A 144,179-nucleotide genomic window follows, 5' to 3' on the forward strand; every position below is an offset into this window, starting at 1 on the left:
GAAAATAGATACTTGCCTTTGCATTGATTAGTAAATATTAATGATCCAGCAAACTAAAGAATCTTTTACTTTTGACATAAATATTTCATTAAAGTAATGAGAACTTCTTTGAGGGTAAGAATAATGTATAAAAATTTCATTGCATCAAAGTAAAAAGCTTTAGTCACAGTAAAGGAAACTATCAGCACAACAAATAGTAGCCTACTGAGAGGAAGAAGATATTGATAAGTGATTTACCTAATAATTGGTTAACATGGGAACTATATAATAAACTCATACAACTCAATACAAAAACAATATTATTATAAAATAAGCAGAAGAGCTGACTATATAATTTTCCATAGAAGACATATAGAAAAAAGTCTAACAAGTACATAAAAAAATGCTCAACATCAGTAGTAATCAAAAAAATGCAAATCAAAATAAGATATCATTTTACATCTTTCAGAATGGCTGTTATCAAAAAGAAAATAAATAAGTATTGGCAAGAATATGGAAAGAAAGGTGTCCTTGTGCACTGTTGGTATAAATTTGTGCAGGCACTTTGAAAAACAGGATGGTTTCATTAAAACATTGAAAATAAAGGTAGAATTCAAAAATTCTACCTACTTCTGGATATATTTTTGAGAAAACAAAAACATGTATTTGAAAAAATATGTGCACTCTTATGTTTATTCCAATATTATTTACAATAGCTAAAATATGGAAGCAGCCAAAGTATTAATCAATATATAAATAGATAAATTATGACACATACATATATATATATATACACACACAAAAAAAAATAGAAAATTACTCAGCCATAAAAAAGAATAAAATTTTGCTACCTTCAACAACATGGATAAAACTAGAAGGTATTGTGAAGTGAAATAAATCAAACAGAGAATAACAAATACTGTATGATTTCACTTACATGTGGAATCTAAAAGGCAAAAGAAATGAACAAACAAGACAAAAACAGACACGCATATAGAGAACAAACTAACTATTGCCAGGGTAAAGGAGTACATGAAAATGAGCAAATAGATGAAGAGGATTAAAAGATACAAACTTTTTATTATGAAATAAAAATGAAATATGTCATGAAGATATAAAGTACAACATAAGGATCATAATTCGTAACATCATGTTAACTTTGTGTGGTGACAGATGGTACTAGACTTATTATAGTGATCATTCCATAAGGTATTTAAATGTTGAATCACTATGTTGCAGTCCTGAAACTAATATAACATTGTGTGTCAACTAAATAAAATAACTACTAACTTGTATTTATTCATTATCATTATAAAATGCATATATTATTTGCATTTTTTATATTTAATTTTTCACATATGTGTATAATTGTATATATAAAGTTATTTCTACTGTATATTGTATTTGAAGGTTAATTCTGTAGTATATCTTTAAAATGTTGAATTCCGAGCATATTCTCTGGAGTAGTTTATAGAAAGTTTTCTTATATTTAAACACCAAATTTCGTTGAATAAGAATGGAGAGAGTGGACAACTTTGTCTTTGTTCCTGATTTTAGGAAAAAAGTCCTCAGTTTTATACCATTTAATAGGATGTTAGCTGATGGTTTATCATAAATGACCTTTGTTATGGTGAGATATTTTCCTTCTATACCCATTTTGTTGAGTGTTTTAAACATAAAATGATGTATTTTATTGAATGCCTTTTCTGCATCTATTGATAAGATCATAATGGTTTTTGTTCTTTGTTTTGTTGATATGGTGTATTATGTTTAATCATTTTACATATGTTGAACCATCCTTGTGACTGTGGGATGAATCCCACTTGATCATGATAAATTATTTTTTTAATGTGTTGTATTCAATTTGCTAGTATTTTGTTTAGAATTTTAGCATCTATATTTGAGTTATTGGTCTGTAGTATTCTTTTTTTGTGTTGTCCTTGCCAGGTTTTGGTATGAGGGTTATGTTGGCCCCAAAAAATGTGCTTGGCAATCTTACTTCTGCCCTAGACTTTTATTTTTGGGGAGGTTTTTGATAATTGTTTCTATTTCCTCCCTACTTATGGATCTGTTTAGGCTTTCTGCTTCTCCATGACTCAGTCTAGGAAGATAGTATTGTTCTAGGAATTTATCCATTTCTTCTAGAATGTTAAATTTGATGGCATACAGTTTCTCATAGTATTCTACAATACTTCTTTGTATATCTATGCTATCTGTGGTGATTTCTCCTCTTTCAATTTGGATTTTGTTTACATGAGTCATTTGTCTGTTTTCCTTAGTGAGTCTTGCCAAGGGCTTGTCAATTTTGTTGATCTTTTTAAAGAACCAACTCCTTGTTTTATTAATTTTTTCTATAGTTTTTCTGTTTTCTATTTTATTTATTTCTGCTCTGATTTATATTATTTCCTTTATCCTGCTGGTTTTGGGTTGTCTTTGTTTTTCTTTCTCTAGTTTCTTAAGATGTGAAGTTAAGTGGTTTACTTGGGCTCTCTCTTGTTTGTTCATATAGGCCTGTAGTGATATGAACTTTCCTCTCATTACTGCTTTTGCTGCATCCCAGAGATTGTGATATGTTCTATTGTTATTTTCATTTGCCTGTATGTATCTTTTGATCTCTGTGTTTATTTCTTCTTTGACCCACTCATTATTTAGAAGTATGTTGTTTAGTTTCCACTTTTTTGTGGGTTTGCTTACTCTTTTTTGCAGTTGAATTCTAGTTTCAAGCCTTTATGGTCAGAAAATATGTTTGATATAATTTCATCTTTCTAAATTTTTTGATATTATTTTTATTGCCCAACATATGGTCGATTCTTGAGAATGTTTTATGTACACTAGAGAAAAATGTATACTCTGGCACTTTGGGATGAAATGTCCTGTAAATGTTTATCATGTCCAATTGTTCTAGTATTTCATTGAAGGCCAATATTTCTTTCCTAACTTTCTGTTTGGATGAATGATCTGAAGCCATCATCAGTGTGTTGAAGTCTCCAAGTATGGTAGTATTTTTGTCGGTTTTTGTTTTTAGATCAGTCAGTAGCTGTCTTATATATTTTGGTTCTCCTTCATTTCATGCATATATATTAAAAGTGTTATGTCTTCTTGAATCAGTTTCCCCTTTATCACTATAAAATGACCATTTTTGTCTTTGATTACCTTAGCCATCTTATAGTCAGCATTGTTAGATATGAGGGTTTTTTTTTGGGGGGGGTTTGTATTTTTCTGAAGCTGGAAACAGGGAGAGACAGTCAGACAGACTCCTGCATGCGCCTGACCGGGATCCACCCGGCACGCCCACCATGGGCAAGGCTCTGCCCACCAGGGGGCGATGCTCTGCCCCTCCGGGGCGTCACTCTGCCGTGACCAGAGCCACTCTAGCACCTGGGGCAGAGGCCAAGGAGCCATCCCCAGCGCCCGGGCCATCTTTGCTCCAATAGAGCCTTGGCTGCAGGAGGGGAAGAGAGAGACAGAGAGGAAGGGGAGGTGGAGAAGCAAATGGGCACTTCTCCTATGTGCCCTGGCCGGGAATCGAACCCGGGTCCCACGCACGCCAGGCCGACGCTCTACCGCTGAGCCAACTGGCCAGGGCTAGATATGAGTATTGTTACACTATCTTTTTTTTCGGATGCTATTTGCTTGGAGTATTGTTTCCAGCCTTTCACTTTGAATTTGTTTTTATTTTTCTAGCTTAGATGTGTTTCTTGTAGGCAACATACAGTTGGATTTTCTTCTTTAATCCATTCTGCTACTCTGTGTCTTTTTATTGGTGAGTTTAATCAATTTACATTTAGTGTAATTGTTGTCACTTGAGGGTTTCCTACTGCCATTTTATATATTGGTTTCTGATAGTTTTGTATCTTGTTTGGTTCTTCTCTTTATTTTTTCTATAATTTGTTTTTGTTTGGTTGTAATCCATGCTTCTTTTCTTGGTTACTTTTTTTCAAACCATGTGCTTCTGTGGTGGGTTTTTCAGGGTGATTACCATTAAATAATGGAAAGGATACATGTCATGTTTATTGTAGTACATTATCTCATGAGTGGTTTTGCACTCCATCCTCCTTTGCTACTGTTAATTTTTGTCCTCTCTCCTTTCTTGTTTTTGTTCACTCTTATTCAATGTAGTGCTGGAAGTTCTAGCCAGAGCAATTAGACAAGAGAAAGAAATAAAAGGCATTCATATTGGGAAAGAAGTAAAGGTTTAACTTTTTGCAGATGATATGATCCTATACATTGAAAACCCCAAAGACTCCACAAAAAGAGTACTAAAAACAATAAACCAATACAATAAGGTCACAGGATAGAAAATTAATATACAAAAATCCATTGCCCTCCTATATGTCAACAATGAAACATCAGAAAATGAGCTAAAGAATAATCCCCTTCATGGTTGCAACAACAAAAAAGACCTAGGAATAAATATAAAAAAGAATGTAAAGGACCTATATAATGAAAACTACAAAGAATTGTTAAGGGAAATCAAAAAAAGATATAATGAAATGGAAAAATATTCCTTGTTCTTGGATAGGAAAAATGACTATAGTCAAAATGACTATATTACCCAAAGCTATATACAAATGTAATGCAATTTCCATCAAAACTCCAATGTCATTTTTTTAAAATGAAACAAAAAATCACCAGGTTTACATGAAACTATAAAAAACCTCAAATCGCCAAAGCAATCCAAAGGAAAAAGAATGAAGCTGGGAACATTACAATACCTGACTTCAAATTATTTTATAGAGCCATGATAAATAAAAATAGCATGGTATTGGCAGAAACATAGACACTAAGACCAATGGAACAGAACATAAAGCCCATAAATAAAACCACATATATTTGGTCAAATAGTTTTTGATAAAGCGGCCAACAACACACAATGGAGAAAAGAAAAACTCTTCAACAAATGGTGCTGGGAAAACCAAAATACCACATGCAAAAGAATGAAACTTGACTACAGTTTGTTCCCTTGTACTAAATTTAATTCAAAATGGATCAAAGACCTAAATATAAGACCTGAAACAATAAATTACATAGAAGAAAACATAGGTACTAAACTCATGGATCTTGGCCATAAAGAACACTTTGTAAATTTGACTCCAATGGCAAAGGAAGTGAAGGCAAAGGTAAATAAATGGGACCGTATCAGATTTAGAAGTTTTTGCATAGCAAGAGAAACTGACAACAATATAAACAGACAATGAACTAAATGGGAGATGATATTTTCAAACAACAGCACAGATAAGGGCCTAATATCCAAAATATACAAAGAACTCATAAAACTCAATAACAAATAAGCAAACAATCCAATAAAAAATGGGAAGAGGACATGCACAGACACTTCTCCCAGGAAGAAATACAAATGGCCAACAAATATATGAAAAAATGCTTATCTTTATTAGTTATTAGAGAAATGCAAATCAAAACTATAATGAGATTCAACTTCACACCTGTTAGATTAGCTATTTTCAACAAGAGAGGTAATAAGTGTTGGAGAGGCTGTGGAGAAAAAGGAACTTTCATCCACTGTTGGTGGGAATGTAAAGTAGTACAACCATTATGGAAGAAAGTATAGTGGTACCTCAAAAAACTAAAAATAAAACCACCATATGACCCAGCAATCCATCTACTGGGTATATATCCCCAAAACTCAAACACACTGGTACATAAAGACACATGTAGCCCCCTGTTTATTGCAGCATTGTTCACAGTGGCCAAGATATGGAAACAACCAAAAAGCCCTTCAGTAGATGATTGGATAATGAAGAAGTGGTACATATATACTATGGAATACTACTCAGCCATATAAAATGATGACATTGGATCATTTACAAGAACATGGGTGTCTTTGATAACATTATACTGAGTGAAATAAGTAAATCAGAAAAAAACTAAGAACTATATCATTCTGTACATAGGTGGGACATAAAAATGAGACTCAGGGACATTGACAGGAGTGTGGTGGTTATAGGGGGGAAGAAAAAGAGAGGGGGTGGTAGGAGAAGAGGGGCACAAAGAAAATTAGATAGAAAGTGTCAGAAGATAATTTGATTTTGGGTGATGGGTATGCCTCATAATCAAATGTCAAAATAACCTGGAGATGTTTTTTTTTGAACCTGTGTAACCTGACTGATCAGTGTCACCCCATTAAAATTAATAAAATTTAATTAAAAAATTTTAAATGATAAAAAGAAAAACAAAAAATCCCCAAGAAATTTCTTTACAAGCCCATGTTTGACACAGAAAATTTGATATTTAATTTTTTCATTCAATATTCAAGAAGTGAAAGAATATTTTAAGATCTCATATATGTGATAAGGTACCAAAGAACTGTAAAACTTAGTATTGGCAATGCCATATTAAAGAGAAAAAGTCAGGCTTCTTGCCCCTTTCTTTCTTTAGAGAATGAAGGGAGAAGAATGTGAGAGCTTCCTGGCTTATAAGTACCAAGGACAACTGGGTCATTTAGTTGAACTATAGTTCTCTGAAAGATTAAAGGTTATCTGAAGCACTTTCTTTCCCTTTCAATAGGAGACAATATTTACATATCCTATACTCATTTTAACTCTTCCTCCCTTTCTGGAATCCTGAGTGTAACATATACCTTTAGACAAAAGAATGAGACGTAGACACTAAAAGATTTGTGAATGTCTTTGATATGTAAAACGACATCACTATTGTGTTGCCCTATAAGTTTTAATATGTAGGAATGTTTTTATAGATCCTATGTTGTAAACTTATTGTGTCATGCTCTCCTTCCTTTTCTCCCAACCTATATGTGATCAAGTCGATATAACTAACTTCAGGGCTATTTTGCACAGACACGTTTTGGGTTAGCTATACCCCGTGTAAGTCATATGCAGCCGGCTTTTTTTTTAAATTGATTTTAATTTATTGTGTTTACATAGATTCTACTGTTGCCCCGAATGCATCCCCTCTCTCGTATTCCCCTCAACAACTCTCTTGCTCCCCTCAACATAGTGTCCTCCCCCCTTCCCTTCAGCCTTATCCCATCCTATCATCCCCTTTCCCTCTGTTCTCTTTTCCTCTGGCCCCTTTGATCTCTCTTCTGTCTCAATTCTGTTCCTCAGTTCACATTGTTCATTGGATTCCTCAAATGATTAAGGTCATATGATATCTTCTTTTTCTGCCTGGCTTATTTCACTTAACATAATAGTTTCCATGTCCATCCATGTTGTCACAAAAGGTAAGATTTCCTTCTTTTTCATGACCCCATAGTATTCCATTGTGCATATATATATATATATATATATATATATATATATCACAGCTTTTTAATCGACTCATCCACTGATGGACACTTGGGCTGTTTCCAGATCTTCACTATTGTGAAAAATGCTGCCATAAACATGGGGGTGCATTTCTCCTTTTGAAACAGTGCTATGGTGTTCTTGGGGTATATTGCTAAAAGGGGAATAGCTGGGTCAAAAGGCAGTTTCACTTTTAATTTTTTGAGGAATCTCCATACTGTTTTCCACAGAGCATGCACCAGTCTGCATTCCCACTAGCAGTGCAGGAGGGTTCCCTTTTCTCCACATCCTCACCAGCACTTATTCTGTGTTGTTTTGTTGATGAGCGCTATTCTGACTGGTGTGAGGTGATATCTCATTGTGGTTTCAGTTTGCATTCCTCTAATGATTAGTGATATTGAACATTTTTTCATATGCCTATTGGCCATCTATATGTCCTCTTTGGAGAAGTGTCTATTCGTTTCTTTTGCCCATTTTTTGATTGGATTGTTTATCTTTCTGGTGTTGAGATTTACAAGTTCTTTATAAATTTTGGTTATTAACCCCTTCTCAGACATATTGTCAAATATGTTCTCCCATTTTGTAATTTTTTTTATTCTGTTCTTATTGTCTGTAGCTGTGCAAAAGCTTTTTAGTTTGATATAGTCCCATTTGTTTATCCTGTCTTTTATTTCACTTGCTCATGGAGATAAATCAACAAATATATTGCTGTGAGAGATATCAGAGAGCTTACTGCCTATGTTTTCTTCTATGCTTATGGTTTCACAGTTTACATTTAAGTCTTTTATCCATTTTGAGTTTATTTTTGTGAATGGTGTAAGTTGGTGGTCTAGTTTCATTTTCTTGCAGGTAGCTGTCCAATTTTCTCAACACAATTTGTTGAAGAGGCTGTCTTTACTCTGTTGCATGCTCTTACCTCATTTGTCAAATATCAGTTATCCGTAAAGGTGTGAATTTATTTCTGAGTTCTCTGTTCTGTTCCATTGATCTATATGCCTGTTCTTATGCCAGTGCCAGGCTGTTTTGAGTACAGTGGCCTTGTAGTACAATTTGATATCAGGAACTGTGATACCTCTCACTTTATTCTACCTTTTCAAGATTGCTGAGGCAATTTGTGGGTTTTTTTTTTTGTTTTTTTTTTTTTTGGTTCCATATAAATTTTTGGAATATGTGTTCTGTATCTTTGAAGTATGTCATTGGTATTTTAATTGGTATTGCATTGAATTTATAAATTTCTTTGGGTAATATAGACATTTTAATGATGTTTATTCTTTCTAACCATGAGCATGGTATATGCTTCCACTTGTTTGTATCTACTTTGAGTATATTTAACCAAGGAGATTAAAGACTTGTACTTGAAAAATTATAAAACATTGATATAAGAAATCAAGGCAGCCGGTTTATTAATAAATCTCCTCCTAAAAATTCTTCAGTATTTTGTCTTGGTGTCTCTATGTATACCTGCAGAATTAAGGTACAATACTTTACAACACATATTATTATGGATTTCAGAGAAAATGTTGGGTTTTTTTGTTTTTTGTTTTGTTTTGTATTGTTTTTGTATTTTTCTGAAGCTGGAAATGGGGAGGCAGTCAGATAGACTCCCACATGTGCCCCACCGGGATCCACCCGGCACACCCACCAGGGGGCGATGCTCTGCCCATCCGAGGCGTTTGCTCTGTTGTGACCAGAGCCACTCTAGTGCCTGGGGCAGAGGCCAAGGAGCCATCCCCAGTGCCCAGGCCATCTTTGCTCCAATGGAGCCTTGGCTGCGGGAGGGGAAGAGAGAGACAGAGAGGAAGGAGAGGGGGAGGGGTCGAGAAGCAGATGGGGCCTCTCCTGTGTGCTCTGACCGAGAATCGAACCCAGGACTTCCACACACCAGGCTGACACTCTACCACTGAGCCAACCAGCCAGGGCTGAAAATGTTGTTTTTTAGAAGAAAAAATAAAAGAGATAAATTCTTACTAGAGGACTCAACAGGGTATTTTATAAATTTGTATTTTGTATCCTTCTGTTTTCTTTTTAATCACAGGGTAGACCTATCCCTCATATAGATTTCTCTTACTTATAATATATATATAATTTAATATTAAGCCAAATTCGGAGTGACCCAAAACATGGAAGTCAGGAACAAGGTCCGTCATTTACACATCAAAGCTTTATTGTCTAGTTTGGCCAAGCGGCGGCAGCTCCGACAGAAATCTGAGGGAGAGCGTGCTGGCCCTTTGTTCTACTTAGTTTTTATAGTTTTGTAAGTGGGAAGTACAGAAGCAAAAATTGTAATTAGGTGCCCTTTACCACTATTGGTTATAGTCATATGTCCTTTAACATCATAGGACCATGTTCAATTTGGAGGCCATACATCATTTTGGAGAAAACAAAATTTACAAGCCAACACAATGGTAGAAAGATGTCTCTTTACATATTAAAGGCATTCCTATATTATCTAGTGTTCATCTGCTATCTCTCTGTCCAGAGTCACACGTGTTAACTACACGCATTTACATAGAAGAGGTAGTTTCGGTGGGGGCAAATGCCCACGAATAGCTCATTGCTATAAGAAAAGGTTTATTTTGGCTTTTCTCTTCCTGTACCTGGCTAGCCATTCACTCCTTTCCCCACAGGTGTGGTGGAATGTCTGGGAATCCATGTTTTTCTCCCCTTTGCATTTATAATACAATGCCAAGGGCCATCCTGGTTATGCCAATCACACAGTACAGAGACTATTCTCACAATTTCTCTGCACACTTTAACCCAAATTAATAAAATGTTCTCCAAGCCTCTTAAAATATTAATATTAATTCTGTAGTTTTTGGTACCTTACAACACCTGCGGATGAAGTGGCTCAGTGGTTCCTCATTTAAAACTCATTTTTTCTTAAAATAAAAATATAAAACTATTTATCAGATTATTTTACTTGTAAAAATATAGATTTTATATATTATTTGTAAGAAGAAATATTTACAAGAATATAGATACAGAACCCTTGGAAAATTATATAGCTCACTCCAAATAAAGTTGAATATATGCCAAAGGAAATCACAAATGTAGAGTATTGTTTGGCAAACCAATGTGTTTCATATATAACTGTTGATTTTGCTCTCTTGTATTTTGCCTAATTGTTGCATTGGCATGGGGCAATGCCATGTGTGTGTAGTGTGTGGAAGGTTGCAGGTGCTTGCCCTCAAGGCGGCAGATTGCAAATTGCAAATTGCCTGCCTCCATTGGGAGGGGCAATTGGTTGCTATTGTTTGCCAGAGACAGGGTATTTTCCACCCAGCCTGTTTTTCAGGGGAGTGCTGTTTTGCTTGGGAGGGGGGGCATAGGAGTGTGGGTGAATCTGGAGAGAAAGAGAGAAGTGATCTTTCTTGCCTGTTGGCTTATCTGCTATTACAAAACTAATAACACAGAATGGTCCACCATTTTCTGGTTCCACAGTTTCTTTTCCATCTGCCTGAATCCAATGAGAACCTACAAACCTACAATACCATCACTAATGTTTGAGTTTAACTTAGTTCAAGGAATTTTATTGTTTTATATCCTAATGGAAAATATCTTTCATCATGCATCTAGGTTACAATCATGAATGATAGAAAAAAAAAAGCAAGAATCATATTAGATCAGGCCAAAACAATATAATTGCTTAGACACCGTTTGGTTGCATTTGAATTTTGGACTACCTTGTTCAAGTTTCAATCTTAGTCAAAATAAGAACAACTCTGCACAATTGGTATCCCAGTGAAGCTTCTCTTAGGAAGAGATATTAAATAAAAATTTGTAGCAAGCTATAAAACTGAATATAAAATGGCATTTTATGTATATATGATAATTAAATCATAATAATATAATTTTACTAGTCACTGGGTGGTGTTAAACTAATAATTGATTATTAAAGCATCAAACACATGTATTTTATTTATAAAATATTAAAGGACATATTTAAAATCTGTGTTTAGCTCTTTTTCTATGTATATCAACTATAATTTTCTCTGTGATATAAGAATTCAGTGATCAAAAATATTAAAGATTTCCCTAGTCTTATGACATGAAAGTATTTTTTTTCTGTATTTTTCTGAAGCCGGAAACAGGGAGAGACAGTCAGATAGACTCCCACATGCGCCCAACTGGAATCTACCTGGCACGCCCACCAGGGGGCGATGCTCTGCCCACCAGGTGACGATGCGCTGCCCCTCCGGGGCGTTGCTCTGTTGCAACCAGAGCCACTCTAGCACCTGGGGCAGAGGCAGAGGAACCATCCCCAGTGCCCGGGCCATCTTTGCTCCAGTGGAGCCTCAGCTGCAGGAGGGGAAGAGAGAGACAGAGAGGAAGGAGAGGGGGAGGGGTGGAGAAGCAGATGGGCTCTTCTCCTGTGTGCCCTGGCCGGGAATCAAACCGGGGACTTCTGCACGCCAGGCTGACGCTCTACCACTGAGCCAACCGGCCAGGGCCATAAATGTATTTTTTTTTTTCATTTTAACTAAAATTTAACAGCACAAGCCTCATAAATTTTCTTCTTTAGGTAATTAGGAAATATACAAATAAATAACAAAAAATATATTGACTGTATTTTATTTTATTTTTATTTTGTACCTCTTTGAGGTTTTAAAACTAAAACCAGAGGGTTGTAAAATCAATAGATAACATGCAGCAGTATATTAATTTATCTAGCAAGATAACCTTTAAACTTCAGTTTACCCAAGTGGACATTATTACGTGACTTCTCTTTTGGCTAAACAAAAAATAAATTTAGTTGATAAATATTGCTATCATATCTCCTTGTAAGCATAATTTATGCTACTGAAGAAAAAAAGCAAACTAATTGTTTTTACCCTATAGCATAGTTTTATTACAGTCAGCATTTTTTAACTGTACTTCTTTTGTTAGCACCATAATGGTGCAGTTTCAGTTAATGGTCATTCTAAAGGATAATTTCTAGGGACATTACTGGAGACTTCCTTATTTTTAAAGAATTTACAATCTAAATTTAATAATACAGATAGCATTATCAGCCTTTCTGGCAAGTATTCTTATATCATTACTGAAGAATTTTAAAGAGGGTAAAGTTTTGTGTATTGTGAACATTTAAAATTATATATTCAGTGTGTCCGTAAAGTCATGGTGCACTTTTGACTGATCACAGGAAAGCAATAAAAGAAGATAGAAATGTGAAATCTACACCAAATAAAAGGAAAATCCTCCCAGTTTTTGTAGGATGATGTGGCAGCATGTGCGCATGCGCAGATGATGACTTAACACCATGTATACAGCGAAGCAGCCCACAGCCATGTCAGTCAAGATGTGGATGGTACAGAGGAAAGTTCAGTGTATTCTGTGGCTCGCTAAATTCGAATCCGTGACCAAAGTACAATGTGAATAGTGGTGCGTTTATAATGAAGTGCCACCCCATAGGAATAACATTTCTCAGTGGGATAAGCAGTTGAAGGAAACCGGCAGTTTGGTTGAGAAACCTCGTTCTGGTAGGCCATCAGTCAGTGACGAGTCTGTAGAGGCTATACGGGATAACTACCTAAGGAGCCCTAAAAAATCTGTGCATGAGCCCACTTCAAACTGCACTGCATAGCTATGAAACTGGGAGATTTTTCCTTTTATTTAGTGCAGATTTCACATTTCTATGTCTTTTGTTGCTTTCCTGTGACCGTTCAAAAGGGCACCATGATTTTACGGACACACTGTATATTTTTAAAGCATATATTTATTCACACAATAGTGAAACAAATATTGAAATTGATAATCTTATTTTATTAATTCTTAATATATAAATAAAATGATTATATATTATGGTATAATTTTAGTATATATTACTATATGATTATACTATATACTATAATAATATATACCATATTTATAATATAAATATCTTCAATTATAATAAATAATTTTATTAATATAACCACTATAAATGTAATAACATGTATTAACAAACAAATATATTTATATAAATAGGTACAATTATTATGTGCATGTATTTAAAATTTTCAATATCTATTTCTATATTGAGAGGCATTTAGGTTGTTTCTAAAATTTATGTTTAAAAACAATGCTGATACACTTGTATATTGTACTAAAAGTATAGAACCATGAATGAGAAAGTTACACACCAACTTCCAAAGACTCATCCCCTGTGAGGAAATGGAAAAGGAGAGAGGTCACAGTTTCCCCTATTTCAATCAGTATAATATATTCATTTTATAACCTATTACTAAATGTGTCAAAATTTCAACATTAACAATTCTCTGTGGCAGGTATATAGTACTCAAATTATTCTATCTTGTATTTTAAAATATATTTGAATTTAAAGAAAAAGTAAAAAAGATTATTGCACAAAATGAGTGTTTTAAATTTAGACTCCTTTAAAATTAATTTCTCCAATCATATTTATTTAAATACGTTTTAATTATACTTTTTAAAATTATATCTAAGTATCATATTATTAAAACTGCAACCAGAAATGGAAGAGAGCACATGACTGTCTTTAAATGGTGAGTTAGCTAAGTCCACATGTGATTAAAGTAATCACGAGGATTACTTTTATTTTTATTTTACTCAGGAATTTGGCAAATAATAAAATTGGCACTAATGAAGCATCTGGTGTAATTTTATGTTGGTTATCAGACCATTTGCTTCCTGAGATAAGACTTTAGAAAACTTGATTGAATGTTGCAGAATAATGGAGTGTGGTAGTTGCCACTGTAGTCATCATAAATAGCCTTCAATCTTATTCTACTTTAAAGCAGAGAAAGTAAATAAGAGAGCCTACTAATTACCAAAACATTATGCATGTATCTCTGTGTTATTACAAATTATCAAATGGATCAAAAAATAATTATGTTCTGTTTAGATGGCAAATGCAAATTATTTTTGTCCAGCTAAAGTTAGTGTTGGCAATGAGAGTGAGCCTGGCCAGAGTAGGTGGGAAGTGAGAAAAAAGCTCAGCCTTTTTGCTGTGCATTTGCTCCATATTCCACAAAGAAATAAATACCAGTAGTTTACAAACTGTCCTTTTAAGATCCATTCATAGAGAGGTAGCCCAGGAGCATGAGAAGATTATCTCAATCTCATTTGTCTTGACTGAATTTTATCATCTGAGGTTGTTACTGGCACCCTGGGTTCTTGTTATGACCGAAAATGGAAATCAAAAACAATCTGTAGAATGCTGTATAACCAAAGGAAGTTTGTTTAGCTTGTGTGCAAGGGAGCCAGTAATACAAAGGAAAAGAAAGAGGCTGCTCCCCAAACAAAGGCCAAGGAGGATTTCAGAGGCATAGGCTGGAAAAGTGACGTCTAAGTATGGAGAGGTAGGGGATTCTTGGTGTTCGCCATGGTTGACTACATATTTCTTCATGCATTGTATGTCTCAGTAGTATGCTACATCTTCACTCTGGAGTGTGCATTTTAGCATTTAAATAAGGAAAAGTCACAGAATGAAAGAGTCTTTCTTGCTAGCTTGCATGTGTAAGTGAAGGAAAGTCCCTATGCCCCCCTGAAGCAGAACCAGTGTTCAGCAGTGACCTTCAGTCTAGGTGCTATTCGAAGAAGCATTAGAGACAGTTAAGCAAGTCTTGGTTTCCTACTGCCTGGACTTAGGGAGTAGCCTGCTTATCTCAAGGTGTTCAATAAGAAATTGTAAATGTGGAGATTTGAGATAACAGAGCAGTTGGCCTAATGCTAAGAAATTACAATCACTAGACTGAGGTATAAATTCAAGAAATATATTCTGACAAGATGTCTATAAATTTGAAATATTTTAAACATATAAACTGTTGACTTTGAAAAAAAATTGTTTTGCCCCAAGCAGCCTGGCAAAGTAGCCCCTGTACTCACATTAATAAGGCCTTTTTAGGGTAGTGGTGAACTCCAGGATGAAATGAATTTTCAACTATTATCTTGTTCGGGTTCAAAGAACACAATGGGCAACATCCCACAGAAAAGAATTTAGATAACTAGTCAAGCATAAATGCCCATCCCATGCCAGGAAGACTTTATGATTCTTATAGTCATATGCTATTTTTTTTCTCCTTGACTTTACTAATGGAAAATTTTGTATTGATTTTCTAGTTATTTTACTGACTATTTCACAGCCTAAAGACTCTCCTCTTTTGTATATACTAAGCTTTTTAAGAAAAAAAACACATTCTGAGAAATGCCTTCTTGCCGGTTCAAAACCCTGGGCTTGCTGGGCCAAGGCATATATGGGAGTTGATGCTTCCTGCTCCTCCTCTCCTTCTCTATCTATCTCCCTCTGTCTCTCTTCTCTAAAATTAATAAATAATAATAAAAAAGAAATGCCTTCTTAGGAGATTTGGTCCTTGTGTGAACATCTTAGAGGATACTTACACAAACCTACTGTTTGTCTATCGTTATGTAATGGAGGAAAAATAATTTTTCCTTTAACATTTTTAGGTTCTTGGCTGAGTCATCATTGTTAAAGGAATTAACAACAACAAAAAAACACAATAGTTTAATGCATGTATACATCCTTTATATATGGGAGAACCAAGAAAACTGAGAAACTCACCACAATGCCTGAATCTACCCCCTTAAATACCATCTTCAGCTGAAGACAAAAAAAAAAAATGATGGTGAGTGTGGAGAGAGTAAATTATTGTTTACCAGGAAAAGTGCAGTACACATGGTGAGGTTGTTATTCCGATTTAAGTTATTGTCTTTTACATTGTTAAGAGTTTCCACAGATAAGGTAATCCCTTCTTTTTGGTACAGCTATGGAGACAGCCTTACAAAGAAAAATTTCCCACAAATTTAAACATCTTTTACAAAGAAAAACTTCTACTTTTATTTTTCTGATAGCAGAAGCCTCAAAAATAAAAATAAAAATTATAAGATTAGAGCTTGTCTTTATTGAAAATTTTGATATTTTATTCTCAATGCTTTTTCTGCAATAGTTTATTAATATTTTATTGATTATTGAGGTTACATTGGTGAATAAAATTATAGAGATTTCAAGTGCATAGTTCTATAATACATCATCTATATATTGTATTGTGTGTCCGCCACCCAGTATAGGCTCCTGCCATCATCATGTATCCTCCTTTTACCCTCTTCTACTTCCTCCAACTTCCTTTCCCTCTGTTAATTATCATCCCTTCACCTCTTTCACCCAGCCCCCTAACACCCTTCCCTCTGAGAGCTGTCAGTGTATTCTCTAGATATCTGTTTCTATTTTGTTTATTTGTTTATTTTGTTCATTAAATTCTACATATAAGTGTCATTCTCTGACACTTAGCATAATACCCTCTAGGTCTATCCATATTGTTGCAAAAGGTAAAAATTTCTTTTCTAACAGAATAGTATTTCATTGTGTAAATGTATCACACTTTTTTTTAAAGATTTTTATTAATTTATCCTTTAGGGAGTGAGGGAGAAGGAGGAAAGGAGTAGAAAGCATCAACTCCCATATGTGCCTTGACCAGGCAAGCCCAGGGTTGTGAACCAACAACCTCAGCATTCCAGTTTGAAGTTATATCTAATGTGCCACCACCACAGGTCAGGCAATGTATCACCATACTTTTTATCCACTCATTTATTAGTGGCTACTCAGGCTGCTTTCAAATCTTGACAACTATAAATAGTGCTGCAATAAACATAAGGGTACATATACTCTTGAAACAGTGTTTTGGGCTTCTTTAGATATATTCCCAGAAGTAAAAGCACTAAAACATAAGACATTATGTTTACTTTTATTTTTTTGTGAAACTTCATATTGTTTTCCATAGTGGATGCACCAATCTACATTCACACCAACAGTGCATGAAGTTTCCCGTTTCTCCACATCCTCACCAGCACTACTTGTTGTTTGATTTATTCATGAGAATTGCTCTGAGAGGTGTATGGTGACAGCTCATTGTGGTTTTAATTTATATTTCTTTGCTGATTGGTGACATTGAGTATCTTTTCATTTGTTTATTGACCATATGTATAACATCTTCGGAGACGTGTCTATTCAGATCCTTTGCCCATTGTTTATAGGATTTTATATTTTTTGTGTTGAGTTGTTTAAATTCTTTATACATTTTGTATATTAACCCTTTATCAGATGTATTATTGGCAAATACATTCTTCAGTTCAGTATATTCTCTTTTCATTTCATGATGGTTTACTCTGTTATGCAAAAAATTGTTAGTTTGATGTAGTCCTATTTGTTTCTTTGTATTTTGTTGTTGTTCTCTTTACCTGAGAGGATATATCAGAAAAAAATATTGCTATATAAAATCTCTGAGATTGTATTGACTGTGCTTTGTTCTAGGAATTTTATGGTATTGAGTCTAACATTGAAATTTTTAACCCAATTTGAGTTTATGCTTGTATATAATAGTGTAAGGCAGTGATCTAGTTTTATTTTTGCATGTAGAAATCTAATTTTTCTCACACTATTTCTTGAATAAACAGTTTTTACCCCATTGTTTTTATAGCTCTGCTGTGTCTGCATTTTTGAAAATTAACCAGCCTAAAATAATCTTTATGGCAAAAAGCCATATTTTGGGGAGACAAATTCTCTTTCACTACAACTCCTTGCTTATAAACCTGTACTGCATGTTACTGTTATAAATACTGGAGACAATTATACAATAATGATAAGTATTTGTGTAATGCACTGCAATAGAACAACAGCTACAATATCACTATGTTATAAGAATTTTTCAGCCCCATTATAATTATGCTTAACAGATCAGCATCATATATGTGATCTATCCTTGATCAAATGTTATTATTTGTCCCATGTCTATCTATATTACATATACAGTCATATAAGTCATATGTAAATATATATAGTCTGATATCCATAATCTCATATGGAAAAATCTCCAAAGTGAGGATTGCTATATGTCTTTAAAACAATGATTTGTAGCTTTTAAAAATGTGATCTTGAAGTTTGACACATGGCTTCAATCTTAGGGAAACCACTTGCCATTCTAGACTTTGGTCATAACATCTGCATAAAATCATATATCAGCATCCCCTTACCTGCAACTCCAAAACTTAAAGGTTCTGACAACTTTATTTTTTTTTACAAAAATACTTGGAGATAAAATTTATTCTGATATCCATAAGACACCTAAAATCAGACTTACTCTGCACATTTGAATATTTTACTGCTGATATTTTAGTATTTATTATTATATTTTATAAGACATGCTGCTATACACGCTCCTAGAGTTATCATGAAACATATACTAGATGAATCATGTCACCTCTCTGAAATATTATGGGTAGTAAAATATATTTGGTCCAGGACTTCTGTATAAGAGGTTGTAGACTTCTTATTTTAAATATAAAATTGAAGAAAAATAGTATTTATCACAGAATTTTATAACAATTAAAATAATGTAATCCTGGCTGGAAAGGTTGTTTGTTTAGAGCATTGCACTTGTATTCAGAGGTTGCAGGTTCTATTCCAGTTAAGGCACATAGATAGAACAGATTGATGTTTCTGTCTCTTTTTCTCCTTTTCTCTCTCTCTAAAATCAATAAATAAATTTTAAAATATTGCAGAATAGTTACTGAGATAAATATCTGCACCTCAATAATTACTTCCTGTTAGCTATTATTAATATACTTCCAATATAAAAGACAAAACTGACTTCTGAAAAAACTTATAAAATATCCTAAATTGAAATTTCTAACTGCCCCAGATTGCTGCTCTTACTTTTTAGCAAATAACTGCTTATGTCTACAGAAATAATTATCTACAATAGAAAAATTGGCCCTGGCCAGTTGACTTAGCAATATAGCATCGGCTTGGCATGTGGAAGTCCCAGGATCAATTCCTGGTCCAGGCACAAAGAAGAAGCAACCATTTGTTTCTTCACCCCTCCCCCTTTCCCTTCTCTCTCTCTCTCTTTCTCTTACCTTTCCAAAACAACAGCTCGGTTGGAGCAACTTGGCCCTGGGCACTGAAGATGGCTCCATAGCCTTGCCCTAAGTGCTAAAGTAGCTTGATTGCCAAGGAACAAAACATCAACCCCAGATAGGCACAACGTTGCCCAGTAGGGAGCTTGCTGAGTGAATTCTAGTTGAGGTGTACACAAGAGTCTATGTCCGCCTTCCAGCCTCTCACTTAGTTATAAAAAAAATTATGATGAGTTGGGATAGTATTTACCTCAGTATCTAGCTCCATAAAACAATGCCTCCCTCTCCTCCTTATCTCCTCTTCCCCTCATACAGTCAGTGTCTCAATTAGTTTGAACATTGCCCAGATGCTGAGGATAGCACCATTGGAGCACATCAGTCTAAGGTACTAAAAATAGCTTGGTACTTGAGCATCAACCCCAAATTGGGTCATTGGGTGTATCCTGGTTGGGGCACATGTGAAAATCTGCCTCACTATTTTCCCTCTTCTCACCTAAAAATAAATAAATAAATAAATAAATAAATAAATAAGAATAGAACTGCATTATGACTCAGCAATCCCTTTACTGAATATCTATCCCCAAAACTCAAAAACATTGGTAGTAAAGGACACATGCACTCCATGTTCAGACATATAGACCAATAAAACAGAATCAATAGCTTATAAATAAAATCACATATATATGGAAAAATAATCTTCAACAGAGGAGCAAAAAACACACAATGGAGAAAATAAAACCTCTTTAGTAAGTGGTGTTTGGAACATTGAAAACCCACATGTAAAAGAATGAAACTTGACTACAGTTTGTACCCCTGCACAAAAATTAATTTAAAATGGATTAAAGACCTAAATATAAGATCTAAAACAATAAACAACCTAGAAGAAAATATAGGTACTAAACTCATGGATTTGGTTGTAGAGAACAATCTATGAATTTGAACCCAAAGGCAAGGGAAGTAATGACAATAATGAATAAATGGAACTATATCAAACTAAAAAGTGACTGCTCAGCACAACAAACAAACAAAAAGAAACCCCCCCAAAACAACAACAAAACAAACAGTCAACCAAATGGGAATTGATATTCACAAACACCTTTGATAAGTGGTTAATAACCAAAATATATAAAGAACTCACAAATCTCAGCAACAAACAAGCAAAAATTCCAATTAAAAAATACAGAGAGGGTGACATCAGAGAAATGGCACCTTAAGGAGTGATAACAATAAATCTCCCCAAAAATTCAACAGGATCTTCAACCAGAGACAGAAAAATCTATCCTTGGAGCCTCCAGAGGTTCCACACTAAACGCGAAGGTATGATCGACTGAAAAATTGACTAAATATATAATCAACCCCAAAGGAAATGAAGAAGAATCACTCCGCCTTCCTCACTAACCTAAATAAGGGCTGCTTTCACTAGGAACTGAGAGTATAGGAACAAAGGCGGGCATAGGGTGTGAATAGAACCAGACTGTGGCACAAATGTCTGAACCAGGCTGTGGCACGGACAACCAAGCCGAAAAAAAACTGTGCTTGTGGCAACCCAGTCAACACATGCTAATGCTTGCGCCAAATCCAGACAAAGAAAGGCACTTGGGAAAGTCATCCGCCCCGATCTCCTCGTCGGTGCCAGCAGATAGTGGGTGAGAGATTCCTCTGAGAGCCCCGGGAGTGGGTGCATGTGTTCCCAGACAGAGAGGCAGAGTCAGAGGCCTTTCTGTGGGCCGAAACTGGAGTCTTGAGGTCGCTGCTGAGCCCCAAAAAGCAGCACATGGGGAGTGAGTGGGAGCAAATTTTCCTACACTCGAACTTTTCTGTGTTGGTGGGGAGCCTCACCAGGAGTGAGAGGCAGCTGGCCGGATATCCTGGTCGGCGAGCACAGATAGTGGGCAAGAGATTCCCCTGGGAGTGGGCACCCATGTTCCCGGACAGAGGGGCAGAGTCAGAGGTCATTGTGTGGGCCAAAGCCTTGCCTGATTATGCTAGTGGTTCTGACTGATTGAGCCTTACCCAGAACCCTGTGCTGAGTGGGAATAGAGTGGGGATTTGCCAGCTCTTTGAGCCTCTTACTCTCAGGGTAGAGGCAGCAGCAACCCCATAGCTGAATCATCAGGCTAATAATTCAGGAAGGAAAGACTAGGAGAGAGGCTCTGGGAACATGGACTCTCTCATTGGCAGAGCCTGCAAATGCTAATGAGTCTCGACTGCTAACAAGACTGAAGCCCAATATATGACATCACCATAGAAACTTATCAACTGCAAACCTCTACCTAAGCATGCCACAGGGGCAGAAGCTGGGGTACAGAGTCACCGACGAGGAAGATGGAGAGAAAAGAAAAAGCAAGAAGATAACCTCTCAAAATCAAGAAAAATCCACAGACTTTATAACCTATCCCATTTTATTATATTTGTTCATTTGTTTCTCTTCTTGTCTTGATTATCTTCTTCCTCTTCCAATTTGGTCATTTAATTCTCTGCTGGTCTTACTCTCTCCTCTCCTTGAACTACAGTACCCATAAGTGTTACATCTCCCATTATCTTTTCTTACTTGTTCCTTTCTCTCTATGAGGGTTGCACTCCAAAACCCTTAACTCTCTCTCTCTCTCCTTTTATTCCTTTTTCCTCTTTTTGTGTTTTCCTCTTTCTTTTTTTTCCTCCCTCTATATTAGTTTCTTTTTTTCTCTTTTACTTTTCCTCTCATTCAATCCTAAATCACAAACAAATTATTTTATCTGGGACTCAAATTTTTCTTTGTGGCGCTTTGGGGTTTTTTTACTTCACTTTTTTAACTCACTAGCAGTGCTCCCAACCTGGCTCTCCATTTTATTTAGTTCTTTCTCCACTAAATACAATAGTAATTTTTATTTTTTTTCCATTTTTCCTGTTTTCCTCTTATTCCTCTCATCATATCTCTTAGTCAACCATCACCTAAAAGCAAATTATTTTATTCTTGACCCAAATTTTTTTCCAATTTTGCATTTTGTGGGTCCATACCTCCTTTTTTTCCCCTTTATCACTTCTCCCCAACTCATGTCCTCCATTATAGGTAGTTTTTGTTCTATTTAGCACAATATAATTCATAGTTCACCACAAGATTTTCTCAAGGAGGGGAGAGGAGAGGAGAGGAAAAAAAAGGGGGGGCAATAATAATTTTTTATTCTTTTTTATTTTTATTTTTTTAACTTTTTATTCTTTATTAATTCTCATTAATACTATCAACAAAACCACCCTCAGATGCCATTAAGGAAAAGGAAATGGAATATTATGGATACAAAAGACTGAGAAGTAGCACAGATATAAGAGGAAAAATCTATGGAGAAAAAATTTAATATATTGGAAACCTTGGAGCTAAATGACAGAGAATTTAAAATATAAATCCTAAAAATACTCAGAGATATACAAGAAAACACAGAAAGGTAATTTAGGGAGCTCAGAAAACAACTCAATGAACACAAAGAATATATTACCAAGGAAATTGAAACTATAAAAACAAATCAAACAGAGATGAAAAACTCAATTCACAAGCTGAAAAACGAGGTAACAAGCTTAGCTAATAGAACAGGCCAAATAGAAGGTAGGATTAGTGAAATAGAAGACAAGGAACTTGAGGCACAATGGAGAGAAGAAGAAAAAGACTCAAAAAAAATGAGAAAGCCCTACAGGAATTGTCTGACTCCATCAAAAAGAATAACATAAGAATAATAGGTATATCAGAGGGAGAAGAGAGAGAAAATAGAATGGAGAAAATATTCAAACAAATAATAGATAAGAACTTCCCAATGCTGAGAAAAGAACTAAAGCCTCAAATTCAAGAAGCAAACAGAATTCTGAGTTTTCTTACCCCCAAGAAACCTACTCCAAGGCACATTATAATGAAATTGGCACAGACCAACAACAAAGAAAAAATTCTCAAGGCAGCCAGGGATAAGAAGAATAAAACATATAAAGGAAGACCCATTAGATTATCATCAGATTTCTCAACAGAAACTCTACAAGCTAGAAGAGAGTGGACCCCAATATTTAAAGTCCTGAAAGAGAGGAACTTTCAGCCACGAATACTATACCCATCAAAGCTATCCTTCAAATATAAAGAAGAAATATAAACATTCACAAATACATAAAAGATGAGGGAATTTATCATCAAAAAACCCCCACTCTAGGAATTACTAAAGGGGGTTTTCCAACCAGATAAAAAGAACAAAACAAAACAAAACCACAAGTAAAAGCTCCAAGAAGAACACAATAAAACCAAATTTAAACTGTGACAACAACAACAACAAAAAGGACGAGAGGACAGAGATTAACAGTAGCAAAGGACGATGGAGTGCAAAAGTACTCACAAGATAGTGCACTACAGTGAACAGGGTAGGAACCCTTTTCATTACTTAATGGTAACCACCATTGAAAAAACCACCACAGAAGCACATGGTTTAAAAAAGATAGCAACAGAGGAAAGATGTATGGAATACAACCAAACAAAAACAAAAGATAGAAAAACAAAAGAGAAGGATCAAACAAGACACAAAACTAACAGAAAGCAATGTATAAAATGGCAATAGGGAAGTCACAAGTGTCAATAATTACACTAAATGTAAATAAATTAAACTCACCAATAGAAAGGCACAGAGTAGCAGAATGGATTAAAAAAGAAAATCCAACTGGATGCTCCCTCAAGAAACTCATCTAAGCAACAAGGATAAAAACAAATTCAAAGTGAAAGGTTAGAAAACAATACTCCAAGCAAATAACATCCAAAAAAAAGCAGGTATAGCAATACTCATATCTGATAATGCTGACTACAAGACAGCAAAAAGTACTCCAAGACAAAAACGGTCATTTCATAATGATTAAGGGGATGCTGAAACAAGAAGACATAACAATTCTTAATATATATGCACCAAACCAAGGAGCACCAAAATATATAAGACAGCTACTTATTGACCTTAAAACAAAAAGTGACAAAAATACAATCATACTTGGAGACCTCAATACACTGCTGATGGCTCTAGATTGGTCATCCAAACAGAGAATCAATAAAGATATATTGGCCTTAAACAAAACATTATAATAGACATCTATAGGCCATTTTATCCCAAAGTGACAGAGTATATATTTCTCTCCAGTTTACATAGATCATTCTCAAGAATTGACCATATGTTGGGCCACAAAAAAAACATCAGCAAATTCAGAAAAATAGAATTTGTATCAAGCATATTATCTGATCATAAAGCCTTGAAACTAGAATTCAACTGCAAAAAAGAGGAAAAAAAAACCCACAAAAATGTGGAAACTAAACAATATACTTTTAAAAAATGAATGGGTCAAAGAAGAAATAAGCACAGAGATAAAAAAATATATACAGACAAATGAAAATGACAATACGACATATCATAATCTATGGGATGCAGCAAAAGCAGTGATAAGAGGGAAGTTCATATCACTTCAGGCCAAGAGAGAGCCAAAGTGAACCACTTAACTTCACACCTTAAGGAACTGGAAGAAGAAGAACAAAGGCAACCCAAAACCAGCCAAAGAAAGGAGATAATGAAAATCAGAGCAGAAATAAATAAAATAGAGAACAGAAAAACTATAGAAAAAATTAATAGAACAAGGAGCTGGTCCTTTGAAAAGATCAACAAAATTGACAAACCCTTGGGAAGACTTAACAAGGAAAAAAAAGAAATAACTCATATAAACAAATTCCAAAATGAAAGAGGAGAAATCACCATGGACATCATAGATATACAAAGAATTATTGTAGAATACTATGAAAAAGTTTATGCTACTAAATTCAACAACCGAGAAGAAATGGATAAATTCCTAGAACAATACAACCTTCATAGACTGAGTCAAGAAGAAGTAGAAAGCCTAAACAGACCTATTAGTAGAGAAGAAATAGAAAAAACCATTAAAAACCTCCCCAAAAATAAAAGTCCAGGCCCAGACGGTTATACTAGTGAATTCTATCAAACATTCAAAGAAGACTTGGTTCCTATTGTACTCTAAGTGGTTCAAAGATCTAAACATAAGACCTGAAACAATAAAGTACATAGAAGAAGACATAGGTTCTAAACTCATGGACCTTGGTTTTAAAGAGCATTTTGAATTTGACTCCAAAGGCAAGGGAAGTGAAGGCAAAAATAAATGAATGGGACTACATCAGACTAAGAAGTTTTTGCTCAGCAAGAGAAACTGACAACAAAATAAACAGATAGTCAACTAAATGGGAAACAATATTTTCAAACAAGAGCTCAGATAAGGCCTGATATTCAAAATATACAAAGAACTCATAAAACTCAATAACAAACAAACAATCAATAAAAAAATGGGAAGAGGACATGAACAGACACTTCTCCCAGGAAGAAATACAAATGGCCAACAGATATATGAAAAGATGCTCATCTTTTTTAGTTATTAGAGAAATGCAAATCAAAACTGCAATGAGATACCACCTCACACCTATTAGATTAGCTATTATTAACAAGACAGATAATAGCAAATGTTGGAGAGGCTGTGGAGAAAAAGGAACCCTCATTCACTGTTGGTGGGAATGTAACTCTTGTACAACCATTAGGGAAGAAAGTATGGTGGTTCCTCAAAAACTGAAAATAGAACTACCTTATGACCCAGCAATCCCTCTACTGGGTATATACCTCCAAAACTCAGAAACATTGATACATAAAGACACATGCAGCCGATGTTCATTGCAGCATTTTTCACAGTGGCCAAGACTGGAAACAACTAAAAAGCCCTTCAATAGAAGACTGGATATAGAAGATGTGGCACACATACACTATGGAATACTACTCAGCCATAAGAAATGATGACATCGGATCATTTACAACAAAATGATGGGATCTTGATAATATTATACAAAGTGAAATAAATAAATCAGAAAAAAACAAGAACTGCATTATTCCATACGTAGGTGGGACATAAAGACGAGACTAAGAGACATTGATAAGAATGTGGTGGTTATGGGAGGTGGGTGGGAGAGGAAAAGGGGGAGGGGGAAGGGCACAAAGAAAACTAGATAAAAGGTGACGGAGGACAATCTGACTTTGGGTGATGGGTATGCAACATAATTGATTGACAAGATAACCCGGACATGTTTTCTTTGAACATATGTACTCTGATTTATTGATGTCACCCTAGTAAAATTAATAAAAAAAAATAAGGAAAAAAATTAAGTCATCAGCAATAAAAAAAAAAAATGGGGAGAGGACGTGAACAGACACTTCTCCTTAGAGGACATACAAATGGCCAACAGACATATGGAAAGATGTTCATCTTCACTAGCTATTCAGGAAATGCAAATCAAAGGTACAGTGAAATACCACCTCACACCTGTTAGATTGGCTATTATCAGTAAGACAGGTAATAACAAGTTTTGGAGAAGTTGTGGAGTAAAAGGACCCTTCATTCTCTGCTGGTGGGAATATAATCTGATACAACTACTACGGAAGAAATTATGGTGGTTCCTACAAAAATTAAAAATAGAACTACCATATGATTCATCAATCTTGTTACCAAAAATCTCGAAAACATTGGTACATAAAGACACATGCACCACTGTCCTTTGTAGCATTATTCACAGTGGCTAAGACATGGAAACAACCAAAATATTTCTGGATACAGGATTGGATAAAGAAGATGTGGTACATATATACAATGGACTACTACTCAAACATAAGATATGATGACATTTTGCCACTTATGACAGCATGGATGGACCTTGAGAACATCATACTGAATGAAATAAGTATTCAGAAAACCTAAGAACTGTGTTATTTCACATATAGGTGGGATATAAAACTGAGTCTGATAGATATAGATAAAAGTGAAGTAGTTAACAGGAGGACATGGAAGAGATATGAGTGGGAAAGTAAAAAAAAGAGACAAACAATGGTGACGGAAAATGATTTGACTTTGGGTGTTGGGTACACAACACAATCAATGTTTCAAATGCTATAAAAATATTGACCTAAAACCTATGTATTCTTATTGATAAACATCACCCCTTTAAATTTAATTTTTTAAATTAAAGTTAAATAAATAAATACAAACATCTTTCTTCTTTGGTCCTCTCTACTTTATTCTCTCTGAAGTAAGCCTACAGTCATGATGTGAGCTGCTCTAAAGAAAACACCTACATGGCCAAGACTAAAGAGACGGTATATACAAAGGAGCTGAATTCATGAAAACCTAAGGGCCTCAGTCCAAACTCTTGTGAGGAACCACATCCTAATACAACCTCTTAGTCAAATTTTGAGATGAAACTGCACCCACCAATAGCTTCACTGCAACTCCATGAGAAATACTTCAGCTAAGAAACACTTAAAATTCAGGCTCACAGAAACTGATAACAAATGTTTGTTGATTTAACTCAATAAGTTTTGGAATAATATTTTTATAGAGCAATAAAAGTAATAAACCATAGAAACAATGCTAAATACATAGCTTCCATAACAAAGAGAATGTAATTTTTATAAATATATATAAAGTTAAAATGAAAAGTGTGACTGGAGGTATAAACAAGAAGTAGTATGGAATGACTGAAGTCCAGGTAGAAGGAAATATTTGTTCTAATATTTTTATAGATGTTATAGTGGAATAAAAGGCTACCTTCAGTTCAGAAATCATGAAATTCAAATAAAAAAATGTAATGTAAGCAAATAAGATACACTAAACAAAATTAAATAATGCAAAAATTATATAAATATATAGTAAAAATGGATTATTTAAAGAACAATAAAAAGAAAGTTAAGGAAAAATATATGTTGAATTCTTGTTGTATTTTTATTCTTCTTAGTCCTTTATTAACTTCTTTAATACTTAGAACAATTTTAGAAGAGGCATGTTCTTATCTCCATTTTATATATGAGAAAACAAGTAAAAGTTATGATATACCAAAAACTGTGTGACATGGTGTAGTCCGTGATCAGAAAAAAATTAATATTCTCAAAAATTTGTTATTAGGAAACATAGAATAAATTACTTCAGTTTTTAAATGATTGTCAAAAAGTAACAGAGATAAAAGCATAAAAAATGAATGAAGATAAAATGAATTATTCACTTCACCATGCTAAAAAAGAAAGTTAGTATCATGTTAAAGAATGGCTCCTAACTTAAGACCTTTGCACTTGCTGCTTTCTTGTCTGAAGTTATTTTCCCAGCAACTAATCTTCATGTATTCTGAGTCATATGCCGTCAATGTCCTTATACCTAAGTCAGTCCACATGTCACCTCCTCATAGAACCTTCTCTGAACATCTAAACAATAACACCTCTCATGAAGTCTCACTAAATTTTTGGTAACTCAGTTACATTTAATTAGGGTAATTTTGACTCTCATTTTTTGGTTATTATTCCTGATAAGTTGATGATTAGTTTCATATTTGTGGTTAATATATGCCACCAGTTAGTTATTTTAATTTTTATCACTTTATTATATTTCTTTTTCATGCTACCTTTAATCTCCATCTATTTCTCAAAAATCACCATATACAGTACTCTTAAAAATTTATGAATTTTTTAAACAGATAGGTTATAACCATAAGTAGAATAATAATTTTATTTTCAGAAATATAATTTATTACACTTTAAAAATTAATTCTATTCAAACACAAAATGAACACTAAATGTAAGACTCTGCATAAAAGTGTTATATTCATTTTGCCACCACAGATTATAGTAAGAATTGAATATGTGTGTTTAAAAACAGACACTTCACTAGTCAATTCCTTTATATATTATATATATATATATATATATATATATATATATATATTTTTTTTTTAGATTTTACTTATTCATTTTAGAGAGGGGAGCAAGAGAGAAAGAAAGAGAGAGGAGGAGGGAAGGAGAAGGAAGCATCAACTCCCATATGTGCCTTTACCAGGCAAGCCCAGGGTTTCAAACTGGCAACCTCAGTGTTTAAGGTCAATGTCTCATCTACTGTGCCACCACAAGTCAGGTTCACCAGTCATTTCCTTGTTGATGATAAAAATTCTGTTGGCATAAACTCTGAATCATAAATACATCAAGTTCAGTTCATAATTATTTTTTAAAAAATGTTTAGCGCAAAATTATTTTTGCAGCAGGAGAATCAGTATTCCAGAAATATAAACACATTTCAGACAAATATATTATAAGGTAAGACCATGTAGGTGTTTTTCTGTAAAAAATGTTGTTTGTTAAATGAAACTCTTCTGGATAAATATTTTTGCAATGGTAAGAGAATTATCCACATGGGAAACATTACTTCTGTTCAGATCATAAATAACAACATTCTGAGTAAAATTTAGAGAATAAGAAAAAAGATTTTTGTATTTTATATTTGAGTTTGTTTCTGTTTTTCCCCCCAATGCCTATAACCAGAGTTGATAAAATGGCAAAGCTCATTTTGATAACTTAAGAACTGCAAACAGGTAAGATCTATATGGGTATTAAAAAAGAAACTGGTCATAACAACACTTCTAGAAAATCTATAGTGTCCCTAGAGAAAAGTTGACACTGACACTAGAAAATAAACAGTATACACATTGAAGATACCAAATAAAAGGTACAAAATAATTCTGACAAAGAAATAAAATTTACACATTATTATTATGTTATTTCTTTTAATTCTTATTGATATAACTGAAACATCAAGGGCCTCAGAGCTATATAAAATACCTACCTGTTCATTATTCTATTTAATATTGTGATTAAAGAAAATAGTTTACAATTAAATTATTTTAACCCAAAACATTTTCTTAATAAACAAATAAAAACTTTAAAAAAAAGGCTTTATCATTCCCTAGACTTGCTATTAAAATGTGTTTACCACCTAAAACTTTTGAAACAATACAATTTTTCATTACTACCTACCATGTACACTGTTATTTTTAACTTATTTAGTATTTGTAGAGACAGCATAATTGTTCTGAATGAAACTGACCTTCCATCTCTTTATTCATTCTTTCTTTCATTTAGGCCAAGAATAAAATCATAAAAAAAAGATCTTTGTGAAAAATTCATCATGGAAGAGAAGTTTGTTGTACAATTTATTTGATAACAGAGAAAGAAAAAAAGAAGACTACATGTATGCTATCACCACCTAAGGTAATAGAGTGCCCATATTAGGTTGAAAACTTAGAACTACAAGACCACTTTGTAAAGTAATTGATTGTTTAATCACTATGCTCTACACCTGAAACTGATACAGAATAATATTGAATGTAGACTGTAATTGAAATACATATATGTTCATTGATAATTATCAAACATTAAAAACAAAATAACAGTTTGAATACAAATTAATAAAACGAAGAAACTAAATAAACACATATCTCCCTTTCTGATCTTGATAAATTTAGTGAAGGTGGATAAATGATGAAACTTATGAAAGAAAATTATTAATATGTTTCAGTATGAGGAACAGGTATTTAGTTTACAGGTTGACCAAGAAAAAAAGCTATCAACCACCCTGCAGGAAGCTTTTTTCACTTTATCCCATGGAAATCAACATTCCAGGTGCCAAAATATGAAATAAAGAATTTTGAATATCTATGCTTTACAGGAAAGTCTGTTTGGTAAAAAAGTAAAATAAAGTGAAAAAATGCAATTTTTACAAAAAGTAAAATCAGAATAAAGTCTAAAGTCTAAAACTTTAATTTTGTAGCTGATGAGATTTATAACTAGTGACACTAAGTGGCTTAGTAAAATCAGTGGGCAGCAAATGCAATAGAATTCAGTATGTCTTCCTATGATTTCCACTGTTTCAGACTGGCTTCTATTTTTCAGAGATAGATAAATTAGGTAGAGTCCTAAAGACTTTAAGAGAGACTAGCCATTAACATATATTGTAGTCTCTTAAACACAGTGATAAATATTTCTGAGTAAGTCATATATAAAAGAGAGTTCATAGGTAAAGAAGTAGAAATTAACCTTAAAATAAAAATAAATTTTACAAAAATTTAAGTAGTGTATATTTTCTTTATAAACAGTATTGCCAACAGTTAAGATAATTACCAAATAAAGTAATGTTTTGTTCTGATATAGAAAATGTTTGATATATTTCAAAATAAAAAAATGATAAGAAGCTATGATTATAATTTTAGTTAAAATTTTTTTGAAAAAAAACAAAGGAGAAGAATTTTACAAAATACTGGTCTCTTATAATAATAAGGAAAGATTTGAAAAGAGAATATAATTATAACAAAGGGCAACAGACATAAAAGTATTAAAAATATAAAGGTTTTCATGTGCTAGATTTAAGTGTTAGATTATGTACTAAACATAATTATGTTGAAATCAAACACTCTAAAATCTCAAGTAGAAAATATACATTTGAAATTCAGTCTGCATAATAAAATAATACAAAGTTAATATAATCCAAATATCAATACATTCAATTATTCTGTGAAATTAATATCTGAGATTTTAATTTTTATAAATTACATTTCTTATAGACCAATGTTTTTCAACTGTTTGCAGACAAGTCTACTAAAAATATTGTGCCAGACCATGAAAGAATTAACCATCCTGAAGTTGTATGAAGATTATAGACCCAATGATCTTAGTCAAATTCACTTATACTCAAGGTGATTTCTGCCTTAGCTGTCCCTGAAATAATTCTTCAAATTTTTACTGATCCTCAAGTTTAAAAAGGTTGAAAAACACTAATGTATACTATGAAGTATTTTTTTCCAATTTAAAAGAATCTCTTCAGTCATTTCACATCAATTTATTGATTGTCACAATCATTGTTGGATATCCTTGAACATCAGAAGTAAACCAAACAAGGAAAAACTGCAATTGTATAAAACAATTGTTTTCAAAGTTCTCATACTCAGGATATAATGTAGGAAGTAGAGAATTATCAATATAATTAAAATAGAAATACAGTATGGTAGTGCTGAATATTAAGGAGAAACTTCAACAGGACATAAGAATAGAGATTCTCACTGAGAGGATGAAATTTGACAAGGAGTGAAAAAGAATTCACTAAAAGAGTGACATTCCATTAATTAGGGGGTTATTGATGTACATGGATCACTAACAGATATTAGTCAAGGGAAGGAAAAAGTACAATGCAATGAGGTGTTAGAGAACCTGGTTTATTCAAACAGCCAGGAGGCTAGTCTGAAGAGGTTAACAGTGAGAAAAAAAAAGAAAATGAGATAATTTCCTTAGGTCTTTGACTATCTCAAAGACTTTTGCTTAATCCATTCCAAGGTTTTGTTTAAGTCTGCAACCTGACCCAAGAATTGTTGCTACACCAAAGACCACACTTTGAAAATTATTGATATGGAGAATTGATATAAAATGTTTTAATTCAATAAATCTTGTTTATTTTTGAAAATAGATGAAGTGGGCCAAGGGAAAAATCAGTAGCATTAGGCTATTTTCTTAGTATGCTGTGGTTGAATTCATTTTTAGTTTTACATGACATAGTTGGTTTTGTTTACTGTGTGTGTTGGTGTGTGTGTGTGGGGGTGTGTGTGTTAGAGGGCATTTCTGGAGGAAGGCCATCTACTGCAAGTGACAAGTGTGTTCTATTAATGTAGGACATGAGTGTGACCTGGCTCAGAGATTTCTAGTCTGAGCCACCTGCTCCAGGTGAGTAATTTGTCATTGGTAAGGTGGTATTTTTTAGATTTCTACGTTACAAATGAATGACTGTTTGTTTTCTTGGCTATGTGACTATTTTCTGGAAGGAGATAGTTATTAAACTTAACTTCAGATTGGGAATATCTGATAAACTTGCTAGCTGTGACTTCTTCTTGGCAGCTAGTTCTGATGCTAAGAGAAAGAGAGCTATACAAGAGTTCAGTGCCTTCTTTCAGTGTGCCAAGCTAGTGCAATTTAAGATAGTCTTTGAGGTCTGGGCGAATGTCCATTTTTTCACTGGGTCTTGAGAGGCAGGCTTGAGGAAAGGAGCTTACCTTATAATTACCTTTGTTCACAGTTCCGTGTTGTTTGTAAGAGTCCTGGCAGACCACCAAGAAAAATCTAGCTGATCCATCTATCTAGATTACTTTTGCCCAATAACTATTGGCAAGTACTTTTGCCCAATACTATTGCATCAGTATGTCCCAAAATGCTCTATATTTACAATCATTTTGCACTTGGGGACTGGTGACCTAGTCGGCTAAAAATAGACAGATGCAACAAATAAAATTTTATCTTACCATGCAGAGCAATGCAGCATGGTACAAGCTGGTGCTTGATTTCCAAACTGCACATGTACGATGCATTGAATACTCTGTTTGTCCAAATGTTTTTTGTCTATCGAGCATAAATTGTAAATGCTGTGCACAATGCAAAAGGTTATTCAAAGGAACCTACAAGTTCCAAAATGATCTAAGACAACCTCAATAGTATTTTTATTGATAATACAGGCTGATAAGTAAAAATTACCCTGAACCTAAGCAAATTTGACCAAGATCATTGCATCTAAAATTTTCATACAACATCAGGGTGGTTAACTCTTTCATGGACCAGCACTGGTCTGTGTACCGACAGTTGAAACATACTCATATAGATGATACTATTTCATGCCCTACCTGTCATTACACTGTCCAGAGAAGAACTTCAGGAGCAACCCCAGATCAGTAATTTCAGTGAAATCAGTGATTTACCTTTCAGATCAGAAAAAGAAAGAGAAAGGGAATGCTGTGTGGGAAGGACAATTAGCATTTTACTCTCTTCTGTGAGAAGAACCTGGAGGTTTTATGTACAAAGTGTTGGGGACTGAATAAATAAACGGTATTTTTGCAATATGGATAGAGGTGCTGAGCCCAAACCCCACCTCATTTGCCTAGTTAACAAAGAGCTACACCTGATTCTCATTTGTCTCACCTATGTTCTCCGGAGGAGGCTGGAAGCTAGTTTCTTATTAGTGTAAAGTAGATTTGGATGGTATGGTGGGGGTTGTCTTTGAGTTGCCTTGTAAACTTAATTGAATTACTGATGGACCACATTTTTTCGATGAATAAAAGTGGATGTGTTTCTGGGAGCAGGCACGTTACAGCTAAGGAACAATAGAGACTGTTTGCAGTGGTGTCCTCCTGAACCCATCTGTATATATGTATCTTTAAGTCCCTGTCTGTCATTTATTTCAATTCCATACCTTTTCCCATTCGAAGACCCCATAATAGACTCGACTCGTTGTGGCTGGACCGCAACAACAGAGTAATTTTTTTACTACCAGAGGCATTACACCATTAAGAAAACTGCTTCCATCATATGAAAATTCTAGAATATGTCATTGAGCCCCTGAATAACAAGGTAGAATGATATGGAAAAAAAAAAGATTAACTTTTTAAATCAGCAAGTCAGTGGAGCTGAAAAGAAAAAAAAAGTTAAATACAGGAGAGAATATATAAATTTACTAAATTTGAACAAGTTAGGCTGTCTACTGAATGAGCAAACTGTTATTGTTATTTATTGAATGCTTATCATGTGATTGACTAATGAGTTTTATGAAATGTTCACATATTCAATTATAATTTTATATTGAAAATTTCTATATAAGTATAAATCCTTACCACTGCTCTTGCTAAGTGAGAAAGGCTGATAATAGAAAGGTGAAGCATGTTCATGGCCTTGATCTTTCCACAAGAAGAAAAACATTGGGCTCAAACATGACACCTACTAGACTAAGGAAAAGGAGACTGACATTTTTACAAATATTATACAGCTGAGTAACTGTCCATGAAAAACCAAAAATACCTATTTTGTCAATTCTTTTCCATTTTTTGATATTAGAAAAATTAAACAAATATTTTTAATTCTTTCATCTTAAAGATTTTTAAAGTGAGTATATCCTATATCTTGTAATTTCCTGTCAACTCATAGGCTGTGATATGTGTTGAAACAAATTCTGGAATGGATTCAGTAGAGAAAAAAACAATGAGGCAGCTTTAGTGAATTTGGCACAGACTTGCCTTACTGTATGGTCTGTACAGATAATGTTTTCAATTCTCTTTCTCACCATTCTTTGTTTGGATAATGTTTTCAATTCTCTTTCTCACCATTCTTTGTTTGGATAATGTTTTCAATTCTCTTTCTCACCATTCTTTGTTTCCCCTAATGTTTATCTCCCAGCTGTCTCCTTGTCCATTCTGGAAAGCGATGGTAGAAAGAGAAATGGCACTGCAGAAAAATATTGATACATAAACCATGTTTTCTTGATTTATTAAATCTTCTTTAAGAACTGAGTGAAGAAAAATAATTTATTATTCTGAAAGGCAGCATTTAGATAATAAGAATTTATTTTACCACATGGTAATGATGTAGGAACACAGTGTTTATTTGATTGGGTAATACTTAGGTAGAAGAGATAAAAAGAATACTTAATGAAAAGTTGGTGTGTATGTGCCATAGATTTAAAAGATAATCTGATGTAAGAACAGATGAGCCATCCACTTAATTTAAATGTTTTCAAGGTTGAACACGAAAAAATAAGAGACATTGGAGAAAAGAAAGACAAGAAAGGGAGGGAAGTGAAGAAAATAGTACTGTAACTATTAATAATGTACTTAAATTGATTTTTGGATTATTTTATTGAATGAACATATGCCAAGGAATAAATATAAGAGATATTAATATGAGTATGCATTAGACTCAGTCTCGTATGTCTCTCATAGTGTGACATTCTCATGTTCCTGAGTGTGATTTCAGTATTCAAAGACATAGTTGAAAGTATTTTGTACATGCCCCCTAAACATAGCTACTTCATAGACGGTTTAGCCTAGAACCTGTTGCTAGCAGAAAAACTGGACTTCATGTACTTTATGGCTTATTTAAGGTAATGCCAATGGTTAACTTTGCTTTTTAATAATATAAAATAGTACACCTAATACTTATATAATTTTATTAATTAATTATACCCCAATAAATTTGATTAAAAAATATAAATATATATATCTACCATACTAGAAAACATTAAGACCTAAATACCATGTAGATAGCATTCAATCTACCATCTAGTAGCATACAGCTTCTGAAAAACTACGTGTTTATAAAGTTTAGCTTAAAGTTGCTTGTTAGTTTTAACGTGCACAACTGATACATTAAACTGTACAAACAGATCAAATCTTTTAAAGAACTAAAAAAAATACTGAGTGCAAGTAAACTCTATATGAACATATAAATATGCTTCTTAGAAAATTATCAGAGTTGTCACTAGCTATGCAAAAAGCCAGAATGTTTTACAAAATAATTTTTGACATTTTTAGTGAAAAATGCTTATAGTATATATTATATCAAAACCAATTTAAATTAAATTTTGACATGATACAAAATTCTTACTGTTTCTTCTAATTTTCAGTATAGAACATAATGCAAAAAATAATTTTTTATTCTGTCAGTGTCTTTTCCAGAAAGGTTTATAGCAGTTAATATTTATAATATTTGATATAGATATATATATTCATATCTCTATCTATCTGTATATGATATACAGTGATCCCTCATCTATTTTGGGGGTTAGGCTCCAGAACTCCCAAAATCGGCAAAAATCTGTGAAGTAGCAATCTTATACTTATTTTATTATATATATATATTTTAAGACTTTATAAACTCTCCCACACTCCTATAAATCTTTCCCACACTGTTATTAATGTTTTCCACACTTATTTTGCTGCAAAAATAATTAAAATAATAAATATATAAAATAAATAATAAATATATAAAAATACCCATATATCACAAAATCCCATGATATAGCAAAAAATTTACAATACAAAATTAGATATATACAATTTAAAAATCCACGATACAGTGAGACTGTAAAAAGTGAATCACAATATGGAGAGAGATGACTGCATAGCTATATAGTGAATATATCTCATATATATAGTGAATATCTACATTTGTATATGTCATCACATTTGTGGGCACATACACAGTGTAGTATAATTCTATTAACTTTAAAATTAAGCCAAACTAAGTTTTTCTTATTTGTGCTGATTATGTGTGTATGCATATGTAGAGAGCTATAGTTATAGCTACCTATATAACTATGGTTTGGGACAACTAATAAAAGCGGGGTCTCTGTGATTCAAGTGAATTTGGATTTCATTCTTTGCTCTACCACTAAATAAATAAAGATTTTTAGATTATACACACAGTATTTAGTGTGTTTGACAGTTTTAAGTATTAATAAGTGATAGCTATTATCACCATAATCATTAGAATTTTTGGTTTTTATTTTGTGCCATGATTAGAATTTTAGTATAAGAAAAATATATTTGATAGTTTTTATGACTAATTAACCAGATACTTTGATGTTTGTATATCATCACATCTTATGCTCACTCTTAATATCAAAAAAGTTTAAATTATTTTTCCAATTCACAAAGATAAGATGACAGCAGACTTTGGATAATTACTATGCCTTTTTATTGTTAATTCAGATTCATTTCACAACACAATTTTTCTTTCCAATTTGTCAGGTAAAAATAAATGGTTGAGAGAGACATGAAGAATGGGTTCCAGACCTGTTTATAAAATAGCTACTCTTTAAATTCTGATATTTTATGGAAAATGATTTCATTTTCATTATGGTTCAATTGGGATATATAATACTTTTCCTTAGAATATGTCCAGATTTCAAAATAATATGATAGTGGAAATTTAACTTCTAATAGCTTGTTATTGCTTAATTTGCAATTCGTATTTGTACATACTGTTTGAAAGTACACTACTCCAGTCATCATTATGCTTTGAAGAGGAGCTAAATGTTAAAAATATATCCATCATAGTTAGCTGAGGAGAAGAGAAATGAGTTGTAACTGGTAAGTCACATAAAGACAAGCTTCTGACCTAAGTAGTACACACATTGGTATCTATCTGCTTTATAATTATTGAATAAATTGGGGGGAGTTAAAGGAGGGAAAATAGTGAGGCAGACTTCCACATATGCTCTGACCAGGATTCATCTAGCAACCCCAACTGAGACCAATACTTCAGTACTAAGCTATTTTTAGCACCTGAGGCTGATGCACTCCAACACAGCTATCTTCAGATTCTGGGGCCAGTCTCAAACAAATCAAGCCACTGGCTTCAGGAGGTAAAGAAGGAGAGAAGGAGGAGGGAAAAAAGCAGATGGTCAATTCTCCTGTGTGCCCTTAACTGGAATGAAACCCCAAATGTCCATACACTTGCCTGAAGCTCTTATCCACTGAGCCACCAACCAGGGAAATTATTGGCTCAATTGTAGTGATATTTATGTACTTTTTCATATGTATTATTTTACAAGAAAACATTTAAAGTATTAAAATGAAAAACATACATTTAGTATAAGACTTTTAAATTAAAATCACATGGCAGAATATAATAACCAATAAGCCAATGTTTTAAATGCTAGTTACTGGATCAATCTGAGTGATTTATCAATTCAAATTTCTAAGATAAGCAATTATCCTCACAGGCAGAGTGATATGAAAGCTCCAATTATACGATTCCATGTGTTACTATATGTGGGGGTAGCTAGCTTCTCTTCAGCAAGGCAAATTTAAGATTGAAATTTTGCCCTGTATATGTCTGTATTATTAGAAAATAATGGCTTAGAAATAGGGCAAGCCAAAATAAACTTTGGATTCTGAGTAACTGGTATATATAATAATTAGGCTTCTTTAAGAATTTCTCTAACATGTGCGTGTGGTTAAATTTAAATTTAAAGTCTTCCAACCAGAAAACTCTTGGTACAGTAAGTTACCTCAGGTCCATCTGAAACAGTTTAGATTTTAAGGTAGTATCATTTTAACTTATAAACGTGAACTTTACAAAAGATACTGTTCTGTTTTATTTTTTAATTCCTCCTTTATCATATATTATCAAAGAAGTAGAATTTAATAACCAAATTAGCAATTGATTTTACGTGTACAGAACATATTTATGTGTCATAAATAGAAACAAAATACCTTTTTGTACTTCATACTATCTATTCAAAAGTTTGTAATAATTGCTCACTGCATGAAAAATTGCACACTGCAGTGTGCCTTTTGCACATTCAGAATAAGTTCATCTTATATTCTTTATTTCATGAACTATATTTAATTATAATGTATTTGAAAACTTTAAGTGGACACTAACTAGTTCCTGTCAAGTGTAATCTATCTTCCTCTACCTAAAATCAATTACCTAAAATTTCAACACAGTTTCTGTTGACTGCTCTCATCTTTTTATGTTAATTAATTTTAGAATTCACAGAAAAATTATAGTAATTAATTTACTTATTCTACCTTAAACTGCACACATATTCTTCAGAATCTTCTGTCTGTTTTGTTTTTTCAAGATTAGTTTTGTAGCAGGCCATCATGTTCAGAGTAAGAATAAGATCAATCTAGTCTCTGGTACATTATCCCAGCACTTAGTCTAATCCAGGGGTAGTCAGCCTTCTTATACCTACCACCCACTTTTGCATATCTGTTAGTAAAATTTTCTAACTGCCCACCGGTTCCACAGTAATGGTGATTTATAAAGTAGGGAAGTAACTTTACTTTATAAAATTTGTAAAACAGAGTTACAGCAAGTTAAAGCATATAATAATAATTACTTACCAAGTACTTTATGTTGGATTTTCGCTAAGTTTGGCAGAATAAATCTTTATAAAACAACTTACTACAGTTAAATATTTCTTTTTATTTATACTTTGGTTGCACTGCTACCGCCCACCATGAATATTGGAACGCCCACTAGTGGGCGGTAGGGACCAGGTTGACTACCACTGGAATCCATGGCACACAGGAATCCTACACACTAACTTTGAAACCTTCTACTTCCTAGAAAAACAGGAGACTAATGTTTTTCCAAAGGGACCACTTTTTTCCTCGGCATACTAATGTCCTGATATTTTTATTGCAATGGCAAGATTTATGTAACTAGAAAAACACCCAATTTAATAAAGAAAAAAAGTTCCTATAAAATATACCACTCAAAAAAATTAAGGGATATTTCATATTGAATATGAAGTGATAAAAATGAAGCATTTGATTTTTTTATTAAATAAGAACATCAGAAAAGCAAATGACAAGTCAAAGAAAGTGATTGATGCAAATGAGATGCAAAACCAACTTTTATTTTATTGGTGAAAATGCACTATACAAAGAGCTGAAAGTCCTGGAGTATCGGCACTTTCCCTGATCCCCTAATTTTTGTGAGCAGTGCAGATGTAAAGCACTAGAATTGGTTGAAGAAGCTGCTTGGAAAAAATGACCTGCTTTCTGACAATTCTTAAATGATAACCTTGTTGGATAAAGTAGTCTTGGCTATAGGTCTTTGATTTTCATGCCAATCCCCCTGACCTGAAATGCTTTTGTGCAGAAAAGAGATCGACAGTCTTATGGAAGTTCCTTTGTAGGTAACTAATTGTCTTTTTAAATTTTCTTTATCTTTTGAGACAGAGGAGAGAGAGAGAAGGGGGGGAGCACAATGCATCAATTCTTTTATGTGCCTTGGCCAGCAAGCATGGGGTTTCAAACCAGCAACTTCAGCATTCCCAGTCGACACTATATCCACTGTGCCACCACAGGTGAGGTGTCTTTCTACTGCTATTTTCAAGTTTCTCTATTTGACTTTATCTTTTACCATTTTATGTATGATGTGTCTTGGTGTAGACCTCTTTGGGTTCACCGTGTTTGAAGCTGTCTGCTCATTCTGTACCTGTCCTTTTCTTTTATTTGTTTATAAAAATTTTCAGTCATTATTTCTTCAAAGAGGTTGTCAATAACTTGCACTCTTTTTCTCCTCTAGTATCCTTATGATATGGGTGTTTCCATGTTGTTCCAAAGATCCCTTTTTTCAGGGGCTGGGAACCTATGGTTCGTGAGCCAGATGTGGCTCTTTTGATGGCTGCATCTGGCTTGCAGACAAATCTTTAATAAAAAAATAATAATGTTAAAAATATAAAACATTCTCATGTATTACAATCCATTCATTTCCTACCACTCATGTTTATGGTTGCGGGTGGCTGAAGCCAATCACAGCTGTCTTCTGGGACACCACCAAATTTTCATTGGATAATGCATAATGTACATGGGTCATCATATGGCTCTCATAGAATTACATTTTAAAATATGTGGCATTCATGGCTCTTTCAGCTAAAAAGGTTCCAGACCCCTGCCTTATATTATGCTCATTTTTAAAAAGCCTTTTTTTTTTTTTCCTGCTCTGATTGGGTATCTTCTGCTATCTTGTTTCCCAAATTGCTTATCTGATCCTCTTTTCCCAACTATTGTATTTTCCTGTCAGTATTGTCTTTGTTTCAAATATTGTAATCTTCCTTTTTTATTGGTTCTTTATTTGGGTTTATATGTTCTTTCTTATGTTTGCTATTCTTTTGTTCAAGTTCTCACAAAATTCTTTGAGCATTCTGATAACCTATTTTTTTAAAAAAGCTCTATATCTGGTAAATCATTTCATTCCATTTTATTTAGCTCTTTTTCTGAATATTTCTCCTTTTTTGTTCATTCAGGGCATGTATCTTTGTATCCCCATTTTTTCTACCACTTTGTGTTTGTGTCTATGCATTAGATATACCTGTTATGACTTCTAGTCTTGGTAGGTTGGTCTTATGTAGTAAGTGTCCTGTGGGACCCAATGGCACAGTCTCTTCATCACCTGAATCGAGTACTTCAGGAATGTGCTTTCTGTGATTTATGTGGGCCCTCTTGTTATAATTGAGTCTTGATTTATATTGCTGTAGTTTTGCCTGGGGTTTACTCTCAGGCTGATTGACTGTGAGTATTGACCTGTACCATAGTTTACAAACTGCTGTGTAGGTACGGACCACACAAAACAGAATTCACCTTAGCAGGGTCTGTTGCTTACAGAGATCTCCCTTTGGATATTCCACTGTGAATAAAGCTAATTAAATTCTGCTCTTATCTTTCTCAAGCCATCCACTGAATGTGTTGGTTCTGGGGTTTTTTGTAAGGAACTCTGGTCAGGTCAATGTCAGACACTATCTGTGACAGGCACTGTGTAATCTCTTTGGAGCTACAAAGCAATCCACAGTTTGTGACTGCTTCTGCTGGGTCTAGAAGTGCACAGGAAGACCAAGCTGCACACCAAGACTGCCTTCTACCAGCACCAGGCCCAGTGGCAGGTCAAGAAAAGTCCCAATGCACCCTGAGATCTAACTCATTCTACTTCCACTTGCTGGATGCCTGGTAGGTCCTGTTTCTGAAAGAGCCTCTGACAGTAAAATAGTTGCATGAAATTGGATCTCAGTGAGTCACCAAGTAGGGGTGAGTGATGTTCACCAGATTGACACAGGTTCAATTCAAATTCAGTGCCCTTGTTGGATCTGAGGCCACTCAACAAATGTGTAAAGTGTACCAAGTCTGATGGGTGCCTGCAAACCTTTGTGATTTGGCAGATAATCAGAGAGTTGCTAGGGTAAAGCCAGCAGTATTTATCAGGCTCTAATAGATCAAGATTTTTCCAAATGAAAGGAAAGCTCTGCACCAGTGGGTCATGTATGAAAAAAATGTCTCTTGTTCTAGAGCCACACAACTCAGTTTGTCCAAGAATCTGCTAGAGGCCAACCTCAGTGGGGTAGTGTTCACTGGAATAAGGATGACAAGGCAATTGTATCTCCCTTGAGGGGAAGGTGTTCATCAAAACATTTATTTATTTATTTATTTATTTATTTATTTATTTATTTATTTATTTTTATTATATTTTTTTTTACAGAGACAGAGAGTGAGTTAGAGAGAGGGATAGACAGGGACAGACAGACAGGAACAGAGAGAGATGAGAAGCATCAATCATTAGTTTTTCATTGCACGTTGCAACACCTTAGTTGTTTGTGTCATTGATTGCTTTCTCATATGTGCCCTGACTGTGGGCCTTCAGCAGACTGAGTAACCCCTTGCTGGAGCCAGCGACCTTGGGTTCAAGCTGGTGAGCTTTTCCTCAAACCACTGGTGACCTCGGAGTCTCAAACCCGGGTCCTCTGCATCCTAGTCCGATGCTCTGTCCACTGCGCCACCGCCTGGTCAGGCAAAAAACATTTATTTTTAATAAGCAGTGCTGTTTTACCATTTAAAAATGCTGTAATGTTTCACATATTTTGAAAAACTGTAATAAAATGTCTAAAAGTTTGTAGTTTTCACATATTTTCTAGCTTTGTCCAAATAGAAATATTACTTGTGAAACTCTGAGAAGATTAATTATGACTTTTTTCTTCATTAATATTTTTGAGATGATGCCTGTTGTATTCTATGATTACTTTTCTGGAATTTAGTATCTATGTGAATTGACGAAGCATCTACTTTAGTTTTTGTGTTGCCTTAAGGGTTTGATAGTTTATGATGTGGGTGCACTAGCACTCTAATAATAATGTAGTGAACTCTATTAAAATTTCCAAAGCTTAAGAATTATAAAAATGATTAAGAATGAGTCACTGTGGAAAACAGTATGTAGATTCCTCAAAAAATTGAAAATTGAACTGCCTTTTGACCCAGCCATCCCACTTTTAGGAATATATCCCAAGGACTGTTCCAGAGGAGAAATGCACCCCCATGTTTATGGCAGCATTATTCACAACAGTGAAGATCTGGAAACAGCCCAAGTGTCCATCAGAGGACGAGTGGATTAAAAAGCTTTGGTACATATATACTATGGAATACTACTCAGCCGTAAGAAATGATGACATCGGATCATTTACAATAACATGGGTGGACCTTGATAACATTATATGGCATAAAATAAGTAAATCAGAAAAAACTAAGAACTATATGAACCCATACATAGATGGAACATAAAAATGATACTCAGAGACATGGACAAGAATGTGATGGTAACAGGGGGTGGGATGAAGGGGTGGGGAGGTGGCGAGGAAGGAGAGGGAGGGGGGAGGGGAAGGGGAGGGGCACAAAGAAAACCAGATAGAAGGTGACAGAGGACAATTTGACTTTGGGTGAGGGGTATGCAGCATAATCAAATGTCAAAATAATCTGGAGATGTTTTCTCGGAACATATGTACCCTGATTTATCAATGTCACTGCATTAAAACTAATAAAAATAAGATTAAAAAAAGAGAGAGACAGAAAAAAAAATGAGTTCAAAATGTGTTCATATTATTTTTCTAATATTTCTTAAAATATTTGAAAAACTAATTTTCAAAATAAATCAATTGTAACAAATTTATATATATTTTTTTAATTTAGAGATCTGTAACTTTGTTTTTAACCAGGGAGATACCTAGTACTTCTATGCTATGAAAATATATTCTATTATTATATCTAAAAACAGTATGTTATCAATACATATAACTGTATTACATATCTACATAGTTATATAATGAAATCAGATAATTTTTAAAGAATAAAAGTAAAACAAAAATGTATAGAGTTTGGTTCTCAAAGCTGGTCTTTTTATATGTAATAAACAGTACTGTTCAAAGACACCAACTGGCTTATGCTTAAAAAAATCTCAAACCCAATGTCATATAAAAAAAAAAAAACAGAAGAAAATAAAACAGATGAGAAAACCTAATTACTGGGTCTAGAGAATAAAGAAAGAAATAGTTTTTATATTGGCTTGTATTTGGACCCAGGTTTAAATATTTTCAAGATCTAGATATTTTTATCAAAGCATGTAGCTAACAATGGATGTTAACACTGGTGACTTTTTTTTTTTAATCATGTTTGATTTTTTTGCAGGGTCCCGTATTTTCAGTGGTATAATCACATAAAAAATAAATTTTGTAGAACATCACTTGACTAGTTGTATATGTGAGTATGGGGTGTGGTTCAGCAGTTCAACAATACTCTAATGGAGAAACAATATTTCATAAACATTTTCCATTAGAGCAAAGCTTAAATTCTATAGAACTCTCTACCCAATGATGTTTACCTTTTCAGTAAGGTTCTTCCTCTACTCTTTTTTCACATATGAGGTCATTGTTTGTATTTTTTATTGACATATATACCTTATCTTATCTAGAATAACAAGTTTCTCTGATGTTAGGTATCAAATTATTTTCATGGACAAATCTTGTCCTGTGCAATTCTCATTTATTTTTTTGAAATAACTGCCTTTAAAATTAAAATTTAAAAATATAAAATTTGAAGTTTTTAATTTTGTATTTCAAAGATAAAATTTAATTAAGCAATATTTAATAGAAAATGCTCTGTTAAACTTGTTCACTATTGCTATTGCATTAAACTGTTATATTAAAAATTAATAAATGTAATATAATTATATTCATTTTCATATTATTTTAGAAATGGAACTAGGGATCAAATCCAGTGGTTTTTAAACTTCCTTTTTATACAAGTCACATTATTTTTATCAAATAAATTCACAAATTATAAAAATGTTTAAATATTTTTCACAATTTTTGGGGAGGTATAGAAAGAAGAGGCATGGAGAGAGAGACAGGAACATTGAGCTGCTACTGTGTGTGCTCTGACTGGGGAATTGAACTGGCAACCTTCATGCTCTGGTACAGAGCTCCAAACAACTAAGCTATCCGGCCAGGGTTTAATTTTTATTTTATTTTAATATGATTTATTTAGAAACAAAGAGAGAAAGAGAGAGAGAGAAGAAGGGAAAGGGAAACATTCATTTGTTGTTCCACTCAGTTGTACATTCATGGGTTACTTCTCATGTGTTCCCTGACCTGGGATTGAACCTGCATCTGGTCATTTCAGATGACTCTCTTAACAACTGAGTTAATCAGCTAGGGCCACAACTTCCAAAAAGTAAACAATAAACACACCTTTGAAAAAATTATATATAAACATTCTTTCTCTCTCTTCCTACACACACACACCACAACATATTTTTGTAATTGTGATTAACTACTTAAACTTAATCTACTCTCCCTTGCTATTAATTGTATATATTTAATTTATTCATATTTACTATTTGTTCTAAGTACTTAAGTTTTAACATAATTTATTACATATTTTATAATGTCTACTCTAAGTTAATGAATTATTTTTTTTAAATTTATTTATTTATTTTATTTATTCATTTTTAGAGAGGAAAGGGAGAGACAGAGAGAGAGAGGAGAGACAGAGAGAGAGAAGGGGGGAGGAGCTGGAAGCATCAACTCCCATATGTGCCTTGACCAGGCAAGCCCAGGGTTTCGAACTGGCGACCTCAGCATTTCCAGGTCGACGCTTTATCCACTGCGCCACCACAGGTCAGGCAAATTAATGAATTCTTTATTACCAACATGAACTAAAGTTGCTGTTAGTATTAATTTTATAATCCAGGCATATTTTAATAAAACCAAATAGTCTTTTTTCCTTCAGCAAATAAAACATAATCTTTTCCATAACAAATGTTTGTACCTAATGTGGGAGAAGAGGACTTTAATTTAATGACAAGTTTTATTCTTGACTGAGAGTTGTCTCATAACAACAGTAGACATGGCAAAGAAGAAACATATTCTTTGTATAATTGTAAAATTTTATTCTGAAAGCCCATGATTTAGAGACTAATATAGTATACTTTATTGTACAACTTGTGAAATTTCATGATTTATTATGCAGTTCTTTAGAGCTTTTTAAGTGTCCTTATTGTCATATGTTATGATTTATTGAGTAATACATAAGAGCTTATCACATAACTTGATAGTAAAATTCTGATTTACTATGAAATAGTTGTTCCAATCAGCTTACAATAGAAAGAGTGTATCTAATGTTTCCTAATTATAGCAAGCCTCATCAGACACTTCATTTTCAAAGCAAATAATATCTTCAAAAATGCTTTGAATATATATTTTGCAAGAGGAAATTTTTTTCACTCAAAATGATCATTTATTTTAATTTCTGAAAGTGTTCAAGTTGTAAATTGGTCCTAAAAAATGAAGGTTCGCTGCTACTTTATTTAATAATGTACCATGGTAACATATCAATTGATGATAGTTATTTTTCAAAAGACTAAAGCTCAAATTTTTTTAAGTGAAGTTATTATGAAAACATAAATTCTATTTATTTTTATAAGGCTTGACTTAACTCTCTTTTCTTTTTTCATTTATCAATAATCAAATATTAATTAATAATTCCATAGTAAGTTAGAATGGTAAATTTACTACTTGTTACTAAAAATATGATATGTTTTGGCAGTATGTGTGTTGGTGTGTAATTTTTTTTTGCCTCAAATATTCAATACATATAAAAATGAAATACCAGGAAATAATATTTTGATTTGTAATTGTTCTTTTGCTTTGGAGTAATTTTTATTATTCAACATTATATAAGCTTCCCAGTTATTAATTATCTTTAATAAGAAATGAATGATTAATCTTTGAAAAAATCTAAAATTTTAATATTTAATTTCATTTATCTAACAACTAATCCATGCAAATATGGTTTATTTAATTTAATCCATGCAAAAACATTGATATAAAAGTCATTAATTATAGATAGTATCAAGTTATGGAAATAAGTATGTGCTAAATATACTATGGAGGTCATTTATAGTTTGTGAAATGTTGCCGACATACAATACAAGGTACAGAGACAATTTTTTATATTAACATCTTTATTTTATGTGGCTTAAGTGTCTGTCGCCAATAGCTTATTGGTTGCTTGCGTAACTGTACTAGCCAATGGGGTGAAGTTGCCACGGCATTCAAATAGTCCCGCCTTCTGGCATGCCACCTCACAAATTGAGGTTAAAGATTGGAGCAATTATTATGCTGTTAAGAAATCTTAACACCAGAAGGGGTCTTTGCAATGGTACAAGACTAGAGGTTCTCCAATTGAAAAATAATGTCATAATAGCTAAGTCTTTGGTTCCTCTAAAGGTGAAATACATGTCATTCCAAGAATTGATTTGGCTCCATCTCAAACAGGGTTGCCGTTTCAATTGAGACGTAGACAATTTCCTATAAAACTTGCCTTTGCTATGACCATCAATGAGTCTCAGGGCCAAATGCTTAAGCGTGTTGGCATTTTTTTACCTGAGCTTGCATTTGGACACGGTCAACTTTATGTTGCCTGTTCAAGAGTTTGTGAAAGAACGGATGTAAAATTAAAAATAATTGATGGTCCTCTGCAAGGTGAGCTTAAAAATTATGGAAAGATCTACACAAGAAATGCTGTGTACAAAGAGATTTTTGACATGTGAATTAACATTTCATTATTTAAATCACCTTTATTTATTGAGCTAGTGGTGGCTCTTAAGAAATGTACCACTAGTGGTTTCCTTCATTGCACTCTACTTTAAGCAATTAAGCAAGTAGAAGGGGGAAACCCTGTGGGGCAGTAAGCAAAAGGGCATCCTCGCCGCCTGCCCTGGGTAATTCAGTTTGAATTAGCAGACACCTTTGCACAAATCATTTTAATTACAATTTATAATATCTAGAACAGCGGTCATTTCCTATGACCGCCGGGCTTTCTAGTATATATATATATATATATATATATATATATATTAGAAATATATATATATTTCTAGTATATATATATATAGTATATATATATAACTTCTTATATATATATAAAGAAGTTATTACACCTTTCAGCACTAGTGAATAAAGAGAAAGGATGAGATATTTTGGGGGACTTTGTATCTAGGAATAAAAGAAGTAAATGTAATAATCAATCAAAGCAGAAAAATAATAGTTATAGACCCAAAGGAAGAATCTAGATGGTAGAGTGACTTTTGTCATCTTAAGCCCAGGATAAATTGAGCTATTTCTGTTCCATTTGGCAAGCCTCTTCTTTTCCTGATAGTCAACAGGAAATTGTATGCAAAGCTCAAAATATTGTTAAATAACACAGCTAATATTTAAAAATATTAAAAAACAAACACAAAACAATCAAAGAATATATTATTAAGAGCTAATAAAATATCATCCTCCAAAACACAATTAGTCTAATTATATAAGACATAGATTTTATTAATTAATAATGACATACAAGCTAAAATCTCTAATATGTATAAGAATGAATTAGTATATAAAATTAAAATGGATATATTAAATGAAGATAGGGGAAATTTAGTTTGTTTTTTAAGTATTTGAGGACATGATTCTAGAACCCTAACCAGTAAAACTGAAAGTGGACTATACTAAAAAAAGAAGAAAAATGACTAAATTTCTTAAAATGTATGGTGGAATAGGACAACAGTCAAGAAACAAGATGTCAGGAACAGGGATGAACTATATTCACCAACAAAACATCTGTGACCTTTTATGAATCCCTGATAAGAATGTATTTGTGGTTATAACCCAATCATAGCCACATACAATATTTAAAAGTTATTTCTATTAGAATGATTATCAAATCCATATATATATATATATATATATATATATATATGATTTTATTATTTTGAAAGCTTTTTCTTTTTATCTCAATTAAGGAATATTTCACTCCACTATAAAAGATACAGACATGCTAATATGTGCTAACATATATTAGCACATACATTTACACACACATTTATATAGAGTGAACTCAAATAGAAACATTTAAAGTTTGGTGGTTAAAATTTACAACCTTAGTCAAGTGTTCAACAGGGTTGAATAGACGCTAATATATTCTATTTTATTTCTCTAAGGTACTTAGAGATGAAAGACTGAAAAAAGCTAATATAAAAAGTACTCTATATACTTCTTGCTGAGTTTCATTTCAGTCTCATTTCATTCTATCCCACTTATTATTATAATTACCTTAATTGTAGACTAATACAGAATCAAAGAAAATTTTTAGGATCACATTGAGAAAATTAGTATATATACTTCAAAGTCCACACATTTAATATATCCTAAAATATAATTATTTTAAAACCAGAGCCAGTCCAGTTCCAACTGAACGGCTCACTTTTATAGCATCACATCCAATATAGATTCTAAAAAAGAATAGATTAACTCAATCTCAACATACAATTCATATTTTGCAAACTCTCCTCTAATGATATCACTTATTCAGAACCAATTATAGAAAAATAGACTTCAATGCAGGCTAGCTTGTACTGTGTTTCTTTAAGAAAGCTTTCAGATATTGTTTGTTTTATAATTTCAAATTATTCTGAAAATAAAAGTAGGCTTAATAGTAGTCTATTTATAATGAAAATGATGGCCTCAAGGGGATCATATACTCAATAGCACTCAAATGGGTTATTGAAAAAAAATAATGCCATTATTGCAACAGCAAACAGTCAACTATACAAAATACCTTCTTAACTCATTTGAAATATGCATGTATTATTTTCTCTCACGACAGAGAAACCATGTAAAGAACTAAAACTTTAAATGCTTTGTTATGCTGCTATTGATAAATTATGCATTATTAGATGTGTATTAAAGAAGTATGTTTTGATGAAAAGAAATAAGTATTCTATTCAGACAAAGCGTTTATCTCCTTCTCAGTCTGTATATAAGATATTTGGCTTCTGTGGTAGGTTTTTTAGTGAATTTGTTGGAGTATTTCCAAGAACAGTCAAAATGAAATTGGAGATTGCAGTTTTTTAATATTTCTTTGAACCTAAGCATTGTTGCAGTACTCAGAGATCTGAAAATTCACAAGCTCTCTTGTGGGCCATTGTAGAGTGTTGGCATTTAATTAATTATTCCCTAGTAATCAATTTTGCAGTACAATGGCAACTGTTTATTTTAATAACTTTGCCAAATGTTGAATGAAATATTAACTTGCATTATGATTCAGGATTAATTTTTATCCAATTTTAGCAGAAATCTGAAGACACAAATCATTAAAAAGTCATCTAAGTATAGATATAAGAAAAAGGAAATTTAACCAATAGAATAACCACAAGTACAAATAAAACTTTTTTAAAAACAAATTTACTTAAAAACCAGTTATAGATTGCATAATTTAATTTCTTATTTTGTTGTTGAGGTACATGACTGAATGACATATAATAACATTTTTTAAAGAAAAAAATGTCTACAAGTGGTAAAAGTAATATATTTATTAATAAGACTATGTTTGCTCTTTGGATCATAAAATCTAACTCAATTGCAGAGATGTATGCTGTCACATTATTTCTTCAGATATAAGAGTAAAATATATATTGTTCATAATTAAATAGATAGATTAATGATAGGGCCTCTAACACAGAAACTTAGCCATGAGAAACAATTATATCCTCAAACATTTACCATGGGTCATGTTCTGACATAAACATTTTTGATGTGCATATCTTCCACTCCAGGAAAAGTGATAGCTGTTGATGAAATGGTTTTTCTCTGTATTGTTCATCACTCTAGCTTTATGATATAGATTATTTACTAGAGTTCATGAATAAGTAAATAAGGATATAGATGATAGGTAGGTAGATAGATGATAGATAGATAGATAGATAAACTAAATGTTTTGGTGAATGAATACTTTATATTATTTGGTCTTCACAACAGTCTCAAAGTCAAATATTACTATCTAAATATTACAAATAAATAAGTCAAAACTGAATGTTTTGCTCCAGGCTGGTCCTACAATAAATGTCAATCCATATTATAAATTATTAAACTCAAACCTAATAATATATGTTTTTTATTAAAACATAGGTTTTTATTATTTTTTACACAAGTAGTCCATGAATATATTTACTTGAATAATATATTGAGAGATACATCCTTTGTCATATTTATAAGCCATATAAAAACTACATAACTCTGTACTATTTTGACTATCACTTTACATGAGGGAGACAAAAAATATAAAATAGAGAAATTGAGCCATGAAAAAGAAAATGTTCTATAAAATTTTCAAGGTTACAAATATAAATCCTAAGTAGTGCACCTGGAATTTGAACTTATAAAATCTATTCCAGAATCTATTCTTTTAGTCACTATTATCATTATTAATGTTCTACTGACTCTTTGTGAAATAGAATTTCCAGTAGTTTTTGTAGCCAATAGTGCAATTTTTCCCTACCAATACATAAACCGAGACAGATGAATGATTTGTATCCACAAAACAAACAAACAAAAAAAGGATTTGGGATAAAAAACCTAAAAATTATTTGATTGTTTTGAAAAAAAATATCTAATAACAAATATATTAGTTTGCTTTATTTTTTCTCGCCATCAATTCACAGATAATATTTTACAACATATTTAGCAATGTTAAGAAAAAAACATAACTTGGTATTAAGAAATTTATTACCTTGGTTCTCCTTCCATTAAGAAGGTCAATATAGATTTTTTTTTTTTGTATTTTTCTGAAGCTAGAAACGAGGAGAGACAGTCAGACAGACTTCCGCATGCGCCCCACCAGGGGGCGACGCTCTGCCCACCAGGGGGTGATGCTCTGCCCCTCTGGGGCATCGCTCTGCCGCGACCAGAGCCACTCTAGCGCCTGGGGCAGAGGCCAAGAAGCCATCCCCAGTGCCTGGGCCATCTTTGCTCCAATGGAGCCTTGGCTGCGGGAGGGGAAGAGAGACAGAGAGGAAGGAGAGGGGGAGGGATGGAGAAGCAGATGGGCGCTTCTCCTGTGTGCCCTGGCCGGTAATCGAACCCGGGACTTCTGCACGCCAGGCCGACGCTCTACCACTGAGCAACTGGCCAGGGCCAATATTGATATTTTTATGAAAATAGATTCTAAAAATTCCTATCAAGGAAAAGTTGGGTTGGCCACAGAAATATTGGTCACAATTTCTCTTTCAATAAACAGAAAATTATGAATTCAAGTGAAAGAAAAATTTACTACAAATCACTTTTAATAATATGACATAGAGACATTTTGACTGACAAAAATGTACTTTCAAGTTATTATTTTGGTAAAATAAAAAAATACATAATTCAAAATAGTCAACAATTGTTAAATTTTGTTCTAAAAAATATAGCTAAGGCTAGAAAAAAAAAAAAAAAATAAAAACCAAACCACAAAAAGACAAGTAAATAAACTCTTTGAAAATAATATGGAAGAATTGTGGCATATAATTAACTTTTTTTTTTCCTTTGCATTTTACAATTGGCAAATTTTTTATGGATAATTTGATTTCTAGTATTTAGAATAGGGATTATGTACCTAAAATGCAAAGTGGTGAGTAAATAAATCCTTCCATGATATAATAAAATATTCCAGCTATATGCATTTATCTACCCTTCAGTTATTTATATTCTTAGCTTTCAAACATTTATCTTTTATTCTCTATAAATTTCTGGGTATTGAGTGGTCTTAATTTTCAAAATACCTTTCGTTTTTACCTACATTTCTTATTTTCTTTTGAGAGACAGCAATTTCCCTAAAGGAAACCTTCCCAAGTATCTTTTAATATTGATTTTATAAATTTCACAAAATATTTGTAAGGGTGTAGAAATAATTAAGGCTCTTCTTGTCTGTGTGTTTTTTGAAAGTTTTAGATTGTACTTGGAGGAACAATTAAAATATCTTTACTATAAATGAAAGCATGCAAGATAATTTACTTTAAAGTGAATACTTTTACAAATATTATTAGTCTTCTGTGTGTTGCAATAACCTTTTACATGAAACATTTTTATGTTTATGTATGGTATAATCTTTCTGAATAAAAAAATATGTAGGTAATATTATATAGGTAAGTTAAAGGATAAGTAAATGGCACAAGTCTTGGGACTTAAAGATAGAGATCTGCAAATGATGCCCAGCTTTATGACTTATGAGCACTTTAGAACAGTGGTCTCCAACCTTTTTTGGGCCACGGACCAGTTTAATGTCAGAAAATATTTTCACGGACCAGCCTTTAGGGTGGGATGGATAAATGTATCACGTGACCGAGACAAGCATCAAGAGTGAGTCTTAGATGGATGTAACAGGGGAATCTGGTCATTTTTAAAAAATAAAACATCATTCAGACTTAAATATAAATAAAACAGAAATAATGTAAGTTATTTATTCTTTCTCTGTGGACCAGTACCAAATGGCCCACAGACCGGTACCGGTCTGCAGCTCAGGGGTTGGGGACCACTGCTTTAGAACATTTAGAAGGTAATGACTTCATTTCTCAAAGAGGAAATTTCCACTATAAAGGTCAGGTCTCACCTTCTCTTTATCCATAAGAAAGAAACAGTTGTACAGCTTTTATATATTAGAGATAAAATGTTTTTCTACTTCATTGTGTCTTTTGCAATTTCTTTTAATAATGCTTTGTAGTTTTCAGTATATAGGTCCTTCACATCGCTTGCTAATTTTATTTCTAGGTATTTCATAGTTTTTGTTTCTGCTGCAATTGTAAAAAAAAAATGTTTTTCTGAGTTCATTTTCCAAACTTTCATCATTGGAATATAGGAAAACAACAGTTTTTTATATACTGATTTTGTGGCCTGCAGCTTTACTGTATTAGTTTATTGTTTTTAAAAGTTTTTGGGTGGAGTCTTTGGGGTTTTCTATATACAGAATCATGCCAGCTATAAAAATTGATACCTTTATTTTTTTTTCCAATATGGATGCCTGTTATTTCTTTATCTAGCCTGATTGCTCTCGCTAAAACTTCTAGAACTATGTGGAATAAGAGAGGGCAGCCATGTCTTGTTCCTAATTTTAGAGGAAAAGCCTAGGATTGGAAGAATCAGCATAGTTAAAATGGCCATGTTACCTAAAACAATATACAAGTTTAATGCAATCACTATCAAAATCCCCAGTGCCATTTTAAAAAATAGAACAACAAAAAAAATCACCAGCTTTCTATGGAACCATAAAAAAAAAAAAAAACGCAAATAGCCAAAGCAATCTGGAAGAAAGGGAAGAAAGCCAGCAATATCACAGTACCTGACTTCAAATTATACTATAGAGCTATGAAAATCAAAACAGCATGGTATTGGCAGAAAAACAGACATACAGACCAATGAAACAGAATCGAGAGGCCAAAATAAAACCACATATATATGGACAAATAATCTTTGATAAAAAAGACAAAAATACTCAATGGAAAAAAATAAAGCCTCTTCAATAAATGGTGCTGGGAAAGTGGAGAGTCACATGCAAAAGAATGAAACTTGACTACAGTTTGTTCCTCTACACAAAAATTGATTCATAATGGATCAAAGTCCTAAATATTAGTTCTGATACAATAAATTACATAGAAAATAAAAACATAGTTATTAAACTCATCGACCTTGGTCATAGAAAATAGTTTATGAATTTGACCCCAAAGGCAAGAAAAATATAGTTGTCCCTCATCATATTGTGGTTCACTTTTCACGGTCTCACTGTATTGCAGATTTTTAAATTGTATATATCTAATTTTATATCGCAGATATTTCTCTATATCGAGTAAGTTTGCAGTATATAAGTACTTTTATATATTTATTATGTTATTTATTTTTGTGGTAAAATAAGTATTTTCTAGCCTAAAACTGCTTGAGCTAGTTTGCCCTCTTGAAATTGTACATGGCACACTATTGGCTGATAGATATGAGGGGACCAATCAGAGCACTGTGCTTTGTATTCTGGGTTCTAATTGGCTCAGCGACCTTAGCATCAGTTGCTTCCCTCTCCAAGTATAGCATGCATTCAGCATCTTGCCTTATTTATGTCACATCGAGGTCTGATTGCTGCATGAAGTGTTGATCTGTGGTGTAGTGTTTTTGCAAAATTTCTATAAAAATTAAATTTATTTCAAGCCCTACTATGTCGCCCAAATATTATGCACCTTCTAAGGTTTCTGGCACTAAATCCAAATGCCAGAGAAAGATTCTTAGCATTACTGAAAATGTGGGACTTTTCGACATGTGAAAGGAAGGAGAAGTCACCTGACTGTAGGCCGCCATTATGGGATCAATGAATCTTTGGATTGGTACATAAATTAGAACAAAAAGAATATAAGAACAATGGCAGCAGTGTCTTTTAACAAGGCTATGAACAAAGTGATAACTTCCCTCAACAAGGCCATTGTGAGGATGGAGTCTGCATTGACCCTGTGGATCAGTGACTACAAGAAAGGAATATCTTGCTGGATACCAACACCGTCTGCATGAAGGTCAGGAAGCTTTACAAAACTTTTGCTAAAAGTGGTGACGTTTATGACAGTGGTGAGAAATGAGTGCGATGATTCGGAAGCAGTATCATCGAGAGCTACTCCCATGAGACTAACCCCATTCAATGCCAGAAAGACTGGTTTGACAAGTTTCAGAAATGCTTTGGAGTCAAAAGAGGTTCTCTGCATGGAGAAACTGCCTCTGTGGATAAAGCTGGAACTGAGGAGTATGTGAACAACACATTCAAAACCAGCTGGCCCTGGCTGGTTGACACAGCAGTAGAGCATTAGCCTCACATGTGGAAGTTCCGGGTTCGATTTCTGGTCAGGGCACACAGGAGAAGTGTCCATCTGCTTCTCCACCCTTCCCCATCTCTTTCCTATCTTTTTCTTCCTCTCCAATGGCCAAAGCTCCATTGAAGCAAAGTTGTCCCAGGCACTGAGGACCACTCCATGGCTTCTGCCTCAGGTACTAGGATGGCTCTGGCCGCCGTGGAGTGGTACCCCATATGAGCAGAGCACTCGCTGTTGAGCATTCTGGGTGGATCCCGGTTGAGCACATGTGGAAGTTTATCTGACTGCCTCTCTGCTTCTAACTTTGGAAAAATACAAAAACAAAACAAAAAAAACCCATCATCGAAGAAGGGGGCTATAAGCCAGAACAAGATTTTAATATGGATGAGATGGGCTTATTCTGGAAGTGAATGCTGTCTCACACTATTATTAAGGACAAAGCCAAAGCCACTGGTTTTAAGGTCCCAAAAGATCATGTAACTTTGACTATGTGTGGAAATGCTGTGGGTTTTATGATAAAGCCAGGGCTTATTTATAAGTAAAAAAAATCAAGGGTTCTAAAAAACAAAAATAAGAATGTATTGCCCATGTACTGAATATGCAACCATAAGGCCTGGATCATGAATCTCCCATTGAATTGGTTCCACCAATGCTTTATCGCAGAAGTCAAACTTTATCTGGCAAAGATAGACCTCAAATTCAAAATATTTCTGATCATGGACAATACTGGAAGTCATGCTGTTGATCTGTCTTATGATGGCATGCAGATAGAGTTCTTGCTGCCAAACACCACATTGCTGATTCAGCCCATGGATCAAGGTGCTATTCACACTTTTAAGGCTCTCTGTATATGAAATGACCTGCAAAACCTTGAAGCTATGGACTCGGATGAAGGCTTCTCGCTAAAGCCGTACTGGCATGACTATACCATTGCATCATGTCTCCTAAATATTCAGAAGGCCATAAAGAAGATGAAGAGTGAAACTTTAAATTTCAGCTGAAAAAATTTGGCCAGATGTGGTCCATGATTATAAAGGATTCTCTCCTGATGAAGTCCATTACTGTGCTGTAGATAAGGCCATGAAGCTGGCAAATCTACTGGGAAGAGATGGCTACAATGATATGACTCCTGAAGACATTAAGAACCTGACCAATGGCCACTCACAACTGTTGGTGGACAAAGACTTGACAGAGATGACAAAGTCAGCAAGTGAAGAAGAGGAAGAGGAACAAGATGAACTAGGTGTTGAAGAAGAAGAGGAGGTTGGCTTAACACTCAAACACCTCACAACCATGGTCAGAATGGCCAAAGATCTTCAGTGAGTGGCTCAAGAATGGGACCGCCAGATGCTTTGTTTCTTGCATATCAGTTTATACATGGGTGGCATGTCAGAGTTTATAAAAGCTTTCTCATCCAGAAGAAAAAGCAGCACCAGCAACTCCCCATAACTATGTTCCTCACTTGAAAGAAGACACCAGTTACGCTGATGCCTTTAGTGAAAACAGAAGTTACAGATGAAGACGAAAATATTGCCCCACCTGATGAAGTGCCTGATGAAGTGGTGCCTTCAGAAGAGCTGTAATGCTCTTCTTGGCTGTGCAGTACATTCAACTTATTGTCATCACCTTCATCGTCATCAGTACTGCACAGCTAATTTATCATCATCTTCATCATTCAAGTTGTAGTATATACTCTGGTGAGTACCCATACAGAATTTTATATATTGTTAAAACTACATAGGTCTAAGAGTGTAGAAAGTGTTTAACAGCATAGGAGGTGTTTATAAGAGTGTGGGAAGGGTTAATAACAGTGCAGAGAAGGTTGATAAGAGTGTGGGGGGGAGAGTTTTTAAAGCCTTAATATATATATAAATCATAAAATAAATATAAGATTGCTACTTTAAGGATATTTTACTATCACAGGGGCTTCTCGAACCTAACTCCTGTGATAGATGAGGGACCACTGTAAAGGCAAAAATAAATAAATAAAATTATTTTAAACTAAAAAGCTTCTGTACAGCAAAAGAAACTGACCACAAAACAAATAGAAAGTCAACTAAATGGGAGATGATTTTTACAAACAGTAGCTCTATCCAATAAGGGTTACTATCTGAAATATATAAAGAACTCATAAAGTTCAGCAACAAACAAGAAAATAATCCAATTTAAAAAAAGGCCCTGGACAGTTGGCTCAGTGGTAGAGCATTGGCTGGCATGTGGATGTCCCAGGTTGGATTCCTGGTCAGGGCACACAGAAGAAACAATCATCTTCGTCTGCCCCTTACTCCTTCTGCAACCATGGCTTGTATGGTTCAAGCAAAGTTGGCCTCAGGTGCTGATGATAGCTCCATGACCTCAACCTCAGATGCTAAAATAGCTTGGTTGCCAAGCAATGGGGTTACAGCTCACCAGGGCAGAGTATCCCCTGGTAGGGTCATGCAAGGTGGATCCCAGTCAGGGTACATGTGGGAGTCTTTCTCTGCCTTCCCACCTCTCATTTAATAATTTAAAAAATGTGGAGAAGAATTGAATAGACATTTCTCCCTACAGGAAATACAAGTGGCCAACAAATATATGAAAAGATGCTCATCTTCACAAGCTATTTGACGAATAAAAAATAAAAACTACAATGATATACCACTTCCCACCTGTTAGATTGGCTATTATCAATAAGACAGGTAACAACAAGTGTTGGAGAAGCTGTGGAGAGAAAGGAACCCTCTTTTACTGCTGGTGGAAAAATAAACCTGTACAACCATTATGGAAGAATGTATGTGGTTGCTCAAAAGATTAAGAGTAGAACTACTATATGACCCAGCATTCTCTCTACTGGTTATCCACAAAACTTGAAAACATTAGTATGTAAAGACATAGGCACCCCATGTTCTTTGTAGCATTATTCAGTTGCCAAGACATGAAAACAACCAAAGAGTCTTTTGATAGTGGATTTGGATAAAAAAAATATGTGGTTCATATATACAATGGAATACTATTCAGTGATAAGAAACGATGACATAGTGATAAATGATGACAACATGGATGGGCTACTCATGGATATAGATAAAATTAAAGTGGTTACCAGGGAGAGAGGAACTAAACAAAATAGAGAAAAGCAATCTGACAGAGTGCAAAACACTCGTTATAAAGATGTGCAATAAACTTAAGGAAAGAGTAGAGGAAGTTAGTGAATACTTCAACAAAGATATAGAAGCCATTAAAAAAAACAGAAATGAAGACTTCACTAAATAGAATAAAGAATACATTGAGGCCTTTGCCAGTTGGCTCAGTGGTAGAGCGTCGGCCTGGCGTGCGGAAGTCCCGGATTCGATTCCTGGCCAGGGCACACAGGAGAGACGCCCATCTGCTTCTCCACCCCTCCCCCTCTCCTTCCTCTCTGTCTCTCTCTTCTCCTCCCGCAGCCGAGGCTCCATTGGAGCAAAAGATGGCCCAGGCACTGGGGATGGCTCCTTGGCCTCTGCCCCAGGCGCTACAGTGGCTCTGGTCGCGACAGAGTGACGCCTCGGATGGGCAGAGCATCGCCCCCTGGTGGGCGCATGCGGGAGTCTGTCTGACTGCCTCCCCATTTCCAGCTTCAGAAAAATACAAAAAAAAAAAAAAAAAGAATACATTGAAGAGAATTAACAGTAGAGTAGATGAAGCAGTGAGTCAAGTCAGCAGTCAGCAATTTGGAAGATAAGGAAGTAGAAAGTACCCAATCAGATCATCAAAAAAAGAAGTTCTAGTGTAAGAAAACTCTGGGACAACGTCAAGCACACCAGCACTTGAACATGGGAGTTCCAGAAGGAGAAGCAAGAGAGCAAGAAATTAAAAGTATATCTTAAAGAAATGCAATGGCAGAAAACTTCCATAACCTGGAGGAAAAATAGACATACAAGTCTGGGAAACAAAGAAAGTCCTAAACATGATGAACCTGAAGAGGCTCATATCAAGATCTATCATAAATAAAATGCCAAAGTTGAAAGACAAAGAGTCTTACAAGCCATTGGGGCAAAGCAGTTGTTAACATGCAAGGAAGTGTCTGTAAGACTGTCAGATAATTTCTCAAGAAAAACTTACCAGGCATGGAGGGATGGGTACAAAATATTCAAAATGATAAAAAGCAAGGACCTACAATCAAGATTCTTGTACCAACAAAGCTATCATTTATAATTGAAACGCATATAAAAAGCTTTCCACATGAGAGAAGGCTAAAAGGGTTAATCACTACCAAATCACTATTATAAGAAATACTGTGTTAAGCTTCTTCTTCAAAAAGAAAAAAAAGATAAAAAATTAAAATGTATATATATATATATATATCAATTAACAATTACCTTAAGTGGAAGTGGATTAAAAGATCCAATCAAAAGACAAACTGAATGCATAACAACACAAGACCTTTACATATGCTGAGCAAAACTAAATCACTTCAGATCATAAATCACACATAGACTGAAAGTAAAAGGATAGAAAAGGTATTTCATAAATATGGAAACAAACAAAAAATTGGAGTACCAATACTTACAGCAGACACAATAGACTTTAAAACAAAGACTATAACAAGAGACAAAGAAAGACTCAGCAAGTCAATTTCTGGGTATTTATCCAAAGAAACCCAAAACACTAAATTGAAAAGACATATACAGCCATATGTTTATTTGTTTATTGCAACATTATTTACAAAGGCCAAGATATGGAAGCAATCTAGTTGTCTATCAATCAATAAATAGATTAAAAAAACATGATGCATATATTCAATGGAACATAAAAAAAGAACATTTTGTCACCTACAAAATGAATAAACCTAGAAACTATTGGGCTAAGTATAATAAGACAGAGAAAAACCAATGCCTGATAATTTCACTTATATGTGGAACAAAAAGAATCAAAATAAGTAAAGAAGCAAACCCAAAATAGACCCATAGATACAGAAAACATTTTGATTTTGTCACATTAAAAATAGTTTGGGAGGATGGGTGAAAAGGTGAAAAGTTTTAGAAATATAAATTGGTAGTTATGGAATTTTTATATATATGTACAGTACAACATAGGAAATACAGTCAGTAATATTATAACTATATATGATGTCAGATGGGTACTAGATTTATTGGGGCAACTACTTCATAGGTTATATAAATGTAAAGTCATGGCATTGTACTCCTGAAACTAATATAATATTGTACATCAACTGTAATTTAAAAAAAATTAAGTTTTTTTTTTACAATGTATTTGGATTAGCTCTTCTTAAAATAACTTTTAACATTTTTTTCTATCCCTTTTCAAAATATAGGTCTTTTTACCTGTTTACCTATTTACCTATATTTACAAATATCTGTCCCTTTTTAACAAATATCTACTCATAACATATTATCTAGAAAAGTTACTGAAACACTAATCAGTAAAGATTGGTAAAATTAATGAATAAATGCATACGATACAAAGTTATTTCCAAGAAAATAAGCATTTCAATTAGTAGCACGTAATTCCTCTTATCCAGTCACTTCAGCATTGCTTTTTTTTGTAGTTTATGGTATTTGATAATGCCTAAGTTTTTTAGTTTTAATAAATTGCTACCATCCTTAGTTCACACATAGATTTAAAAAAGAAAAAAAGAAAAAACAAGAGTGTTAAATTCAAGAGTTCAAACTCAGAGCTTACCTGTAAGTCCTCACATTTCTCTGGACTATTTTTCTTCAATATTACTTTTTCTCTTTTGTCAAAAATGAATACAAGATAGGTATGTAGCAACTCTGCAATGCTAAATCATGAGGCTTACAAACACACATTGGTCTCTCATGGCATTTGTATTCTATGAACATAGATAGAAAAATAAAAGAAGCACGTTTCTTTAGTGATTTCTGTAGACATTCATTCCAAAAATTATAATAGTATTTTAATTTCAAGTCTCTAGTTTTAATTTATATTACAATCATATTTGAAAATACATACATCTATATCATAATATACATAATAAATGGATGTTGAGAAAAAATAGTGTGTGTATAAAAGCACTCATTGTAAGAAAAGGTAACTTTTGTCATCTTAAGTTGTTCTAATAGTATATGTGTAACACATTTAATGATGTATAAATTGATAAGAGAATGAACAAAGGTTACTGCATTCTGAGAAGTTTCTCAAGTTTACTTATACTGAAGCAGAAAACCATAAGCACTCACTAATGAAGTTTTTTATAGTTCTAACTAGAAGATATCAATTTACATGTAAAATATCAGGTAATATAAGAATGTAATTAAACACAGCACTAGAGAAAAAAAATGAATAAAACTCCCAGTACATAAATGCAAAACATATTTAATTTTTGTAGAAAAATTTTGACTCTAACATTCTATAAATAGCAATGTGGAATATCTTTACTTTTATACATATTAGTTTTCAAATTTCACATTTTGTATGAAGTTATTATTTTTCTAATTTACAAGTGAAGAAATATGTTCAGAAGGCAAAAAAAAAATAATGTAAATCATTTGAACATGAACAATATAAAGCTAAAAATTAAGAAAACAAACCCAGGACCTTGAGCCTAATTTCATGTTGTGTTTCATTACAGTTGGTATAAATACACTCAAAAAACTTAACAGAATAATGATACTTTATTTTTTTAAATGTATTCCATCTAATTATGAGAAAATATACTGGTTACTTTTATTAGAGTTTTCTTAAATCTTGAATTTTAATCCCTCCGGTACTGAAACTTGGGTCTTCATCCAAGATGGACTTTCAGCTTTTGTTTATCCTACATTATTCATTTTAGTTCTGACAGCCTATAAACAGCTTTGCAGTTGAAGGGATTAGAAAGTTAGAATATTGTTTTGAAAGAAGTTATGGACTGTCTGCAGAGAGATTAACAATTTTAAACTCTTTCGAGTTTATTAATGTTAACTTCTATTTCCTGAGGTAATTCTGGTCCTATTATATAATTCCTGGACTCCTAAAATGAGCAACATCTTAGTTACTTTTGATGTTGGAAATAAAGTATTTCTTGCCTTCAGCAGTAATAAAATCTTTACAGAGAATGTTACATCCCACAGATTCAAAGTAGCATTACAAAATAGAATTCTTTTAACCATGATCTAGTGCCTGTAGCATTTCAACAGGCTTAGAACTGATATATAAATTGTGCTAAAGAAGAGACAAGAGACAGGAGAAACACAAAGAAAGGTTTGGGCTTTTATTTTAGGTTTTGGACAATACATTTCTACATTTAGAAAGACATGTGGTTCAACAATCAAGGCTTTCACAAAATTTGTTATTAAACTCTTTCATGCACCCAATACTGTACTAAAAATCAAGCAAAATTAGTAGCAATGGCAAAGTCTATGACTCCAAAAAATTACATTAAAACTAGATAATAGAATTCCATTAAGAAAAGAGATAAATTTTAGCCACACTGAACTACTTCTATTCGATAACACTTGAAATACTAGATAATAACAGTTTTTAAAAGCTGCCTAAATTAAGTAATGTATCATATAACATTTGTATCATGAAAAGGTTACAACTAAATAAAAATATTGATAATTTAGCTTTGGTATTGATTAAAATTTTGGGGCAACCAGGAATGCAAACCACTTGTATCTAGACTGTTCATTTCTCATAAGTACAATCTCATTTTTAACCTAATTATACTTTCCTAATTCTATTTGTCTCAATATGTACCACAAGAATCCATAGAACACCTAAATAAGAATAAACCAAGATACACCTGAAACAAATGAAAGAATATAAAGAAAGGTGAAACACTTTATGCCATGTCTTGTCTACCACAAAACAAAATTTATATGTATAGTTATTAAGACTGCATGGTTCTGTCACAGATATAGGCAAATAGGTCAATAGAACAAAATAAAAGTCTGGAAACTTATTCATAAATAGATGTAACCATTATATATATAATAATAATTCTGGCATTGCATATGAATGGGAAAAATACAGATTAAGAAAAAAATTATTCTACATAATTGATTAGTCAAAGAAACATGTTAGAAATTAGAAAAGTGTCTTACACTCTTATCAGAAATAAATTCTTGGTGGATTAAGTACTTAAATAAAAACACAAACAATAAAAAATAAAGAAAATAATATAAAAATTATATGTTGGAATAGCAAAAGATTTCTTGAAGAGAACACAAATGATAAAAGAAAACAATAGTAATTTTTATTAATTAAATTTAATAATATAATTTTATAAGTCACCATAAAGGAATGAAGGATAAACTGAAACCAGACAAAGAATATGTAATGTTTGATATATGATACATACTATAATACAAAAACACAATATATATTTATGCAAAAATGAGGAAATACAGTTAAATAGTTGAGCAGCCATTTTTTAAAAAAGGAAAAACCAATAACCATATAAACAGAATGTGATTATTAATTGCATATATTAATCAGATATCATTCAACCCCACAAATTGATGAAAATTATAATAATAAAAGTCAGAAAACATAAAGTGTTGAAAAGAATGTGGAACAAGATAAGCAACTCATCTATTGCTAATAAATGTATAAATAGGTACATGAACACATTAGGAAAACAGTTTAACATTCATATTAAAATTAAAGATATGCACATTCTATGACTCATTATTTCCACTTTTTTGCACTCCAGAAAAACACTTGCCAATGTACATAAAAATAGTTTTATGTAAACTTCCTTTGGAAGATAAAACAACTCAATGAACTACAAGATCACAATATCTAAATGTATTTACATATTTAGTTCAGTACATGCAGTGATTATGATTCCATTTCAAAAATAAGGCTGAGTTTAATGAAAAAAAGTATATATAGAGAGAAAGATAGATTGTTTCATTTATAGAATGTTTTAATAATATATATATGTACACATATATATTTTTATGATGTATAGATAAGTGGTAAAATTGTATAAAGGCAGAGAGATAATTTATACATAGTACAAGATATTCCTTTACTCTGGTTGGATTACTTATGATAGTAAAAGGTAGATATGATTGCAAGGGCAAAAAGCATTCTCAGGAGAGATGGATAATTATTATGGCCAGCAGTTTGCAGGAAAAACTAATTCTCTCATGAAGTATTAGTCATTAATCAACTTAATAAAGAGATTTTGAATTCTAATCTATTTGTTACCTGACTTAAAATATACAAATAAACACATTAATATTCCTATGTGAAGATTTTTTTTGTAAATTTACTAGAGTTTTCTATGTCATGTTTTCTTTGAAAACTGCTCTACCAGGACTATTTAAGTTGATATCTGTTTATAGAAACCAATCTATTTCCAAATGTGTCTGTTAACTTTAAAATTAAAAAAGAAAGCTTTTCTTTTTTTGAAATTTTTTTGTATTTTTCTGAAGTGAGAAACAGGGAGGCAGATGGTCCCACATGCGCCCGACCAGGATCCACTCAGCATGCCCACTAGGGGGCAATGCTCTGCCCATCTGGGTCATTGCTCCATTCCAACCGGAGCCACTCTAGTGCCTAAGGTGGAGACCATGGAACCATCCTCAGCGCCTGGGCCAACTTTGCTCCAATTAAGCCTTGGCTGCAGGACAGGAAAAGAGAGATAGAGAAAAAGGAGAGGGGTAAGGGTGGAGAAGCAGATGGGTGCTTCTCTTGTGTGCCCTGACTGGTAATCGAACTCCAGACTTCCACATGCTGGGCTGATGCTCTACTGCTGAGCCAACTGGCCAGGGCCTGGAAAAAGAAGCTTTGATGAAATAAGTACCTGTATTCTCTTAAGAAAGCACAATTAAAAATTTATGTGGACAATTTAAACTAATACTTCTCTTGGAATTATTTATCTTTCTAGATACAATACAAGAGGTGCACCTTCCTAAACAAACACAAGTATAATTCCCACTATCATATCAGGAATCTTAAAGATTGCTCTGTTGGGAAATGCTGAATTTTTAATTTAGCCAGGCATCTAAGTGGCAAATGAATGTCTGGCTCACCAAGTTATTAGTTGCACTATCCAAAGGGTCCCCAGGTTACAACAGTCTCAACATATGACATTTCAAGTACACAAGGCTCACTCTCATAAAACCTTACGAAAACTGAGACATGAGTGTTTCGGTTTATGCCTGTAGTGTCATACTTATGGACTATGTAGGCAAACTAGTTTGGTTTTGCACCGCAAAGGAATATGCAGTAACACAGTCTATGAGTGAGGGAGTTGGCTCACCCAGCATTCACTAGACAACTAACCAAATTCATAAGCTGTAAACTATTGAAGATATTTCATGAATCTAAGATGTTGCCATGAAACCTCTTTACAACAAGCATGTTGGTTAATTCAAGAGGTAGTGTGGATCTACATACCCAAGAAGAACAAATGATAAATATGTTAGACACAAGAAAGCAGTGAGCAATTTCAAAGCTAAGAGCAAGGACTTCCTCAGTAGCTACATGCTATTGGGTTTTGTTTTGGTATCTCTGTTTTTATTTTTGATATATTTGGATTCCCCTGTTTCTCTAATACTGATTAAATCTACTAAGAAGTCTTATCCTGATCTTTTTTAGAAACAGCAATCTAATTCTACTGACACTCAACAGTTCTGATCTATACCTTACACCACGACAGAAAATGTGATAAGAGGGAAATAATTAAGACATAAAAAGTGTGAAATTAACTGAGGTTGTCTGATTTAAATATAAATACAAGACTAGGAAAATATGTAATTCTATAATTTTGACTGTTTGATTCATTACAACTATTCAGCCATTAAACACAGTGGTTAAATTAAACAATTAATGTTATGAAAGTGCCTAAGGGGAAACTGTAAATGACAGATTTGCTAGGTTCTTTGTGAAATTCTGAGCTCCTATAAATAATTGCTTTTGAACAAAATTTCTGTACATAAATTCATGACGTTAAATTCCATATTTTGATGAAAAGTAGACTGACAAAGTGTACTTTGTAAATGTAACATTTTAATGTACATATGATGTATTATATGATATAATTATATACCTGAAACATCTAATTTTATTAACCAATGTCTCCCAATAAATCTATTTGAAAGAATAAAAATAAAGTAAAAGTAACATTTTCAATAGAAATTTTGCATAAATCTTTAACTTACACTAAAATTCTGGCAAAAGAGATTTAAAGTAGTAGAGAAGCTTAGAAGACATCATGTGCTTAATAACTGGTAATGACAATGTTCATACCAAGTTCATTTGACTACTAGTTTTATGCTATAACTACTAACTATTCTGCTTTGCTGCCACACAATTTATTGTGGAGAACTTTTTTTTTTCAGAGTTGAATCCAAATATGATACAGATTTTACTACATATTAAGCTATTAGGAAATATATAACAATATGTCTGAGATGCCTAGTAAGATGACTCTGTTTCCTACATAGTATGACCTACAGTGAGATAATGAGTAATTTTGATCACAACAGTAAGGTTAAAGTTTCATACTTTTCTTAAAATATGTGTAATTGAAGTTAATCTTTACTGAGTAGTATAATGCATCAGGTTAAGTCTCAATATAAGTTTAATATTTTACATACATTGGGATACACTATTCTAGAAATGTATATAGGTCTAAGAAAATGATTTTGAAAACATTATTCAGCCTAAAGTGAAGAGGAAAGTTTATAAATATAAATGATTTTGTGCCCACAGTTATATTTCTCTCATACAGATAGCCTGAGGTAAGTTCGAGATATCTGCTTTTTTAACAAAATGCCAGGTAATTTTAAATTAAATAGTGAGGGGGGAAAACTTTAACAAATGTTATTTTATGACAGAAAATAATGTCAGTACTTATATTCCATAAAATCTTAACAGTAACCTTTAAAAACAAAGAATAGTTTAAATTTTATTGTGTCATTTATATCTGTTATGGAAGTTGACATCTTTCCTTCTAGATCAGGATTTATTTTAAAGCTTTCAACACTTTCAAGTTCTACTCAAACTTTTGGCACTTAAAAATGTTAATAGTAAATATAAATAAAAATAGAAATTTAAGAACACATATTAATACCTTAAATCTTTAGTAACTAACATCTTTTAAAGAGAAGATTGAATTTTATAATTGTCACTTAGTGTTACTAAATCTGGCTTATACAATTTAGTATATGTCTTTTCTGGATACTCATATTAAAACTTATACTTTTTAATCCTTTAAATTTATGTTTAGGGAATATTATTAGCATAACTAATACATTAATCACCATTATAAGTAATAACCCAACTAGGTAAATCTGAGTCAAACTGCTAAATAACCAAAAATAAGAATATCTTAAAATCTTTCACCAGAAAATGAAAATATTACAATATATAAAGAAGAATTTAAAAAAAAAGAATGAAAAGTATGTTTTCAAAATAAAGATGAAATAACAGTACAAAAACAAAAACATGCTTTTGGCATGCTAAAAGAAAAAAAGTAACCAATCTTGAATTTTATATGCAGTGAAAATATTCTTCAAAAGTGAAAGCAAAATAAAAACTATACCAAATGGATGAAAATTGAGAGAAATCACTTTTAAGAGACTTGCACTACAAAAATGCAGAAAGAATAATTTCTAACTAAAAGGAGTAACAAGATGAAACTTTTATCTGTAACAGGGAAAAAGGAGCATCACAAAGGGTAACTACTTGGAAACATATAAGATACTGTGCACTTGACTATGCGTACCAACTCAAAATAACTGATATTTTAAAGCAAGAATTATAACATGCTACAAATTTTACAGTATAGTTATAAATAAAACGTATGACAGAATGAATGCAAAGAGTTTTGGGAAGGAATAATTATATGACTAAAAATATAAATATTTTTTATGAATTAGTATTCTTTAAGGATAAGCTGTGATAAATTAATAATATATATTTTAATATGTTCAACAACCACAAAAAATTGCAAAGATAGCTAAAAAAAATCAATAGAGAGCATAAAAAGGACTAATAAAGATATATAATTTACTGAAAAATAAGCCAGAATTAGGAACAAAGAAAAAAAAATGACAGTTTAAAGAAACAGAAAACAGCACTGGCTGATTGGCTCAGTGGAGAGGGTGTCGGTCTGGCATATGGATGTCCTAGGTTTGATTCCTCATCAGAGCACACAAGAGAAGGCAATCTGCTTCTCTCCCCCTCTCTATGCCGGTTATCTAACTTTTTCTCACTCACCAGTGGCTAGATTTGTTCGAGCATTGGCCCCTGGCACTGAGTATAGCTTGGTTGGTCAATGCGTCAGCTTCAGATGCTAAAAAATACTCGTTTAATTAGAGTATCAGGCCCAGACCTGGGTTACCAGGTGGATCCCAGTCAGGGTCTTTGTGGAAGTCTGTCTCACTATCTCCCCTTCTCCCATTTAAAAAGAAAGAAACAAAACAAAAGAAAACAAAACAAAATATTCAAAGGAATTGCAAATGTCAGTAATTACATAAAATGAAAACTTACTAAATACACTGATTAAAAAGGGAAGCTTCTTAGAATAAATATAAAGCAAATGCAGCCTGACCAGGTAGTGGCACAGTGGATACAGTGTCCAACTGGGACGTGGAGGACCCAGATTCAAAACCCCAAGGTCACCAGCTTGAGCATGGACTCATCTGGTTTGAGCAAGGCTCATTAGCTTGAGCCCAAGGTTGCTGGCTTGAGCAAGTGGTTACTTGATCTACTGTAGCCCTCCAGTCAAGGCACATATGAGAAAGCAATCAATGAACAACTAAGGTGTTGCAATAAAGAATTGATGCTTCTCATTTCTCTTCCTTCCTGTCTGTATTTCCTTATCTGTTTCTCTCTCTGTCTCTGTCTTGAAGCAAATATCAACAATAAGTTAGTTATAAGAAACATTTTAAATATTAAAAATATACAAGTTGAAAGTAAAGGGTAAAAACAAATATACAATGCAAACAGAAAAAATTCTTAGGGCGGTTTTATTTATATTAATAAAAATTTAGCCTGACCTGTAGTGGCGCAGTGGATAAAGCATCGACCTGGAAATGCTGAGGTCGCTGGTTCGAAACCCTGGGCTTGCCTGGTCAAGGCACATATGGGAGTTGATGCTTCCTGCTCCTCCCCCCCCCTTCTCTCTCTCCTCTCTGTCTCTCCCCCTCTCTCTCTCCTTTCTAAAATAAATAAATAAATTTAAAAAAATTTAATTATAAATATTAACAGAAATAAAAAATGAATATTTCATAAAGATAACAAGGAAACAATCATAAGAAAAACATAATACATTTGTATGTATTTCGTAAGATTTTAAAAATTTATAAAGCCTGACCTGTGGTGGCGCAGTGGATAAAGCGTTGACCTGGAAATGCTGAGGTCGCCGGTTCAAAATCCTGGGCTTGCCTGGTCAAGGCACATATGGGAGTTGATGCTTCCTGCTCCTCCCCCCCTTCTCTCTCTGTCTCTCTCCTCTCTCTGTCTCTCTCTCTCTCTCTCCTTTCTAAAATGAATAAATAAAAAAAAATTAAAAAAAAATTTATAAAACAAAAATAAAAAGAAGAATAAAGGGAGAAATACACAAGTGCACAAACTTAGGAATTTTAATATTGCTCTTTCTGTAATTTCAAAGTATTTATAAAGAAAAATCAGTAGACAAGTAGAAGTGATGTCTGACAGTGATTTCACCCAACTGATCATTTTAAAATATTTCATCTAGCAATAGCATTTAAAGGTTTTTACCCAAGCAAAATAAAATCTTGACTCTCCAGAAAATATTATGAAACAATAGCAATTTTTTCAAAGTAATAAAAACTGAGATAATGTCAAATATTCACCACAAACATTATAGTACCTTCATAAGATGCAATGCTAATAACTAATAAAATTAATGAAGTCTATATATACTTGCAATAAATTGCACAATTTTCTCTCTGTCCTTAGATAAATAGATACAGATAAATGATAGATGGATAGAAGATCGGCAGCTCAGCACTATTTTCTGCCTTCTGTGTTCTCTTGGGATTCATATTTCTCAGAATTTCTCAGTTTAACAAATTCTGAAAAACCTCAATTACCTCCATGTCTGATTGAAGTAATTAGAGTAGTTTTTAGTTTTTCTTTGTCCGGAGTTTTACAGATACAAATCTAAAATTAAAAATTGAGATCATTTTCATTGAGATACAATTTTCAAACAACAAAATTAAACTTTTAAATTAGATCAGTTTAGTCCATTGAAAACAAGGAGTAACTATAATGCAAATGAAAAGAAATAGTTTATTTTTCTTACCTGAGAAAGTTTCTTTATGTCTTTCTCTGGTCAATCCCACTGCCCATTTTGAATTATTATATTAAATGTAACTTCTCTTGATTTGGGGCTTCATATAAATAAAATCAGTAAATATATACTCAACAACCAATTGAAGAGAAAGTTTAAGTATTCTAGAAATATTTATACATCAAGATAATTAGCAGCTTCTGGAATGTTTAAAAATATAGGTACAGTTATTCATTATTCTGAATTAGTTAACATTGTCTAATGGTGTAAAAGTGTCTCATAAAATGAAGAGGTTTCAATGTATGGCCCATATTGTAGATTGTTTTTCTGTATATACAATGAGATTTTGCAGGTTTAAATATTGGATGATGAAGGCATTCACATTACAACCGGTATAAGATATAGATGTATGTACTAAGTTTCTCTTCACCTGTATCAGCTCTCTGAATTTCAAGAAACATTTTATAAAGACCAAATAGTCTTTATTTCCTTTCTTATGCAGAAGAAAATCAGCCCACAGTATGCTTCACTTTTGCCACAAAGCAGTTTATAGTTTCTGATTGTATATAGGAATGTACTACAAAAAGTAATATAATAGTTAAAAAACAGTGATACAAGCCTGACCTGTGGTGGCATAGCAAATACAGTGTCAACCTAGAACACTAAATTTGCCTGTTCAAAACTATGGGCTTGCCTGGTCCAGGCACATGTGGGAGTTGATGCTTCCTGCTCCTCCCTTATTCTCTCCTCTCTTCTCTCTAAAATGAATAAATAAAATTTAAATAATAATAATAATAATACAAGAATAAACTATGTGCTTCATGAATTTACAACTGTACACTTACTTTTGCCCTACCCTGTGTATTAAAATTAGTAATTTTGCCTTTCTTTTATTTACTATGTAAGATTTGTAATGAGTTGGTATTTAGAAATACTTTCAATTATAGATTTTTAATGAATCAATTCTGAAAGAAAATTTATTTTTATTTAAGACCTACCTAATGTATTCCAGGTACAGTAAGTTACCATATAATATGTGTTGGAGCACACCTACTCTGCAAGGAATGATTTAGGCAGTGAGATCCTCAAGGTGAAAAACATGCAAGGGGCAGGAGGCAAGTGGTGCAGGCTTCAATGCTTTTTCTATTTTATCTCGCATGAGTAGATATACGGCACAGAGACAACTGTGGCATGGTGCCACATTACATCAGCCATTGTCAGTGTAGTGATGTTGACTTGCTGAGCTAGCTAGTCCATACCTTATAAGGCCGTCTTCCCAGGGCTGACCTAGAAATGCCTGGGATCCATGACTGAGTCGGCTAGCACAAATATGTATGTGTGGGAGCTGGCACTAGGGCACTCAGCCTAGAAAGTCAGGGGAGCTGGTGCTGCTTGTAGTTTCCCATGTGCACCAGAACTCACATCCTGGCTTTTATTATGAGGGTCTTCACAATATGTCACATGTAATACTAAATATTTATATATATATTTTTTATTTTTATCAGAACTGTATTTGTGACTCTAATTTTATTTGCCAACTTCATTTAAAATACTTTGGGTCAGGTATTTCTTTTAATTCAATAGTGTAGTTATTCTAATGTTGTTAGTAGCATCTAATTTATAAATTATTTTATTAGAAGTCATTATTTCAAAGACATATTTTATTAAGAAGCACTCCTTTCATCTACAAGGTATGCAATGCATATATAATAATACCTTTATAATTTATATTTATTAAACTTTTATTTTTATTCAGTGGTCTCTGCTTTATTAAAAATAAAGTAAAAACATTGGTCTTTTCTTTAATGTCTCAGTGAAAAATTTGTTATAAATTTTACCATAACTGAGAAATAAAAGTTCTCAGAGAGGCACACAAAAAGATTCTGGTTTTTCTAAAAACCATTTCCAAGCATAAGCCTATAATAATATATATGGTATTCTACTTCTTCCTAAGAATGGCTTTATTTTTTCCCTATACATGAAATTATTATATTAAGAAATAAAATAAAAAGAAATATTAAAATTACCGAAGTTATCTTAATACTTATTTTTACATTCTCCTTTTCCCATTATTAACTAGAAAAGCTAATTCTTTTTTTTTCTTTTTTTTAATAATTTTATTTTTTTAATGGGGTGACATCATTAAATCAGGATACATATATTCAAAGATAACAACTCCAGGTTATCTTGTTGTTCAATTATGTTGCATACTCATCATCCAAAGTCAGATTGTCCTCTGTCACCTTCTATCTAGTTTTCTTTGTGCCCCTCCCCCTACCCCATTCCCTCTCCCTCTCCCCCCTCCTCCCGTAACCACCACACTCTTATCAATGTCTCTTAGTCTCACTTTTATGTCCCACCTCCATATGGAATAATGCAGTTCCTGGTTTTTTCTGATTTACTTATTTCACTCCGTATAATGTTATCAAGATCCCACCATTTTGCTGTAAATGTTCCGATGTCATCATTTCTTATGGCTGAGTAGTATTCCATAGTGTATATGTGCCACATCTTCTTTATTCAGTCATCTATTGACGGGCTTTTTGGTTGTTTCCATGTCCTGGCCACTGTGAACAATGCTGCAATGAACATGGAGCTGCATATGTCTTTACGTATCAATGTTTCTGAGTTTTTGGGGTATATACCCAATAGAGGGATTGCTGGGTCATAAAGTAGTTCTATTTTCAGTTTTTTGAGAACCACCATACTTTCTTCCATAATGGTTGTACTACTTTACATTCCCACCAACAGTGTATGAGGGTTCCTTTTTCTCCACAGCCTCTCCAACATTTGCTATTACCTGTCTTGTTAATAATAGCTAATCGAACAGGTGTGAGGTGGTATCTCATTGCAGTTTTGATTTGCATTTCTCTAATAACTAAAGAAGATGAGCATCTTTCCATATATTTGTTGGCCATTTGTATTTCTTCCTGGGAGAAGTGTCTGTTCATGTCCTCTTCCCATTTTTTTTATTGGATTGTTTGTTTGTTATTGAGTTTTATGAGTTCTTTGTATATTTTGGATATTAGGCCCTTATCTGAGCTGTTGTTTGAAAATATAATTTCCCATTTAGTTGGCTTTCTGTTTATTTTGTTATCAGTTTATCTTGCTGAGCAAAAACTTCTTAGTCTGATGTAGTCCCATTCATTAATTTTTGCCTTCACTTCTCTTGCCATTGGAGTCAAATTCATAAAATGCTCTTTAAAACCCAGGTCCATGAGTTGAGTACCTATGTCTTCTTCTATGTACTTTATTGTTTCAGGTCTTATGTTTAGATCTTTGATCCATTTTGAGTTAATTTTAGTACAGGGGGACAAATTGTAGTCCAGTTTCATTCTTTTGCATGTGGCTTTCCAGTTTTCCCAGCACCATTTATTGAAGAGGCTTTCTTTTCTCCATTGTGTGTTGTTGGCCCCTTTATCAAAAATTATTTGACTATATATATGTAGTTTTATTTCCGGACTTTCTATTCTGTTCCATTGATCTGAGTGTCTATTTTTCTGCCAATACCATGCTGTTTTGATTGTCGTGGCCCTATAATATAGTTTGAAGTCAGGTATTGTAATGCCCCCAGAGAAAAGCTAATTCTTAAGCAGATGTTACAGTTGTAAAAGCTTGAGAAATAAATGGAAAAAAGAAAGACCCAAGATTGGTGCAGTTATTAACAGAGCAACTAGAGGGAGATGGTCCTTTGTGATATTTTAATGCTCTTCTTTAGCTAGTTTAACACTGAGTGAGAGAATATAATCATAATCATGTCATATAATAGTATTGAAAAAAACACAAAATTCAAATAAATATCTTAAAATTTTAATTTAAAATTTCTATTCCTCTCTACAACTTCAAATTAGTGTAACGTAGAACTGAGGTGACAATTATTAGCAACTCTAAAACAATAACTCAATTAAAAAATATCAAAGCCTGGCTAGTTTGCTCAGTGGTAGAGCGTTGGTCTGGCTTATGGAAGTCCTGGGTTTGATTTCCAGCCAGGGTACACAGGAGAAGCGCCTTCTCCACCTTTTCCCCTACCCTTTCTCTCTATCTCTCTCTTCCACTCCCGCAGGCAGGAGAAGAGACTTTACCTCTGGGGAAAAGTTGGCCCCAGGCACTGAGGATGGCTCCATGACCTCTGCCTCAGGTGCCAAAATGGCTCCAGTTGCAATGGCGCAATGCCCTAAAGGGCAGAGAATCTTCCCTAGTGGGCTTGCCAGGTACATTCTCATTGGGCACATGCAGGAGAATATCTCTCTGCCTCACTACTTCTCACATCAGAAAAATACAAAAAAATAAATAAATATATTCTCTAAAATGATTTCTCAGTGATTTCTACATTTTTTCATAGTATAAAGTATTAAGGTATAGAGGTCTGTGATACTTGTAATGTAAAAACATCTTTGAAAAAAATGTGTCTCTGTATGTATGAGAGAGAAAGAAAACAATGGCTAAAACAAAAGGTAAAACTGAAACAATAAATATAGCTGTATAAATAATAGGTATTCTTTGTATTATTTTACATTTGCAACTGTTCTTTATATTTGAAATTATTTTCAAATAAAATTTTTTTAAAAAGTTGATAATCACAAGGTCTGAATGTAATGGTTATATGTAAATTGCTGATATTTAATTCTTAGACTTTTTTTGACCATTGACAGAAACTTCATGTCAATGAATAATCAAAATAAAATCCCAAGTTCAGAACTCTTACTAGAGGGAGCCTATACAAAGTGTCAACTAGAATCTCTTTTGAACATTCCTCCTTGAAGGCTAAACAGAAAAGATAAGAGGAAAGAAACTCATCAAGGGAGACAAATCATTATTTTGATATTTTTATGTTGCGCTAGGAATATTTTTTAAATATTCATTGAACAATATGACTACACATTAAATGAGACTAGATGAAAATAAGAAGAAAGATATTCAAACAAAAACAGTTAGAAATAAAGAAGTAAAATGTCATTACATAACCATCTGGATTTTAAAGCAATATTACTTTAAATTTCAGTTAGTTTGAGAGAAAATTTACCTAAATTTTCATTTCCTCTTCTATACTTTTAAAAAGTATAAAGTAATGAAATACAATAGGAGTAATAACAACTAAAAATAGAGAACATTGTCATATTTTGGGAAAACATTAGTAGAAGAATAGCATAGTTAGATCTTAACTTTATGTCAAGCCTCTGAAATATTAATATCAGTAATAATAACATAAAATTTTAAATTATTTAATGGAATAAATAATATTATTGCTCTCAAAATGTTCATTGAATGAAACCCATACATCGAAACCTTACTCAAAGGCTCAAGTGTTTGTCAAGACATGGTTTGTCGCCCTGGCCGGTTGGCTCAGCGGTAGAGCGTCGGCCTAGCGTGCGGAGGACCCGGGTTCGATTCCCAGCCAGGGCACACAGGAGAAGCACCCATTTGCTTCTCCACCCCTCCGCTGCGCTTTCCTCTCTGTCTCTCTCTTCCCCTCCCGCAGCCAAGGCTCCATTGGAGCAAAGATGGCCCGGGCGCTGGGGATGGCTCTGTGGCCTCTGCCTCAGGCGCTAGAGTGGCTCTGGTCGCAACATGGCGACGCCTAGGATGGGCAGAGCATCGCCCCCTGGTGGGCAGAGCGTCGCCCCATGGTGGGCGTGCCGGGTGGATCCCGGTCGGGCGCATGCGGGAGTCTGTCTGACTGTCTCTCCCTGTTTCCAGCTTCAGAAAAATGAAAAAAAAAACCAAAAAAACAAAAACAAAACAAAACAAAACAAAAAGACATGGTTTGTCTGCTTGTAGTTGCTGTGGAGTGGCAGAATTAAAGCTGTATCACCAAGAAGACTTGTAGATACTATTCTATGACTATATCTGTACATAAGAACATGATTTGAAAATGTGAATCATTATCCCTCTAATAATGTAGCTCCTCTTTCTACTTCTCTTCAAACTATTCATCTGCAATCTTAAATTAACTAATAAACAAAACAGAGAAAGACTTATAGAGATTAGGCTAGGAGTTGAGAGGTCACTATGAGGGGGATGTAGGTAATTGAGTAATAAAGGACAAAAAGAGAAAAGACTCATGGACACACAACAGTGTGGTGACTGCAGAGGAGAGGGTGAAGGAAGGTATAATGGGGACAAATGGTGATGGACAGAGACTTGACTTTGGGAGTAAATGCACAATAGGGTGTACAGATGTGTTGTAAAATTGTCCTCCAGAAACTTGGACAATATTGTTAACCCTGTCACACTAAAAAATTCAGTTAAAAATAATAATAAAGAAATAAAATAAAGCAAAATTAAAACAAAAATTTTCCAAAATGTGTCTTCATGTAATTTAGTGTTACTTCTTGCTGGGTCAGTCAGAGAGCACAGCCAATAGATGGGTAAATGATATTGGCTAGCTAACAATGCCTTCAGTACTTTGGAATTTTAGTGACTAAAAAAAAAAAAAAAAAAAAAAAAAGATGAGAGTCCAGGGAATTCCTTTCTTGTAGTGATAACTACAATGTGTGGACCAGTTTGTTTATTCATTTGACCTTTGTTGTAATTTCTGCTCCTTAATTCTCCAGAGTTCTATTATTTTAATATTTCTAGGTCACTCTAGTATTTTTACACTAATTTTCATTACTTAAAATTACATAGAGGCTTCTGGGGTTTTTTGCAGCCAATTGTTAAAGAGGTTTGACATGGAGGGCACTCATGACCTTGATTAAATTTAGCTTTAAATGTTAGCTCTAGAAATCATCTTTTTTCTCTCTACCTTTCTCTCTGTATAAATAAAAAAAAAATTTAAACATATCCCTTCAGAGACCTAATCTTTTTCTCGGATAATCAACAACCCCTCAAGGCAGCAGAAGACAGTAGCCTGGACCTGACTAACGATCACAAGGTTTGGACCTCTGCGAGGCTAAAGGTAATATCTTGATCCAAGTTATTTTTCTTTCATAGCCCTAAGGTAAAAAACCCCTCTGACTACTTTCTTAAAAAAACAGACAAGAACATCAGAACTGACCTGAGAACTGTCCTGAAGACCTGAAGAAATGATTTATTGCCTCTGACCGACCAATTAGCTTCTAAACTTTCTAACCAAAGGTGTCTTGTTATTTTCCCAATATAATCTGTACCCTACCTACCACTAGGAAGTTTGGCTATTGAACATTAGCTTCCTGCTCTCCTGGGTGGCACCATTCATAATAAAATAATCAATACTTCTCCATTACAATTCTCTCTGTGTTGAGTGTTTGGCTCTCTTTGTACATTATGGATGAACAGGTTCTTTTCTATAACTGGTTCTCTGTTATTTGTGTCTGGAAATATCACAAGTAGATCTGTTCCTAAAGTTCCAACAATGAAACACAAAATAGAAGATAACATATGTCATATTCCACTAATGATTTGCTGCAAGGTATTAATGATTCTCTATTTTATTCATCCTTTTTACTACCTGATGGACTTTATTATTTTACACTTTTAGCTGAGATTTTTCAAAGTAATTTTATTTAGCTTTAGCTATCAATTCTGAAAGAAGGTGAAGGGATTAGCTAAAAAACATATATACATAGCACAGAAACAAACAATACTGTGGAGATAACAAGCCAGGGGGAAAAGTGGATGGGGGCTGGGAGGGAGTGGAGATGAAAAGAGACTTTGCTTGGGGCAGAGGGAGCACAATGCAATTTATAGATATTGTTTCATCAAGTTGTCCAGTTGAAACCTGTATGGTTTTGTAAACCATGTCATCCAATAAATTAATTAATAAAAAAGGAATAAAATAAAAAACACTTTTGCTCACCAGTAAGATAAAAGATAAATAAATGTATGTTAATATATTTATGTATTTTATTCAGTATTTTAATCTATAATCTCAAATACTGAGTCACACAAAAAAACACATACAATGGACTATATACAATAATACTATAAACTTGAAATTCTTACATATTTAGCTTTGCAATTTTCTTTATACCATCCTAAATTAGATTTTTTATTAACTTATTAAGTAAACCTTGTTAAACAACATACATTAATGTATTATTATTATATAACTTACATATTAAACAATATATTATTGTAAATATATGTATTAATAGATGTATTATTTGTATATTAGTAAAACTTTCATATATTTATATATCACATAATTTATATTTTGTATATAACAGTAAAAAACATTGTTACTCTTGTGAAAGTAACACAAAAAAGAGAATTTAACAGATTTGTCCTGAATACACTTAGCTGATTGTAAATGTACACTTCAGTTATGTACTACTACTTATGTACTTACATTTTAGTTTTGCTTTGGGATATTATATCCTCATTTATTTTAAAATGGATTAATAGCCCTAAGATGATAGAGATACTTCTGTAGTAATACTACAGAATAACATTACACTGAAGATATTATGCAAAAGTTTTTGATTTATACAGTGACAAATCAGCAAATGTGACTCTTTCACACTAAGATCTGAAAAAAAATATTTGGTAGATTTTATTAGCTTAACTCTAATTTCCATTATGGTATTTGTTATTAAAATTTTCAAATTAGTATAATAAAGACATTAAAACTTTAATTTTCACTTTTATACAAACAGTGAGAAATTTTAAATTAATAATTTTTTTAATATTTCCCCTGAATGTATTAATATTTTTATTAAAAAGCATAATAAAGTCATAAAGTTAAATAAAACTGAAGAGACTATATTCACAGATGCTGTCTTTATACAGAAAAGATAAACATATATAATGTTATTGCTAAGATACTACTAATGTAAAACTGTGTGCTATGAGAGAAAGAACAATATATATTCACCAACAATTATTTCTCAAATAATATTAGACATTTTATAATATAAATGACACAGTATAAAGAGTAATTGCTGTCATTTGGTTATACTGGTAGGTATTTTACTTTAGAGTTTAATAAATCTGCTTATGTACAGAATATGAATCAACTTTTTGAATATGTATATCTTACATATAAAGGAAATTATGGAATTTTTATTTATCATTGAAACTCATCTTGGAAGAAGAAATTTTATTGTTAGTAATTGTTTTGAGCTGTGGGTCAGCTTGAGATAAATGTTTTAAGACAGCCACAGCTGTGTGTGAATTAAGGTGAGGAGGCATTCTTCACAAACAGAAGTTAGAAACAGAATGCTAGTTCACATGATTTTGATTATTTCAATGTAACAAAAATTGTGATCAACTGCATACCTCATTTGATTTTAGTGTGGAAGGCAACATATAACATTTCTGATATAAGTATATCATAGCCACAGATTATATACACAAAGAACACTGTTAAAAAAACAACAGCAACAAAATAAGACAAGTTTTCATATACAACTCATTATGTCACAAGAAATAGTGATCATATAGTTTTGACAAGAAAGATCATATATTATTTCTTAGGACCAGTTAATAAAATTTTTTTGAGGTCAAGTGGTTCTTCTAAAAGCTAATCTTACTGATCATTATCTTAGACATACAACACTAGGTAACAATTTTTTGTCATTTTCTGTTGCATGAAGTTTTAGAACTGTTTCTATATATTGCTGCATCGCTGATTCCAAATCTGAAATCCGTTTTTAGGTGCATGCTCCAGTTTTTATGCAATTTTCACTTATTTTTGTTACAGTTAATGGCATGCATTGGTTTTTAAATTGGAGTTCAAGGGCAATGACTCTTGGATTGAACATAATCATAAAGCAATTAATGTTTTACACACATCACTTTTACATAATTGTAGTTGTTCTTAAATGTAAAAAAAATATTATCTGATAAAAACACCCTCTTATTTTGTTTTAAAATTGAATCATGGCTTCTTCGAGTATGCTTAAATGTAAGAATAGTCCTGACACCTTCTGTTACATATGAGGCTGTACACACTTCAACGTCAAAGGTGCAATATTTCATCATTTGTGACACATGTATATATTGCCTATTTTCAAGTTCCCCTTGGCGATCAAGACAAGAATTGGGCTTCTTGTATTGTGTGTCATAATTGTGAGGAAATGCTTTGTGACTGGACAAGAGAAAAACGCAAAGGAATGCCTTTTGGTATTCCCATGGTTTGGCGTGAACCTAAGGACCACAGCAATGACTGTTATTTCTGTCTGGTCCATACAAAGGGCATCAGCAAGAAAAAACAGCCGATAATTGCATATCCTAATATTCCTTCAGCAATATGACCTATCCCACACTCTGAGACACTCCCAGTTCCAGTTTTCAGTGGTTTTATTTCTTCTAAGGACGAAGAAAGTGAACACAGTGATCAAGTGTATTTTAATAAGATGCATGAGGAAATGGTTGTAGAGTCTGAAGGGTCTTCTTCTGATGCCAAGCAGTCATTAACCCCTCAGCAGTTTAGCCAATCCAAATTGAATGACTTATAAGAATGACATAAAAATTGTCCTCGACTTTCTGAAATATGAGGAGTATTTGTGTGAATCTTAAAATGGTAAATTTCCGGCTAGGACAACAGAGAGGTTTCATGAAGTATCCTTGCTTTCTGTGTTCGTGGAACAGCCGAGCTTGGGAGAAACACTGGACACAGAAGGAGTAGCTTAATCGTGAATTTCTGGAAGTAGGGATGCAAAATATTGTGAATGAACCTGTAGTTAATCGATACAGGATCGTTTTTCCTGCACTTCACATCAAACTTGGCTTAATGAAGCAGTTTGTTCAGGCTTTGAATAGAGAAAGTGAATGCTTTCAACATATTATTTCTGGTTTTCCTGCCTTGTCTCTCGAGAAAATAAAAGCAGGTGTATTCAATGGACCTCAAATTTGAACCCTCACACGTGATGAAGAATTTTCCAGGAAGATGAATAAGGAGGAGAAAGCAGCATGGCAGCCTTTTGTGGCAGTTACAGGTTGTAAGGTACCAAAAAGCTAAAAATTGATACTGATTTTCTGGGAGGAAAGGTCAGGCTTTTCTATCGGGCTTTCCTATCCCGTCCTTTTTTTAGGGAGAGGAAAGAGAAGAATATAGAAGTCTGGCTTGCAAGAATAATAGGTCATTCAGTTTTAAATCTAAAATAAAGGTTAAGCTAGAAACTTCTTATCTTTCAATAGGAGGCAGAATTTACATACCACTATAGAACTACATTGATTGTAGTTCCTTCCCCTTCCTGGAATCTTGAGTGTAAAATACCTCTAGGCTAGTGAGGGAAGATGAACCCTGAAAGATTTGTAAACATCTTTGACTGTGTTACCTTAAAAGTCTTAATATTTCTGTGTACCCCTTAAACAAATGTTGCCAGCTTGGACTGTGATGTCATGCTCTCCCCCGCCCATGTGTGATCAAGGGGATATAAGCAGCCCCTGAACTATTTTTGGGATTGCACAATTTGGGCTTTCAGATATCCCTTGTCAGCCATATGTGGCTGCCATATTTAATAAATCTCTTCCTTTAATAAAACTCTTCAAAGTTTATCTGGACAATGTGTCTCTATGTGAACTCAATGAAATGAGGTATAGTGCCTTTCAGAATCTGGGGTACGGTACTTTATAACATACAAATAACTTCCTTGGCAACAAAATAAGCAGAAAACTATGAACTTCTAATTCAAAGGACACTGTTGGCTTTCCATAACATAGGATGTAACATGAGCATTAAGATTCACTTTCTGCCTGGCCAGGAAGTGGCGCAGTGGATAGAGCATCGAACTGGGATGTGGAGGACCCAGGTTCAAGACCCCAAGGTATCCAGCTTGAGCGCGGGCTCATCTTGCTTGAGCAAAAACCTCACTACCTTGGACCCAAGGTCGCTAGCTCGAGCAAGGGATCACTCAGTCAGCTGAAGGACCACAGTCAAGGCACATATAAGAAAGCAATCAGCCCTGGCTGGTTGGCTCAGTGGTAGAGCATCAGCCTGGCATGCAGAAGTCCCGGGTTTGATTCCCAGCCAGGGCACACAGGAGAAGCGCCCACCGGCTTCTCCACCCCTCCCTCTCTCCTTCCTCTCTGTCTCTCTCTTTCCCTCCCGCAGCGAGGCTCCATTGGAGCAAAGATGGCCCGGGCGCTGGGGATGGCTCTTTGGCCTCTGCCCCAGGCACTAGAGTGGCTCTGGTCGCAACAGAGCGATGCCCCGGAGGGGCAGAGCATCGCCCCCTGGAGGCCAGAGCGTCGCCCCCTGGTAGGCGTGCCAGGTGGATCCCAGTCAGGCGCATGCGGGAGTCTGTCTGACTGTCTCTCCCCACTTCCAGCTTCAGAAAAATACAAAAAAAAAAAAAAAAAAAAGAAAGCAATCAATGAGCAACTAAGGTGTTGCATCAAAAAACTGATGATTGATGCTTCTCATCGCTCTTCGTTTCTGTCTGTCTGTTCCTGTCTATCCCTCTCTCTGACTCTATCTTTGTCCCTGTAAAAGAAAAAAAAAGATTCACTTCCTAAATAGTCACCTTAATAAGTTTCCCAAAAATCTTGGAGCTGTTAGTGATGAGCAGACTACTGCTGGAGCATCAAACGAGATTGTCCTCAGCAAGTCCACAAATGCAAGTTATAAACGCAAATTTTTGCCTGAATAAAATTTAAATAAGTTTTGCACAAATTTTATGATTAAAATAAGTATCTTAATATGTTTTATTTTGAAATTGTAAACAAATTCTTATGCAATCATATCTTTTAGTGTATTAGTATATTTACTGCATTGTATAAATTATTATATGTTCATAAAGATGATGCCCAAGAAGACATTTTATTTCATTATTTTAAACTAAATGTTGAAAATTTTACAATAAGATAAAACATAAGATCTTGATTTGCAAAAAAACCACAAAAACTGTAGCTTACAGAGAAAAACTAATGTCAGATTTGAGATCAGCACATTTGAATTAGGTAAGAACAAGTGTTTTTGTGGATGCAACAAAAATTTTGTCCCCCAGTAAATAGATTTGTTCTATCCCTTTTGATTCCAACATGTCAGTGTTTGGATGCAAAGAAATATTGAAATTAGTTTCCTTAAGACTTTTTTTATACTCACTAGGTTCATTTCTTTTTTCAAAATATTTAAACTGTATTAGAAAAACTTGATCTCATACTTAAAAATACAAAAATATAAATTAAGTAAACCTCCTACAGTATTAATAAAGAGTGAGAAAGCTAACTTTCAGTGTATCATAAAACTCATATTTTAAAAATAATATTTAAATATTCAAATATTATCTGATAGAAAACAATAATCACGATAAAATTTAATAAACTATATTTTCTAATTTAAAAACTACTTAATGTATTTTTTCTAAAATACTTGATCCTACATATGATGAATGTTAAATATATGGTAAATTATGATTTTAGTAACAAAGTCATTAAGCTAACATAAATTATCTGGCCAATACTTTATGATATGCAAATATAGTCATTTATGAAATAGATAACCTGAAAATGAAATGACATTAATGAAGAACCTAAATATTATAGGAGATGGGTGTCAGTTCTGATTTGAGAAAGTGTGAGTAGCAAAGATGTTTATCTGCTCTAACCAATATAGTGATTTATATTCTGATTTACTTGAGTAAATTTTTTAACAGGCTTTTGTAATCTTTAGAAGTTTCACATTAAATATTCCAGATAACACAATGGTTTCTTACAATGACTATAATGGTGACAACTAGTCTAATAAGTTATTTTCCAAATGTAAACAAGCTGACAAGCTAACTTTTCTTATTAACTGGGCAAATTAAAATAATCTGGGCTTCATAAGGTAAAGTGTTTTTATGGTTTTAAAATACTTTTAATTTTCATCATATAAAATAAAGATTAATACAACCTAGAAGTCAAGGGCACCAATTATGGATAGAAAACATCTTAGTTCACATTCTGAATGCATTATTTATTAGCACTATACTTTATAAAAGTTGCTTAGCTAATCCATAACTTAATTACATTTTTTGTAAAATCAGAATCATAGCAACAGTGTGATTATACCAAGGAAGTTGAAAATTTTATGAAGATATGGTGTTGTAAACAGAACTTAATGGTCACTTAATTGAAATACATAAAATCATATTTGAATAAATACAAAGTTACTCTATGCTTTAAGATTTAATATTATCATGTTGTAAAGGCATTAGTTATTTTCAAATTAATCTTCAAATTAATATTCCAGTTGGATGATAACAGCCTCAACATTTTTCTTTCTGAAATAGATGGAAAAATAGTGATCCGAGATCAATTAACAGTAAGTATTATATAAAGACTGGCTTAGCAGAGATATTAGTGCACCTTAGAAAGTCATAATGTATAAGACAATCTTGTAAAGCAACAAGAAAAATAAGAGAAAGAAGTGGAAAATAGTATATAAATAAGCATATGAAAAGATGCTCAAGTTCACTTTTAGTTAGGAAAATACAAATTAAAACAATAATGGATACAATTAATCTTTGTTGTAATGGCAGAACATCTAAACTGGACAATGCTTCGTGGTGATGGAAATATAAATGTAAACACTTATGCATTAAGGATGGAATCACAGACTACTTCAGGTCAGGGCAATATATCTATTATCCCTATTTATATGGTCCTAGGAAATTATTCCTTAAAGACATATAAGAGGTTGCACATTACACTGTGAATTTGTTAGTGATTAGAGGCAATCTTGAATAAAGTACTATAAGTATATGCTATTATTACATACTCTTACAAATAAGGATACATTAAAAATTGAGTAAAAACCTAAAAGTCAGAGAGAAAACTATAATTTGACATTTTCATATAAGCAAGTATTCCTAAAATATTGAACATATATGATGATGTATATCTTATATATGGAGATATATAAGCTAAAAGTTTGTTGGAATTTCATACTCAAAAATGGAAAACTGATAATAAAAAAGTATATTATGATGTAAGATTATGATGGGAAATATTGACATGGAATAAGATGTAATATTATGATAAAAAATGTTAACAAGGAAGAAAAAATATTTTATAATAACTTGACAATTTTGCTAATAAACACTTTTAAACATATTATATTTATCTTGTGTTAACTTATTATACCAAAAACATTTAACATACTTCTTTTGACACTCATATTTTAATAGCAGGTCAAATTTAACACCAAAAAATACTAACACTTTCTAGTCAGATGTCTTAACTAATTTTATTTTATTTTTTTCTTATTTTATATTTAATTTATTGTGTCTACATAGATTCTAGTGTCACCCCGATTGCATCCTCCTCCCCCATATTTCCCTCAACATATATTTTTCCCCCTTCTAACAGCTCCCTCCCCCCTTCCCTTCAGGTTTAATTCTGTTCCTCCATTCACAGTGTGTTTTGGATTCCTCAAATGAGTGAGGTCATATGATATTTTTCTTTGTCTAGCTTATTTCACTTAACATAATAGTTTTCAGGTCCATCCATGTTGTTTCAAAAGCTAATATTTTCTTTTTTTTCATGGCCCCATAGTATTCTATTGTATATATGTACCACAATTTTTTAATCCACTTGTCCACTGACAGACACTTGGGCTGCTTCCAGATCTTCGCTATTGTGAACAATGCTGCCATAAACGTTTCTCTTCAGATTGCATAAGACTTTCACCTTTAAACTAATTTTAAAGCAGGGTTATATTGTGATATTTAAGCTCCTTAGCTTACTTTAGCTGCAAATAAATTTTTGAGTATTGGTTAATAAGTATATTTGTATTCTTACAACAAAAAAACGTTTGTGGGGTCTTTTTGGCATTTCATTAAATGAAAGATTTTACTGAAATTTTTGGAGTCAAAGCTTTATCAAAGTCTTTAATTTTAGGCATCATTTCTACCAAGATATTTATAATATATATTATTACCTTAATCTTAGTAAAACATACTGCTTTTTAAGGCCATCTTATTGGCTTTAATCTGTCCCTTGCTTTCAATTCTAAGTATGGTCATATCATAATTTCTTCCTTCTCAAGGTTTGCTCAGATTGGCTGTCATAACTGAGACTCTCTAGTTTACATAAATAGTTTTTTATTAATCCTGTGTTTTGCAGATTTATCTCCAAAAGACTGCGATATCTTTCTCCACTGTTTCCACTCTGCTACTGGGCTTTCCTGTAATATGCCTGTGTAAATCTTCCATAAGTACCGGATCTTTATTTGATTTTTTTTTCATTAGAATGTAACATAATTTGTCATTGAATGTATTTATTTATGTATTAATGTGTGTATGTACGTATTTATTTAAATTAGGAATAGTTCAGGTTATTTTTTCTCCTTTATGTTTCTTATTTAAAAATTGAATTTATTGGGGTGACACTGATTAAAACATTAAATAGGTTTCAGGTATAACAATCCAAAAATTATTAGGTAATTTAAATTATATTTTATATCTTTATATAGTACATATAAAATTTAGAAATATATACTAAATTACAAAAAAATGCATAAAATTTAAATACCTTTATGTAGTGAAACTGAGTAATATGACACAACAGTATTTTTTTTCTCTTTCTATACAACAGAAATAAAGCAAAATTTTATTATTCTGATAAATCTAAAGACTAAAAAAAATTAGGAAATGTGACAAGCAAACAAACCATCAAATAAACAACAACAGATGAGATGTGTAAATTATGTCTACCAGACTCTGGTATTATTTTGTCTTGACTAAGTTATTCACAGAGTAAATAAATCTGTACTCTAATAAATATGCACTTTAATGTTTGTATGTAGTGACTTTAACAAGGAAAAATAAAATAAAACCTAATTATAGTTTCAAGCTATTAACAAATTTTCCTTATTCTTTATTCAATTTCCTACTCTAATTTAGTTTTCCAAATGCAGAAATAATTCTAGATTCAAAAAGCTTTTATTTCAACTTTAAATACAAGAGAGATATTAATTATATTAGCAAACCAAAAGTAGTTTAACTTCTGCCATTCTTCAGGGTAAATTGGTAAGATAATGTGAAATGACAATTTTTATGAAGCAGGCCAGATAATGATATTGATTAAAAAAACCAGACCATTATCTAAGTCATAAAAGTAGATCACAGATAAAATAGTTTTATCCTTAGTACTCATATACTGTAGAGATATGCATTCATCTTACTAGTTTTATTGTAAGACAAAAACCAATAAAATGCGTTTTTTTCCTTATTATCCATGTACAGTTTTGCTCTTCAGACTCTCGTATTAAGGAAAAAAAGTAGTATAAAATAAACATGAGAAATAATTAAACACAATATATTTAGACACTGATACCTCCAGTGGCAAAAATATAAATAAGTACAATGAGCCTGACCAGAAGATGGGTATTGGATGGAGCATTGGCCTGGGATGGTAAGGACCCGGGCTCAAAACCCTGAGCTCACCAGCTTGAGCGCAAGCTCAACTGGCTTGAGCATGGGATTAAAGACATGACCCCATAATATCTGGCTTAAGCCCAATAGTCACAACATGAGCAAAGGATCTTTGGAACAGCTGGAGAGCCCCATCCCTGGTTCAAAGCACATATGAGAAAGCAATCAATCAACAACTAAGGTGCCACAACTATGAGTGGGTGCTTCTCATCTCTCTTCCATGTTGTTTGTCCTTGTCTGTCTCTCTCTCTCTCTCACTAAAAATAAATACATAAATAAATAAATAAATTAGTACAATGAAATAATTTGCAGCAGGATAATCAGTGAAGAATCTACTCGTGTAGCAATATTTGAAATTATACATAAATGGCAATATTAGAAGGAATTAAATATTATTTGAAAGGAAAAGTAACAGACATAGGTGAATAACTACTATATATACTTGATTATAGTGCCTAAAAAACCTTCGATACATTTGTGGATGAAGCACAAATAAAGTGAAGGATCGAGAATGATTCCTTGGCCCTGGCCAGTTGGCTCAGTGGTAGAGCGTCGGCCTGGCGTGCAGAAGTCCTGGGTTCGATTCTTGGCCAGGACACACAGGAGAAGCGCCCATCTGCTTCTCCACCCCTCCCCTTCTCCTTCCTCTCTGTCTCTCTCTTCCCCTCCTGCAGCCGAGGCTCCACTGGAGCAAAGATGGTCCGGGCGCTGGGGATGGCTCCTTGGACTCTGCTCCAGATGCTAGAGTGGCTCTGGTCTCGACAGAGCGACGCCCTGGAGGGGCAGAGCATCGCCCCCTGGTGGGCGTGCCAGGTGGATCCCGGTCGGGCACATGAGGGAGTCTGTCTGACTGTCTCTCCCCATTTCAGGCTTCAGAAAAATACAGAAAAAAAAAAAAGAATAATTCCTTATTTTTGGTTTGAGCAACTAGACTGGAGCTGTGGATATACAGAAAGTAAAAGAATGAATAATTTGGAGGGGCGGTGTTTTTTGCTGATTCAGTGGTTTTCGTTTGAATTTATTAAGTTTAAATGTCTTTGAAAATAAATATATTAAGTAGATAGTTGACTGAAGAGTGTAGGCACAAAAATATATTTTAAAGACAAAAGATGGATTAAGATCATTTAGAAAATTTAAAATTCAGAAAATATTACAGATTAAACTTGATCAGTCAACCACTTATTAGAGAAAGCTGAGAAGAAAAGACTAAAAAGGTTGTGGCTAGTAAGAGAAGAGGGAATGGCAAGATAATATTATGTTTTGGCAGAGAAAACACACCTCAGAAAAACAAATTTGTCAACCATGTCAAATTAAGGTAAAAGCCATGCAAGGTTGAAATATTAGTACTTAAACTGGAAATGTGAGGGATTTTGGTAACCTCCATAAACTTGCTAAAAGTACAATTATAGAATTATGGGAATGAGAAGGCCATCTGGAGACTAAAATACAAAAAAAATCTTGTTCTGAGTACTAAAAAAAATCTGATACCTTGCCTTCACTAGGTGGTAAAATAACTTTTTTAAATTAAAAAATGTGAGACTGTGATTTTAAACTGATTAAGTTGATTCAGAAAAGACAGGAAAAAAATGATGCAGAAGAAAGGATAAGTTGCTGAAGTGAAATAAAATGTATTGGCCCTGGCCAGTTGGCTCAGTGGTAGAGCATAGGCTGGTATGCGAATGTTTGGTTTGATTTACTGTCAGGGCATACAGGAGAAGCACCCATCTGCTTCTCCACCCCTCCCCTTCTCACTTCTCTCTCTATATATCTTTCCTCTCCTCCTCTCCTGCATTCAGGGCTTAATTGGAGCCAGGCCTTGGGCACTGAGGATGGCTCCACGGCCTCTGCCTCTGGCACTAAAATGACTCCATCTCTCTTGCAATGGAGCAATGCCCCAGATAGGAAGAGCATCACCCCCTAGTGGACTTGCTGGTGTATCCCAGTGGGGTGAATGTGGGAGTCTGTCTCTCTTAACCTCCTCTCACTAAAATGAAAAAAATAAAAAAAAATAAAAAATAAGTGCCTCAGTTAGAAGAAAAACAAGCTTATCCAAGAATATAGATATTGCATAGAATGTAAGGCTCTACAAGTCAAAAAATATTATTAAATATAGGTAGTAATGCATTAATAGTAAAGGGATATAAAAGATCCTGCATAATAGATGTTATAATTTAAATTTGTTCATTTATTTAGTACTTCAATAGATATATTTTGAATTAAGATATGGGGAGAAGTGAAAAAAGAAAACAGATTCATGTGATGTAGCCTACATTTTAATGGGAAAAGATACTCAATAATACTGTATAATCTTGTGATAAAAGTTGTAAAGGAAAATAAAGCACTGTTAAGAGGATAGTGATGGGAATGTTATTTAATATATAAAAGTTAAAGAAGGCTTCTCAGTGGAGATAGTATTAAAATACATTTGTCCTTTGCCATATTGTGCTTCACTTTTTGCCATCTCACTGTATCACAAATTTTTAAATTGTATATATCTAATTTTGTATCACAATTTTTTGCTATATCATGAGATTTTGCAATATATAGGTATTTTTATATATTTATTATTTAATTATTTCTGTGTTAAAATAATTTTAGCATAAAAATTAAAAACAAAATAAAAATATTAAAAATATTAATTAAAACATATTAGAATACATAACCCTCATACCCTATGTATCCTTATGTATCCTTTATGTTACATATCAAAACCTGGCAAGGACAACACAAAGAAAGAAAACTACAGACCAATATCACTAATGAATACAAATGCTAAAATACTAAACAAAATACTAGCAAATCAAATACAACAATACATTAAAAATAATTCATCAATATCAAGTGAGATTCATCCCAGAATCAAAAGGATAGTTCAACATACATAAAACAGTTAACATAATACACCCTATCAACAAAACAAAGAACAAAAACCATATGATCCTATCAATAGATGCAGAAAAGGCATATGATGAGATAAAACACTATTTTATGTTTAAATCACTCAGCAAAATAGGTATAGAAGAAAAATATCTCAATATAATAAAGGCTATTTATGATAAAACATCAACTAACATCATATTAAATGGCATAAAACTGAGGACTTTTTCCCTAAAATCAGGAACAAGACAAGGTTGTCCAGTCTCTCCACTCTTATTCAACATAGTGCTGGAAGTTCTAGCCAAAGAAATCAGACAAGAGAAAAAAATAAAAGGCATTCATATTAGGAAAGAAGAAGTAAAGGTTTTACTTTTTGCAGATGATATGATTCTATACATCAAAAACACCAAAGACTCCACAAAAGGACTATTTGAAACAATAAACCAATACATAAGGTCGCAGGATACAAAATTAATATACAGAAGTCTATTGCCTTCCTATATGCCAACAATGAAACATCAGAAAATAAACTCAAAAAAAAAATAATCCCATTTAAGGTTGCAACAACAACAAAAAATATATCTAGGACTAAACACAATAAAGAATGTAAAGGACCTATATAATGAAAACTACAAAGCATTGTTAAGGGAAATTGAAAAACATACAATGAAATGGAAACATATTCCTTGTTTTTGGATGGAAAGAATAAATAGTCAAAATGACCATATTAACTAAAGTGATATACAAATTTAATGCAATTTGCATCAAAATTCCAATGTCAGTTTTTAAAAATATAGAACAAAAAATCATCAGGTTTATATGGAAGTATAAAAAAACCCAAATAGCAAAATTAATCCTAAGAAAAAAGAGCAAAGCTGGGGAAATTATAATACCTGACTTCAACTTAAATTATACAGCCACAATAATCAAAACAACCTGGTATTGACCTAAAAATAGACACTCGGACCAAAAGAACAGAATAGAGAGCCCAGAAATAAAACCACATATATATGGTCAAATAATCTTTGACAAAGGAGCCAACAACACACAATGGAGAAAAGAAAACCTCTTCTATAAATGGTGTTGGGAAAACTAGTAAGCCACATGCAAAAGAATGAAACTCGACTGCAGTGTGTCCCCTTGTACAAAAATTAATTCAAAATGGATTGAAGACCTAAATATAAGACCTGAAACAATAAATTACATGGAAGAACATAGGTACTAAATTCATGGATTTTGGCCATGAAGAGCACTTTATAAATTTGACTCCAAAGCGAGGGAAGTGAAGGCAAAGGTAAATGAATAGGACCACATCAGACTAAGAAGCTTTTGCACAGCAAGAGAAACTGACAACAAAACTAACAGACAGTCAGCCCTGGCTGGTTTGCTCAGCGGTAGAGCGTCGGCCTAGCGTGCGGAGGACCCGGGTTCGATTCCCGGCCAGGGCACATAGGAGAAGCACCCATTTGCTTCTCCACCCCTCCGCCGCACCTTCCTCTCTGTTTCTCTCTTCCCCTCCCGCAGCCAAGGCTCCATTGGAGCAAAGATGGCCCGGGCGCTGGGGATGGCTCTGTGGCCTCTGCCCCAGGCGCTAGGGTGGCTCTGGTCGCAACATGGCGACGCCCAGGATGGGCAGAGCATCGCCCCCTGGTGGGCAGAGCGTCGCCCCATGGTGGGCGTGCCGGGTGGATCCCGGTCGGGCGCATGCGGGAGTCTGTCTGACTGTCTCTCCCTGTTTCCAGCTTCAGAAAAAAAAACAATGCAGAAAAAAAAACACAAAAAAAAAACCTAACAGACAGTCAACTAAATGGGAGATGATATTTTCAAACAACAGCACAGATAAGGGCCTAATATCCAAAATATATAAAGAACTGACAAAACTCAACAACAAACAAGCAAACAGTCCAATGAAACAATGGGAAGAGGACATGAATAAACACTTCTCCCAGGAAGAAATATAAATGACCAACAGATAATGAAAAGATGCTCATCTTCATTAGTTATTAGAGAAATGCAAATCAAAACTACAATGAGATACCACCTCACACCTGTTAGACTAGCTATTATCAACAAGACAGGTAATAACAAGTGTTGAAGAGGCTGTGGAGAAAAAGGAACCCTCATTCACTGTTGGTGGGAATGTAAAATAATACAACCATTATGGAAGAAAGTATGGTGGTTCCTCCAAAACTAAAAACAGAACTACCATATGACCCAGCAATTCTTCTACTGGGTATATATCCCCTAAACTCAAAAACATCAGTACCTAAAGACACATGCAGCCCATGTTCATTGCAGCATTGTTCACAGTGGCCAAGACATGGAAACAACCAAAAAACCCTTCAGTAGGTGATCGGATAAAGAAGAAGTGGTACATATATACCAGGGGTCCCCAAACATTTTACACAGAGGGCCAGTTTACTGTCCCTCAGAGTGTTGGAGGCTGGACTATAAAAAAAATTATAAACAAATCCCTATTCACACTGCACATATCTTATTTTAAAGTAAAAAACCAAACCGGGAACAAATGCAATATTTAAAATAAAGAACAAGTAAATTTAAATCAACAAACTGACCAGTATTTCAATGGGAACTATGGGCCTGCTTTTGGTTAATGCGATGGTCAATGTCTGGTTCCATATTTGTCACTGCTAGTCCTAACAAGTGATATGACGTGCTTCCGGAGCCCTGACGTTGCGTCCCACGTCACCAGAAGTAGTATTGTATGTGAGCGATGCTGTGCTTTGCAATACCACCACATACAGTACTCCTGTGCTCTTCTCACTGACCACCAATAAAAGAGGTGCTCCTTCCGGAAGTGTGGCAGGGGCCGGATAAATGGCCTCAGGGGGCAGCATGCAGCCCACAGGCTGTAGTTTGTGGACTTCTGATATATACAATGGAATACTACTCAGCCATAAGAAATGATGACATAGGATCATTTACAACAAAATGGATGGATCTTAATTAACATTATATTGAGTGAAATAAGTAAATCAGAAAAAACTAAGAACTATATGATTCTATACATAGGTGGGACACAAAATTGAGACTCATGTACATAAATAAGAGTGCAGTGGTTACCAGGGGGAGGGGAAGAGAGCAGAGGAAGAGGTTGGTGGTAGGGGAGGGCCACAAAGAAAACCAAATAAAAGGTGACAGAAGACAATTTTACTTTGGTGATGGGTATACAGCATAATCAAATGTCAAAATGACCTGGAACTGTTTTCTCTGAATCTATGTACCCTAACTAATCAATGTCAACTCATTAAAAATAATTGTCAAAATAAAAAAAAAAAGAAGTGGAGTCATTTCTGACTAACATAACAACAAAACTTTGGGAAGCTTTGAGAAGGAAAAGAATTAAGACAGCTCCAGATTTCTTAGCCTCAGGAGTTTACAGATATGGATATCAAATACAGTTATGGAAATGTCTCTCAGGGTCTAAGATTAATGAAGAAGGCATCTGAGAGACTTATTCAACTTCTTTAAAAATTAATTTTAATTTATTGTGTTTACATGGATTTAAGTTTCCCACTGAATATAACACCCTCACACCACACCCCCATGTGTCCCTATGTATAACCCTTTTACCCACCCGCCCCCATCTTCCTCCTTTCTTCCCTGTGGGATTTGCTGTTCTGTTATCTGTATCTCTGTGTTATGTATATATAGTCTCACCAAAAAAAAAACACACCCCAAAAACATATTAAAAGAATATCACTATATATTCACTGGTGAGTACCTATATAGAATTTTATATGTTAAATTTAGGTGGGTTTAAGAGTCTAGAAAGTGTTCAAGAGCATAGAAGTGCTTAGAAGACTGTGGGAAAGGTCTATAAGAGTGTGGGGAGAGTTTATAAAGCCTTAAAAATATATAAATAATAAAATAAATATGTCACTACTTCACAGATTTTTGCCTATTGCAGGGGAGTTCTAGAAGTTAACCCTCATGATAGATGAGGGACCACTTGTAGTAATTAATGAAATGAGAAAACATTTTCTATGGTTGTCTGGACGAGAGAATTTAAAGCAAAAAGTATAAAGACAATGAGGTGCCCTTACTGTGTTTCAAGAAGAGCAAAGAGGCTGTTGTGGCTACAGTAGAAGTAGAGAGAAAAAGATTGGTAAGAAATAAGATTTTTGTAAAATTGAAATGAGAAAATAAAGGATATTTTGAACAAAGTACAGAAATATTAGGATTTATATGACTCATGAATGAGAGTATTCTTTAAGAAGAAATACTCAATACCAGGTGAATTGTTAAAGAATCTCACACAAGTAATTAACCAGGGAAAATAGCTGTAAGTAGAAGAAGTTATGAAATCTAATGTCTGTATAAAACAATTTGTGCTTGAGAAGAGTGACTCATAATTCAGTCATCTAGAAATATAGGGAAGGAAGTGTGTATTCAGGCGTATATGTTTTTAGTATTTGAAGAGTGACTATATGTCCTAGTTTTCCTCTGTTTTTCTAATGTAATTTTTAATGCTGCTGCTTCTCACTTTCAAAAATTTTTAAATTGGAAAATTATATAGTAATCCAAAGTTAAGAATAGAAACAGAAGTCTAATAATATTTGAAAATGTTTTTTATGAAATAGAAGGCAAAAAAAATGTGTAGTAATGTGAATTGCTCTCTATGTTGTGTACTGAGTATGTTTTGAAAGAAATAATAGAGATCTATAGCACAATTTTGGAATAATTTAGGAGAAATGAAACAGAGATATATGTATTATATATATGTATTTGTACATATTTTTAAAATCTATTAACTCAGCATATAATCATAATGAAAATTAACTATATGTATATTTCTTACATTTTTGAGTTAACTTTATTAGTGAAATGTTAGTTTAAAATTATTACAGTAAGTTTCGTCCAAGGTGGATACTTTTGTTCAATTCTAATTCAGGATGAGGCAAAAGTAAGTTTACAGTTGTGAGTAAGCAAAACACACAGTTTAACCTTGTATTATTGTTTATTAATTATTATGTTATTTTTCTCACCAATACCTAGTAATCTACCTTTGCCCATATTATATATATGTATATATATATTTATATTTGTTTATAAATAAATTTAATGACTTTATATGTGAATGAGAACTTCAATATTATCATAGATATGTATATATAATATATAATATTTATATTTCTAAAATTGTGTTTGTATGTAATGATAATAATTAGAAAAAGTTATGGTTCTTCAATGGTAATTTAGAAAGCCTCTTGATAGCTTGATTTGTATCCTATAGGAATCACATATTATTAACTCTAAAATTAAAATCAATCAATAAGGAGATGAAATGTTTCCTATAATTTAAGCTAGTAAATTTACATATCAATAATGTGTGTATGAGATTACGCTTATAACTACTTTAGGGAGGAAGAGAAATATAATGTAATATTTAATAAAATTCTATTTGTTAGACAAGTTTAGATTTATTACTATATTCTTTAGTTGCATATTTTTGGCATCTGCTGGCACATACATAATTAATTTTGTAATAGCAGTGAAGTAGCTGGAGGGAAACAATCTGTAAGCTCAAGTAAGCAGTCAAGTATACCTTATAAATATCAAGGACAGAAGTTAAACTCAAGTGAAGAATAAAAAGCCTCTTCCATAATTTACTACACAATAAGTCAATATTTTGGAAGCAATATTTCCTAAAAATAGTTACATTTTGTATGTGTTTTCCTAAATCTACTGTATATCAAAATGCTCAGAATCATAAGAGAAATTCTTATTCAAATGGGGAAAGACAGTTGATGTAAAAAAGCAAAATATGTTCAGAAAATTATTTTTTGAAAAGTTAAATTTAGTATGAGAACAATAAAAAAGAGAGTAAGTTTGAGAATATATTAAAAACATTCATCATAATTACTGTGCAGGATTTGATATAAATGTACTTCTTAAAGTAATATTAAATTGAATAATGTGTTGTTTAAATATTAGGAAATAATTTTTAAAATAGATAAAACTTTAGTAGCATATTATTCTAAAATAGCTGTTTAAGAGATTTATGATTTATAAATAAGTTGCCAAATAAAAAAAATATTTTTATAAGATAAAAGTAAATGCTAGAATTTATAAAATTTTTTCTATAATGGAATGCACAAAAAAGGCTTTTTAAATTATAGGACACAGAAGGCTATCACTTGGCTCTGAGACATCTAATAACATTGATAATCAAATAAAAACATTTCATTTTTGTAATGACTACATTTAAATAAGGCAGAAACAATCTCTAGATCATTTAACCAAATTCATTTTTTGTCTCTGCAATTACTTTCCATGAGATAGAGCAGGCTTTCGAATAACATCATTTTATTCAAAATTGTTTCACTGTAACACTAATGAGATATAGTAAGAACATAACTCTTTTTTATACCAATAAGCCTATAGTAAAATTGGTTTTTTTATACATATATCATTTTACTTAAAGTAGCAGCATTTATCAACAATATTAAGGGAGAACTTACTGTATATGAGACTCTACTTAACTTCTGACCTAAATATTACAATGAAAGAATATCATCCACTTGAGAACATAAATCTGAGGATTTTTGTAGTTCAGTCTATTATTATAGGAGATATGTGGAACTTAGGCTCTTTTAACAGTAGGTGTCTATATCAAATTGAAATAGTTTATAAGTGATAAAATTCTTATGTAGGTAGAAAAACATTTCTGGAATGGTATAAAAACCTCCTAAAGTTTGCTCTTTTATACAAGTAATGAAAATCCAGACAAACTGTCTAAATCATTTTTTTATAACTCTGAAAATTAAGCAAAAGCTTGCAATAGTTTGAGGAGCATTTATGCAACAAAATACAACTGAGTTTTTTAAGGACAGTAACTATACTATTTTTTAACTTGTTTATTTCCACCCCCTCTTTCCAGCTGCCCAGTATCCTTGACCAACAACAGGACACTAGAAGCTGGGAAAGTAGCAGCTTTAGCTGTCACTAGAGGAAAGTGGTATACACATCAGGTCTGGAGTCCTCTCAAAATCCACCAAGGTAATGTCAATATTTAATTTATATGTTTGTTCTCTGAAAATGTCCTTTTTACAGTTTGTTATTTAAAACAGAGCTTCATAAGAAAAACCTAGCTTTCCTGTTGTTTGTCAAATAAATTGATAGCTACTGTTAAACATTACAGTTACCTACAGCTGTAATAAGCCACTGAAACAAAAAAAGGAAACAAAAACTTAAAGGAAAATCTGGGCAATGATACAACCACAAGAAGTGTTGAAAATCTCTGATGTATTTCTTGAAACCTGAAAATTCATGTGCTTGTACAAGAGTGTGTAAATTCCCAAGGAAGACATAAATTTCCTATAGATTTGGCTAATGTTTTGGTTATATATATGCAAGAAGTAAAGACAAAGACAAAGATATGAAGTATCAATACATTGAATGTATGTCCCAAGACACACAAAAAGCTGTTCAGCAAAGAGTGGGAGACTTAATAGTGTAAGACTTTGAGAGAAATCTTTGTCCAATAATTAGATGACCACTATTCTAACAGAGCAGAGACTAATGGCTTCCTGCAACAAACAATGCATAGTTTATTGATCTATACCAGGGAAGTCTCTGAGCAAACAGCTACAACAACTACAAATTTTAGTGTGATAAGGACATTTCCAGAGTTGTCATACTTTATAATCAAAAATGTCTAGCTTTTAACTAAAATTTATGAAACATGCAAAAATTTATGAACCATACACACAGGGAAAAAATAGTCACTAAAAGCTCTTTCCCTGAGGATGCTCAAAAGTTTGACTTATGAGATAAACCTTTAAATGTTACAAATATAATGCCTGACCAGGCGGTGGTGCAGTGGATAGAGCGTTGGACTGGGATGCAGAAGGACCCAGGTTCGAGACCCCGAGGTTACCAGCTTGAGCACGGGCTCATCTGGTTTGAGCAAAAGCTCACCAGCTTGGACCCAAGGTCACTGGCTCCAGCAAGAGGTTACTCGCTCTCCTGAAGGCCCACGGTCAAGGCACATATGAGAAAGCAATCAATGAACAACTAAGGTATCGTAACGCGCAACAAAAAACTGATGATTGATGTTTCTCATCTCTCTCCTTTCCTGTCTGTCCCTGTCTATCCCTCTCTCTGACTCTCTCTCTGTCTCTGTAAAAAAAAAAAATGTTACAAATATTTTCAAAGAACTAAAGGAAACTATATCTGAAAAAGTAAAAGAATGTATGAGAATAATATATCACTAAACAGAAAGTAACATTCAAGAGATAGAAAATGATAAAAAGAACTAGATAAAAAATTTGTAGTTTAAATATATAACAAGAATGAGAAAATTACTAAAAGGTGTAACAAAAATTTGAGTAAGCAGAAGAAAGAATCAACATACTTAAAGATAGATCTATGAATGTTAATCAATTTAAAAACTTAAAAAAGAAAAAATGTCAACATACTGATAGCACACAACAGATGCATATTGGAAACCCAGAAAGAAGAAAATGAGAAAGAGAAAGAACATTTGAAGTAATATTGGCCAAAATATTCCCAAAATTGATAATAAACATTTATTTACACATTTATGAGTCTCAATGAATTCCATTTACAATACACTTAAATAATCCATACCTAAGCCAGTTTAGTTTAAACTGTCACAAGCTTAAAATAGAAAGTCTTTAGAACAACGGTAACTGGGAAAAAAAGTGATGTATTATAATTATATAATTATGTTCAATAAGATAAACCAGTAACTTTTCATTCAGATAACTATGGAGGCCACATGGCAGTGTGATGTAATATTCACGACACTGAAAGAAATAAAAAAGAATATCAAACTAAAAATTGTGTATCTGGCAAAATAATTAATTAACAATGAGAGAGAAATGAAGACATTTCCAGATAAAAACTGAGAAAAGTGGCTCTTAACAGAATGGCATATCAGAAATAACTGTTAGGTTCTGAAGATATCTATTAAATCTAGTTGATCTAGTAAGTCCTTAATTCTGCTGTTTCTTTGTTAATTTTTTGTTTCTTGAAGTTCTATCCATTGATGTTAGTGAGGTATTGAAATCTCCTACTATTATAGTACTGCTGTTGATCTCTCCCTTTATGTCCATCAAAATCTGCTTTATATATTTAGGTGCTCCTATATTAGGTGCATAGATATTTATAATGGTTATCTCTTTCTGTTGGATTGCTCTCTTTATCATTATGTAGTGACCTTCTTTATCTCTTACTATAATCTTTGTTTTAAAGTCTTTTTTTGTCAGATATAAGTATTGCTACCCAGCTATTTTTTCATTTCCATTTGCATGAAATATTTTTTCCATCCTTTTACTTTCAGTCTACATGCATCTTCTGTTTTGAGGTGGGTCTCCTGTAGACAGCATATGTATGGGTCCTGTTTTCTTATCCATGCAGCTACCTTATGTCTTTTGACTGGATCATTTAATTCATTTACATTTAAGGTTATTATTGATATGTAGTTGTTTATTGTCGTTTTATTTTTAAAATCAACATTCTTTTGCTAGATATTATCCTCCTTTATACTGTTTACAACAGGCCCCTTAACATTTCTTGCACCATTGGTTTAGTTATAATGAATTCCTTGAGGGTTTTATTTTTTTGTCTGTCTGAGAAGTTTTTATTTCTCCTTCAATTTTAAACAATAGCCTTGCTGAATAAAGAATCTTGGTTGTAGGCTCTTGTTCTGCATTACTTTGAATATTTCTTGCCATTATCTTCTGGCCCCAAGTGTTTCTTCTGAAAAGTAGGAAGTCATCCTTATGGGGCTCCTTTGAAGGTGACTGACTACTTTTCTTTTGCAGTTTTTAGTATTCTTTCTTTATCTCTTAGCTTTGGTATTATGATTATAATGTGTCTTGGTGTAGGTCTCTTTGGGTTCCTTTTTAATGGAGTTCTCTGTGCTTTTTGAACTTATGTGACTATTTTCTGCATCAATTTAGGAAAATTTTTAGCTATGATTTCTTCAAACAGGTTCTCTATTTCTTGTTATTTCTCTTCTTCAGGAACCCCTATTATGTGGATGTAGTTTCTCTTCATGTTGTCACAGAACTCTCTCAGAGTTACCTCAGACTTTTCTTTTTGTTTGGTTTTTTGTTTGTTTTTACAGAGACAGAGAAAGAGTCAGAGAGAGGGATAGATAGGGACAGACAGACAGGAAAGGAGAGAAATGAGAAGTATCAATCATTAGTTTTTCATTGCGACACCTTAGTTGTTCATTGATTGCTTTCTCATATGTGCTTTGACTGTGGGGCTACAGCAGACCAAGTAACCCCTTACTCAAGCCAGTGACCTTGGATCCAAACTGGTGAACTTTGCTCAAACCAAATGAACTCGTGCTCAAGCTGGCAACCTCGGGGTCTCAAACCTGGGTCCTCCACATCTAGTCTGATGCTCTATCCACTGTGCCACTACCTGGTCAGGTTCCTCAGACTTTTTGATCCTGTTTTCTTTTTGCTGTACTGCTTCTGTGCTTTTGCTTATCTTGTTCTCTAAATCACAGATTCCATCCTGTGCTTCATCCAGCCTGCTTTTAATTCTTCTTGTGTAGTCTTCATTTCTGATATGTGTTTTCATTTCTATCTGGTTCTTTTTTATGATTTCAGTGTCCTTTTTTTGATGCTTGCAATTTCTTTATTTAGAGGCTCATTAAGTCCATCCCTTGTAACTTTGAGTTCCTTAAGCACTCTGACAATCATTATTTTAAACTCTGTATCCAGTAATTTGATTATTTCCATTTCTTTCAGTTCTTTTTCTGGAGATTTTTCTTATTGATTCATATAGTTTACATTCCTCTGTCCTGTTTCTGTGAGTGGTTTGCAGGCTTGTTAGAGTTGTGGATCTGAGTTTGGTTTATTTAATTCAGCTTCTCTTCAGGCCTTTATTTCTCTGCCTCTGCTGGTTGCTTGGATTTTAATTCTCCTTAACTAGTAGAGCCACTTTAAATTTGTTGATGATATGATAGTGTGCATAGAAAAACATAAAGTCTCAGTCAAAAAACTACTGGACCTGATAAATGAATTTAGCAAATTGACAGAATTTAAAATTAATATTCAGAAATCACAGGCATTTTTATAAACCAACATTACATTGTCTCAAAGAGAAATTAAGAAAACAATCCCCTTTACTCTTACAACAAAAAAATAAAGTAGCTAGGAGTAATTTAACCAAGGAGGTTAAAAGCTTGTACTCAGAAAATTATAAAACATTGATAAAAGAAATCAAGGAAGATACAAACAAGTGAAAGTATATACCGTGTTCATGGATAGGAAGAATAAAGATCATTAAAAAGTTTATATTACCCAAAGCAATTTATAAATTCAATGCAAATCCTATTAAAATACCAATGAACTACTTCAAGGATATAAAACAAATATTCCAAAATTTTGTATTGAACCAACAAAGAACACAAATAGCCTCAGCAATCTTGAAAAAGAAGAATAAAGTGGGTGGTATCACACTTTCTGATATCAAGTTATATTACAAGGCCATTCTACTCAAAACAGCTTGGTACTGGCATAAGAACAGGCATATACATCAATGGAGCAAAACAGAGACCCCAGAAATAAACCCAAAACTTTATGGACAATTTATATTTGACAAAAGAGGTAAAAACATACAATGGAGTAAAGACAGTCTCTTTACTCCATTGTTGGGAAAATAGAATAGCTTTCTGCAGAAAAGTAAAACTAGACCACCAACTTACACCATTTACTAAAATAAACTCAAAATCGATAAAAGACTTAAATGTAAGTCATGAAACCATAAGCATCTTAGAAGAAAACATAGGCAGTAAGCTCTCTGACATCTCTCACAGTAATATATTTGCTGATTTATCTTCATGAGCAAGTGAAATAAAGAACAGGATGAACAAATGGGACTATATCTAACTAAGAAGTTTTTGCACAGCTAAAGACAATATGAACAAAATAAAAAGATAAACCACACAATGGAAGAATATATTTGACAATATGTCTGATAAGGCATTAATTACCAAAATTTATAAAGAACTTATAAAACTCAACACCAGGAAGAGAAACAATCCAATCAAAAACTGTGCAAAAGAAATGAAAGGAAACTTCTCCAAAGAGACATACAGATGCCTAATAGGCAGAAAAAAAATGTTCAACATCACTATACATTAGAGAAATGCGAATTAAAATCACAATGAGATATCACTTCACACCAGTCAGAATGGTGCTCATTAACAAAACAACATATAATAAGTGCTGGCGCAGATGTGGAGAAAAGGGAACCCTCCTGCATTGCTTGTGGGAATGCAGACTGGTGCAGTCATTGCAGAAAACAGTATGGAGATTTCTCACAAAAATAAAATAGAACTGCATTTTGACCCAGCCATACCACTTTTAGGAATATATTCCAAGAACACCACATCACTGATTCAAAAGAAAAAATGCTCCCCCATCTTTATGACAGCATTGTTTACAATAGTCAAGATCTGGAAACAGCCTGACCAGGCGGTGGTGTAGTGGATACACTATGGGACTGGGATGCTGAGGACCCAGGTTTGAGACCCTGATGTCGCCAGCTTGAGCGTGGGTTCATCTGGTTTTAGCAAAGTCCACCAGCTAGAGCCCAAGATTGCTGGCTCAAGCAAAAGATCACTCTGTCTGCTGTAGTCCCCCGGTCAAGGCACATATGAAAAAACAATCAATGAACAACTAAGGTGCAGCAACAAAAAATTGATGCTTTTCATCTCTCTCCCTTCCTCTCTGTCTGTTCCTATCTGTCCCTTTCTCTGACTCTCTCTGTCTCTATCTCTGTCATAAATAAGTAAATAAATAAATAAATAAATAAATCTGGAAACAGCCCAAGTGTCCATCAGTGGACAGTGGATTAAAAAGCTGTGGTACGGCCCTGGCCGGTTGGCTCAGCGGTAGAGTGTCGGCCTGGCGTGCAGGGGACCCGAGTTCGATTCCCGGCCAGGGCACATAGGAAAAGTGCCCATTTGCTTCTCCACTCCCCCCCTTCTTCCTCTCTGTCTCTCTCTTCCCCTCTCACAGCCAAGGCTCCACTGGAGCAAAGATGACCCGGGCGCTGGGGATGGCTCCTTGGCCTCTGCCTCAGGCACTGGAGTGGCTCTGGTCGCTGCAGAGCAACACCCCGGAGGGGCAGAGCATCGCCCCCTGGTGGGCAGAGCATCGCCCCTGGTGGGTGTGCCGGGTGGATCCTGGTAGGGCGCATGCGGGAGTCTGTCTGATTGTCTCTCCTCGTTTCCAGCTTCAGAAAAATACAAAAAAAAAAAGCTGTGGTACATATACCCAATGGAATATTATAGGGCATGAAAAAGAAGGAAATCTCACCTTTTGATACAACATGGATGGACCTAGAAACTATTGTTAAGTGAAATAAGTCAGGCAGAGAAAAAAATATATCATATGATCTCACTCATTTGAGAACTCTAATGAATGATATAAACTGAGCAACAAAATAGAGACAGAGATGGGATCAAAGGGTCCAGAGGGAAAGCAGACAGAGGGAAAGGGGATGAGAGGATAGGATAATCCTGGAGGGCAGTGGGGAGGGCATTGTGGGGGGGACAAGGGGGATATTGAGGGAAATACAGGGGAGGGGAGCATGCATTTAAGAGTCACTGGAATCTATGTAAACACAATAAATTAAAATCAATAAAATAAAATAATAACTGTTAGGAATACTTCAAGCACAATAATTTTCTAGAACTCACAAAACTCATGAAATGTTGTATTTCAGGTTACACCTTTACTGTAGCAGAGAAATAAAAGTAGAACCTACTGAAGTGAGAGACACATAGAGTGAGGATGAAAGGGTAACAAATATAAAACTTCTGGTGTTCAATTTCCATGGAGTCAGGTTGTATCACCCTTCCAACACATTGGTATATAATAATGTATAAAGGGCATTGCCAATTAGGGAAGCTCTTTCAAGCATTGTATCCATAATCTTTCATTGGAGTTTTATTACACAAGCATGAGTGAGAGAATCATTGACCACACAATTACACTCAATCTCTAGTCTCATAACCTCTCTGAATGTTGTTCCAAGATCACAAGACCCTAAGCATCAAACTTCTAATTACTTAATTGGTCTTCCTTGTGTGGCCAGCCTCCATACTGAGTCATTTTATAAGCATAAATTATCAGGGCTCACAAAGAATAAAAAAGATGATCCTGCTTCTATGACTTAATAAATTGCAAGGATTTAAAAGATGTCTCCCAGAACCCAGGGACAAAAGTGGACCATTCTTTTTAATAGATGAGGTAACATGGCAATTCAGTAACAAATGAGATTGAAAAAAATTCTTCAGCAAATACTATTGGGGCAAATGAATATCTATGTGCAGACAAATAAAGACAGAAAACTTTCACTAAAAAGTAACTCTAAATAAATTGTAGATCTATATGTAAGAACTAATACTTAAATGTTTAAAACCCTAGAAAAAAAATGAGTAAATCTTAATGACTTTAAATTAAACAAAGGTTTCTTAGATATGATGCTAAAATCTATGTGACAAAAATATGAATAAATAAATTAGATTTTATTTTTTCAATTTTGCCTTAATACTATTAAGAAAGTGAAACATCAAACCACAGAGTGGGGAAAATATTTATAAATGATAGATAAAAGACGTATTAAAAATCTATAAAGGACTCATAATTCAGTAGCAACAACAAAGACAGTTCAATTAATAATAAGCAAAGAATCTGAATAGACATTTCCCCAAAGAGAATATTCAAGTAAAACAAATAAGCCCATAAAAACATGTTTAACATCATTAGTCATCAGAGAAAAATGCAAATTCAACCTAAACTGGTATATCAGTTCCAACCCACTAGGATGGCTACAATGAAAACAAACAAATCTTGTTAGTAGGAACAAGCACGAGGAAAAAAGTTCTCATGGGTATAGGTTTTTGGGGAGATAATAAAATTTTTCCAAAATTATTTTATGCTAATGATTAAAAAACAGTTAACATACTAAAACTATTGAATTGTATATACTAATAGGGTAATTTAATACTTTGTATTGCACAGTGCTGTTATTAAAGATTTTATCAAATATATATTTTTGTATTTGATATAAATTATCAAATGTATTTTATTAATATACATTCATAGATTAAATATTTTATACAGCATATATAATATATTCTATGTGCTAATTAACATATAATATATAAATAAATAATAAAATATAACATAAAAATAGATAATCACACATATAAATGCATGTATGTATTTGTATATGTGTGTGCATACATATATATGTATATATGTGTGTGTGTATATATATATCCAAGTGAATTAAATTTATGTTGAGTCTAATATATTACTTTAACTTTTAATTCACATCAATAAGCTTATAGGTAAGACCCTTGAAAATGAGAATTTAAATGCATATTCTTATTTTAAACTGGCATATATGGCCACTCTTCAAAAGACAGTCTTCTTGTAGTCTCATGACAAAGTAGAGAATTAAAGGAGGTTTGTTTACTTTTTACTTTTAAAATGTCCTGGAACCTGGAATATTATTGTCCATTAAGTTCTTTTTCAACTTAATAAATATTATTTTCTGCCCTTTATTTTTCTTTTCCATTAATGGTGTCCTTTTAACATTAAAATCTCTTCTTCAACAAACACAAGCTTTTGTCTACTGAGTGAAGACTGCTTTTTTGCTTTGCTTTAACTTTCTACCAGAACTGACCCAGAGCTTTTAGATGATAATATATTTTTGTTGTGTTGGCCTCATTGTTTTGTTAGATCTCAATACAATGAAATAAAAGCCTAAAGATTTTTACACAGAAAGAATGCTCTATTTATTTTTCACTCAAATTTTTGTGGATTATAGAATGGGTACGTATGAGGTGAGACAAGAACATCCTTCAGGTCTTCATATTATTAAAAGTCAAGTGTTCTATAGTTGAATGGAAGTATGATAGTCCTGGCTCTTACTCTCCGCTTAGGAATTTGTGTATTTGTAAAATGAATCCATATACATATAGCATGTCCTTGAAAAAAAAATTAGGATCGCAAAAGTATAGTAAAAGAGGAACACTAAATTTAATGGCCATATTAAAAAAATAATAAAATAATAACTTTGGAGCTCTCACTAGAACTTATTATGTGACTACAGTTAGCCTTTTAAATCTGGAATGTTGAGGTTCATTAGAAAAGTTTAAAGCAAAGGAATGCAAATAAGATAGAACACTATGGTTTATGTGCACTGAAAGCATCTGATAAACTGAAGATAATAATGCAATATATTAGAATAAGATCATTGATATTAATAGTAAAATACTAATTTACATATAACAATTAAATATTTGGTACAATGTCTCATAAGGTAGGGAAGGTAATCGTGCAACCAGACATAAACATTGTTCTTATAGTACATGACAGTCAGCAAGTTGAGGAAGAGAATAATGTAGAACATTTACATTCACAAATGCAGAGTGAAAAACCTGGCTGGTGTCCTTAAAGATAGGCTCAGTGGGGAAGAGGTTTTGACAATAAACTTTACATGTTGTGTTCATGGCTACTGCATTTGTGCAAGCCTCCCCTAGTTAGTGGTATTATAATGAAAGATAACAAACAAAGAAAGAAAGGCATAATTAAATTAGAGGGCAAAGAAGGGAAGAGCAGTACTGGGTTCAGTTATCCTACTCCTTGAGGTCAGAGTAAAATCTTCCAAACTAAGAATTCCAGGAATAAAATGTGCATGTTTGTTTCCCCAAATATTGCCTAATGATGAATACACTTGACCTCTCTGGTGATTCTTTTTGACGAAAAATTGTGCCATTTCTGGTTTTATTTTTATGCATTTATGAAGACCTTTTCATTTTAGGAACTTATCCAATTTCATGTTGCTAATTGATGCCTTTTGTCTCTTATCTTTATTGAGAATCCCTATTGCTGCAGAAAGTGTCTGTGTATATGAATCACAGCCATATTTTGCAGTGTGAATTTTTGTCCTTTGAAATTTATTCTGTTAATAATACTCCAATATTACAATTTCTTCTTTGAGCTTTGGTGTCAAAAATACTATCTCATATACAACATGAGTGTGAAAGGTATTTCTTTTCTGCTCTAAAATAGTCACATAACAAACACATGTTAATCAAAAACATAAGTTCTAAATATTTCTGATTAACCTATATTTAAGTTAGTTATAAAAAATCACATGAGTATAAAAATATTAATATTAATAACTGACATATTAATTACTTGCTAGCAATTTATATGCACATAAGAAACATAATATACAATGTTTCACCACAGAAATTTTGTCTTAAATATTATTCTATATTTGAATGAAACAATTACCACTAAGATGAAAACTAATGTCAATTTATCTTGTTTAGAGGATTAAATATATAAGAATATTCCTATTAGCATATTTTGTTTAATTTAATTAAGCAAATATGAGAAACAGAATACATAAAACTATTTTAATATCACCTTAAGATATTTATTATATATTTGATGTCAACAATGAATGATTTTCAAGAATTTAAACTACTTATCTAAACATTTATTACTTTAAAATGCTTCCAATTTAGTACAAATATGTATAAAAAATAAATTATTTTATGTAAAAATGCAGAAAATTGACTCATGCAAACTTACCTTTTTATGTTTTGTTTTATATGTTACTGTTGTTTTATGAATGCTACTGTTTTTTTTAAATATAGAACATAATAATTTGATGATAATATTCTGGAATATGAACTGCCCACGTTCAAGTCAAGTCTCCATCATTTATTAGCCTTTGGCATGTATCAATTAATATATTATAGCAGAAGTTTATTTATCTATAATATGAGTATAACAATAGTTCATTAATAGGCTTTTAAGAAGAGTAAGATTCTGTTTTTAATATAGAATCTGATTTATAGCAGTTTATGAATATTAATTATTATTCTGATGATGAGGAGCATAAATTTTATTTTTATTATAGTATACAATTCTTGAAATTATCATGTTTCATTATTATTTCATTAAAATTTAATATTAATTTAATTTTTACTAGTTATTTAATAAATGTTTACTGACATTGTTTCACTAGATATGACAAACCATGTATTTGGTATATTTTTTTAAAGAATTTACTCTAACAATCTTGGTGCCCACTTTCTACATGACCAATCCAATCTTTCATAAATACGTGGAGGATTTAGAAAAGGAGTTGAAGACGAAGGAATTAAAGCTGTAGCCAAACAGCAAAGAATCTAAAGTTTTTACTTTACTTACCAAATAACAAGTTAGTTTGCCATGGTTTTATGGTTGTTAGCAGAAAATGTGTGACTTCTGGGTCAGAGAGAAAGGAAAAATTAATACAGCAACAATGGTTAGATATGCAGCATTTGTGCCCATTTTCTGAGCTTCAGTTACCACAGAATGATCAAAGAAGTTTAGGCGTTATGTACACATATGGCAGCTTGTTATACAGAAAAAAGACAGTGTTGGCTAAGCATGGCTGATACTGTCTTCTGAAGGTGACATTATCTTTCCTATACTGTTAAGTAAACAAACCTGTGATTTGTTCTGAAGTAAAGCACTCTCTCTCTGTCAAGGCTGCTACCTATATAAACATCCTTGAAAAGACTACTTGAGACAAAGGCAGTCACTAGTGCCTTTTCTCACAAGGGATCTTACTTTTATTTGAAAATCAGAAGCAAAATCTCCTGTAGATGATAAAGAAGCCACATGATTGTAAACAGATTTAATTGTTTTTTTACCAGCATTCTCAAGGATCTTCAAGTGGATGGTCACTGGAATTAACAGTCTTTTACTCCAAGCTTTTCTTATTTCATAACCAAGTCTACCTTAGAGAATATCAATATAAGTTAGGTTATAAGAAGTCATTGTTGCCAATATAAAGAAATAATAAGAAGAAAAAATTACGTGAATATACGGATAGATAGACAATATTTCTTATGAACACCAGAGCAGGGTTATCATTAGAAGTCAGAACTGGCAACTGAAATAAATGTCACTTAAAATATAGGAGGAAATAAATTGTAAATTATGCCTGGAAACATTTAAAATGAAGTCACGAATCTCAAGGGGCTCTAAATGGGATTTGGGAGGCCATTAGGGAAATCACACTTATGCACAACTGCGTAGAATGAGGTATGAACTTTTCCATTTTCATGTTTGTTGTAGAAGCACTACCTGGAACTTATCTCCCTGTTTTCTTGCACGCACTTAACTCAGAGTGTCACCATCCAGACCTGACAAATCCTTTTTGAACGAGTCATCATACCATGTGAGACAGCCAATAGAAAATGTTTCTTTTGTTAAAACAGGGCAATATTTATATTCATATAAATTCTGGCTTTCTTTGTAATCCCTGGAGCCCAATTTAGGTTGCTACTTTATTTAATGCTACCCACACTGCTATTTCTCTTTTGCTCAAGTGATTACTTTTTATTTATTTATATTAAATTTTTTTCTTAAGTGAGAAACAAGGAGACAGAGAGATAGACCCCCACATGCACCCCAACTGGTATTCACTTGGCAAGCCCTCTATAGCAGTGGTCCCCAACCTTTTTTGGGCAACAGACTGGTTTGATGTCAGAAAATATTTTCACGGACCGGCCTTTAGGGTGGGACGGATAAATGTATCACGTGACTGAGACAAACATCAAGAGTGAGTCTTAGATGGATGTAACAGAGGGAATATGGTCATTTTTTAAAAATAAAACATCGTTCAGACTTAAATATAAATAAAACAGAAATAATGTAAGTCATTTATTCTTTCTCTGCGAACTAGTACCAAATGGTTCACGGACCGGTACCGGTCCATGGCCCAGGAGTTGGGGACCACTGCTCTACAGGGTGATGCTCTGCCCATATGGGGCCATTGCTCCATTGGTTGGCAACAAAGCTATTTTAGCACCTGAGTCAGGCCATGGCACCATCCTCAGTGCCTGGGGCCAAGTTGCTGTAACTGAGCCATAGCTGCAGGAGCAGAAGAGAGAGTTAGAGAGAAGGGAGAAGGGGAGTGGTAGAGAAGCAGATGGTCACTTCTCCTGTGTGCTCTGATTAGGAATCAAACCCAGGATATCCACACGCTGGCCTCAACTGTACCACTGAGATAACTGGCCAGGGCATCTTTTATTTTTTACAGCCTAAATCTTATATTTTTGTTAACAAAATTTTTACTTAATTAGTTAAATGGCTATATACTAAAATTGAATATAAAAGTCAGAGATTTCACTGTAGATGGATATAAGAGTGTTCAGAAAACAAAAATAAATAGCTGACTATTTTCTACCTTCATAGAGGTTTTATTTTGTGTGTTCCAGTGGTAGTCAGCTTTACTTTAAATTTACATGTACCCAAAAAAGGTGATTGTCCAATCTGTTAAAGGACCTAGCTTTTACTCTGCCTTCCAGCTAATAATTTAGCCTGACACAGTTTTATGGATGCTGGTAGAAGACACAAGATTTGTGGGTCTGGAATAAAGTACAGTTTGTTTCTCATAAATAGCAACAGCCAGAATATAAGCATTGTCTTGGGCCAGTTATCTAAGCTCAAATACTCACAGGGGAACATAAAGAGAGCCAAGTGACAATTGCACACATAATGGGTTGAGTTATGACAGATGAACCTCAAGCTTAAGAAACTCCCATCTTATTTAATGAATGGCAAGTAAACCTGACCAGCTTTTTCCCTGGAGGAGATAGTTTCTATAAATTATGGTAAAACAAATAAACCTGATGTCATTCCCTAGAAGGATACTATCTCCAATTTTTTTATTTATTTTTTATTTTTTATTATTTATTTATTTATTTATTTATTTTGTATTTTTCTGAAGCTGGAAACAGGGAGAGACAGTCAGACAGACTCCTGCATGCGCCCGACCTGGATCCACCCGGCACGCCCACCAGGGGCGATGCTCTGCCCACCAGGGGATGATGCTCTGCCCCTCCCGGGCACTGCTCTGCCTTGACCAGAGCCACTCTAGCGCCTGGGGCAGAGGCCAAGGAGCCATCCCCAGCTCCCGGGCCATCTTTGCTCCAATGGAGCCTTGGCTGCGGGAGGGGAAGAGAGAGACAGAGAGGAAGGGGGTGTAGATAAGCAAATGGGCACTTCTCCTATGTGCCTTGGCCGGGAATTGAACCCGGGTCCCCCACACGCCGGGCCGATGCTCTACCGCTGAGCCAACCGGCCAGGGCCTATCTCCAATTTTAAATAGCTATTTGTTACTAAAAAAAAAAAAAAAACACTTAAGAATTTGGTGTAGAATAAATGACTATTGATTCCTCATGCTCAAGAGGTCCAGAAATATGAGAAACTCACAGAAAATTATCTCTCAACAATATCAAGGGCCAAGGCAGAAACTTGCCATCATTTAATTCAACCATGCATGTTCTAATGGTTCTTTTGGTAGTATATAATTTCAACATATATTAACTAAATTAGGACTAACTGTGGATGTGGCTCCATTACAAAGTAGCAGGTACTTTCCTTTTATTTTACTTGTCAAATTCTGTAAACAAATGTTAATTCTGTAGAGTTTGAAATTTTGATTATGGGGAGATAATTATGTGAGGGTCAAAACTAATAATAAGTGAAAACAAATAGCATCACAGAAGAAAAAAGCAAGAGATTTTAAGTGAATTTGAATTTCAAAATGAGACCTAATTATTTTTCACAGAAGTGATTTAGAAAAAGAGAATAAAACTCTAAGCTATCTCTTTCTGGTCTAGTGCTGACTAACCGCCACTATTGAGAGACATCTCAACTTGTGTCTTTGAAGAGAGAAGATTTTATTCTTACTGATCTGCAAGTGTTATCTAAAGACTTCTTATGGATAATCTGGTGAAAACAAGTGACATTCTCAGATTACTCAAGTTATAAGTAGTCAACTACAACTGTCATTAGCATGTGTCCAGAAGCTGTTTGTGTTCTTTTTATTTTTTACATGCCCACACAGAATTATTACCAATTAATAGAATAAGGCATAAGAAAGATAAATGACAAGTATTTTTATTCTTTTTGAACATAAATTATGATGACATATTGCTAAGACAGCAAGTACCCTGTGTGTGACATAAAACAGGTATGGCTTTCTGCTCAGTTATATCAAAGCTTTATATAATTTTTTATGAAATGTGAATGTGAATAGAATTCATTTAAGAAAATGAAATATAAACTCAGCTGTCCTTGAGTGGATTTGAGTGCAAACTGGTACGCTAAACATTGCAGTTTATTCACTTCTGGCAGGACATAAAGGACATTAATGTAAAGTATATGGCACAAGAAGACAGAATTGCATGTAAGAGTAGATTATATAAACTGTCACTCTTATTGAACATATATTCCTGAATACAGTACATTTCCCAAAAGTCATGGTTTTCATTAACATTTAATTGCAATAATAATATATATGGTGGTTGGTCAGTACTAGCCCCTAACTTGCCAAATGTTTTTTGGGAGATTAGAAACTATTCTTGAAGTCTCAACTCAATCAAAATCATGGTACTAGAGGCTTGATAATATGATTTAAAAAAAGAAATGATTTGCCTAGTGAAATAATTCAGACTATGAGGACAAAGACAAACTGATTTCACTTATATATGTAATCTAAAAAATGAAGTAAACAAAACAAACATCCTCATAGATTCAGAGAACAGACTAAATGTTCCCAGATGGCAGGAGAGTTGGGGGACTGAGTTTAAAATGTGAAAGGATTGAGAGATACAGATTAGTAGTTATAAAATAGTCACAAAGATGTAAAGTACGGTATAAAGAATACAGTCAATAATATTGTAATAAGTATGTTTGGTAGGCTGGTACTAGACTCACTGGAGGGTTACTTCATAAGTCATATAAATGTCTCACTACTATCTTGTATACCTGAAACTAATATAATATTAAATGTCAACTGTAATTGAAGAGAAATACATTTGAAAAAAAAAGAAGGACTAAACAAAATAAAACAAAAATAAATAAAAGGAGAAAAGAGACTACTCCCATGGGATACAGATCTTACTTGAAAATAGGCAGGAAGATAAAAATACGACAATAAAATGAATAACTAAAACTGAGTTTGTGGGAAAATTAAAGTAAATTATTAGAATTTTATTAGAAATCCGTACTTTTTGTTGTTCTTTAATGGTCTAGTTACTATAAATACAAGTAAGAATATTTTCTCCTTGTTGTACGACTGGTCTAGATTGGACAAATAAAGGAACATCACTCTGTCATCCATAATTAAAAGAGGTGTAGCTAGGCAGTGCTAAATAATGACTATTAGAAGCCTGTAGATTTAGGAATTTGTACTGTGTATATGGAATACAATTATCTTCACAAACCAGACAGAATGTGAAATGGCTAAGCAATGGCCTTTAATCAAGCCCTAGTCATTTGAAATTTGCAGTACATGGGAAAAGTTTATTTCTAGTGAAAAAGAATATAAAATAAAACCATAATTGTAATTTTAACTGATTCCATTTTATTTGCCTATTTTTTCCACTGATTTGAGAGAGAGAGAGGAAGAGAGGAATAAAAGGGAAAGGGAGAGAGTGAGAGAAAGAGAAGCATCAATTTATTGTTCTACAAAGAGAAGCATGAATTTATTGTTCTACTTAGTTGTATACTCATTGATTGATTGCTTCTTGTACATTACCTGATTGATGTCAGTGTACCACAATGATGCTCTTAATGTGTCAACATAAATTTAACCTCTCTAAATAGCAATATGATGTAACATAGGGTTGCAAGCTGTTTGATATAATTAACTGAAAATAAATATTATATAACAAAGAAACCTCAGGATAAGAAAGTATTCTGTAAACTGAGATAAAACCAGATCTCAGGTATACTAAATCCCATTAAAAAGAAAAAGAAAGTATGTTTAACCTTAGAGTATTTATACTATTAGATATCACCATAAACACACATAGAATGGCAAAATTATGGAGGAAAAGAGTAACTGAGATTGTCAGAGTATTGCAAAAACATTATAAAGGGATATGGCTGTAATTAACATTCTTTGTAAAGGGACTTCCTCTTAACCATTATTAGATGGCTCAAATCCTGATGACTAGTAGAGTATTTGTTGGCCTTTTTTTTATTTTTCCATGTAAAACATTGTAGAAAATATAGTGAGAAAAATAAAGAAAATATTTGAGAAATATGCGTTAAGAAGACATTGAACAAAGTTTATGGACTAGAGAGGAAAGTATCTAATCATACTAGGATCTATCAATTTGATGTCAGTTTCATTGGGTTGCTGGCTACCTATTCTGGGATAAACAAACCAAATTGAATTTTTTTTCATTGATTAATTAAACATGTTTGAAATATGTTAATTTCTTTGTCTACTTGTTATTATTGCTATAGAAAAATCTATAGTCTTTCCCAAGAAATGTGGAAGTCATTTATTATTAAATCCAGTATTAGACCATCTCTAATGCATACTTATCTTCACACATGCTCTTTACTAAATTGGATTTTATTTCCCCACTCTCAGCTTCTTACTTTACTCAATCCAAGGGTGCTCTCTAATATTTTGAGCCAGAGTTTTTAAATTAAAGCTCATCAGTATTATCCAACACTTACTGTGGCTCCAGTGTTTACACAAGAATGAGAGTCAGGAAAGATGTTGAGATATTTTCTGCCATGGTTACATAGTTATAACATTTTTACATTATTTGGTCCTAGTTTTTAAGTTTAAAGATGCAAGTAGTATCATTTCAATTACAAAGCCATTTCTAAATTCTGTTGTGAATGAGTAACTAGCAAATTGTACAGGGGAATAATACAGAGTCACATTATTAAATAGCAAGGCATCTAGTGCTGCTGAGATTTGTAGATCTCAAAATTTAAGAAAAGTGTACTGGGATTTGGTGGTATAAAAGCAATCTGGTAGGACAGGTATATATAGTGAATTTATAGGATAGATAGTTACAGACTTTGGATAGCAAGCTACTGGAGAGTCATAAAATATATGCTGGTATTAACCACAGAGGCTTCAAGTAGTTATAAAGCAAGTAAAACAATCACAATTTGTAAGTTTACAGTTGTTTGTATGGAAAATAATATAATAATAAATAATAATACAAGAATAACTCATGTTTCACGCACTTGCACTGTAAAATCATACATTATTTAGATCAGAAGCACTTGTTATTCTAACACATTACCTCCATATGTACTTTAAGATTTTGAATGTAAAACAAAAGGTTAAGGATGAGAAACCTTAATGATTTACTTTTGAGAGAATTTCTAAGAGCTGTTTTGCTGATTTTTTTTATGGTAATGAATTTAAGTAAGTGTCATGTGATATTAAATGAGATAATGAAAGATGAACACCTGATTTTGTGAAAAATTTCTTAAAAGCTTAGTAACAGACTATATACTAGTATATGAGAAACACTATAACCTCTGTAGTTTACATTTAAATTATCTAAATGTCTAGAAACCAAGCCCAGAAAAGTCTTCAGTATGTACTTGGACTAAAAATTTAATTTCATTTACATAAGAACCATAAATATGTTCTCTAGTTAACTTAGAAGCAATCATAGTTGATTGAATCAATAAAAGATACATTGTGCCTGACTAGAAAGTGTCTCAGTGGATAGAACTTTGAAATGGGATGCAGAAGACCCAGGTTTGAAACCCGAGGTCACTGGGTTGAGCACAGGCTGATTCAGCTTGAGTGGGGGCTCATCAGTTTGGCTCATTGGCTTGAGTGTGGGACCATAGACATGACCCCATAGTCACTGGCTTTAGCAAGGGGTCACTTGCTCTGCTGTAGACCCCCCCCCCATCAAGGCACCTATGAGAAAGCAATCAATGAACAACTAAGATGCCATAAAGACTTGCTGCTTCTCATCTCTCTCCCTTCCTGTTTGTCCCTATCTGTCCTTCTCTCTATATTTGTGTCTGTTTCAGTTGCAAAAAAGATACATTGTAATTATACCAAACACTATTTATATGTAAATGTGTAAAATGTTCATGTGTATATATTATATTAATGTATATATTAACTTTAAAAAATCATCTTTGAAATACAAAGAATAATATTTTAGTGTCTATTGGGGGAAAGAAAAAACTATACACTATATTTAGATTACTAAAAATCAGATTTAGAGTTAAACTACTTCATAGGATATTATTTTTGAAAAGAATAACATAAAGAATAACAAAGACAATGCAATGAATTAATATTTAGTATTGCATTGTAGAAAAAATAACTTAGTTGACAATATGTATCAAGTATTCAAAAATATGAAACCTCAAATAATGTTTGAACAAGAGTTATTAAATAATAAAATATTTATATTTGCATTTACACATGCATTATTTTATTATTTCAACTGTACTAGCAATATGTGTAAAATATGCACTGAAGTAAGACATCTTAAGAGTAATAAATGTAATTCATTTTTTTTGAAATGCATTTTTAAAGTTTTAAGACACATCTCAGTTTCTGAGATCATGAGAGTGCCTTTTCTAAGGACAGAACCACCCTCTCCAGCCGCTTCCACAATCCGATTCAGACAACTCTCTCTCAAACAGACAATATAGAAAATCAGGAATCTTGAATATGTTTTTTAACATCAGTAATTATTAATACTTATTCTTGAGATACTTAATTCCTTTCTATCTTGAACACCTTAGATTCAATATAAGTTCAAAAATATAGAACGTATGTATTTATACATACTTGAAGTAATAAATAAGATTTTAAAATGTCAACCGGCAAAAGTAAAAGAGGATGTAGCTACATGATTCCTGACACAACAAAACAAAATATACTAAGAGATGAAGGACAGTGTTTCAGCTTTCCCAAGACTCTTCATCCTTCTTCTGATGATGATGTGAGATGCAGTTTGAAGTATAGCAGCACAACTAGCACAAATGCCTTTCTCGTTCTTCACAATTCCGCCATAGATATTAGCAACCTTAGCGACTTTTTTTTTTATTCAGTCAAAAACTTTCACCTTTCACTTAAAGAAAGTGCTTTACAGCTTCTCTTTAACATAACTGAACTGCCAGCATCACTACTCTTGCTCTTTGTGGTCGTTAGAAGTAAAATAAGGGTCACTTGAAAACAAGCATTGCACTACCTCAACGGTTAACCTGATAACTAAGACAGCGGCTACTACATGACTAACCAGTTAGAGAGTATACAATGTGAAGACGCAGTCAGGGTTTTTCAACTGCAGGTCTGAAGACAAGTCCACCAGAAATTTTATGCTGGTCCATAAAAAAATTAGCCACCCTGTTATTGTAAGAAGATTATATGCCTAATGATCTTAGTCCAATTTGCTTAGGCTCAGTGTGATTTCTGCCTTAACAGAAAATAATTCTCTTATTTTCACTGGTTCCCAAGTGTAAAAATGTTGAAAACAACCAGCAGATGCTGAACAAAAAGAAGACTCACTTCTGGGGCGGGGCAGGGCGAGAAAGAGTGAGACTTGTGGTATTTCATCGTGCTATTTTGAACAACACATAACTTAAAACTTGTAAATTTTTATTTCTGGAATTTTCTATTTAATGTTTTCAGGTCTTGGTTGACCGGGGTAACTGAAAAAGAGATAACAAAACTGCCAGTAAGGGCAGTGGAGGGGGACTACTGTAATAGAAACTACTTATTCTCAGTAGCTGTAACATTATAATTTTTGTGTTGTGCTGTCCAGGGAGTATAGTATATTTCCACATAATTCTGTATTCTAAACTTGTGGCTTCCGATTCTTATTTTCTATTATATATCATAACTTTTCTTTTGTCTCACTGAGCTTTTTCCATCTTCAATAATTATTAAGCCTTTTAATGATGATATTTGGTTTGGACCAAAAGGATAATCTACTAAGTTATTCTTTTGTTTTTAACTTATTTCAGGAAAGTTTTCTCTACATAGTATAATTTTCTAAAATATCAAAATTGAAGGTTCTAGCTCCTCTTATTTTTATCTTCTCCCTCCCACTTATTTCACTATTTACACTGAATTTCTTATCTTCATGCACACCATGTTTCCTTCCTTTATTTCCTTTTTTTGGTAAAACATGCACCTTTTCTACAGTAAACATATTCAACTCATTCTCATTCCTCAAAACAAAGATTAATGAATCACAACACTTTTTTGGAGAGTGTATAAACAATGTTAATACACATGGGAAGAGCAAGGATTAAACATACACAGAGTTCCATTGAAAAAGGCATAGGCTAAGGATATTGTTGATTGTGACCACATCATAGCTATACAGAAGGGTTTTTAAAATATTAAGTAAAAGAAATTTGAGAGCAGGTATGAGGATTAAAATTAAACCATGCTTACTTACCTATAGAATATAATGACAGTGAATAGGCAACCTTCAAAATCATGTTTAAATATCAACATGTGTCTACTTAATATAAAATTGTGATCTATATCCAACTGCCTCTCTTGTTTTTGATTTTCTATTCTTTAAGCTTTTGTTTATTTATTAATAAATCATGTGCTATCTTTAGTATTTGTTATTAATAAATCATGTGCTATCTTTAGTGTCTGTTATCTATTCCTCATCATCAAAAGATATTTGTCTATTTCTTTTGTTTGTTTCTTTGTTTGTTTTTCCCCATCAATGTTTACAAGTGCATGGAAGAAAATCTGGTATATAGCAAGCTTCAGTTATTTTTTACTTTGCTAAATAAATATTTGGGGTGTCGTTAATCCATCTAGTAAGATACATACAGATCCAGGTCTCTAAAAGGTAAGAGGCTGATAGGAAACAGAAATGTGTACTGGGACACTCACTAGGATCCTGGAGGAAAAATAAAGAAAATTTTGTTACTGGCATGATATGGTTAGAAAAATCCTAGTTATTTTATCTAGGAATTGAAGAAAGTTACTATTTCATATTCTATAAAATCATTCATAACTTAGGTGTTTAAAGACAAACATATTTTTCTTAAGAACACTCCTGATGATACCCTTTGTGTGTCCTGTGGATGAAATGACTCCATCAATATCTTTGGGAGAGGAGTAGCCTGGAGACTTTTTTTTTTTTGTATTTTTCTGAAGTTGGAAATGGGGAGGCAGTCAGACAGACTCCTGCATGAGCCCGACCAGGATCCACCCGGCATGCCCACCAAGGGGCGATGCTCTGCCCATCTGGGGCATTGCTCTGTTGCAACCAGAGCCATTCTAGCATCTGAGGCAGAGGCCATAGAGCCATCCTCAGCACCCGGGCCAACTTTCCTCCAATGGAGCCTCGGCTGCGGGAGGGGAAGAGAGAGACAGAGAGGAAGGAGGGGGGGGGGTGAAGCAGATGAGCGCTTCTCCTGTGTGCCCTGGCTTGGAATCAAACCCGGGACTCCCACACACCAGGCCAATGCTCTACCACCAAGCCAACCGGCCAAGGCCCCTGGAGACTTTGGAGTGCTCATGAAGATAACCTATGTGTGGCTGGCTTTTTGGAAAGTGCTAACTGGGAGGGGTCCTCATCCTGAATTATGCATAAAAAAAGATGTGGGGAGAAGAACCGATGTCTCAAACATAAACAAGTTCAGTAGGGCTATCTCAAAATCAGCCATTGTGCTGAAAAACATGCATTCTATTAAAATAACATTCATCTAAAATATGTGGTCTCTTGCCATTTTAGTATAAGACTGGCACATATTAATTAGTAGCATCTTATTAGGTACTAAATACTAATAAAATTAATAGCAACAAAGAAAAAAATTATATTTTTTGACAAAATTCTATGTTTCAGTGCCTGTGCCTCTGATAAATGAGACTTCAATAAGGCCATTTAGTAGACAGGTTAAAGGAAAATAAATAAATGTATTTTGGTTTTTTTTTGTTGTTTTTTTTTTGTATTTTTCTGAAGCTGGAAAGGGGAGAGACAGTCAGACAGAGTCCTGCATGCGACCGACCGGGATCCACCCGGCACGCCCACCAGGGGTGACGCTCTGTCCACCAGGGGGTGATGCTCTGCCCCTCCAGGGCGTCGCTCTGCCCCGACCAGAGCCACTCTAGCACCTGGGGCAGAGGCCAACGAGCCATCCTCAGCGCCCGGGCCATCTTTGCTCCAATGGAGCCTTGGCTGCAGGAGGGGAAGAGAGAGACAGAGAGGAAGGGGGGGGGGGGTGGAGAAGCAAATGGGTGCTTCTCCTGTGTGCCCTGGCTGGGAATAGAACCCGGGTCCCCCACACGCCAGGCCGATGCTCTACCGCTGAGCCAACCGGCCAGGGCAATAAATAAATGTTTAATAGATATTTCAGGGTTTTTTTGTTTGTTTTGTTGTTTAAAATATATCAGATATAATTTATCTTTTCTCTCGCGCTTTTTTTTTTTTTTTTTTGTATTTTTCCGAAGCTGGAAATGGGGAGAGACAGACAGACTCCCGCATGCGCCCCACTGGGATCCACCCGGCACGGCCACCAGGGGGCGACGCTCTGCCCACCAGGGGGCGATGCTCTGCCCCTCCAGGGCATTGCTCTGTTGTGACCAGAGCCACTCTAGCGCCTGGGGCAGAGGCCAAGGAGCCATCCCCAGCGCTCAGGCCATCTTTGCTCCAATGGAGCCTTGGCTGCGGGAGGGGAAGAGAGAGACAGAGAGGAAGGAGAGAGGGAGGGGTGCAGAAGCAGATGGGTGCTTCTCCTGTGTGCCCTGGCCGGGAATCGATCCCGGGACCCCTTGCATGCCAGGCCGATGCTCTACCACTGAGACAACCGGCCAGGGCTTCTCTCTTTCTCTTTCTCTCTCTCTCTCTCTTTAGGTAGCTATATATCACCCTGTAAAACTTTTTCCCAGGATAAAGTGTCACCTGATATCATCTCTACCAAGAAATCAATTAATAAAACAAAAAATAAATACTTAAATTCTATGTGGAATACTCAGAGTTCTTTTCATTCATAAAATTTTAAAATTCAGTAGTTTAAATATCTTTTTCTTCCTCCTCAATTCAAATTGGTGTGCTATTTATGAAAGTCAAATTATTATTATTTTTAGGGGTGTCTGTTATTCTTTTTCATTATATACTCAAAAATCTCTTTCAAATTCTACACTTACCCTCCAATTCAAATCACCTATGGTCAGGAGTATATAAAACTCAAGGATCCTACTTATCCCCTGTAGTTTTATACAAAATTGCTTTTGCTGCTACAAAATAAGAATGAGACTAGAAGCTCTGTTATTTTGATAAGCTAAACACTGAAAGATAAGATTACAGTGCTTGAGGAGAATTTTGTCCTGTCAGAATGAACTCACACAGTGTGTTACCTCAAGAAAATAAAAATTCTATCTTAAGAAATAGACACTTTCGTATATGCAACGATAGGGTGTTCTACCTTGAGAAGGATACCAACTAGGCAGACATTCAGTGTACACAGCTATTGGAATATGTTTTATTCTCACCTTGGGTCCTGAAAATTGTCCAGGAAGAGCTGAACTGAAGTTTTGGACAAAGTTCTGAGGCCAGTTCATTCATGTGGGGAATTGGCCTCATTATACTGCAGGGATCACAAGGGGTGGAACTGTGTCCAGAGACTTATACATATGTCTAACTGGACAGTTATGTGTGCTTTGGACAAGTTTTTTGGCATACAGGTTTGTATACTGCAAATGTTAAATTTCTATCTATATAAAAGAAACATTATTTTACATTTTAAAAATACAGCACGTGGTGCTTTTAAATTTCACCTGGAAGAAAAACAAATGTTAAAAGTCTGTTGATGAAATTAAGTGTGATATGCATTATACATATAAATATAATTATGCAAATGCAGAAAGCAACTATCTCAGCTCAACAAAAATGTAGGAAGATTTTGTAAAAACTTTACAGAGCATAAACCCTTTCTTCCACTAAGTATCCAAAAGGTTTGTGAAGGAATAGGAACATTTATTTGATTCAACTCAGCTGGATTTGACATTCTTTATGGTCTATAATTATCACTTTACTACCAAATAAAAAAACAGAAGACTTCTATCAAGCCTGTATGAATGTCCTATTGCTGCCACAAGAAATGATCATAAATTTAGTTGCTTAAAACAATATACTTGTATTATCCTACAATTCAGTGATTTAGGAGTTCAACATGAGTTAAAATCAAAGTGTTGTCAGGGCCAGATTTCCTTCTGAGGTTTAAGAGAGTATCTTTTTCCAAGTCTTTTTTTTTTTTTTTTGGCTTCTAGAAGTCATCTGCATTCCTTGGTTTATGACTCATCTGTCATCTTCAAAGTCAGTAACATGGAATGTTTGTAAATTTTATTCCATAATCAAATCTCTTTGTCACTATATGAACTTATATTATTGAGACCATCAAAATAATATCAAATATTCTCTCCATCTCAAAATCCATAACCTCAGTAACGTACAAGGCCTCATTTTCCATTTAAGATAACATATTACAAGTTCCAGGGAGTATAATATGTGCATCTTAGAAGAAGGAGGAGGTATTGTTATCCTGCTCATCACACCTCTCAATATCATCCATGAAAACAGTTTTTTTTTATTTTGATGATGTGTGTTAAATTGCTTCAAACACATCTAGAATTATATGAATTATTTCTATTAACATCTTTCTCCATGTTCACTAGCACCATTTCAATTAAAAAATACATAATATTTAAATATAAAGATCCTCTCATTAATTTCCTGAAAAAAATCTTATCTAACTTGTGATCTAGTTAGGATATAGAATATCACTAGACATCATTGCTCCACACTAATAATGATGATATATTGAGTAAACTACAAATATCAGTGCTTTTTAATCCATGAGAGATTGAAAGATTCAGTGAAATTTAAATTCTAGCAACAACAATAATAATAAGCTTCAGAAATGAAGAGACCTTTTGCTAATATCATTCCACCCTACAAAGGGTAGAAGGGTGAATTTTGCAAAGAAAAGGGTAAGTAGAAAGCAAAGTATAATTGTGATAGCAGGGTAGCTGGAGGGATTTGAATTCCAAAGAACTCCATGCACAAAGCTGGTGCATTCTTTCTGAGTTATAAGACCTAAAATTATAGTTCAGTGTTATGCACTGCCTTGACATCTGATACAATCAGAAGTTGCTTGAATGGCCCAACTCCAAGTTCCCTCCCAATTTTGCTTCTACAAATAAAGTCTCCCAAACAATTCTTCTTATCAATAAACTACTACAGTTTTGCTTACCCCTGAGTAATGAATTTTAGTTCCCTGTCAGCCTGTGAAATCATTCAAACAAGTCAACTACATATTTCTATGGGAACCAGGACCATATACTTCAAGTTCTTGATACCTAAAAGTCCTTCTCACAGCCCCTGGTAGTTCACTCTGTTCCTAAGTGTAACTTCTGTGTGACCTTGAATGACAGGTGCTGTTCACCATCCAGGAGTGAGGATGTATGATTAATAAATTGCCATCAATTTCATTTATCCAGTGTTATGCATGCTATGTTTAGCCATCCCTGTAACCCTACGTTAGGGATCCATCCATCACAAACAAAATGAAGAGGAGGTGATCAAAACATCTACCCATCAATTTTTTCCCATAAGGTATTTATCATTATCAGCAAGCAATGTCACCCTTAAGGATAAAAATTGTTTCTTGAGAGATGAAAAATATATCTTACTCTTTTTATGTGTAGAACACAGAAACACACAGAATTTAAACAAATGTACAGTTTATCTGTGGCATTAACATTTTATAGGGGACTATCAGGAAAAAAAAGGTCTATACAATTGAAGAAATACATTTAGGATATGACGATGATTGCTTATATGCCAATAGCTTGAGGCAGGACACAATGACTTAGCAAAATCTCCCTTAGAGGATCTAAAAACGTTTCTTAGAGTAAAACAATAGCCAATTGAAGTCTTGGGGCAGGATAGGAGAGCTATAACGGATCTCCTAAATGTATGCGATCGTTCAGAGATGCATCACAGTGGCCCTTAGAAGACTAGGGGCAGAGAAGAAAAGCTGACAGATCTCACTTACAAAGCATAAACAGCCACGCTGAGTGCACAGCCACTACAGCTCAACAAAAGTTTTAGTCAGGAGAGAAGCATTAAAAAAATGTCTCTGAGGTGTACATCATTCTCACAAATTACAAGGCAGTGGCGCAAACACTGTGAGAACTCCCCCAAGGTATATAGCATATCTGAGATAAGAGATGAGAGTGTAGAAAGAATTTCCAAAGGTAAAGAAAGCCAGGAACAGAGGTGGGAAACAAGTGACCTTTGCAGCAAACTAAAAACTAGTATTGGACTGCAAGGCAGAGACAGGTCTCTTACAGCTAGAAAATCTGATATTTCTCTTGAAAAAGTCCTGATTACACTCTCAGAACATGTAAACCAAGTGAAATATAACTGAGTTCCAACAAATATTATGTATTCGTTTTTTATCACTGCATAACACATTATCATAATTTAGCAGCTCCAGGGGACAGAGCTTATTATCACTAAGTTTGTAAGTCAAGAGTCTGGGGTGCCAGTTAGTTCAGTTCTCCACTCAGTCTCACAAGGCTGCAATCAAACTGTTGGCCAGGGTTGGGCTTTCATCTGAGGCTCAGTACTCTTTCTTTTCTTTTTTTCTTTCTCTTTTTCTCTTTCTCTCTTTCTTTCTTTCTTTTGGAATTTTATTCAGTGAGAGGAGGGGAGGCAGAGAGATAGATGCCAACATGTGCCCAGACTAAGATCTACTCAGCAAGCCACTTACGGGACAATGTCTGTCCATCTGGGGTATCATTCCATTGCTTAGCAACTGAACTCTTTTTAGTGCCAGAGTGGAGGCCATGAAACCTTCCGCAGTGCCCAGGGCCAACTGGCTCCAATCTAGCCATGGCTTCAAGAAAGGAAGAGAAATAGAAGCGAGAAGGAGAAGTGGGTAGAAACAGATGGTTGTTTCTCCTGTGTGCCCTGACCAGGAATCAAACCAAGGACATCCACACATGGGGCTGATGCTCTACCACTGAGCCAACTGACCAGGGCCTGATATTCTTTCAAGCTCACATAGTTTTAGTAGAAGTCAGTTCCTTGTGATTGTAAAACAGAATTCCTGTCTTCTTGCCTGTTGTCACCAATTGTCTGTTCTCAGCCTCTGTAGGTCCCTTGTGGTGTCACAAACTTGCAAACCGCTTTATTAAAAGGAGCAGAAGAATCTCTTCTTTTTGAATCTTTGACTATTTTCAAAAGCTCCCATCTGAATAAATCAAACCTCTTAGGAATATTTCAAACTCAACTCTTTTGTCATCTTAAACATATAATGCAATATAACCACAAGAGTAGTTCCACACCATATTTTCAGTCCCATACCCACTGAAAGAAAGAAGATTATACAAATTTTTGCATCGAGGGAGGGAGTCATGGTGACCATCTTAGAATTCTGTCTACTAGGTTCCACAATGAGTTCTTGTCCATGTAATTATTTCCTTGAAAGCAGCAGCAGTCTCTTTCAGGGGATAAAACTTATTTGCATTAGGTTCTACTTTTGTTTTATACAAAATGTCTGCATATATAAAAACGAAAAAAAGAACAAAATCAACAGTGCAACGCATGATCAATGCACACACGCATGCACACCTGCACACACACACACACACACACACACACACACACACACACACAAAGATCAATGAAAGACATAGGTAACCTAGAAATTGAGATTTGGAGATAATAATTTCAAAATCACATTGTTAAATATTAAGGAACTACTTGAAAAAAAAGGAGATGATGTACAAAAATAAATGCTTCTGAAGAAAAACAAAGTATAGTGATAAAGAGCAAGCTTTCCCTGACAAAGGAGCTCAGTTGATTACAGTGTTGTTTTGATACACCAAGGTTGTAAGTTCTATCCCTGGTCAGGGTACATGCAATAGTCAAATAATGAATGCATAAATAAGTGGAACAATAAATTGATATTTCTGTCTCAAATCAATCAATAACTTGAAAAAATTTAAGGAACAAACTTCAACTGAATAAATTTAAGATTCCATTGGCTTTTTAAGTCATTGGTGCCATTCTTAAATCAGGCAATATCTCATACAGGGGTCCCCAAACTACGGCCCGCGGGCCACATGCGGCCCCCTGAGACCATTTATCTGGTCCTTTGCACTTCCGGAAGGGGCACCTCTTTCATTGGTGGTCAATGAAAGGAGCACATTGACCATTAGCCAAAAGCAGGCCCATAGTTCCCATTGAAATACTGGTCAGTTTCTTGATTTAAATTTACTTGTTTTTTATTTTAAATATTGTATTTGTTCCCGTTTTGTTTTTTTACTTTAAAATAAGATATGTGCAGTTTGCATAGGGATTTGTTCATAGTTTTTTTTTATAGTCTGGCCCTCCAACGGTCTGAGGGACAGTGAACTGGCCCCCCGTGTAAAAAGTTTGGGGACCCCTGGTAGACACTTAGATAATGATTACATTTACATTGCCATACAGAAGGCACCTAATTTCAATGTATTTTTTTTTCTTTCTGTTGTGAAAGAGAAAAATCACAGACCCAAAATGGTGTCACTTGTGCTAAAGCCCTTGATACCAAACCAGGATTTAGTATCTGACCTAATTATTGTTTCAGCCTTTCTCAGAAATATCCCTTTAATCAGTCTGTAGTTTTCTGATTAACACTGATAAAGTAATATGTTACATGCAAACCTCCCCGCCCCCAGAGAAGAGGTAAAGTGCATGGCAAAAATTTTTTACATTTCTTTCTTGAAAAAGAGATCCTGAACTTTTGTTTTGTTAATAGTTCCCTTGGCCTGTCTCCATCTTTTAAAAACCTTCCATTTATTACAACCTTACAGGGTCCACATAGTTGTTATATGAGATCAGGGGTCCCCACATACAGTGCTTCTCTCACTGACCAGTAATGAAAGAAGTGCCTCTTCCAGAAGTGCTGCGGGGGCCAGATAAATGGCCTCAGGGGACCACATGAGGCCCACGGGCCTTGTTTGGGGACGCCTGGTAGACCTCGGCCTAGAAAGATATTCATTTTTCTCCACTTTTACAGTCTTTGTCCTCACTTCTTTTTGAAGAGTTAATTCATTTAAAAACAAGGTTCAATTTACACATTTTCTGCACCAAGGAGTTGGTTTTATAATAATAAACTCTAGGTATCTGGAGAACACATTCTTAAAACCATTGTCAGGAAGTCACTATTCTATTCTCCACCTCAAATCCTACTACCTTTTCCCCCTTTTGTTCATCAAGTTAAAAAGTCACTTCCGTAAGACATTACATATTTCATCGGCAATAATTTAATATGTAACAATATTAAGGATGAAATCTAGTTACTGTGTTCAAAGGCATTTTCAGAATATTCCATTACCATAGAAAAGTAAATCATAATAAGTTTACTCACTTTAATATTGTAAATAAAATTTAATTGTGTTATAATAGTTTGCCTTTCATGTTTTATCCACCTCAGACATATGTATATCCCAGTTCTTGATATAATTGATAAAAATCTGTAATATTCTACTAACAAATCCTCAACTAATTTCCTAAAAACTTTCAAAATGTAAGTATTCAACTGAAAAGCTGTCAAGTATTTTGCTTTTCCAAAGTTGCAATGAATCACAGACTACATTAAACTATTACATCATGAGCCTCACATCTACAAAATATACAAAGCATGAGTAAAAGTCAGAACTAAATATAAGGATTTCTGCAGTTTGCAATCTAAATATAATATAAATATAAATTTCTTACACATTCCTATTCCCAAGGAAAATTTACAATTCAAAAATCCAGAAGTACCTCACTGGGCGGTGGCATAGTGGATAGAGCCTTGGACTGGGATGTGGAGGACCCAGGTTCAATATCCTGAGGTTGCCAGCTTGAGCATGGTTTTATCTGGTTTGAGCAAAGCTCACCAGCTTGAGCCCAAGGCTGCTGTCTTGAACAAGGGGTTACTCGATCTGCTGTAGCCCCATGGTCAAGGCACATATGAAAAAGCAATCAATGAACAACTAAGGTGCCACAACAACAACAAAAAAATTTGATGCTTCTCATCTCTCACCCTTCCTGTATGTCTCTCCCTATCTATTTCTCTCTCTGACTCTCTTTCTCTGTCTCTGTCAAAACAAACAAACAACAGAAGTAATTATATTGTCTGTCAATACATCTGTTGACAACTGAGTTTTAATATCTCCTGAGGAAAGAGTGTGGACAGAAATAAAACAACAACTTAGAAACAAATAAAAAAAATCTTTTGTTTTAGTTCACTGTATTGTGAGGTAATTCATAACAGTTTTCATTGTGTGGTATCTTTAATGTCAAATGAGAAATTTTTAATATTAAGAAATGAATTTTGCTGCTAAGTGATTATCTTCAAATCAAAAATAATCATTACAATAAAAAAAATCCAGGATACTGTATAGTCAGTCTTATTTTGCTGTTAGCTTCTATGCCAAGCTCTCTGTTAGAAGCAATTAGGTATCTGTGATGATAAGAACAACCTTTGAGTAAAGTACAGTGCTGGGCAAAAGTAGGTTAAGTAGGTTTACAGTTGTTTGTATGGAAAATAATATTATAATTAATAAATAATAGTACAAGAATAAATTATTTGTTTTGCATATTCACAACTGTAAACCTGCTTTTGCTCCACTTTGTATTTACCTAAATAATTTACTCATATTATATCCTGTTAACTCAGTAAAATGTGAGATAAAATATCAGAAGAAAATGTGGTACAGAAATATTAAGCAACTTTCCCAAGTCACACAATTATTAAGTTGTATCAAGACACAGTATGGCTCTAAGACTGTATTTCCAATCACATATTCTATTTTTTTATCACAATCTTATTCTCATCTAATTAAGTGACATAAGAGTTCTTGACTCTGTCGCATTTTTAGAGAATGTGAAAGGAGACACCAAAATTTTTTCAGCCAAATGGGAGTTTTGTGTTTATAAAATAGTTCATTCTGTTTGACAAATATTTACTAGGTACCTATAATATACCAGAAACCATTCTAAACACATCCATGACCTCCCTGCCAAAAATACTGTGATACTTTAGAAGAAATACTGAGATATTGACAAATAAGAAAATAATATAATATGACTTGCTATGATAGTATATGTAAATTCTTATGGACAAAATAAATGATAGAAAAGGAGATTCAGAGTTCTGAAAAAACTATTTGAAATATAATGTGTACGTATGTGGTGGAAGATGGAAATAAAGAGGTCAAGTTAGGTCTTGTTGATATAGTGATACATGACCAAAAACTTCTACTATGTCTGCATTTAAAATCTTGACCTTTTACTGGCTTAGAGCATAAAAATATAGCTCTTATTTTTATTAGCAACCACAGTGAAACTTGCCACAGTTGGAAAATACCTAGAGGGGAGGAAATGAAAACAGAATTTTATTTCAATATAAGCTTTCCATTTGTTTTACAATCATTCAGTTGTGGGGAAATTTTTTTTTTTAAATCTTAAATCAGCTAGGATACTTCTCTGTAGGTCACCTAGAAAAAAGAGGGTTAGTCAGCACAGCTTGAACCTGGCAACAAGTCTAAAGAATGTGAAAGTTCCCCTCTTCTGGTTACAGTGCTCCCAGTACAAAGAACTAATAATTTATAGAAATAACACCAGGAAGCAAAAGGTGAGTGCTACCCATAAAACTCTCTGAAGTAAATACATTTCCTCTTTATCAGGACCTCAAGCTGAGTCATTGATGGTACCACCCCAAGCATTATATTTTTTTCTGTGTATTCTAGGCTATCCCATCACTTCTTAAATTGAGCATTATTATCAATGTAAAAAGAGAAAATGCACAATTATTTTTAACTTATACATTTAAACAACTTTACTTGCTCCTATCATAGATGCCTAATTATATAATTCTTTGTAAATAAAAGTTACTGGACATAATGTATTATCATATATATATTTTTTCTACATAACAGCTTCAAGCATGTTTAGGTCACATATTAGGAAATGAGTGAAAAAGAGATCCAATTGAAATATAATACTAAACCTTAATAAATGGAATAACCACTTAAATATTTTCATCTTTTTAACACATAAATGTTATTGTTTTAACTAACCATAAACAACAGGGACTAGATTAGTTCTTAATTTGGAATTAAGAGCTTGTGCAAATTTGTTAAAAACTAAGGTAAATTCACCTCAGTTCAATTTAATTGAAAGACCAAAAAGACTTTTAATTAGTTGAAATTACGCTAATGCTAAAAAAGGTAGACAAGATGACCTTGACCCTAAATAGTAAATGTCAGTGTATCTGTGAAGAAGTAACCCTGTATATTGTGGGATTTATGCTCATCCCTGAGGCACAAGGAGTCTCAGCAAATACTGGCTGACTAGATGACAAAGGGATTTAACAAGCACCTACTTTATAGACTCTAATTGAACACAAATATTTTAATAACAATGTGTAAAGCCTTTCATAACTTGGACTATTGTAAATATAAGAATATTTTACTTTTGTTATAAGAATGTTAATTTTTTTTTAATAAATTTTTATTAATGGTAATGGGATGACATTAATAAATCAGGGTACATATATTCAAAGAAAACATGTCTAGGTTATTTTGTCATCAAAGTATGTTGCAAACCCCTCGCCCAAAGTCAGATTGTCCTCCGTCACCCTCTATCTAGTTCTCTGTGCCCCTCCCCCTCCCCCTAACTCTCTCCCTCCCTCCCTCCCATGTCCTCCCTCCCCCCCCCACCCTTGGTAACCACCACACTCTTGTCCATGTCTCTTAGTCTCATTTTTATGTTCCACCAATGTATGGAATCATGTAGTTCTTGTTTTTTTCTGATTTACTTATTTCACTCCTTATAATGTTATCAAGATCCCACCATTTTGCTGTAAATGATCTGATGTCATCATTTCTTATGGCTGAGTAGTATTCCATAGTGTATATGTGCCACATCTTCTTTATCCAGTCTTCTATTGAAGGGCTTTTTGGTTGTTTCCATGTCTTGGCCACTGTGAACAGTGCTGCAATGAACATGGGGCTACATGTGTCTTCACGTATCAATGTTTCTGAGGTTTTGGGGTATATACCCAGTAGAGGGATTGCTGGGTCATAAGGTAGTTCTATTTGCAGTTTTTTGAGGAACCACCATACTTTCCTCCATAATGGTTGTACTACTTTACAGTCCCACCAACAGTGAATGAGGGTTCCTTTTTCTCCACAGCCTCTCCAACATTTGCTATTACCCGTCTTGTTGATAATAGCTAATCTAACAGGAGTGAGGTGGTATCTCATTGTAGTTTTGATTTGCATTTCTCTAATAACTAATGAAGCTGAGCATCTTTTCATATATCTGTTGGCCATTTGTATCTCTTCCTGGGAGAAGTGTCTGTTCATGTCCTCTTCCCATTTTTTTATTGGATTGTTTGTTTGTTTGTTGTTGAGTTTTATGAGTTCTTTGTAAATTTTGGATATTAGGCCCTTATCTGAGCTGTCGTTTGAAAATATCAGTTCCCATATAGTTGGCTGTCTGTTTATTTTGTTATCAGTTTCTCTTGCTGAGCAAAAACTTTTAATTCTGATGTAGTCCCATTCATTTATCTTTGCCTTCACTTCTCTTGCCATTGGAGTCAAGTTCATAAAATGTTCTTTAAAACCCAGGTCCATGATTTTAGTACCTATGTCTTCTTCTATGTACTTTATTGTTTCAGGTCTTATATTTAGGTCTTTGATCCATTTTGAATTAATTTTAGTACATGGGGACAGGCTGTAGTCGAGTTTCATTCTTTTGCATGTGGCTTTCCAGTTTTCCCAACACCATTTATTGAAGAGGCTTTCCTTTCTCCATTGTGTGTTGTTGGCCCCTTTATCAAAGATTATTTGACCATATATATGTGGTTTTATTTCTGGGCTTTCTATTCTGTTCCATTGGTCTGAGTGTCTATTTTTTTGCCAATACCATGCTGTTTTGATTATCGTGGCCCTATAATATAGTTTAAAGTCAGGTATTGTAATGCCCCCAGCTTCATTCTTTTTCCTTAGGATTGTTTTGGCTATTCGGGGTTTTTTATAGTTCCATATAAATCTGATGATTTTTTGTTCCATTTCTTTAAAAAAATCTCATAGGGATTTTGATGGGAATTGCATTAAATTTGTATATTGCTTTGGGTAATATGGCCATTTTGATTATATTTATTCTTCCTATCCAAGAACAAGCAATATTTTTCCATCTCATTGTATCTTTTTCGATTTCCCTTAACAATGCTTTGTAATTTTCATTATATAGGTCCTTTACGTTCTTTGTTATGTTTATTCCTAGGTATTTTATTTTTTTTGTTGCAATCGTGAAGGGGATTATTTTTTTGAGTTCGTTTTCTAATATTTCATTGTTGGCATATAGAAAGGCTATGGACTTTTGTATGTTAATTTTGTATCCTGCGACCTTACTGTATTGGTTTATTGTTTCTAATAATCTTTTTGTGGAGTCCTTCGGGTTTTCGATGTATAGGATCATATCATCAGCAAAAAGTGATAGCTTTACTTCTTCTTTTCCGATATGGATGCCTTTTATTTCTTTGTCTTGTCTGATTGCTCTGGCCAGAACTTCTAGCACCACGTTGAATAAGAGTGGAGAGAGTGGACAACCCTGTCTTGTTCCTGACTTAAGGTAGAAAGTCCTCAGTTTTATGCCGTTTAATAGGATGTTGGCTGATGGTTTATCATATATGGCCTTTATCATGTTGAGATATTTTCCTTCTATACTCATTTTGTTGAGAGTCTTAAACATAAAATTGTGTTGTATTTTATCAAAAGCCTTTTCTGCATCTATTGATAAGATCATGTGGTTTTTGTTCTTTGTTTTGTTGATATGGTGTATTACGTTAACCGTTTTGCGTATGTTGAACCATCCTTGAGATTCTGGGATGAATCCCACTTGATCATGATGTATTATTTTTTTAATATGTTGTTGTATTCGGTTTGCCAGTATTTTGTTTAGTATTTTAGCATCTGTATTCATTAGAGATATTGGTCTGTAGTTTTCTTTCTTTGTGCCATCCTTGCCAGGTTTTGGTATGAGGGTTATGTTGGCCTCATAAAATGTGTTTGGAAGTATTGCTTCTTCTTCAATTTTTTGGAAGACTTTGAGTAGAATAGGAACCAAGTCTTCTTTGAATGTTTGATAGAATTCACTAGTATAACCGTCTGGGCCTGGACTTTTATTTTTGGGGAGATTTTTAATAGTTTTTTCTATTTCCTCCCTGCTGATTGGTCTGTTTAGGCTTTCTGCTTCTTCATGACTCAGTCTAGGAAGGTTGTATTGTTCTAGGAATTTATCCATTTCTTCTAGATTGTTGTATTTGGTGGCATATAATTTTTCATAGTATTCTACAATAATTCTTTGTATATCTATGATGTCTGTGGTGATCTCTCCTCTTTCATTTTGGATTTTATTTATTTGAGTCCTGTGTCTTTTTTCCTTGGTGAGTCTTGCCAAGGGTTTGTCAATTTTGTTGATCTTTTCAAAGAACCAGCTCCTTGTTTTATTGATTTTTTCTATAGTTTTTCTGTTCTCTATTTCATTTATTTCTGCTCTGATTTTTATTATCTCCTTTCTTCGGCTGGTTTTGGGTTGTCTTTGTTCTTCTTTTTCTAGTTCCTTAAGGTGTGAAGTTAAGTGGTTTACTTCGGCTCTCTCTTGTTTGTTCATATAGGCCTGAAGTGATATGAACTTTCCTCTTATTACTGCTTTTGCTGCATCCCAGAGATTCTGATATGTCGTATTTTCATTTTCATTTGTCTGTATATAGCTTTTGATTTCTGCGCTTATTTCTTCTTTGACCCATTCATTTTTTAGAAGTATGTTGTTTAGTTTCCACATTTTTGTGGGTTTTTCCCCCTCTTTTTTGCAGTTGAATTCTAGTTTCAAGGCTTTATGATCAGAAAATATGCTTGGTACAATTTCAATTTTTCTAAATTTGCTGATATTGTCTTTGTGGCCCAGCATATGGTCAATTCTTGAGAATGTTCCATGTACACTAGAGAAAAATGTATACTCTGTCGCTTTGGGATGAAGTGTCCTGTAGATGTCTATCATATCCAGGTGTTCTAGTATTTCGTTTAAGGCCACTATATCTTTATTGATTCTCTGTTTGGATGACCGATCTAGAGCCGTCAGTGGTGTATTGAGGTCTCCAAGTATGATTGTATTTTTGTTAGTTTTTGTTTTAAGGTCAATAAGTAGCTGTCTTATATATTTTGGTGCTCCTTGGTTTGGTGCATATATATTGTTAATCCTTATATATGACATAAGGATTGTTATGTCTTCTTGATTCAACTTCCCCTTAATCATTATGAAATGACCATTTTTGTCTCTGAGTACATTTTCTGTCTTGTAGTCAGCATTATTAGATATGAATATTACTACGCCTGCTTTTTTTTGGGTGTTGTTTGCTTGGAGTATTGTTTTCCAGCCTTTCACTTTGAATTTGTTTTTATCCTTGTTGCTTAGATGTGTTTCTTGTAGGCAGCATATAGTTGGATTTTCTTTTTTAATTCATTCTGCTACTCTGTGTCTTTTTATTGGTAAGTTTACTCCATTTACATTTAGTGTAATTATTGACACTTGTGGGTTCCCTACTGCCATTTTATAAATTGCTTTCTGTTAGTTTTGTATCTAGTTTGATTCTTCTCTTTTGTTTTTCTATCATTTGTTTTTGTTTGTTTGTGTTCCATACTTCTTTCCTCTGTTGCTACCTTTTTTAAGTCAAGTGTTTTTGTGGTGGTTTTTTTAAGGGTGGTTACCATTAAGTAATGAAAAGGGTACCTACCATATTCATTGTAGTACCCTATCTTATAAGTATTTCTGCACTTCATCATCCTTTGCTACTGTTAATCTCCATCCTCTCCCCCCTTTTTTTCCTTTGTTGTCACAGTTTAAGTTTGGTTTTATTGTGTTCTTGGTGGAGCTGTTACTTGTGGTGTTGTTTTCTTTTGTTCTTTGAATCTGGTTGGAAAACCCCCTTTAGTATTTCCTGGAGTGGGGGCTTTCTGTTGATAAATTCTCTCATCTTTTCTGTATTTGTGAATGTTTTTATATCTCCTTCATACTTGAAGGATAGCTTTGATGGGTATAGTATTCTTGGCTGAAAGTTCCTCTCTTTCAGGGCTTTAAATATTGGGGTCCACTCTCTTCTAGCTTGTAGAGTTTCTGCTGAGAAATCTGATGATAATCTAACAGGCCTTCCTTTATATGTTGTACTCTTCTTTTCCCTGGCTGCCTTGAGAATTTTTTCTTTGTCATTGGTTTGTGTCATCTTTATTATGATGTGCTTTGGAGTGGGTTTGTTGGGGTTAGAAAACTTGGTGTTCTGTTTGCTTCTTGAATTTGAGGCTTTAGTTCCTTCCACAGGCTTGGGAATTTCTCGTCTATTATTTGTTTGAGTACATTCTCCATTCCATTTTCTTTCTCTTCTCCCTCTGATATACCTATTATTCTTATGTTATTCTTTCTGATGGAGTCAGACAATTCCTGTAGGGCTTTCTCGTTTTTTATTATTTTTGAGTCTCTTTCTTCTTCTCTCTGTTGTGCCTCAAGTTGTTTGTCTTCTATTTCACTAATCCTATCTTCAATCTGGGCTGTTCTGTTAGCTAAGCTTGTTATCCTCGTTTTTCAGCTCGTGAATTGAGTTTTTCATTTCTGTTTGATTTGTTTTTATAGTTTCAATTTCCTTGGTAATATATTCTTTGTGTTCATTGAGTTGTTTTCTGATCTCCCTATATTGCCTTTCTGTGTTTTCTTGTATATCTCTGAGTATTTTTAAGATTTCTAGTTTAAATTCTCTGTCATTTAGCTCCAAGGCTTCCAATATGTTAAGTCTTTTCTCCATAGATTTTTCCACATCTATTTGTGTTACCTCCCTTTCTTTTGTATCCATAATATTCGATTTCCTCTTTCTTATCGGCATCTGAGGGTGGTCTTATTGATAGCACACAGGCGCACTTCCTTGAGGTTTGAAAGAACGTCCCTGTGGTAGATTCCTCCACACCCTCGTCTCTCAGATTTAAGTGATAAGTCCTTTCGCTATCAGTTTGTGTGGAACTCCGGAATGCTCTGAGGATAAGTTTTTCTGTTTCTAGTTGATAAATTTGTTGTGATTTAGGGGAGAGCTGTCGGACGTGCTGCTCACGGCGCCATTTCCGTGACGTCACTAAGAATGTTAATTTTAATAGAAAAAGTAGGACCAAACTTTCTGGACAATGCAATAACAAAGAGTAAAATTAAGTAATTTTCTGTCTGTCTGTTTCTCTCTGTCTCTCATTTTTGTGTGTGTGTGCATGTGTGTGCGTGTGTGCATGCCTGTGGGTGTGTATGAGGTGATAGGGAGAAAAATCATTACAGATCCATTTGTTCATATTTGTTAATGAGGTTGTGAATACTGAAATGTCTTAGAAACACAAGAAGAATTGCCAGGGTCTTTATTTAATCATATGGAGAAAAATTATGTACCAGGAATTTGGCATGCCTATAATGCATATATCACATTTCCTTGTTGATTTAGAAGTCTATTTATTTTTAGCTCTACAACTGGTGACATTAAGTAGAATATTCTACATTTCACTAACCTGAATACACAGGATACCATGAAATCAAATTTAGCCTGCACTCCACAGAAAAAGGAGAACCATCCTAACTTCCAGCATATGCAGTATGTTTAATACATTAGAATTTTAGATTGTATTTTTCAGGACCTAAATTAAAGAAATCTGCCATTGAAGTGTGGACTTATAGTATCTTTTCTGAACAAATGAAAAGCATAAATTATAACATTTTTATATTGATAAGTTATTACAATGTTATTAATTACATTTTAATTCAGAAGATGTATAGTTTTCCAATGTGTTTGTTGGAATAAAGCGTTCTTAAATATTATGATATCATTAAACATTTCAATGTTAACAAAAAGATTTAATTAAGTATTTGATAAATGTTTTATATTAATTATAGTCCACATATCTCAAAATATAATTTAAAGATTTCAAATCATTAAAAAATAAGAGATGCTATTTCAAAATTTTACAACGTATGCTAATGTTTTTAAATTAAAAATAATAAAATTATAACAGAAATTGTTATATCTACATAACTGTTAATAAGTTGAAAACTGGAATAATTTCTTGGTAGATTTGACATATGATATGTGATCATGTATATGTACCTAATTTAATGAGTAATTAGACTTTTAAGAATTTATCCTACTGTGGCTGGATAGTGAGGTTGGATAGAGTACCGTCACGAAGCTCAGAGGTCGCCAGTTTGATCCCTGGTCAGGGCACATACAGGAACAGATTAATGTGTCTGTCTCTCATTCTCTCTCTCTCTCTCTCTCTCCCCCTCTCTCTCTCTCGCTAAAATCAATAAATAATTCTTTTTAAATTAAAAATTATCCTGCAAATAATCTTTCACAAATATGCATATATGTATTTATCTGTTTATATTTACCTATCTATCCATTTATCTGTACTTATAGATATTATTTTTACAAAATATTTATGCATTTGTTTTTATGATGTTGCAAAAACTTTGTATCCACATGGTATTAATTATGTTATTTTACATTAAATAAAAAAGAACAGTATGCTAACACTGAAAATATTAACTACACACGTATCTATATAAATATAAATATGTATTAAACTGGAAACACATGAAAAATATTTTAAAAAATACTTTTTTTACTCCTCATACTCTTGGAAGTTGGCTTCTAGTAGTGATGGGATTCAGCCAGTTCACACTGATTTGGCAGACCGATAACTAATTTTTTGTTGAGTTCAGAGAACCAGTTGTTAAAGTGATACTTTTAATCAGGGTTCTCTCTAAGGTGGGTACCTGGGCAGCTGCCCAATGTGGAAATCATAAATTTATACAACACCATATTCTAAGCATCCGTAGTAATGTTCATTCAGTCTATAGGTAAAAAAATCTGATGGAACTATGCTTGTAATATTACTTTGTTCATTTCATAAAACTCATTATACCTTTAATGAAATATTACATTTTAATTCCCTTATGTTTGTCACTTCAGTAAACAAACATAACGAATTAAGGAAAAAAGTGCCAAACAACCAAGGGGTGACAGGCTTTCATTGGAAATATCTTAAATAACCGTTTCATCGTTTTTCTCAATATTATTTAATATTTTTATTAATATTGTAAAAGTCTTTCTTATAACATTATTGAGTTTTGTATACTTCTTTTATTGTTCTTATTTAAGTATTAAATGAGTGAAATATTAAACTACCTTTTGGTATTTATTTTTTTATGCTTAAAACTGTCATTTAAGAACATGTTCTTAAATTATTTGAATCCCACCACTGTGCAGTGACACTATGTTCTTTAGTTATGAGAAGTTTAAATAATGTTGGGCTTACTAATAACTACCTAGAAAAAATTTAATAGGATTTTGGTCTGATGATGCCAGCATTATGCTTGGGAAAAAATATGGAGTGAGCACTAGGGTAGCAAAAAAGTTTCCAAACATAGAACTATAACATTGTTTAAACCATCACCTGCATCTTAATTTAGGAGAAGCATGCGGCAACAGTGGCCAACCTCTCCACCTCTGCTCCAGAGAGCATGCAGCTGTCCACTCATTTTCCCTCAATCAAAGCAAGCCTACCAGGGGCTCAGTAGGTACTCTTTGTTGCTAGGTTTTTACCTTCTGGATGATCTCTGGCCAAGCTCTGAGTGTGCGGATGGCAGCTTCAGCCTGAGCCTCCTCATCCTCAGAAGAGAAGCTGGAAATCCCTGTTCCTGCCGACTCAGAGCCACTCTGCCAGCACAGCTTCATCTTTAGCTCCTGCGGCTCCCGGCTCTGGGCCTGAAACTGAACCTGCAGTTGTTTCTCCAATACTTGTCGTTGCCAACATTCAATTTCCAGGGCAAACTGCAACCATGAACTTGTAGATCACACCAGTTACAGGCACCATTGGTGTGCAGCAGCTCTAGAACCTGGTTGGCCTCCTTTTCCAGCTCTTGCTCTAGTTCAAGCTGTTGCTGGTTCTTGGTTACAGCTCATTCTGGAACTCTTGACTTCAGGGAGACTCTCACAGGGTTGTAAAAAGCAGCCAGTCAACAGTCCTCAAAAGGACAGCGACAGGGAACCATATACTAGGGAGTAACAACCAGTCTTCTACCCCACTCCTCAAGGGTGTCTGCATCTCCATACATATCTGATCCGAGTATTGTGGCTTTGCCAGATGTAAAGCCAGTGCCCATGGCCATAATGGTTCTTATTGGGTTTGGGCAGATGGTAAAAAAACTGTGGAGCCAGAAAATTGTGGGCCATTCCATTTATTAAAGTCTCATAATGGTGAATGAGCAAACAGGCAGGGAAGACTGCTCCCTTCTCACTTGGGCTCCCAAAGCCCTGACTCCTTCTCTGGACTCTCCCAGACTCACAGGCCCACACCAGACTCAGCAAGTCCAGCCAAACAATCTTGGCTGAAATCTCAGGGCTCCCAAGTCCCTTAGCTCTCTCTTTCTGCTCTCTCTCTCTCTCTCTAGACTCTCTTCTCCATTTACACAACTCAGACTCCTTCTCTGGACTCACCCTCTGGACTCTACTGCTCCCCAGCAAAACTGGCTGAGGGAAAAAATTCCTTTCCCTCCAAACAATAGCAAATGATCGCCCCTCCCCACAGTGGCAGATAGTCTGCAATTTGCAGTCTGCTACCCTGAGGGCAAACACCTGCAGCCCTTCATAGACCATACAGACATGACATTGTCCCAACACAAGTGAGCAAACCTGAAAAAAACACACCTGTTTACCCAAAATTATTAAAAATAATAATTTATATAGTAACATAATAGATTGACCTGACTTTTTTTTTGTAAAGGTAACTACTATTATACTACTAGAAGAAACTAAAATTAACCATGTCTCTTTTGAGCTTCTTAACACTGGTGACAATCTGCTAACTGCTTAACAATACCCTAGAAAATTTTTGCTATATATTACCTACAGTTTTTAAGAGGTTACATAGACATGGCTAAGTCAATAATGAGCCAAGCATAAGTAACATTCAGAAAGAGTTTCTCTTGCTCCACCAATAATCTTAAAGTGCAATAGCTGTTGTTTAATATACAGGGTGGGGCTAAAAAAGCAGTTGTAAATACAAGATATACTAAGTTTATTCTTGTATTATTACTTCTAATTACTGTATTATTTTCTAAATGAACAACTGTAAACCTACTTTTGTCCTATACAGAGGCAACTAAAACTAAATGAATCTCAAATTTATGGCTCTCAACTTTGGTTAATATATTGGTGTATATTGAGTTTTATTTTTATCTTAATAATAACTTTGAAATAAAAATAAATAAATTCTGCACTTAACGTATTACTTTTTTTGTATTTTTTTTTTCTGAAGTGGGAAGCAGGGAGGCAGAGAGACAGACTCCTGCACGCGCCCGACCAGGATCCACCCAACAAGCCCACTAGGGGGCAATGCTCTCCCCATCCCGGGCATTGCTTCGTTGTAACTGGAACCATTCTAGTTCCTGAGGCAGAGCCATGGAGCCATCCTCAACACCCGTAAGGACTTTGATCCAATGGAGCCTTGACTGCGGGAGGAGAAGAGAGAGGTAGAGAGAAAGGAAAGGGAGAAGGGTGGAAAAGCAGATGGGTGCTTCTCCTGTGTGCCCTGGCTGAGAATCAAACCCAGAACTTCCACATGCCAGGCTGATCTTCTCACTGAGTCAACTGGCCAGGACTAATCTATTGCTTTTTCAATGTAAGAATATGTCATATCATATTTTTTCATACTCAAACTCAATACTATTAATGTGCCTATGTAACATTGCATGTGCTGTAATATAAAATAAGTATCCAAGACTGTCTTGAGTTGCTGTGTTCTAGACTGTAGAATACAGCTGGTTTTTTTTTTTTTTTGGTTTTTTTTTTAATCTTCCCTGAGATGAGATAAATGACAAGGGTTTGGCTCATGTATAAAAATCTAATCATATTAATTTTCTATATTGACATTATTTTATATTGTAAAATTCAATGTCAGTGCTGCCCTTGCTAGCTATATGGAGAAATACAAGCAGTATCATTAACAATAAGTTTATTTTCTAGCATACTAGGCAGAAAATGGAGGCCCCATAGGAAGATAAAAATGGAAAGCAAATTAAAATGGATTTGAGCCAGTACATTGCTAGATCAATATCTGGCACTCATAGACCTACTTAGCAAAGGTTCTATAGCTATTCAGCAATCTTATTACTTCTTCCAAATGATCAAATGCTACCTATGCATATTTAAAGATAAGGTAAAGAATAAAATCAGAAAAAAAGGATAGAAGCAACTTTAAAAAAATGTTAATATTAATAGAAAAAAATTGTTATCAGATTTATAATTAAATATTTCTCTACACTGTTGTTTTCTGAATTAGAAGAACTTTGCAATATTTATAATTATTATTTTTTATCTTCAAAGGTGATTTTGCTTTCTAAAATTGGAAATGACAACATCTTCAGCATTAAGGGTGACCCTTGATTGGCTTATAAAAATTATGTTATCTAATCACATTATCACAATATTTGGTTCCACTTTAAACTATGTTTAGTCCAACTAATACCTTCAGGGTACCTAATTCTCCGTTGATGGACACAGATTTAGAGTTCCGTGAATGAAGAGTAACTTATTTCTCTATTAAATGTTAAATGAAAGAAAGTTTTTCTCTCCTGACATGAAAATTGATGATATCACTAAATTGCTAGATAAAGTCTTATTTGTAGCCTTCTCTGTTTCTGAATTTTTCAATTATGTGAGCAACTTTCTTTTATTCTTTTAGATGGCTGGAGTGAGGTCTTCTAACAAATATACAAATTGAAAACTATATATACCATGTACTTGTTTGATAATACATACTGTAAGAAAATAATTCTAGACATCTAATAAATATTTAGGAATCCCACCATCTTTTTAACTGGAAAAAAATTATTAAAAATTCTATAAATCGCAGTTTTCAGCCTGTATTATTTTACTTTTAGCAGTAGTTTAATCTCTCTTCAAACATGTAAGTATCTAGATGTTGATTTTAGGCCTCAGAACTACATATTTCAGAGGTGCTTCCACATGTTCCACAAATAGAGATTCTACTTCTCAATCGTTTGACGTGGTGTGGTGCAATCCACTAGGTATAACTAGTTGTTGTTCTCTAATTGATGTTTGCATTAATTTTTATGTTCATCTGTTGATATATGTGTTGTCACAGCTTTAAACTATTGCAAAGTATTAAAATTACTGTAAAACTTTTAAATTCTTTAACATTTTAACCAGGTTTATGTAATACTGCTTTATATTATGTTAATTGTATAGGTTGGATTTGACATTGAACTTTAATAAAATAGTGCCTTGACACAGTTTTGTCAAAAGGAATGAAAATGTGGCATATATGACAGAAGAAGTATTAATTGTGGTGTAGATTTTTCAGAACTTTACCTAAAGTTACTGGTTTCCTTCATTTAAGCACCAAGCCATGAGTCCTGATTCATCTAATGAGAAGTGTCATAGTGGAAGTCAAGAAAAATGATTAGCAATTATTATATTTTTATTTA

The sequence above is a fragment of the Saccopteryx bilineata genome, chromosome 6 (assembly GCF_036850765.1).
Source record: "Saccopteryx bilineata isolate mSacBil1 chromosome 6, mSacBil1_pri_phased_curated, whole genome shotgun sequence".
Lineage (NCBI taxonomy): Eukaryota > Metazoa > Chordata > Mammalia > Chiroptera > Emballonuridae > Saccopteryx > Saccopteryx bilineata.